The 136,121-nt window shown below is 42.3% G+C and overlaps 2 long non-coding RNA genes across 3 annotated transcripts; both read right to left on the reverse strand.

The window, feature by feature from the left end:
• Nucleotides 1-14,265: 14,265 nt before the first annotated feature.
• LOC137455699 (uncharacterized) lies at nt 14,266-111,518 on the reverse strand. 2 transcript variants are annotated; one of them, XR_010990874.1, is made up of 8 exons: nt 111,403-111,518; nt 111,088-111,229; nt 108,848-108,913; nt 77,015-77,181; nt 76,811-76,886; nt 59,071-59,223; nt 39,884-40,052; nt 14,266-14,311 (listed from the first exon to the last, which is right to left on the reverse strand). It is a non-coding gene; the product is annotated as an uncharacterized lncRNA (long non-coding RNA). The 2 variants fall into 2 exon arrangements; XR_010990875.1 differs by lacking the exon at nt 39,884-40,052.
• Nucleotides 111,519-113,971: 2,453 nt separating this feature from the next.
• LOC137455700 (uncharacterized) lies at nt 113,972-114,254 on the reverse strand. Its single transcript, XR_010990876.1, has 2 exons — nt 114,182-114,254; nt 113,972-114,065 (listed from the first exon to the last, which is right to left on the reverse strand). It is a non-coding gene; the product is annotated as an uncharacterized lncRNA (long non-coding RNA).
• Between the last annotated feature and the right edge of the window lie 21,867 nt (nt 114,255-136,121).

A 136,121-nucleotide genomic window follows, 5' to 3' on the forward strand; every position in this document is an offset into this window, starting at 1 on the left:
GCTAAGCAGCCCCAGCCCCCTCAGCCTCTCCTCACAGGGCTTGTGCTCCAAACCCCTCACCACCTTTGTTGCCCTTCTCTGGACACCTTCCAGCAGGTCAACATCTTTGCTCAACTGAGGGGCCCAGAACTGGACACAGGACTCAAGGTGTGTCCTAACCAGTGCTGAGTACAGGGGCACAATGAACTGTTGGCCACAGTGCTCCTGATAAAGGCCAGGATACCATTGGCCTTCTTGGCCTCCTGGACACACTGCTGGCTCATGTTCAGCCTACTGTCACCCCATGTATATCATATGCCACTTGTTTTATGCACTCCAGTTGCTAGAGCACAGTAAGGATTTTACCTTTGGAAAAAAATTCTGCCTCTGGGCTAATAAGGACATACCTTAAAGTCAATGCTCCTGATCCTTCCCTGCAGCTTGTGTGACAGCTTTATCTACCTATTAAGAGTATATCTACCTGAGAAATTACTCTCAAACTAAAACGTTTCACAACATATTTTCACCTCTACCTCAGCTACAGGCTGAGGTAACCAAAGCCTGAGGGAAAAGTACTTAATGCCATTTTGCTACGAAATACATGTATTTGAATTTTAGGCAAGACCTTGGCAAGATCATATTGCCACCTTGTCATCCACTGCCCTTTATCTCACCACTTCACTGACATAAAACTTTTCCATTCAGACAATTACAGCACTGTGGTGCCAGTTACTACACATTTTTTAACCTGAGGAAGTGAATTCCCCAGCTATAGACCTTCAGATTAGAGTAGAGTAGAGTAGAGTAGAATAGAATAGAATAGAACAGAATAGAATAGAATAGAATAGAATAGAATAGAATAGAATAGAATAGAATAGAATAGAATAGAATAGAATAGAATAGGTTGGAAGAGACCTACAAGATCATCACATCCAACCCATCATCCAACACTATCTAATCAACTAAACCATGGTACCAAACACCCCATCAAGTCTCCTCCTAAACACCTCCAATGATGATGACTCCACCACCTCCCTGGGCAGCCCATTCCAATGGGCAATCACTCTCTCTATGAAGAACTTCTTCCTAACATCCAGTCTAAACCTCCCCTGGTGCAGCTTGAGACTGTGTCCTCTTGTTCTGGTGCTGGTTGCCTGGGAGAAGAGACCAACCCCCACCTGGCTACAACCTCCCTTCAGGTAGTTGTAGACAGCACTAAGATCTCCTTTGAGTCTCCTCTTCTCCAGTCTAAGCAACCCCAGCTCCCTCAGCCTCTCCTCATAGGGCTTGTTCTCCAAACCCCTCCCCAGCTTTGTTGCCCTTCTCTGGACACCTTCCAGCGAGTCAACATCTTTCCTAAACTGAGGGGCCCAGAACTGGGCACAAGAGTCAAGGTGTGGCCTAACCAGTGCAGTGTACAGGGTCAGAATCTGTCTTTGCTCAAGCTATGCAGCATCAGACCTGGGGGTCATTTGGCTGCTGGCTCACAGTCAATCCAGAAGCTGCAGTGCTGTCTGTAATTCAGAAAGGGAGATTTAAAAAAAACAACACCAAAACCACCAACAATGACTAAGTACCCAGACCAAGAACACAAAGATTCGCTCAGGGTGGCATTTTTCTGAAGAAACAGAAACCTGGTTCCAGACTATGCTTGTCTGTTCCTTGGGGGGTTTAGGTTTGTTTGGTTTTGTCTGTTTGCTTGGTTTTTTACTTTTCTAGTTCTAGGTGGAAGTGACTTAGCCAGTTTGTGCTGTTAGTCCCAAAACATCAAAAAGGACTGCCAGCCACTGCATCTTAAATAATGCAGAGCGCAGAAGGGGGTTTTTAATAGCAGATTGTGACGAAGATAATATTCTGAGACACTGCCATCTCGTGGCGTGCTGTAGAAACAGCAACGTGGTCCAGCTTGAGGCTTGATGTGTGAAGGTCAAAGAGGAAGATGATGCAGAAGACTCAAAATGTATAAACGCCATCACTTTCATTTAAAAAGCAGCAGCGATAGCTCTGCTTGCTAGCCACATCAACACAGAACAACAGAATTAGCTTCATAAAACACTGGAGGAAGTGCCACAGTAAACAGTGCTAAGATAAAATGCTTAAGAATATTTTGCAATCACTTAGGAATAATTTTTCCATTAACTCTATGACTAAATTGGACAGCCTTTTAGCTAACCACAGTGGGATGTGTAATACCAATAAACTACATCGGTAACAGGTCACATAATTAAAGGGCAAATAATCATCCTGGAAGCCACGGTGGTGATTTTGAAGCTGTTTCATTACTGGGATACGCTGCAAGGTGATTGCCACCAGACTAAACCAGCAATGTGTACTTGAAGAAGAGCAGAACCATTTCCATGCTGCTTACAGTGAGGAAGCTGGTGTCCTGTTCAAGCTGGTGTCCTGTTCCCATCTCTTCAAGAACCAACCCCAGAGGAAAGGCCACTGTGATGAGTCCTCAATGTATTGATCAGAGGTTAAGTGGATTAAATACGTATCATGTTTCTGTGTTTTGTGCCACTGCTCTAGCTGCCAGTTATGGTTGGAACTTTGTATTTAAAGAAGATGGAGAACTCCTGATGAAGGCAGTGGTCTAGCAACAAAAGAAAATTCAGTGTCCCTAGAGCAGCTGGATGCACATAGATCCCCAAGGTTGGGTGAGATTCATGTAAGGTTGGTTGAAGACTACCCTAATCAGAATAAATCACAGTGATCAAGGGAGTCCCTGACAACAAGACAGACTTATGCCCATTTTCAAGAAAGACAAGAGGATTCAGGCTGGATATGAGGAGGAAGTTCTTCACTATGAGAGTGGTGAGACCCTGGAGTGGGTTGTCCAGGGAGGTGGTTGAGGCCCCTTCCCTGGAGGTGTTTAAGCCCAGGCTGGATGAGGCTCTGGCCAGCCTGATCTAGTGTGGGGTGTCCCTGCCCATGGCAGGGGGGTTGGAACTAGATGATCCCTTGTGGTCCCTTCCAACCCTGACTGATACTATGATACTATGATACTATGATTCAGACCAGATTCACTTCAGTCCCTGGGAAGATCACAGTGCAGACCTACTGGTGAGAGACTTTCTTTCCATTGGGAGTTGTCTGCTGGCTGTCAGAAGTCTAAAGACTGTCTTATCAAGGTACCACCCTAGGAGACATGTGTAGAGCAACCACATTTGCAAGCCCTCTCAGCACAGTATAATAAAAATCCCAGTTTTGTTAAGCGTAGATACAACTAAGAAACATCAGGATCTTAAGGCAGCTAAAATCAAAATCATACAGCAACTGAAAATCAATCACAAAGATGTGGAATTCCGTTAAAAGTCTGGAAACAGATAAAAATAAAAGAACAGAACAGGTTTCCCAGGGAAGCTGTGGAGGATCCAAGCCTGGAAGTCTTCCAAGCATAGCAGTTGGGGCCTTGGGCAAGTTGGTCTAATAGGAGGCATCCCTGTCCATGGCAGAGGGTTGGAAATAGATTATCATAGATTCATAAAATGGGAGGGAATGGAAGGGACCTCTGGAGATCATTGAGTCCAACCCCCATGCCAAAGGAGGATTACCTAGGGCAGGTTACACAGGAACACATCCAGGTTAGAAACCTGTGCCTTCTTCAAGCCCTGCCCAGGTACTTGGAGGATACTGCTTAACATTATAAAAACAGGAGAAGAATGAGAAAAAACCACAGGAGACCATCATGAAGTGTACATCAGGAATAACATTAGTAAAAATAACAACAACTTTCTTTCAGAATTTACACAGAACAAGCACTGAAAGAAAGAGCACTTTTGTTGCTTTGTTGGAACTTCTTGGTATCTGTAGACTTTACCTCTGTGTCCTGCATGTCTTCTAGGCACCTTGGCTGTCAAAGTACATGCTGATTAGGGTAAGTTTTCATTTGGCTTTCACTAATGCAGAATATGCTTCTATTTCTGCCACTCACAGTAGATTGTCATCTGTTCAAGCTGAGAGAAGGAGTAGTGGCATAATGAAAACCTGAAAAATATTCAGCTGTATCTATACATAGACCAAGAATGTGTGTGTAGTGTCGAGGAAGAGGCATGCTGGTCTGTGGCAGTGAAATATGCTGAAATCTCTGCTTGAATAAACATACCAAGCAAAGCAAAATACATTTACACTTCACACTAGCAAGTCCAATATTATGACTTTCCTCCTTCCACAATGTGGTTTTCAGCTTTAACCCTGTGTTTTCCTCTGGTGAATGCTGCAAATGTGAGGTAAAGTTGCTGCTTGGAGGTCAAGAGATAAAGAAAAAACAAAGGGATTTTAAAAAGGAATAAAATACTTATGCCAGACCAAAGGCAGAGGCACAGAAGGCATGTCTTTACTGAGAACATGATGGAAAACATCACTAGAAAACTAAGTAAAAAACAACACCTCGAATTATTCACTTATATATAGATAAATCAAATTCTTCAGCAGTTGCCTCTGCTGAATAGTCACAGGCTCACAGGATGTTAGGGGTTGGAAGGGACCTCCAATGATCATGGAGTCCAAGCCCCCCCTGCCAGAGCAGGACCATAGAATCCAGCACAGGTCGCACAGGAACAGATCCAGACAGGTATTGAATGTCTCCAGAGAAGGAGACTCCACAACCCCTCAGGTGAGCCTGTTCTAGTGCTCTGTGACCCTCGCAGTGAAGAAGTTCCTCTTCATGTTGAGGTGGAACCTCCTGTTCTGTAGTTTACATTCATTGCCCCTTGTCCTATCACAGGGTGCAACTGAGCAGAGCCTGGCCCCTCCCTCTTGACCCCCAGCCCTCAGATATTTATAGACATTTATTAAATCCCCTTTCTGTCTTCTCTTCTCCAGACTAAAAAGCCCCAGGGCTCTCAGCCTCTCTTCATAAGGCAGTGCTCCAGTCCCTTAATCATCTCTGTTGGACTCTCCTGAATAGATCCCTGTCACTCTTGAGCTGGGGAGCCCAAAGGCAACATGCCAGAAGGAAGTTATCTCATTCCAAGGTGAACTCAAGAGTATGATTCACTCAACAATTTTTAATGTCAACTGGAAGGGTCCAGCTCCTCTTTGCAGGAGTCCAGAGCTCATAGACATATCCTGGGTCATAGACATATCCTGGGTCATAGACATATCCATCCATACTGTAGTCCATTTAACATTAAATTCCCCCCAGTCTACTGATATCAGTAGAAACTTGTATGCATAAATGCCCTCATAAATTTCAAAGGTTCAGAAGGTTTAATTGTATGAATTGCCCAGGTCCTCAGGGTATCTAGGCACTTATCTCCTGTTGAAGGGAATTAAAACAGAAGGCATCAGAGGGTAACACAGAAAGTCCTGCAGGCTTAATTAGCAGAAGTGCTGAGCTTCATTTCAAGTCACTGGTAGCTTGGGTCCTCAGCATGGCCTTTCCTGAGAACTTTAACTTCTAAATGAGTTTTAAAACTTTCATTTTTCTCCACTAACCACAGACAAATATATCTCCACAAATAGTTTTCATCCATGATATCCTCCCCTCAGTTTCATTATGGCAGTACTTCCAAGCTGATTACTAATCCTGCTCTCTCCCTTCTTCATAGTCTTCATCACAACTTCCAGTCATACTTAGCCTTTTCAGATAGGGCATCACTGGTAGGTACTGCTTCATGTCCTTAACAAATCTGGACTTTAAACAGCAGTTGCATGGAATAGACTTCTCACTTCTCTCCTTTCAGAGTCTTTGTGGAACCCTTCATTCAAACAATTTCTATGGGTACATATTTAAAGTCTCTAATTACGGATTTGATAACAATATTCCTTACTAGAGAATCTGTTGAATATCAGGAAGATGCTTATCTATGAAGTTGTTTAAAATGCAGAGGACTGGGCAAGTACATAATGGAGGTGTTATTCCCAAGACAGTAAGGGAAAAACCAGCTCTGAATTCTATTAAGTAATCAAGGATGGATTAAATACATCGAGTTTAGTGCTTGGCCTATGAAGAGCCCTGTTACAGAATTTCATTAGTCACTCATGTGTTTGGGCCATACAATTTGGTTCTGGCAAAAACTGTGAGTTCAGCTGGGAAACACAATGGCCACAAACATTTTTTTATAGAATCAGTCAGGGTTGGAAGGCACCACAAAGATCATCTAGTTCCAACCTCCCTGCCATGGGCAGGGACACCTCACACTAGATCAGGCTGGCCAGAGCCTCATCCAGCCTGGGAGGTGGGGAGATTCAGGCTAGATGTGAGGAGGAGGTTCTTCACCATGAGAGTGGTGAAACCCTGGAATGGGTTGTCCAGGGAGGTGGTCGAGGCCCCGTCCCTGGGGGTGTTTAAGAGCAGGCTGGCTGAGGCTCTGGCCAGCCTGATCTAGTGTGGGTTGTCCCTGCCCATGGCAGGGGGGTTGGAACTAGATGATCCTTGTGGTCCCTTCCAACCCTGAATGATACTATGATACTATGAAACATCCAGGGATGGGGCCTCAACCACCACCCTGGCCAACCCATTCCAGGGAAACACAACAACCACAAACATTTTACAGTTTGAACTCTTCAAATTTATTCCCAACAGCCATAACAAATGCTTAGCTGACGTCCTGCAGGTCCCCAAGGTGCCTGTAATGCTTGATTCTGAAAAATAAGTTTGCAAGAGAATAATTGATATCCTTGCCTTCAAACAGGTAATCTTGAAGTAAAATGGAAAATCACATAGATGTGTTGCACTGGATAAACTTGTTTGAATAATGCAGTGGCTCAGAGATAATTCTAATTTCCTCTCTGATAGAACAGAAAACCAGAGCAGATGCTTGTAATATACACTTAAAGGATGGAGAAACCAGGGAATTGGGCTTTTTGCTTTTAAAAAGGCATTTGAAAGTCCACAGGAAAATATTTTTCTACAGTGCAAACCTAATTCCTTGAACACCTGGCTGCATAATAATTATAATGAGTTTCTCCAAGAAAAGTTTTAGTGCTGGTTGATGTTTTAAAAACTTCTACCATCTCACACATTCCAAACACACAGTATCACAGTATCACAGTATCACTTAGGTTGGAAAGGACCTCGAGGATCATCGAGTCCAACCTATCAACACAGACCCCATGACTAGACCATGGCACCAAGTGCCACGTCCAATCTCCTCTTGAACGCCTCCAGGGATGGTGACTCAACCACCTCCCTGGGCAACCCGTTCCAATGACGAATGACTCGCTCGGTGAAGAACTTCCTCCTCACCTCGAGTCTGAACCTCCCCTGGCGCAGCTTGAGACTGTGTCCCCTTGTTCTGATGCTGGTTGCCTGGGAGAAGAGACCAACCCCTTCCTGGCTACAACTACCTTTCAGGTAGTTGTAGAGGGCAATGAGGTCACCCTTGAGCCTCCTCTTCTCCAGGCTAAACAATCCCAGCTCCCTCAGGCTCTCCTCACAGGGCTTGTGCTCAAGGCCTCTCCCCAGCCTTGTTGCCCTTCTCTGGACCCGTACAAGTGTTTCAATGGGATTTACCATTATTTAGCAATATTTTAATCACAAGAAAATGGCTAGCTAGTAATAACAAACCTACCACATCCAGGTCTACACTGATAACATGAAAAGGATTTGGGGATAATTCCAACAACTTTGTCTGCTACTGTAGATTATATTTCTTTTTCTCCCATAGAGAATGGAAACAAAAGGCTTTGATTTTTATTTTCCCTGAAGAAAAATACAGGCAGTCTTGAATGTAAATAGATTATTCCTCCTTGACCCCAACTCTGGCAGTCAGCTGATCCAGATCCTGGGAGAAAAACACACCAGCAAGGAATTGAAAAGTGTCTGATGAGCAGGGGGCTGTTACGCCTGCGGTGGCTGACAGAGCTGCACTCCCTGCTGTCCCCTCTACCCTTCATGCATGGATGTCTGACCTAACTGTCAATCAGCTCTTAAACTGCCACAGATAAAAACCCCACAAGATCTTGTAAGTTACTCAAACTGGGGATCATTTATCTTAAACATGCTGTATAGTACTTAAGGCTCCTGTATCTGCAGGGGGGCTGGGGCAGGCAGCTAGAGGGGTGATTATCAGTATCTCAGATGCCAAGATTCACCTTTGTATGCCAGAAGGGATGAAGTGGACCCTTCACATCCCTTTCATATTCAGAGGAAGGAGGGGCAGATGTAAATAAAATAGGGAGCCAGGCAGAGGAAAAAGCCCTTCCTGACCTTTAGAACATGACTAGATGAAATTCTGAAACATGAGATATTACTTAATCATTATCTCAATGGACTTGCAAGTACTCTGAGAGTAAGAGCAATACAGAAGTTCTAATTTTGAAGGAAGAGAATAGTGTAGAAGAATTCACACACAGAGGCTGATTTTAATGAGAAATGTTTTTTCCTCTTGTTGGAATTTTTTGTTTCTTCTCCTCTCTTTTGAAACATCAGCCAGTGTTTACAGAGACTATGCATAAGAGAAGTAGATCAGTATTGTAGGGCTAAGGCAGCAGAAACAGAAGTCCTTCAGAATGTTCAGCCTCCACAATAGTAACTGGAGATACAGAATTCCTGACAGCAGCCAAGTTTGCTTTCAGTTCTCAGAAAATTCAAACTTTTCTTAGAGGCTGTAATGAAGAAGCCTCCTCCCTTCCTGCTTTCCCATATTGCTCTTGTACTAACTGCTTTCATTAATGTGGCACTGCAACCTTCTTCCAGACTGCATTTGCCTAATTTCAGTTTATACCCTTTGGATTAAAAGACCACTTTCTGCTACTCAGGGATATAATTCCCTCGTGTAAGTAACTACAGGAAGTTAATACTCACTCTCTTTGTTAATGAGCAAAAGCAACTGAGCTGCATAAGCCTTGATTCTAAGACTTCTTTTCCAGTGCCTGCATTATTTTTGAATGCAGAACTTCCATGAATTTGGGTTAATAAAGTTGAACTCCTTGCTCTGGCAGCAGTTTTACCAGGGCTGTACTCAGTGGGAAGATCATTTCTCAACTCTGCTTGTGTTAAGACACATGATATTTTATTACAGCCATTTAATCAGGCAATTAAATCCTTCCAAGTATTACATTATTCAGAATGTCTGCTTCACCAGTATGTGCAACATCCACAGCCTCCAGAAACACAGAAAGTCATTGCCTAATCTATTGAGTTAGGATGGAAGAGGCACTCCTTCAGAGCTGGGACTAGCCCATTTTACAGCTCCATTAACAGCTTTAATAAATCTGTCAGCAAGCTATTTCATAATTCATCCAGCCTCCTATCTTAGCATTATTAATTGTGATTTAATGGGGCATCTTGCTCAGTAGCACAGACAAACCCACTCATTCCACCCCCCGTTGGCTTTATGAAGCAAACTTGCAACCCTGAGTTTATTTGATAGCACTTACTGTAACGATTTCTTTCATCTGCCTTTTCAATAACCACAGCTGAATTTACAGCTGTGTTAAATATGAGTATTTGCAAGCTTTAAAGGTGTATATTTTTCCTATATCCAGCTTGAGAATTCTGGTGTATTTGTGTATGGGAGGAAAGAAGTTGGTTTTTACTGAGAGAAAAAAGACAGGAAGGAGAGGCCTTGAACACAAGCGCTATGACGAGAGGCTGAGGGAGCTGGCATTGTTTAGCCTGGAGAAGAGGAGGCTCAGGGGAGACCTCATTGCCCTCTACAACTACCTGAAGGGTGGTTGTAGCCAGGAAGGAGTTGGCCTCTTCTTCCAGGCAACCAGCACCAGAACAAGAGGACACAGTCTCAAGCTGCACCAGGGGAGGTTTAGGCTCGAGGTGAGGAGGAAGTTCTTCACCGAGCGAGTCATTCGTCATTGGAGCGGGTTGCCCAGGGAGGTGGTTGAGTCATCGACCCTGGAGGCATTCAAGGGGAGATTGGACGTGGCACTTGGTGCCATGGTCTAGTCATGGGGTCTGTGTTGATAGGTTGGACTCGATGATCCTCGAGGTCCTTTCCAACCTGAGTGATACTGTGATACTCTGATACTGTGACATTTGTTGGAGGCATAACCCAAGTGAAAGACAATTAGAACATGTACCCTTTGCAAGGCCACCAAACAACTTGTCAATAGGAAAGGAGCAGTTTCACAAAGCAGAGAAAACCTGCACAGACTGGTCACAGTGTGAAAGTAACTGAGGAACTGTTCTAACACAGCTAATGATTTCTTTGCTGAATTACATCAAGGAGTTGGCTGTAGGCTCTGCAGGAAAGAAGTCTGTTAACCAGAGATATTTTCAACAGATCACGGTCTATAGGGTTATGCCAAGTAAACTCCTGCATCATTTTTAAGCTGATAGGCCCCAAGTGCTTTGCAGGAGATGTGTGTCACCTCTGTATAACTAATGACTACTACAACATAAACCCTTAGAACAAATAGCAGGTTTTACCTGCAAGAATTACCACAATAATAAAAGCCTTTAAGCATCAAACAGCACAGGAGCCATAGTCACTACACACTGTAGCCACTATCTTTGTAGACAGCAGCGTCCAAAACATTGTAATATACATTTTTATATATTTTTTTAAATCTCAGTAATTTGCTTTGTGTCAGCTTCCATCTGTAACCCTCTCAGACATGATTCTTCATGACAGTGAGGTTGGTGAGACTGGAACAGGTTGCCTAGGGAGGTTGTGGATGCCTCCTCCCTGGCAGTGTTCAAAGCCAGGTTTTGAGCAACCTGGTCTAGTGTGAGGTGGCCCTGCCCATGGCAGGGGGGTTGGAACTAGATGATCTTTGTGGTCCCTTCCAACCCTGACTGATACTATGATTCTGTGATTCTACCCATGTTTGTCATCAGTCTACAATTTCCCTTGTGCTCTCTGTTGCCTGTCTTTTCTGTTCTCAGTACTTTAGAACACAGATCATGTAGCACTGCATATCCTGACCCTGCCTAACCCTGTGGCAGTGACCTCTGGTGTTGCAACATTATAAATAATAATAGCAATGTCAATAGCCACTGAGAGAAAATAATGCCAAAATTTCTGATCCAAGCAACATGAAATGCTGCTGACAGAAAAGGTTAGGTGCACTGAAGTTTGAAAAAGAAATGCATTACTTTAGGCCTACTGTGAAGATGATTGTGATTTGATTTCCATTAAGGGAACTCACTGGAAAGCACTTAAGTCTATCATCAACCAAAATGAGACCAGAATCAAAGTATAATTTTACTTTAACAAATATAGACATGGAAATGCCTACACTGAATGCTCTGTCTTAGAGAAGTCTCTGCTGCCCTGGGGGTATGTAAAAGACATGTAGGTGTGGTGCTTAGTGAGGTGGTTTAGTGATGGACTTGGCTGTGGTAGGTTAATGGTTGGACTAGATGGTCTTAAAGATCTTTTCCAATCTAAATGATTCTGTAACTCTACATTTGGCATTTTGCAATATACACTAATTTAGTGACAAAACACACATACACACACACTAATACTTCTTAGGATAATGAATTTGTCTTAATGGTCATTTTGTGCCTTCTAAACATAGTATCACAGAATCACAGAATCAACCAGGTTGGAAAAGACCTCAGAGATCACCAAGTTCAACCTAATACCTAACACCTCACGACAACTAAACCATGGCTTCAAGTGCCACATCCAATCTTTTTTTGAACACCCCCAGGGATGGGGACTCCACTACCTCCCTGGGCAGCACATTCCAATGGCCAATTATTCTTTCTAAGAAAAACTTTCTGCTGACAGTTTCTTCTGATAAAGATAGAATAGAATAGAATAGAATAGAATAAACCAGGTTGGAAGAGACTTTCAAGATCATCGCGTCCAACCTATCATCCAACGCCACCTAATCAACTAACCCATGGCACCAAGCACCCTGTCAAGTCTCCTCCTGAACACCTCCAGTGACGGTGACTCCACCACCTCCCCGGGCAGTCCATTCCAATGGGCAATCACTCTCTCTGTGTGAAACTTCCTCATGACCTCCAGCCTGAACTTCCCCTGGTGCAGCCTGAGACTGTGTCCTCTTGTTCCGGTGCTGGCTGCCTGGGAGAAGAGACCAACCTCTGCCTGTTTACAACCCCCCTTCGGGTAGTTGTAGAGAGCAATAAGGTCACCCCTGAGTCTCCTCCTCTCCAGACAAAGCAACCCCAGCTCCCTCAGTCTCTCCTCACAGGGCTGTGTTCCAAGCCCCTCACTAACTTCGTTGCCCTTCTCTGGACTCGTTCCAGCAAGTCAACATCCTTCCTAAACTGAGGGGCCCAGAACTGGACACAGTACTCGAGGTGTGGCCTAACCAGTGCTGAGTACAGGGGCAGAATGACCTCCTGCTGGCCACACTGTTCTTAATGCAGGCCAGGATGCCATTGGCCCTCCTGGCCACCTGGGCACACTGCAGGCTCATGTTCATCCTACCATCAACCAGCACCCCCAGGTCCCTCTCTGCCTGGCTGCTCTCCAGCCACTCTGACCCCAGCCTGTAGCACTGCATGGGGTTGTTGTGGCCAATGTGCAGAACCCGGCACTTGGATGTGTTAAATCTCATGCCATTGGACTCTGCCCATCAGTCCAGCCTGTCGAGGTCTCTCTGCAAAGCCTCTCTACCCTCTAGCAGATCAACTCCTGTCCCCAGCTTGGTGTCATCAGCAAATTTACTGATGATAAAACAGGAATAAACTTGATATCAAATGTCTTAGCTTTATCCAAAAGCTTGTTAACATATGAATAGGAAAAAAGTTACTCACACACAAGATTCTACCAAACAAAAAAATGTGATGCTTGGACACACTAGAGAGGAAATCAGCAGCTCGACCCTCAGCTGTCCTTTCAAGCAATTCCACCATGAGAGAACATCCAACAGCTAAGCATGCCAAGATAAAGGCAGGAGAAAAAAAAGAAAAGCTAAAATGATTGGGATCCAGATGGTCTTATAGGAAAAATATAAATAGGAGTATTTTGCATTGGGGTCACACTGCTACCAAGCAGTTCCAATGGTGTTAGCTCTCTGCCAGAATAAAGAGGAGGGCAGGGTAAAGACGACGCATTAAATACCAAAAATATAATATGGTTGTTTCTAGCACCACAGATCTCTAGAAAACAGATTGAGATGTACAAAGCCCACACAGCAAACTAGGGAATGAGCAGAGTTTGCAGTAAGCAGTACAAACTTACCCAAAATCCATGAACTTCAGTTAAGAAACGTGAGGCCAGGAGTGAAAAATCTCAAGCTGTTTTCCCCCAACTGAAGCTTTCTCAGGCATTTCTCTGAATTATTTCTGAGAACTTTGTCCTGTGTGGCACCTAACTTCACAATATTTTCCTGCTATTCAGTACCTTCAGCCAATAAACAGGCTCTCACATCATTATGCTGTCAGGACTCTTTCAATAGCATCAGTTTTTCAATTTTATGGCACTAAGAAGAACCCTTTGATTTAAGCTATTGCTTGTTAAAAGAAGATGAAAAAATGTTTCTACCCCATGGACAGAGCGATGGACTGACATGACCACGATCTATTTGAAATGTATTTCAAAGCTGCTAGCAAAATATTTGCAGTGATCTACAACAGTGTGTATCAGTTTTTGATTCCCCACAGGACTGTCTCAGGAGCCGTCCTTTGACTAGGAGACTATTCAATAGTTCTTTGGCTGGCTCTGCCAGCTCTCTTTTGTAGACTTTTCTGAGTCTGAAGGGAAAACAGAGAACAGCTACTAATGTCTACCAGTTATTATAGTTGCTTCTTTACAAAGCTGGAGTGGGGTTTGGAGCACAAGCCCTATGAGGAGAGGCTGAGGGAGCTGGGGTTGGTTAGCCTGGAGAAGAGGAGGCTCAGGGGAGACCTTATTGCCATCTACAACTACCTGAAGGGAGGTTGTGTAGCCAGGTGGGGGTTGGTCTCTTCTCCCAGGCACCCAGCACCAGAACAAGAGGACACAGTCTCAAGCTGCACCAGGGGAAGATTAGGCTGGATGTTTGGAAGATGTTCTTCATAGAAAGAGAGACTGGCCATTGGAATGTGATGCCCAGGGAGGTGGTGGAGTCACCATCACTGGAGGTGTTTAGGAAGAGACTGGATGGGGCACTTGGTGCTGTGGTTTAGTTGATTAGATAGTGTTGGATGACAGGTTGGACTTGATGATCGTGAAGGTCTTTTCCAACCTGGTTAATTCTGTTCTCCTCTTCTCTTCTCTTCTCTTCTCTTCTCTTCTCTTCTCTTCTCTTCTCTTCTCTTCTCTTCTCTTCTCTTCTCTTCTCTTCTCTTCTCTTCTCTTCTCTTCTCTTCTCTTCTCTTCTCTTCTCTTCTCTTCTCTTCTCTTCTCTTCTCTTCTCTTCTCTTCTCTTCTCTTCTCTTCTCTTCTCTTCTCTTCTCTTCTCTTCTCTTCTCTTCTCTCTCTTCTCTTCTCTTCTCTTCTCTTCTCTTCCTTCTAAGTGGGTACTGGAAAATGAAAGTAAAGGTAAACATGAGTCTCTCACGGTTCAATAAGCAGAGGATTAATGATTGTGTGTTTTTATCAATAACAGGAGCAAATTGCAGTGAATCATTTTACAAAGATTGCAGAGACTTTGATAAGCTTTTTAAATTTCATCTTTAAAGGGGGCTCAGAGGTCTTTCACTAGCATTTCTCCCTCTCTCTGAATCAAAGACATCCTAGAGTTCTGAGTGATCAATTTTATTTCAAACAAGCCACAATCAGTATTCACTTTGCAAATGTTACATAAATTATACAGCACTTTAAAATGACTTCATTTTTTTAAACACAAGGAGGCTCTAACAAAACTTTTTACACTAAGACTGACTCGTTGAAGAGCAGCAGCAGGACTTTCTCCCGCTAGCACTTGGGAAGCTAAGTCCCGGAATACAAAGCAGAATCAGTCTTCTTAACTCAGAAGACGGTCATCAGCGGTGTCTCAGGACTATTTGTTTTAAACAAAGAGGGCTAAAGAGAAGTTCAAAGACTTCAAAACTAAGTTCAAAAACTGAGGACACCCAAGAGGAGAGATGACAAAGCAATCCTTGGTCCTGATTGTCACAAAATGACCCCAAGTAATCAAGAGTTCCCGTGTCACATCTATTAGAATGGGGAATGCACTCATGTGAACTGCCGAATAATCAAAAAATAATGGAGAGCAATTCAGGTTAACTGAATGCAGTTGGTAGCAAATTTAAGTGCAGTCAACCATTGGTCATAATGTTTTGACCTGAAAAAAATGATATTAAATTGTAAATAGCTTTTAAGAGAAAATAAAGCCAAATGAAGGTCAAGCACCTGAGACCTTACCTCTCTGCTTTCATCATGGGTTGGGATCACAATTCAAACCTATAATTTTCCAATTTGGCACATCTCAAAACTTATTCTTCTTTTTTTTTCCCCCCCCCCATCTTACTTGCAGGTTAAGGGAGAGAAATTGCTTATCTCAAAAGCCTAGAGAGCTTTTTTTTAATGAAGCTTTTTCCGTAGGCCCTAATCCATACTACTGAAACCAGAAGGAATGTGAAGTTCCTTGAACTGTCTCATCCAATTTCTGACTCATGTTGATTGTTCTTTCACTTGTGGCTTTAGATGTTTGCTTCTGAAGCTACTAAGGATGTGGGGTGGGATTTTCCTATCCTACTTTCCTATCCTACTATCCTGTCTTATTATATAAATTTTCCAGTAAAAAAATCTGAAAAGTATTTGAAGAAGAAATTATCTGGGAAGCTTAAAACACTTTCTGCTGTGCTCTGCTCTCATATTTATTGCTGTTTTCTGAAAGCAGCAGTACTGTGTACTACACATCTGGTAATTATGGTAGTTTGCTGCAGAGTAATTATACTTGTCTCATAAAAGCATGACAGCAAGAGTGGGAAATGACTAAAAGCTGTAACTCCAGAAAGGAGCTTTTCTCACAGTGTTAATTAGGGGAAGAAGCAATAACAGGTATATGCATTTCTGTTACAAGGACTGCTAGTAAACTCCTTTTCAGAAAGCCCTTGCAGCCAAGAAGACATAAAGAATTCATTACTGAAGTTTCCTAACCTGTGGGTCACTGTGTTTACTCCAGTATATTGCATTAAATCCAGTGGATCATAATGCCTGGTTCTCTAGTAACAAATTGCACAGTCTGAAGAATACAAGCAGAACATTCATCTGCGGTAGCAGTATTCATTGAATTTCACTGAATTTATGAGAGCCATAAAGGAGCTAAAAGCTCCTTTCCAAGCATTTTTGCCTACATATTTCCCTTTTGTTTTAAAAAAGACGGAGAATCAGAAAGGCCTTTTTTTCTCACTAGATAAAATCTCTTGATTCAGAAATTATGAGCTTGAATTTTGGTGGCTTGTGGTCTCCAGACAAGCTCATAATTTCTGAAGTGCCACTAGGGGAATACCTGGCTCCTCAACAGGGATCACAGAACTAATTTAAGCAAGGAGTGCAGAACGCTTTTCATACCTCACAGGCAATATTCAAGACAGTATGTTGTAAGTATCACATATGGTGTAAGTATCACATATGGAGACAAGGAGGAGAGCTGTAAGGCAGTGTTCTGTAGGATGTTGCAGCAAAATGGTTCCTTCTGAAAAAGTGTGCTCACAACTACACTCTTTTCACTTACTGAAGGAGCTGAAAAGACAAAGCTAGTCCCTAGGGCAAGTTAGAGCTGCTTTTATGTTGCCTAAGCAGGATGAAAAGCAGATCAGATCCAAAAGCTTAGGTCAGGCAAAAGCTGGAATAAGAAAAAAAGCTCTCAGTTTCCAGATTCCTCCCAATACTCTAGCACAGTTAGAAGATGTCTCAAGAACACTAAAAGTTTTGGAAACAAACACTGTAGCAAGATACTCATTAAGCCTTCTTGATGCACAGCAATCCTCCTTGGGCTATAGGAGCCACACAATGTCACAACACAGCAATGCAGTTTAATCCCCTTTTTAACACTTGGACTTTGAGTGCAGCATATGGAGTGCATGGTGGATTTTAACAGAACAAAGCATCTTGCTTTTCTCCTGACTCCTGTTTGTCACCTCCTGAAACAAAGTGTGGAGACCAAGGGTTCCACCTGACCTGCTCAAACCTATAGGTTATTCCCTCAGTACCAGCAGCAGTAGACAGAGGTACAAACAACTAAGGGGATGCTGCCTGTCACAAAAGACTGGTATTATAAATCTACCTCATTTTTCTGCCTACAGATTTGCATCTAATGACCAATAATGCACCAAGCTATGAACATTTCTCCACTTTGAAAACAATTCCTAAGAGATGTGCATCCTTACATCATTTAAATATCACACCAATCTTGAATTTGAAGTGGAAAACAACAAGCAGTGGGAGGAGAAGGAACAGAAATAAATCAAAACCAGAAGCCAGAATATTATTAGAAAGAAGAAGTTTTGTATAACTGAATATCAGGAAAGTCTGAAAGTGATTATTGTGCTGCTTTACATTAAAAGGTATAATTGCTTCTGTGAAAAGCACATTTAAATTGTTTAAAGAGTGCTTTAGCATATACTGTTTATAGAAAGATTTTCCTTAGAAGAAGCTAAGGAACAGATGTATAGCACTATGAAACAGAAGTCTTAAAAGGGTATACACAGGATGTTGGGGGAAATAAGTGATTGGGAAAAAAAAATCTGTATCACTAATGGTATACTTGGTGATTTTGAATAATTAAGTTTATTATCTCCCTAGAAATGAGAAGATTACACTCAGCGCCGACTGCGGTTACCATATGCCGGACAGCCACCTAATGTGATGATGCTTCACAACATTCAAATGGTAAAGAGCATACCACAGGGAGGCAGAGGTTTATGGAATAATTCCATGAACAGCACAGGATTGTATCTGAGCACCTGAGGATACCATTCCATGGTAACAGAGGATGTATCTGGTATGGTCATGCAAGGGAGAATTGGGAGGGGGCAACGGAACACCTCAGCACCAGTACCACAAATCTTGCAGTTCAGTTACATGCAGTGGATGAAGATGAAGAATCCCAATCCTATAAAAAGAAACCAACCAAAGAAACCTCAAACAGATCTGGTGACTTGACTGAAAACTCAGTTGCAGGGATAATGAGAAGAAGAGATGCAATTAAAGATTAAAAACTCAGGAAAGAGTATAAGGGTAACAGAGAACCCTGGAAGCCTGGATTGTCTAAGTGATGTGCTTTGCTGAGGTGGAGCACAAAATACAACACAATAGCATAGCATAGCATAGCATAGCACAGCACAGCACAGAATAGAATAGAATAGAATAGAATAGAATAGACCAGACCAGGTTGGAAGAGACCTTTGAGATCATCACATCCAACCCATCATCCAACACCATCTAATAAACTAAACCATGGCACCAAGCACCCCATCAAGTCTCCTTCTAAACACCTCCAGTGATGGTGACTCCACCACCTCCCTGGGCATGAAAGGTTCATTTTCAAGAGACTTCTAATTTTTAGTTGTCTGTCATGCAGAGCAGCAACATTGATCTTTAGATTTCCATCCAGCATGATTTCTTCTGAAATGTTTTCTAATATCTCTGCTTTGTCTATAAGAGATCATTACATCTACCACACAACCAAAAGACTGCAGAAAACATAACTCTGAACTTCCTAACAAGTAAGACTGATTATGTGTTTATAAAGCATTGAACTATAAATGTACCTTATGAAATGAGCAGATATGATAGTGTTGGTAAGTAAACCCATGGCAACACTACCATATTGACATGGGATAGAGCAGTAAGTTCAGTAGAATGCCTAATATCTTCACAGAAATACCAAGAGCATAATGCAGAGGGAAAAACATCCCTTAAATAGTGTACTCATGGAAATAGAGGAACTCATTGAGTATCATAGTATCATAGTATCATTCAGGGTTGGAAGGGACCACAAGGATCATCTAGTTCCAACCCACCTGCCATGGGCAGGGACACCCCACACTAGATCAGCCTGGCCAGAGCCTCAGCCAGCCTGCTCTTAAACACCTCCAGGGACAGGGCCTTGACCACCTCCCTGGACAACCCTTTCCAGGGTCTCACCACTCTTATGGTGAAGAACCTCCTCCTCACATCCAGCCTGAATCTCCCCACCTCCAGCTTCATTCCATTCCCCCTAGTCCTATCACTACCTGAGATCCTGAGAAGTCCTTCCCCAGCCTTCCTGTAGGCCCCCTTCAGATACTGGAAGGCCACAATTAGGTCACCTCGGAGCCTTCTCTTCTGCGGACTGAACAGCCCCAACTCCTTCAGTCTGTCCTCATAGGAGAGGTGCTCCAGCCCTCTGATCATCCATGTGGCCCTTCTCTGGACATGTTCCAGCACCTCTTCCCATGTATCAGTATCTGGCTGCACATCATTGCTTAATAATCTGAGTGCCTAGTACCACTGCAGAACAGGTCCATCCTGAATTACAGCAGATAGCAACAAAAAATATCTCCTTCCTTCAAAGCCACAAGTACCTAAATCCAACATCTGTGGCACTTGAAGCAGGATGTGAACAGAATGGTGAGGGACTGAGGGAACAATTGCATTCATTGGGGAACTCTAACATTAGCTGTGCTGCAGGACTGAAGTGTATTTCCCCAGAACAATGCCAAACAAACTTGCTTAGAAAACAGACACAGATGCTGCATTTAGTTTTATTTCTACTAATATACTTTATAGCATATAATAAATTTTTTAATACTAATTTAGAATTCTGAGTAGTATTAAAGTAGTTTTAGAATTAGGAACACAACAGAGTGCCTGTGTCCAGGCCCAGACTCTTCTAGCAGTGGAAGCTGCACTGAGATTCTCTTCTCCTGGAAAAAATGGGCAGAGAGAACATTCAGTCCCTACACTGTGTGGTAACAACACCATTAGTAATCAGGAGCCTCCTTCCCACTGACTTCACTGGCATGTATCTTTGTTGTACTGGAACAGATCCTTGAGATCTTTTATTCTTATACTGGCCATCTAAACAGATAAATGAAAAGAGCTTTTAAGTTGTGCCAATAAGTTTATCTGAGCAACTACTAGAACCAGAACACCTCAGAAAGAGATAGAGGGGAAATAAAAGAGGATTATTGCCTCTGGACCTGTGTCTCTGAAGAGACAGACAGTCTTGCTTTTTCTTCAGTCTTGCTTTCAGTCCAACAACATTCATGTGTTTGTTTAGCTAAAAGTAAACTTGGGTTTTGGCTGTGTGCTTTTGGGGTTGTTTGGGAGTTTTTTTGGTTTGCTTTGGTTTTTTTTTTCCCCACTTCAAGTATGTTTAACTAAAATAAAACTTGGGTTTTCACAGAATCACCAAGGTTGGAAGAGACCTCAAAGATCATCAAGTCCAACCTGTCACCACAGACTTCATAACTACTAAACCATGGCACCAAGTGCCACATCCAGTCCCCTCTTGAACACCTCCAGGGATGGTGACTCCACCACCTCCCTGGGCAGCACATTCCAATGGCTAACAACTCTGTCCATGAAGAACTTTCTCCTCACCTCCAGCCTGAACTTCTCCTAGCTCAGCTTGAGACTGTGTCCTCTAGTTCTGATGCTGGTTGCCTGGGAGAAGAGATCAACCCCCTCCTGGCTACAATCACCCTTCAGGTAGTTGTAGAGAACACTAAGGTCTTCCCTGAATCTCCTCTTCTCCAGGCTAAACTACCCCAGCTCCCTCAGCCTCTCCTCACAGGGCTTGTGCTTGAGGTTTTGGTTGTGAGTTTTTTGGTTTGGTTGGTTGATTGGCTTTTCCCCACTTGAAATATGTTTAACTAAGATAAAACTGGAATGTAATTCTAAAGTTTCTAACAGCTCCAGTTATTTTGGTTCCCCTTTGAATTATAGAATCACAGAACCATTATATCAAACCACATACATGATACATCTTCCTCGTCACTGTTGAGAATCTGGTTTCAACTTTCAGTAAACAGATGGACAATTATGTGCACAAAGCAATGAAGAGGCATCTAGTTGTCAGCAATACCTTTATCTTCATCTAATGAGCAGAGAAAGCCCCAGTCAGAGCCACTGCCAGTTGCCACAGATAAACAGGAGGCAGGCAGGCTGTGCAAGGCGACATCATTATCATCACTTAGGATGATCAAACATAGTTACTGATTTTAACTTAGCACAGCCTTTATGTGGTCACCCTACTAGAAACACTAAATTAGTTCCTCTTTGTTTATTGTTTCTCTGGACAAGTCAGTGTGAATTATTAAACCCCAAGACTCAGGACTGTAACCTAACCTTCCAATTTTGTGCACAGCTGAACAGCATGTTTCCTACATACTCTGTGAGACAGATAACCATTCCTGACCTCTGGAACAGTTTGCATAATAAGCAAAATGTAATGCACTGTTACAGTTGCTAATAGTCCATGTTTAAAGCCATCATTACATATGCCTGAAACTTTCTAATTAATGAAGATGCAATTAAAGGTTGAAATAATGGACACAGTAGTTAGGGATGAATCTTTGCCTACCTTGTCTGAATTAAAGCACCACTTCCAGTCCATGAATGTAACAGTCCAACTACAATTGAATAGCTTTATTAGACAAGACTAGATTAGAATAGAATAGGAGTTGAATTGACCAGGTTGGAAAAGACCTTCAACATCATCGAGTCCAACCTATCACCCAACACCATTTAATCAACTAACCATGATACCAAGTGCCTCATCCAATCTCTTCTTAAACATGTCCAGTGATGGTGACTCCACCGCCTCCCTGGGCAGCCCATTCCAATGGCCAGTCTCTCTTTTTGTGAAGAACTTCTTCCTAATATCCAGCCTAAACCTCCTCTGGTGCAGCTTGAGACTCTGTCCTCTTGCTCTGGTGCAGCTTGAGACTCTGTCTTCTTGCTCTGGTGCCGGTTGCCTGGGAGAAGAGACCAACCCCCACCTGGCCACAACCTCCCTTCCAGTAGTTGCAGACAGCAATAAGGTCTCCTCAAAGGACTTCCAGGCTCACTATATGCATCAAAATTAAGAAAAGGCAACTTCAGAATTTAATTTTGGAGGTCCCTATTGTAATTAAATATGGAAATATGGCTCTAAAAATCTTCCTATCAGCAAGCAAACAAAACCAAGCAAACAAAAAATCCAACCAAAGAAAATGAACAATCAAACAAACACCACAACAAACCAACCAACCAACCAAAGGCAGAGTGATAAATTATTCTGAAATCTCAAAGACAGTTGATGCCAAGAGATTAATTAGCCACTTTAGATATTAGGGATCAATATTACCTAAAATAACTACAATCTAAGACCTTCAACTCCTGTGTTCTTAATTCTGCTTCTATCAATACTACCCAAAAATTGCTTGTGAACAGAATAAGGAGGTTAGGTCTCTTCTGACCTGAGCTGTCAAAGGATCCTATTTGAGATCATCAACATATACATACAAAGAAGGATAGAAATGGACTAACTCTTCTAATCTTTCTGCCTTGCAGATGAGAAGAATAAAAAAGGGAAAGCTGCACAGTCTCCCACCTCACAAGGCCTGACAGAACATGAAGAAAGATTTTAGCTTTCAAACAGATGCATGCCTCTGCAACCTTCGAGCATACAGCATGGGAAAAAATTCAATCAAGAAGTTTTCATTCTCTGGCAGAAGAAGTGTACATGAAATGATTGAACAAATTGAAACCAGCAACTATGTAATGAGACAAGACTACCTGTACACAACAGGAGCTGCAGTCCTCTGTGTGTTTCTGTTTTTCCTGATCTTTCCTCTCTTCGTCCATTATGCTTTTCACTCTTCAGTATTTCACTGCAGGATTCTTCATTGTTCTGTCTGCACCTACTGTCTGTACTGTTTGTATTTTAAAGTCAGCTACACTTCAACTTTTCCTGTTTTTCATTCATCCTTGTATGCTGGGGAAAACAATATATATAATACTTACTTTTTTTTTTTTCACAGAATCACCAAGGTTGGAAGAGACCTCAAAGATCATCAGGTCCAACCTGTCGCCACAGACCTCATGACTAAACCATGGCACCAAGTGCCATGTCCCATCCCCTCTTGAACACCTCCAAGGATGGTGACTCCACCACCTCCCTGGGCAGCCCATTCCAATGGCTAGCGACTCTCTCAGTGAAGAACTTTTGTACATGCCTGTGACAGAATTTCCTGGGTTCATTAAGCATATTGTGTTCCCACAGCTGAATACAAAAAGGATTAACTAATGCACTTCACATTTTATTCCCACTTGCTCATGAAGTCCACAGACTTTGGAAAAGAAGCTCAGACAATCTCTATTTAAAGAACAAGTAAGTATCTCTTGCCTGAACTCTCTACTTTTCCTTTTTACATTGCTGAGTACTCACTGTGGTTTTAAAAGCTCTTCACAGTATTTACAGAGCGGTGCAGAAGTTCTTTGCAATGAATTATGCGGAAAGGCTTCAGGAGACTCTTCAGACACAGGCAGTCATCCGAAGATAATTTCCACTGCTGATTCCACGCATGATACATTTCTGTACAAACCAGACTGGCTGAATCTTCAGAAATGCCCCTGAAGTTTGAAGACCTTTCTGTAAATTGACATCTGTGCAGCACTCAATCAGTGTACCTATTCTTTTGTTCACATTCTTTATATTTGTCTCACAAACAGAGCTGTGACCCTCTTCTGTAGCATTTCCATCAAGCCACCATCCAAGATACAATGTTAGCTGTTTTTTTTTTTCACAGGCAACATCAGCTCTTGGCAACTCTCTGCCAAATCTAAACCTTCTTGAGTGTATCATGGGTGGGTACTGAAAGCAGGAGACATGGCTTTGTCCCTTTACAAAGAAGCACTTTCACATAGATTGTTAATAACAGCATCACTGACTTAATATAGCAATACTTGAAAATCAAGCAATTCAACACTTCATCCTCTATTCAAAGTTTTACTGTTGAAGTTTATGAGTGGCTTGTACTACGTGAAGGATTATCTAAAGGTTGCAAATCTTCTTCATTCTTGACCTGTCCTCCTACAGTGATTTCTGCCACTTCTTCCAGGCACGATGTTTCTTGCCTCTTGCTAATGATGTCTTGCAGGGCAATTTATGGAAGCAAACATTTTCTCAATGTATTTTTAGAGGCATATGATTGATTTTCAGTTTTAGACAGATAACAAAACCAGAAGTGGGACATACGTGCTTGTGAAGGGAGAGATGTCATCAGTGATGAGATTTACCCTCTATTCTGAAATAAATACTAAGCTATCTGAGCCAATAGGCATATCCTGGGGACCAGCTGGCTTTAGCAAACACATGGATTGTCCCTAGTGAGCAGAGTGCAATGTTTCCTCAGAAACAATGTGTTTCTTATGGCATAGTTCCAAAAGAATGGTTTGACCAACATCAGAATAATTTCCAGCATAAAAATTGTGGTAACAGCTGTTACAAGAGAATTCTGAGGTCGACTCAATATTCAGATTTAGCTTGAACTCAACAACTGCTGGAAACTGTTATCTGGTATGTACCTTTCCCCAAGCTGTTAAAAAAAAATCCCCAACCAGTACACAAACAATCACTTCTACTTGCACTCCTAGAAAAGCAATAGTGGCACACCACATGGCTCACTCTGAGCCCAAAATATAGCTCAGTAAATTCAGGGCTTTGGTCTCTCATGCTTATGCAGATTCTGTCCCATTGTCCCTCTTTAGGGAATGCACAGATTAGATTCTTCTGGGTTGTTGTTCAAGCAGCACTTGCAAGCTTGGTTTCTGTTAAAATTATGTATTAGGGAGAAGATAAGCTCTGAAATCAGTCATGCCTCTATTTGGTACTGACACATATCAGACCTTACTTTAGTGATATGAGGCTTCTGATACGGGGGTAATAACACATGCACAACATACACAATGCACAGTGGTTTCCAGACCTCTTTTCCCTCAGGGCAAGAACAGGATCTGATATCCCTGTTTCCCTGGGGATCTGGCTGCCTTTGCCAGAGGGCAGCTGTGAGGTGGCAGGGATGTAGAAGCTGGGACCAAGTGAGAGTGTTGCTGTGTGAGAGCCAGCCAGGAGCTGCCTTGTGGGCTAGGGCTGATCCTAATTGCTGCCATGGGAGCTGCTCTGCAATTCTTGTTCAGATGCTGTAGGGTTGTCCCTCTGTCCTAAAAGGACACTGCTTCCGCCTTCCTTGCTGTCATGCTGCCTTCCCTGGAAAAAGCAGCCCACTCTCATGCCCCCTTACACCAATTTTTTTTTCAGGGATGCTGACTCAGAGGCATTTATCATTTCAGGTCAGAAAACCTCTTAAGCAAGCAAAAGAGGGGCATGCATTCTCAATTAAGCTCTAAATTTGCTTTTCTCAGGAAGAATACTGTTTTTTAAACAGAACCTCTTCAAAGCCTTTGCACTATACTTGATGATACAGCTCAGAAGCACTGAGTAATGCACACTACGTTGTGTGTCTTGGGAGCTGTTTAGAAACAGATTGCATATATGAAATATGTTGCTTTTATGCTACCTGCATTGATATAATTGCCTCTGGGCCATTGATTTCATTTTAAAAATCCATTACAATCGATTTTATAGTTATATAAGCCATGAATACAGAAGAATATCCAGCTAAATTTGTTTGTCTATGGAAGTGATGCTATTGGTATGAAGATCTTCAAGCTGTCAGTATTATGAACCATCAGAACCAGCACATTCACTTAAAATATAGGAAAACTGGATGGTTCTTTCTACAAGAAAATCACACACAGAGATGAGTTATAAGTCTTACTTCACTTGTGCAGAGTAGCACTTTTGTCTGCTTACCTTACATGACCTACTTTGACACATAATTGCTTGATTTACATAAAGATGATGAGAGTATTAGCATAGGGATCCAGTTCTGGGCCCCTCAGTTTAGGAAGGAGGTTGACTTGCTGGAACGAGTCCAGAGAAGGGCAACAAAGTTTCTGAGGGGCTTGGAGCACAAGCCCTATGAGGAGAGACTGAGGGAGCTGGGGCTGCTTAGCCTGGAGAGGAGGAGACTCAGGGGTGACCTTATTGCTCTCTACAACTACCTGAAGGGGGGTTGTAAACAGGCAGAGGTTGGTCTCTTCTCCCAGGCAGCCAGTACCAGAACAAGAGGACACAGTCTCAGGCTGCACCAGGGGAAGTTCAGGCTGGAGGTCAGGAGGAAGTTTTACACAGAGAGAGTGATTGCCCATTGGAATGGACTGCCCGGGGAGGTGGTGGAGTCGCCGTCACTGGAGGTGTTCAGGAGGAGACTTGACAGGGTGCTTGGATACATGGGTTAGTTGATTAGGTGGTGTTGGGTGATAGGTTGGACGCGATGATCTTGAAGGTCTCTTCCAACCTGGTCTATTCTATTCTATTCTATTCTATTCTATTCTATTCTATTCTATTCTATTCTATTCTATTCTATTCTATTCTATTCTATTCTACTGAGCATGGATAAATTCTCATAGCTAACCCAAAGGAATATGGAGTCACATTCTCTGAAGTTTCACATGACTGTGCCTGAGAGAACACACAGAACATCTACTTCATATACTTGCATTTGCCACGAGCCACAGGATATTTTCAATGGTCTAATAAATTTCAGCAGTGAAAGATCATAGATTGTGGTCTGAAAGGGAGAGATCAGGGACATCCTCAGTGTCCTAGATACCTTTAGCACTACAAGACTTGCACAGTGCATACATGAAATACATTCTGGTTTATTAATAATTGGGTTTGTGCTCACGCTATCAGTGGTGTCATCATATAAGCATAAATTGTCTCTTTTTGTATGGATCCTTCAGGACTAGCTTAAATCAAATCAGCTTGAGGAATTGCAGTGGGAAATGGCTTGAAGTTCTCCTGACAAGGGCTAATAATAAATGGTAATGCACTCAGATATGAGAAGTTGAAATGGGGTATATTTCCAGTATTCATATGTTAGATTTAGTTTTGACATCTTCATTTACATTCTGCAAGGGGGAATAGAAAACACATTAATGAAGCTGACAGCTAAATTGGGAAATGTTGCAACAAGGACAGAGAAATAGCACAAAGGGAAACGGGGAGTTGAGATAGAAAATTAAAGGTGTTCAGACATTTGCTGACCAAAACAAATAGGTGTTTAATATTCCCTCCAGTGCATCCAAGGAAAACTGCAGAAGAAGAAATTGAAGAGTACCAGTTCCAAGAGTTTTAGATACTGAGTCACATGAGAGTAAAGATGGTTGACTTTTTCTGCTACTGGAAATGCAGAAACATTTGTCTGTGTCTACTCATTACTGTGTGTTTGGATCAGGTTATCTGTCCTCATATATCCTGCTATAGCAGGAAAATTATAGTTTTGATTAATTTTAGTTAAAGCCATAATTAAATGCAACTAATTTATGAAACTCATATTGTTACACCACAGAAAAACATTGAATTAATAGATTGTGAAGGCTCCGAGGTGACCTAATTGTGGCCTTCCAGTATCCGAAGAGGGCCTACAGGAAGGCTGGGGAGGGACTTCTCAGGATCTCAGGTAGTGATAGGACTAGGGGGAATGGAATGAAGCTGGAGGTGGGGAGATTCAGGCTATTTTATGTGAGGAGGAGGTTCTTCACCATGAGAGTGGTGAAGCCCTGGAATGGGTTGTCCAGGGAGGTGGTTGAGGCCCCGTCCCTGGAGGTGTTTAAGCCCAGGCTGGATGAGGCTCTGGCCAGGCTGATCTAGTGTGGGGTGTCCCTGCCCATGGCAGGGGGGTTGGAACTAGATGATCCTTGTGGTCCCTTCCAACCTTGACTGATACTATGATACTATGACAAGGAATACTAAAATGATGAAAGGTGTGGGGTTTAGGTAAGCAATTAGTGAGGGGGGTCGTCGAAGCAGTCTGAAAATGTCCACTGAGGAATATCAGTGAAGATGGAAGTTGAAGTTTCTACAAGGAGATACTCGCATCAGGCAGCAAATTGAATAAAATCATGAAACTAAAAATTCAGAAGCAATTCAGTACTTTCCAACAATGAGGTCTATTAAACTTTGGGTATCGCCTCTCAACAAGAAGTCATGAGATTTCCATTACTCTGGCCAACTTGCATTAGATAAGCCAGTCCAATTTTACACCAGGGAATAATTGCAATGGCAGAGAGATGGACTAGATGACTCTAAAACCTCTTTTTTCCCCATTCCTAGATTTTACAAAGGAAATCATCTGGAAACACAGATCACAATGGGAAAAGTCTTCTTCCTAGTGATTGCAAATAAAGGCACTTTCCAGACAACATCCTCTCCCTTCCCTTTCTCTGTTCTGACTGCACATTATCATGTATGTTTTTAAGACAAACTAATAGCATACATTTTAAAAGGAAAAAAAAAATAATTGGGAGAGAAGGGCACTGAAAAGAACCATGCTCTGCCTAAAACTCTAAAATCATTTCACACTGGCAAAACCCAATATGTTTCTTTTCATTTAAACCAGTTCTAGACAATGCAAGTGAACATTTTGTATATATTATATATATATATATATATATATATATATATAAATACATAGCCTATGCAAATTCACATGAGTCTAAAGGATGAAAGAAGCTAAAGAAAACCAGAAGGAAAAAAAAGGAACATCAAAACACTCAATCACACATTTCAGTCATTCAGTGTTAGAAGCTACCTAAAAGCTCTATGTTTGATGGGGGTTTTGTGTTTTCTTTTCTTCTTCTTCTTCTATTTTTTTTCATTTCATTTTATTTTTTACTAGATGTTATTATAACCTACTGGGAGGATATGGAAGACATTTGGCATTGTGAGGGAATAAAGACATCTCTTTCACTCTTGCAAAGCTGTGTTCTTTCTTTCAAGCGCACAACAAACTCGCTGTGACATGGGGCAATGAGAAAGGCACGCTCCTTTTAGCTCTGTTCTCAACTCCACACCATAAGAGATGATACAAAGAAACTCAGATTTTGTGTTTTGTAAGCTCACAGAAATTGCAGGGCCATATTCAAGTCTAGAAGCAAATATTGGGTTTATAGCTAATTAGGGCAATAGTGGTGTAAGACTGGCGTAACTCCTTTGATCTCCAACAGAGAAGCAGCGCATAAACATATGGTTAGGTACATCCATATTCCCATTTAAGTATGCATTTATGACCATCCTCTCTGGCTATGCTGAAAAAAAGGGAAGAAATATATGCAGAAAAAATACACAGGCTACTCAGCCTGTGAAAGGCTTTGCACTCCCATCGGCTATTTAGCAGGTTATTCTTTTATCTGAAGAAGACAAAAGGATATCTGATCATTGGATGAATGATAAATAAGGAACAATTAATCCACCTTAATGCAAAAGATTTAGCTGGCAGCCTTTTCAAGTTTCTTTATCTTTTAAGCTTTTCTGAAGCTTCATCAGATCCTCCATCTGTATAAGGATATGAAATGACTTTCTATTCTTAGCACCAGTTTCTTGATCCCTCTTGGGCTAATCTTTGAAAAATGCCTGCTGACATTATCATATAGAGTATGAGACACTGAGGAGATAAAACAGAAGAAAGCAGTAGTGGCTAAACTAATTTTTTAGAAAATGGGAGGCACACCCTCCTGTAAAAACCATGCTAAGAAAAGCAAATTGATGGGGCAATGAGAGAACCACAGAACCACAGAATCGTAGAATTGCTAGGGTTGGAAGGGACCTCAAGGATCATCCAGTTCTAAACCCCCTGCCATGGGCTGGGACACCTCACACCAGATCAGGTTGCTCAGAGCCACATCCAGCCTGGCCTTAAAAACCTCCAGGGATGAGGCTTCCACCACCTCCCTGAGCAACCTGTGCCAGTGTCTCACCACCCTCATGGGGAAGACCTTCTTCCTAACATCCAATCTGAACCTACCCATTTCTGTTTTTTTAATGACACACAGGATGTCATTGTTATTTCCAGAGAGTCTGAGTTATAAGTTATTAAAATGTCTAACAGCTATCCTTGGAAAAAATAACAAAAGGGAAACATGCCTAGGAGGTGGCACCTAGCACAAGCTCTTGCTGTGCAGATATCCCATAAATCTACATGCTGTTCTGCCACGTTTCAACACATGCATGAGGATGCACAGGCCAAACAAGTAATAAAAGCATTATAGAAAACATTTTCATCTTCAGGAGACTGCAGTATATTTATTCATGAAGAGTACAACAAAAGCCATTATGAGAAGACAAGCAGATAGATTATATTTGATACAGGCACAAGAGTCAAAAGTCTCAGCTCTTCATACCTAGCTCACATTATAACATACTCCTTTCCAAATTTCTCCTGTCTATGGCCAGTAACACAGTGATGTGAAAGGGTTACACAGTGATGTGAAAGGGTAACACAGTGATGTGAAAGGGTTACACAGTGATGTGAAAGGGTTACACAGTGATGTGAAAGGGTTACACAGTGATGTCAGAGGTTCCTTCAAAAGCAGGATCTGTAGCGTCTTTCGTTACTCTCTATCTATCCAAATGACACTTTCAGGATACAGAGAACAGCCACTGCATAGTGGCTTCCTCTTTGTTTTCTCTGGAGATCTTTCATAAGAAGGTAGGAGTGTTTCTCAAAGGCTGACAGATTAGATCAGGTATTGACAGTGACTTTTGTGAAACTGAGAAGAACTCTAAAATGTTACCTGAAGGAAGACATTGTTCTTAATCATTCAAAGATGATGGGAAAATGATGATGATGATGATGATGACAGGGAACATTCCTTAAATTAATTAACCATTTGCCCCCTTTTTCTATATTATGCTCTCCATGTTCAAAGCAAAGTGCTTGGTCTGATGCACTGCTGGTACACCTGCCTACCTGCTAGCAAAGGCTAATTCCTTTTGCATAACCCTTCCTCCAAGCAAATACTCATTAGAAATAGCTCAGAAATAATTATCACAATAACAGGCAGACTTGAAATTCACTGAATATGGCAGAAAATTTGGGGGAAATGGAGATGAGCAGCACACACCTCCATTTGGCTAGCAGAAATAATTGCTCAGCACAGAACGGTGGAGCTACAGCTACCCCATCACAGTTCATATGAGGAGTGCTTTCCACTATGCTTTGCAATCTACTTCTGACTTTCATCTAGTGCAGAAGGAGTCAGTACAGACCACATAAATTAGAGACCTGATATGACAGAGGCAATGTTTTGTAAATGTGAAGTGCAGAATGCTACTTTTACTGAAATACATCTTCTGAAAGCTGGCTGCCACTAGTTAACCCTGGCACTGCCCCTGAAGATCAGGGTTAGGAATGCCAAATTGAAGTCACAGTTAATAATATATCTGAAAGGAAACATCACAGACTACCTATCCAAAAGAGAAGGTGGTAGTTAAGGGACTGAGATTTAGTTCTCACTTCGGGTCAGCTCAGAGAACAGTTGCATTAGCATCTTTCATTTGCTGCTAAAAAGGCAGCCTGGCAGATTTTTGCCTTGACTTGTAATTGACTGCTATTGAAAAAGAAGATAATGTGCTTGAGCAACACTAATGCTACACCTTGCTTTATCAACACAAGCTGCTCTGCATAATTTACCCAGTTCAGCAATTCATTCTCTTACTCACAGGATTCAGTGCATTACCCTGAACTTGCTTTACTAAAGCATGAACCAGAACCACTGTTGTTTTAACTCAGGAAGATCACTGGGATAATCATCCTTAAAAAACTAAGGTGGACTAATGTCATGGATAAGGCCCAAAGTGATCACTTTTCATATATACTTATAGTGCCAATAGCATGTAACATTCATAGTATCATAGTATCAGTCAGGGTTGGAAGGGACCACAAGGATCATCTAGTTCCAACTCCCCTGCCATGGGCAGGGACACCCCACACTAGATCAGCCTGGCCAGAGCCTCATCCAGCCTGGTTTTTGATTGATTACTGCAAATGAATCCATAATTAAATCAACACTCAAAGAATCACAGAACTGTCAGGGTTGGAAGGGACCCCAAGGATCATCTTGTTCCAACCTCCCTGCCATTGGTGGGGACACTCTCCACTAGACCAGGTTGCCAGGAAAAGCAAAAGATACTTAAAAGATCTTCTGTTTACAAAGAGCCCTACTTAAAGGGCTCTTTGCGAACAGAAACTCCTCAGCATGAAAATAAATTCACAAGAAGAATGACGTGTACAGCTAACACAAGACCTGGCATTAGGACTGCTTTCCTAACTTCAGAATGTACTTCAATGACCTAAATATTAAGACTGATGAATTTAAGTTGGCAGCAGTTACTCAGAATGACAAGGAGGAGACCAGTGCTAGTCAGTGTTCACAAGCTGCTGAAGTTCAAAGGTATTTGGAAACGATGACAGAGTACCTTGTCACGAGAAGACCTTGTAAAATCATCAATGTCCACAGAAGATGGCATGTATAATAGATGTACCAATGCAATCCTGACATTCAGCCTTTGTTCATGATGCTCGTAAGAAAAAGGAACAGATCTCTAACTAGTTAGACCTTTCCTCATGTAATATTTGCTCACAGTATAATAAAGGTATTTATTGATTTATCTTCAGACAGCTGCACAGGAAATATTAATATAACTGGGGGCAGGGGGGGGAAATAATTCTTAACTATTCTCCTGAAAAATTAATCCATAGAAATCAAATCTCTATCCATAGAAATCAAAACCTGATGCTATGTGTCATGACAAGGCACTCCACCTCTCTGGGAGAAGTGATCCCTAAAATCAGGGTAGTTCATGATTACAACATCTATTTTAGACACCTAAAAAGTAGCAGAAATTAAACAGAGCAGGTCAGATGAGGGAAGTGAAGTGCACACTCAGGTAACTTGAGAGAATATGTATACCAGATGCATTAATATGTTCCTTCCACTAGTATTAGAGAGAGTGTAGGAACCTGGCGAGACTCTTGAAGGGTGACAAGCACTGTGCCTCTTATGGTTTCTGCTAGAATTAAGGGGAAATAGCAAGAGGAGATCTTTCACATACATTTTTGAAATGACATTAAGATTCAGTGCTTTAAGTCATGAGTGCTAAGTAGGAACAACCAGGCAATGAAAACACAGAGAATTGCTCTGGGTTGCCCCCTCTAAGAGTCTCAAAATCTGTACTCTGTCATTCAAAGTCACAAACATCTCGTGGCAGTAGGACTGGCAGTGCCTGTAAACTGAATATTGCTCTCTGCTAATGCTGGAATCCCTCAAAGAAATCTTTGGTTTAAATTTATTTTAGTCTACTACAGGCTACAAACAATGAGTATGACAAATGGTGACAGATGACACAGCCTTCAAACTCTGCATATTTAAACCAGGAGCACTGACAGGTTAGTAAACTCTACCAGCTATGAAAGGAAGAGGCATTTGAGTCACCTCAAGATAGCTTCCATGTACTTATGCAGGGATTTTTCTAGGCTGATGTTGACTGAACCCAGTGTGTCACCTTTTAAATGTGAGCAGTGTGAGAAACAACTTTTCTTATTCATCAAAAAAAAAACACTAATCTTTTGTTTGTTAGTTCTGATTGCCAAACAGAAAGTGGAAACCTGAAAATATTTATAAGGTCATGGAAAAAATACCTCTGCCTTCTTCAGAGCATGATAAATTTTTCTGTCAGAAATCCACTCTTTCATTTTCAACAGATGAGAGCAGATGAAATAAGGACAAAGATAATTTGAAAGCTTGGCTCTGATTCCAGGTTAAAAGTTCTATCATTCAAAGGGCTACTTTGCATGCCACTAAATCTAAGAGGATGATACCAAGTCATTTAGAGTTAGCTCTATCACTCTCTTGACTGGAGAGTGTCCTTAAAAATATTGTAATAATGAATGAAATGATAACACATTTTTTTTTTACAATTGAAACCTATTTGTAAAAATCAACAAAGTAATTCACATGTACATGACCTGATTTCCTTCCATTAGACGTAATACGTTGGGCACTCTTGGTCTGTAGTGAGCAGCATCTTCCAAATATCAAGCCTCTGAGCAGCTCTCCCAGCATTCTTTGGGAAGGTTTAGGGACATAGAATCATTGAATCAGTAAGGCTGGAAAAGACCTCAGAGATCATCAAGTCCAAACTGTCACCCAACACCTCATGATGAATAAACCATGGCTTCAAGTGCCACATCCAATCCTTTTTTGAACACCACCAGGGATGGTGACTCCACCACCTCCCTGGGCAGCACATTCCAATGGCTAATGACTTTCTCAGTAAAGAACTTTCTCCTCACCTCCAGCCTAAATTTCCCCTGGCACAGCTTGAGACTGTGTCCTCTTGTTCTGGTGCTGGTTGCCTGGGAGAAGAGACCAACCCCCACCTGGCTGCAACCTCCTTCCAGGTAGCTGTAGAAAGCAAGAAGGTCTCCCCGAGCCTCCTCTTCTCCAGGCTAAACAACCCCAGGTCCTTCATCCTCTCCTTTCAGGGCTTGTGCTTGAGGCCTCTCCCCATCCTCGTTGCCCTTCTCTGGACACATTCACGTGTCTCAATGTCCTTCTTAAACTGAGGGGCCCAGAACTAGCCCAGAACTAGACACAGTTTTATTGCATAGTGAGACCTTTCTGAACAGACTTTTTACATTAGCATGCTGTGTTTATGTTTAGTGCCCAAAGAAAACCAGGATCATTAGGTTTTTCTGAAGAACTGCTGGCAGAGATTTTCTTTTTAGATGAGGTCCATAAAAACCTGCCCTCTCTAGGAAGTGTTACCATAAACTTTGTTTGCAAAGCTAAATTTATATCTACAGTAGCAGTAGTAGGAGCAGATATGTAAAACAAAGCAGTTAGAGGTTGGAAAGGTCTTTATGTAAGTTTCAAGGAGGAAGATCTAAACATACAAAAAAGAGAAAGTATCTCTCTTGTATACATCTCTTGTAAGTGTGGCATCACCTTTGCTTGAGGAGAAAGTTCTTCACTGAGAGAGTCATGAATGGGCTGCCCAGGGAGGTGGTGGATGTTACCGTCCCTGGAGGTGTTCAAGAGGGGATTGGATGTGGCACTTGGTGCCATGGTTTAGTCATGAGGTCTGTGGTGACAGGTTGGACTTGATGATCTTTGAGGTCTCTTCCAACCTTGGTGATTCTGTGACTAGATAGTGTGTGACAGTGAAAGGCAAAGAGGAGAGAGCAATCACCTCCTATTTCTCTGTTCTTCAGATGGAATGTGTATCAAATACATCAGAAGGAAATTGCTAAGTAGGGTGGGTAATAGTATTACACCGAGCACACTGTGTAAAGCCTAATAGTGATGTATGCATGTGAGTGTGGGTTTGCCTACAGATACACATCTGATGTAAAAGTAAACCTGAATATATGCAAAATATCTACATACTATGTGCTCAGTCTCTTGTTATAAAGATTATAACAAAATCCACAGCAAATTCCACACACCTCAGGTTCTTCTTCCCTGGCACTTTTGCTCACATCCTGTTCTGAAATAGTAGCTTACAGAATTTTCAGGAAGACAATCCAGACAGGTATTTGCATGAGTTCAAAACTTGATAGGCTTTGCATTCAGAAGTAACTTGCTCTTTTGGATTAATGAAGTAGCACAGATCTTCAAAGCATGCTTCCATTAAGTTTGCTTATTTCCATTACCCTGCTAAAGCTTTTTCTAGGTTGCATCTGAACATGGTGGAGAGAAGAGGCATGATAAGTTCATAACCTAGGTAGACTTGATAGCAAGGATCTTTGCTGAAGAATTTTACTCAGTTGTACTCACCTGCTCTTCTTCATTGTCCTCCTGCATAAAGCATTGAAATCAATAGTCATCCTGCATCTGGTTAGAGGAATGATTACCTCAATTGCATACTACAAATGTAAGAGGACTTGATATAAAGAGAGCTAAAGGCTGTAGGCTGAAAGGAATGACAGACTAAATGATGTGCCAAGCTGATTAAATAAATCCTTCTTAAACAGAACCAGCTATACAAAATAAAGGTGACAGATGTATATTTTCTTCTGGGATTTATGCAACCATCTGGCCTTGCAATTTCCAGATGGAAGTTTCACATTAAGTTCTCACACTGAGATTCTAAGGTAGATGAAAGATCTGTATTCTTCCTTTTTTTTCAAGTATCTATGGGATAGATGAAGTGCTCTCAGCACTGACAGTTGTTGCTGACTAAGGAAAATCCAATTTTTACACAGTATGAGATCTGTTACATTGCCAAATATTCCCTTAATAAATTCATTCTATTAAAGGCTGCCCATGATTAGTAAAAACTGTGTCTTCAAAGACATTTACAGAAAGTCAGAGTCCCACAGTCCACAGCAAACTTTAATGAACCAATTAAACCACAAAAATGTTTTCATTCTTGCATTTGAGTGTGGTTGCTACATTTAACTGTAAGCCATAAGGCAACATCTTAAACTTGTGTTCTTACTGTGTCAGAACAATTTGTTGGAGACCAATACTCTGAACAGGGCAAGAATAAATATACCAGGAATAAGGGCATTAAATATTCAGGTTAGGGATGACAGAAGCACAGATGGAGATAGATGACACTGAGCTAATCAGGCAAAATAACATGTAGATACATTCAAAAAAAGAAAGCTTAAAACCTCTGGGAAGTACATGCAGTCTAAACTAAAATACCTGACAAAAGTGATGATGAGGGAATAATCCTATGCACATGTGCAAATAGTGGGTGGCAGCACAGAGGTCTCTGAGAAGTTCACAGACAGATGTTATCTGTTTACAAGCCTCAGAGCACCTGGATGTGAGCCTGGGCAGCCTGATCTAGGTGAACCTGCTCTAACAGTGGGGGTGGACTAGATGATCCCCAGAGGTCCCTTCTGACCCCCTATCAGCCTGGAGAAGAGGAGACTCAGGGGTGACCTTATCACTCTCTACAACTACCTGAAGGGAGGTTGTAGACAGGTGGATGATGGTCTCTTCTCCCAGGCACCCAGTACCAGAACAAGAGGACACAATCTCAGGCTGCGCCAGGGGAGGTTCAGGTTGGATGTTAGGAAGAAGTTCTATACAGAGAGAGTGATTGCCCATTGGAATGGGCTGCCCGGGGAGGTGGTGGAGTCGCCGTCATTGGAGGTGTTCAGGAGGAGACTTGATGGGGTACTTGGTGCCATGGGTTAGCTGTTTGGGTGGGTTGGATTGGTTGATGGGTTGGACACAATGATCTTGAAGGTCTCTTCCAACCTGGTTTGGTTAATTCTAAAATTCTAATTCTAATTCTAATTCTAATTCTAATTCTAATTCTAATTATGATTCTATGAAACCCTTGACAAGATCACAACTCTTCTGGCTTCAGAAGAGGACTGCAGGTGGAGAGAAACACCTTGGGACTTTCCACAGTGTTTACTCTGATCCCATCCATCTTAATCAGCCACGTAAGGCTCACAGTTTTCTTTGAGTGCCATGGCTTGAAGAAATGTGTTTCACAATAGTCTTCCCCTCTTACCTCTTTGAGCTGCCAAAGTTCAAGTACAACATGCTTGATACTTCCCCTTGACCTTAAACTCATACTTGAGCTTCAGAATTATTTCCCTACTTCTTGTCCATTCTCTAGAGCATCATTTAGGCCACAGATCCCTGTGAACCCTTGCACTCTGCATAATGTATTTACTATGTCAGTCACTGCTTACAGAGTAACTTCACGTTCAGGGCAACAGCTTATAACTCAAAATCACCTTGGCCAATTTTCTTCTTACTTAGCAGAAAAGCACAACTGAGATTTCCCCCGTGAAAACCATTAGAGTAGAATAGAATAGAATAGAATAGAATAGAATAGAATAGAATAGAATAGAATAGAATAGAATAGAATAGAATAGAATAGAATAGAATAGAATAGAATTAACCAGGTTGGAAAAGACCTTTGAGATCATCAAGTCCAACCTATCACCCAACATCATCTAATCAACTAAACCATGGCACCAAGCATGGCATTACTGGATAATGACACAGTGTCACAGCATTGAGAATCCAACCTAGGTCACACAGTTCCAAGATCTGTGGCCCTGAGGTAGGAAAAAAAAGCCACCCCTCATTTGTAGTCCTAACGTTTCTGCAGATATTACAGCGTCTCTGAACTGCCACCAGAGGACAAATGACTCATTCAGTGCTATACACACCATAATCATCACAGTTGCAAACAACAAAAATGATCAACTCTGGTAAATGACAAGCAGTCTTCTTCAGCTGTACTTAATGCTTAAAGAAATTCAACTGGGGTGTTACTTTGAAGCTGCTACAAGGAAGTAAACACTGAAACGAAGTTCAAATCAGGATAGCTACTTTAGCAGAGAGGCTGCAGCCACTTTGTTGGCAGAAATATTTGTTCAAGAGCTTTTTTGGGGGGTTTAAAACTTGCTGGAAGTGACATAAATGTTCAACACAAAACTTCTTAACAGGGAACAAACAGCATAAACCCCCAGCAGTATTTTTAGTCCACATTTAGTTAAGACTAACAACACAGTGACAACTGAGTTTAGGGAGTACTGTGGGAGCTTAGATCGTTTACAGTTATCATTTCCCCCAAGTTATCTCCCTTGTGAAATCCCTTAACCACAGTCATAATGGAATCATGAAAGTTATTAGGCACTATACTAAAGCTGAATTATAAACTCTTAAGTACTAGAAAATTAGTGTTCCTTAGACAAAACTACAGATTCATAACATTAATTACTGGGCTGCATCCTTAAGATGCTAAAACTGAATTGCAAAGAGACACATTAGAACTGATCTCAGTCTTGTGTGTCAGCAGTTATATCTTTCACCATAAGTATCAGCCACAAGTTGATGCTCAGAGATGTGTTCCACAGTCTACAAAAATGCACATAAAGTGTTGGATGAGCTCTGAGCTCGACTGATATTTTTCTAAGCTGTTCTTGAATTTTCTTGCATTGAAAACATTTTAATGGTTACAGTTTCATGGATAATAAATAACTCTCTGCAACTATAAAACCACAGGCCTGGCTCGCAAACAAATGCATTTTTCATGTCTTAGGAACTTCAGAAATCTTCAGATGCTCTCCTAGCAGTATTACAAAATGAATGCTAATATCCTCATTAGGCAATTACTGACATGCAGGAAAGCTACACAGGAAAAAAAGGAGGAGGATAGAATATATATATATACATTTCATGTCCAACCCTTGGTTCCTTTTTAAACAGCTAACATAATAACTAGGATTTAAACCCACACAGTATTACTAAGGGAAATTTTCATTTCATAACATTAAATGTACTGCTTGACCAAGAGTCATTAGAACAGAATAGAATAGAATAGAATAGAATAGAATAGAATAGAATAGAATAGAATAGAATAGAATAGAATGAAATAGAGTAGACCAGACCAGGTTGGAAGAGAACTTCAAGATCATCAAGTCCAACCCATCATCCAACACCATCTAATCAACTAAACTATGGCACCAAGCACCCCATCAAGTCTCCTCCTAAACATCTCCAATGATGGTGACTCTACCACCTCCCTGGGCAGCCCATTCCAAAGGGCAATCACTCTCTCTATGAAGAATTTCTTCCTAACATCCAGTCTAAACCTCCCCTGGTACAGCTTGAGACTGTGTCCTCTTGTTCTGGTGCTGGTTGTCTGGAAGAAGAGACCAGCTCCCTCCCTTTCAGGTGGTTGTAGACAGCAATAAGGTCTCCCTTGAGCCTCTTCTTCTCCAGGTTAAGCAACCCCAGCTCCCTCAGCCTCTCCTCATAGGCAATTGCTGGCATGCAGGAAAGCTACACAGGATAAAAAGGAGGAGGATAGAATGTATATACACATTTCATGTCCTACCCTTGGTTCCTTTTTAAACAGCTAGCATAATAATTAGGATTTAAATCCACATAGTATCACTAAGGGAAATTTTCATTTCATAACATGAAATGTACTGCTTGACCATGAGTCATCAGTTGTGACTAAACACAAGCAATATTTCCCTCTTTTTCTATTTTCTTTTTAATTATTTTTTCTTATAAAATGAGATATAAAATACAAATTTCCAACCCCAAATTTTCATGTACCCCTTAAAATCATACTAAATTGATATAGCTATCTAATAACTGCCTGCTATTAGCACCCACAGGTGCTCAAATTCTTTGTCTGAAGTGGAAAAAACATATAATGAAGAGCCATTTTTTAACATAAAGAGTAATATTAAGACACCATTAGATTAGCTTACCTTCAGCAGCTGTGGTTTGCTTCACAGAGCCTTGAAAACGTTTTGGCTTGACCCTGTCCTCCTAACAGTGCTGTTCTGTATGCTCTTTTAAGTCCTCCAGCTCAAATAAAAGCTCTCCAAGCTTCATTTTATTGTCATTATGAAAGCAGTCCTTCACAGGCATTGTAATCTAAGAGCATGAAACAGTCCATGTCAAAGCCCCACAGTCTTATTGAGAGCATACTACCTTCATGAGCAATGGTGTTTGCTGTTTCAAGGTCTTCCACAACTGCAAACAGAACCAAACATTAGACCACCTGTCTCCTGAAGAAAGGAAACTATTGTTTGTATGACCAGAAAAATATTAGATGTCATACTTGGAAGCTGAATCTTTTAGCTTATAAATGATTATGCACCCACTAAACTATTAATGCATTTTGTAATGACAGAGATTTTAATCACTCAGGAGCAGGGTAGTCATTGTGCCCCTGTACTCAGCACTGTGTCCAGTTCCAGGCCCCTCAATTTAAGAAGGACATTGAGACTCTTGAACATGTCCAGAGACGGGCAACGAGGCTGGGGAGAGGTCTCAAGCACAAGCCCTATGAGGAGAGGCTGAGGGAGCTGGGATTGTTTAGCCTGGAGAAGAGGAGGCTCAGGGAAGACCTTCTGATCTCTACAACTACCTGGAGGAAAGTGGTATTCAGGAAGAGATTGGTCTCTTCTCTCAGGCAATCAGCACCAGAACAAGAGGACACAGTCTCAAGCTGCACCAGGGAAAGTTTAGGCTGGAGGTGAGGAGAAAGTTCTTCACAGAGAGAGTTGTTAGCTGTTGGAATGTGCTGCCCAGGGAGGTGGTGGAGTCACCATCCCTGGAGGTGTTCAAGAGGGGATTGGACGTGGTACTCAGTGCCATGGTTTAGTAGTCACGAGATGTTGGGTGACAGCTTAACAGACGGATCTATCTCACATGGAGGTTCATGGAAAGGCTGTAGGCAGCTTTGCTTTTCTGGATGTGAACCAAGCTTTAGCAAATTTGTTAATCCACAGCCATGTCTCTTCTACAAATATCTCAGCAAAGCACTTCTCACAAACGTACCCCTAGGAACAACTTACATGACAGCCTTTTTAATTAACCAAAGCACAATTACATGGTACTTCATAAAATGATATTGTACTTTTCTGCTCTTTTCTGAACTAAAGAAATAGTCTTTATTTTTACAGCAAGCTGAATTCTACACTTGATTATATATATATATTTATTTTTTTTTTCCTGCTGCAGCAAGCTGTATTCAACTGCTTTTTATTCTGAGAGAGAGGTCTCCAGTTTTTTAGTGCAAGAAATCTCAGCTATTATTTTGGATTTAATTTCAGTGGTTATTTTTGTTATACAGTCAAACACTCTTCTTTAATCACTCAATGGAGACTTCAAAGGTACTAATAAAACTTGAGATTGAGGAGAAGTGGAGAAAGGAACTGGACAGTGAAGAGGTGATTGGAGAATCAAACACAGGACAATTATATAAAATTATATATATATATAAATTATATATATATAGATATAAAATTATCTTAATGTGTAGCTTGCTGAAAAGTACATAATTATCTCTTAATGAAATTAAATAATAATATTGCCACTTTATATATACATATAAATATTTTATTTATTAATGGTATAATATTATATATTTATATATATTTTTTATATATATGTATATAAATCATAGAATCAATAAGGTTGGAAAAGACCTCAAAGATCATCAAGTCCAACCTGTCACCCAACACCTCATGACTAGCTAAACCATGGCACCAAGTGCCACGTCCAATCCTCTCTTGAACACCTCCAGGGATGGTGACTCCACCACCTCCCTGGGCAGCACATTCCAATGGCTAACAACTCTCTCTGTGAAGAACTTTCTCCTCACCTCCAGCCTAAACTTGACCATGTTTATGTGTGTATTTTGAAGGGGACAAACCAAAAGAGAATGGTAAATTGAATAGAAAACCTAGAGGGACACAGGAAGAAATAAAAGGGCTTATTCAGAGGAAGAGAAGCTGTGTGAGCAGAACACTTAAAGAAAGCAAGCAAATAAAAAGCGTAAATGTCAGGCAGAGAAGAACAGAAAGAGTTTAGGAAGTTGAGGAAAGAGGAAGAAAAAGAATTTGTCTAGAATTAAATAAGCATTTTTGCTTCTCTTGCCTGACCAAAAAAGTATAAATTGCTAATTCAAGGAAAGGCAAAAAGGACTTTGTGTGATATCTTAGAGGAAGTTCTCATCAGTACAGCTGTAAAAAAGTGTCACTCAACCAGTGGAGAAGAGGGTTGATCAGCAGTTGACCAAACCTAAATGGAACTGTTGTAATGGTATGAACAATCCCCATCATTTAGGCAGGGGTTATAACCTTTGCAATTTCCCATCAGTTTCATCCCACACTCACCAGAGACTTTGGGTAGGCAGTGAGTGAACGTGGTGAGCTGTAGCTGAGCACCATCAATCTTTATATCCATATTGACAATATCCCCATCCCAGCAGGAGCTTACTTTTAACAGTTCCCTTGTTGTGTTGTTATGTTTATGCAACCACAGTGTGTGCAAAAAGCTTAGTCCCAGCTGCTCAAATCTTCTGTAGTCTGCGGTAAGAGAGAGAAGTACTGCAGCAGTGTTTTCATTTTCCTCTCTTACTTTAGCTGGTGGACTTGTGGCAAACAGCAGTAAGTGTTTTCAGATTAAAATGATTCAGATTAAAGACAAAAAATTTCTTTGAGGATATATATCATGCTGAGTAGTTTCATCTCTTAGGTCTTCTGAGTGTCAGAGCTTCTACTTACATAAGAAACTGTACAATATTTGATGGTTAATTTGCTGTCTTGCATAAACTGAGTTCATTATGAAAGGGAGCATCCTACTGCTGCCAGCAGCCCAAGTAAAGAGCATGCTTTTGAAACTTGTTGCTCGTGGATGGTCATGAGGAGTAACAATGGGAAAATGAGATAGGAAACCTCCTTTGCTGAATGCTGGTTTAGGAAATGTACCTCTAAACTCCTCTCTAATTTCAGCCAATTCTATGTATCCCTGCCAGACTGGTAGCCTACAATTACCCAGAAGCAATATTGAGAACTCAGTCAAACATTCCACAGTGCAGCATCAGTGAGATGGGTTCAGTCCTGCAGTGTGAATACACTGAATGTAACTGCCTACAATGCACCAGTAAAAAGAATAAAACACTAAATTAATGACAGGACAAAGCCATTTTCCTATTTTAACTATCCTACTGTTGAAACAGCCAGTGCCTACAAAATGCTCTGAAGAAATTACAGCCCCTCAGAAATTTAGAGAGTTATTGCTGCTATTGCATTGTCAATATACCTTGTTGCCAGGATCAAATGATGATATCTTAAGAAAGAAATGCCTTTTTTGAGCCAGTGCCTTCTCCTCTTTTCATTCTGTCACCAGAGGGATGTTTTTCTGTGGTTTACTATTCACAAAAAGGCTTTGATTTGTTACACTAAATTAATAGTAATTTTCAGCTTGCCTGGGAGACCAACATTACACATTACAGGGGAAGCTTTGACACACTAAAGGTTGAAAGGCAAGCTTAACCTTGCAGTGCTGGAGTTAGCTCTGTACCTTTATAGCACGTTCCTGTGTGATGAGAGAATGGCAGGAGACAAGGGGACACAAACCTCTGCACAGAGCAGAGCTGGTTTTCAAATTGTCACCTCTGGGACCCAAACTACAGCAACCCCATAGCCACAGGTCTCTGAATTCTAGTTTGTACAGCAGGCTCAACATAAATTTTGCAGCCAAGAAAGCTGAGAAACAATCAAGGAAATACTAAAGCTAGCTTAGATGTTGCTTACACACTCAACCTCTCAAAAAGCTCAACCATCAAGTTCAGCACTGCTAGAGCTATAGGGCTGAGTACCTACTTGTTTAGAGCTATCTTTATTTTCCGTTTTACACCCGAGAGTGATTTATTTACACCCAATAGTGATTTATTTAAGGTTTTGATCATAACAGGTCTCTGCATTGCTGAGACTGAGGAAACTGTGTTCAAGGGGCAGAGAAAATGACTTCTGGAAATGAGACATCTGGTTTTACAGAAGTGAAACATTGTATAAATACTTTTCCAATCCTTAGGAGAGACTCTAGAGATAAACCAAATAATAAACACATGAAATCTGTCAAAACACATGTTCTGCCTCCCAGTTTCTTTTTGATCTCTGTCAGTATCCAAGGACTGTAGCTGTGCAGTGCAAGGTAAAAATTAAATGATGGTTTTGGGTGGTGTTTTTGAGGAGAAGATGTACAGGATGTAGAGAGGCAATTTGAGAGCATTAGGGAAAATGCAGGTATAAAGATAAAAAAGGGACTACAAACCTGAGTGGTCCTGCAATATCCTCATCTCTCTGACATTCAAAATAATACAGGACACTCTGTGTGAGTCAAAGTGAAGATCCAGCCCACCTAGTGCTTTGTTTCCTACAATGGGCAATAGAACTTGTCTGGAACAAATGAAATGTAAAGGTTTACTTCTCCAGAATACAATCCCAAGCTCCTATAATTTGTAGCACAGGGACTTGCTGACACAGAGATTTATACTCTACAGCCTGATTCCATTTCTCTGCCATGAAGAGATCCAACTGCTTTGTGATGCCTGGGAAATTTTGAGCACCCATTCATCCTGTTGCAAGTCCCAGGGCTCAGCTACATCCTACCCTATATTACTTACATAGAAGTCATTCCAAATTCAGTCATCTTTCAGAAAGCATTCAGCTTTCTGAAATTCTTCACAGTTACCTTCATTGTCCTGAATACTTTAATATCTCCAGCAAACTTGGCCATCTTACTCTTAACTCTTTTACAGGTTATATGTATTAAACAGCAAAAAAGGGCCAGTCACTGCTGGTGACTTTTTCCCACTATGAATGTAGACACACTATCCTTATCCTCTTCTCTTTCCTTTCTGAATTATATATACATCTTACAAATGTGAAAATAACTTTCCTCACACATGGAGATTCATTATTAAGCTACATGAAATGTAGGTCTGAAGAAATGCCAGAGCAAACCACACAAAGTATGGGCAAGATGCTATGCAAAGCCATCAGTGGAATATTCCAAGTCCTTTAGCTATTAATTTATTGTTAAGATGCGGTTTGTGGAATTCATAGTTTCATAGTTTCATTCAGGGTTGGAAGGGACCACAAGGATCATCTAGTTCCAACCCCCCTGCCATGGGCAGGGAAACCCCACACTAGATCAGGCTGCCCAGAGCCTCATCCAGCCTGCTCTTAAACTCCCCCAGGGACAGGGCCTCGACCACCTCCCTGGACAACACATTCCAGGATTTCACCACTCTCATGGGGAAGAACTTCCTCCTCATATCCAGCCTGAATCTCCCCTCCTCCAGCTTCATTCCATTCCCCCTGGTCCTATCACTACCTGAGATCCTGAGAAGTCCCTCCCCAGCCTTCCTGTAGCCCCCTTCAGATACTGGAAGGCCACAATTAGGTCACCTTGGAGCCTTCTCTTCTGCAGACTGAACAGCCCCAACTCCTTCAGTCTGTCCTCATAGGAGAGGTGCTCCAGCCCTCTGATCATCCTCGTGGCCCTTCTCTGGACACTTCCAGCACCTCCACATCCCTCTTGTAATAGGGGCTCCAGAACTGGATACAGTACTCCAGGTGGGGTGTCACCAGGGCTGAGTAGAGCAGGAGGATCACCTCCCTCGACCTGCTAGCCACACTTCTCCTGATACAGCCCAGGAATTGAATGATCAGAGGTCAGTATACAAGGTGAGATTATTAAAGCCCATTCAGAGAAGTGTCCATCACAATCGTTTCCTGTTTTGAATCTTCTCACAGCAGAGATCTCCAAATGGGACACAAAGGAATCCATGTGTCAGTATATAAAGTGTGAAAACACAAAGGAGGAAAAGCTTTCCCTGAAATCTGTCTTGTAATATACAAAACTCCTTTGAGGAGAGAAAGAAGATACATAAATATTGTTCTTTCTGCAGTATGCTAAGGCCTTTTTATTGACTCAGAAAAGGACTGATGGCCACATCGTTAAGGAAAAACCTTATGGAGTCTGGATAAGGCTCATTAATACCAGGTTCAAAATTAGCCTTTACCGACTGAGAAGATCCAGTCTGATAAAGAAGAAATTGATAAGGTACTCAGTCTAGTGAGTTGTTAAATTAGTTTTCCATCTCTAGAAAAAAAATTAATTAAACAGCTTAATTTCAGAGACAACATTGTGTAGCAAGTGCTGGGGCTTTAAGCACTGTGTGCTTCGCACTTTGTGATGTAATGAGCTGTCACTTAAAGCTGATGTGTTTTATTGCTCTTTTGGAGAGCTCACCGCCAATAGTGAAGAAGAGCACTCTGAGAATCTAGATGTGAGAGCACACAACCAAAATATTTGCTCTTATTGAGGGTTTTCCCCCTAAATGACGTGTCGCAGACAAAAGAAGGAATCATCGTTTAGCAGTGAGGAAGAAAGAAGTGCCTGGGTCATTGATCATTTGCTCAGTCAGAGAGGTAGAGGCTGTATAGAACATCCAAGTTCCTTGAGTCTCAGTGATCCCCTTATTAAAATAAACCCTTCAGTCACCCAGACAACATGGTGGCAGTTCCAATTATTAATGGAAGCAGTCAGAATGTACATAACAAAAAGGTAATCAGATCTTATTATGAATCCAGCTCTTATTCCAGAATGGCATGGAAATTTCAAGCGATCCTACCAACAGAATCCAGTTAGCTGGCTCCTAAAAATATAGCTGAGAAATTAAATGCAAAAGAATTTACTAAAGAAATAATTCTGGATATATATAATAATTCTGTGATTAGTTCCACATCGTAGGCTTGGGAAGTCACAAGTTTAACAGGAAAAAATAGTGTTCAATGCACTAAATTGCTTGTTAATTAGATGTTCTATTGGAAAGTAACCCCTACTCCAGAAATTATTTTCTAATTTAAACTGAAATTGTCAAGCAATTTACCATAACATGTAATTGCCACTTAGCCAGCTTCTGAGGCACTGAACCCCTGCAATTCCCACAGCTTTCACTGGCAGGTTGTGGTCCACCATGCAATACCTAAGATATGTGCAAAATCTCATGCTGTCTGTGGAAAGGGAAAAGTGGGGAGTAAAATGCAAATGGATTTATCATTGCCCTCTCTCTCTTGTTACCAGCTAGCTGGGATTCTTGGGAAACCATGCTTTAGCTAGGAAAATCCTGGAAATTGAAACTACCTGAACATGAGCCAGCAGTGTGCCCAGGTGGCCAAGAAGGCCAATGGCATCCTGGCATGCATCAAGAATAGTGTGGCCAGCAGGACCAGGGAAGGCATTATGCCCCTGTACTCAGCACTGGTTAGGCCATACATTGAGTCCTGTGTCCAGTTCTGGGCTCTTCAGTTTAAGAAGGACATTGAGACTCTTGAACGTGTCCAGAGAAGGGCAGCAAGGCTGGGACACAAGCCCTATGAGGAGAGGGAGCTGGGGTTGTTTAGCCTGGAGAAGAGGACACTCAGGGGAGACCTTATTGCTGTCTACAACTACCTGAAGAGGGGTTGTAGCCAGGTGGGGGTTGGTCTCTTCTCCCAGGCAACCAGCACCAGGACAAGAGAACACAGTCTCAAGCTGCACCAGGGGAAGTTTAGGCTTGAGGTAAGGAGAAAGTTCTTCACAGAGAGAGTTGTTAGCCATTGGAATGTGCTGCCCAGGGAGGTGGTGGAGTCACCATCCCTGGAGGTGTTCAGGAGGGGATTGGATGTGGCACTTGGTGCCATGGTTTAGTCATGAGGTCTGTGCTGACAGGTTGGACTGGATGATCTTTGAGGTCTCTTCCAACCTTGGTGATTCTGTGATTCTATGATTCTGTGACCTTTAAGTTAGAGACAACTGGGTATTTATAACCTGGTGACAACTTGCCTTTTTCACATCTTTATCAGTGTAAACTCCCACAAGTACATTTGTGGCCCTGAAAACATTTATAACATCCCTGGAAGAAAAGCATTTCCACTGGCAATTCTTGCAAGAATCACCATAACATTTAAATCCATCACAGAAATAGAGATTTATAGCCTGATTAAAATCAGCCACGGCAGTATCCTCCTTGCCATGCCTTGTGAGGAGGCATAATGAGAATAAATCGTTGATTTATGATATTAATTGTCCTATGTCATAAAAACTTGTGTATCTGCCTCACACCCTGATAAGTGCATTTCAATGCAAAAATCTTTTCCCTTTTTTATTCATCACTTCTCAGCCAATTTACAGTGGGGCTTCAGTTACCAAAGCAAACTACAGAAGCACCACAGACACAGAGGAGAAGCACCACAGACACGGCGATGAAGCATCTGGTAAAATGACATAAAAAACCCACCCTAAACCAACCACAAAGTATCCTCAAATCTGCAATCTGCTCCTGAAGGAAATAAAAGCTGCTTTTTGCACACCAGTTGGTTGATTAATGATACAGCCAAAGAAAATTTAAAACCACAATACATAACAAGTTGAAGGACAAGCAGATGGTGGCTTCTATCGTACGGCTTTAAAGCTGAGAAACTTCACTTGAGATTCTAATGATGCCAGTGATATGCATACTGTAGCTACCTTAAAAGCAGGCAAAGGAGCTCCAAATTCAGATGCAGGTTATTTAGAGTGAACTACTGTCAGAAAACAGCGAGTTAAAATCACAGAATCACCGAATCACCAAGGTTGGAAGAGACCTCAAAGATCATCAAGTCCAACCCGTCACCACAGACCTCATGATTGAACCATGGCACCAAGTATCACAGTATCACCAAGGTTGGAAGAGACCTCTAAGATCATCAAGTCCAACCTGTCACCACAGACCTCATGACTGAACCATGGCACCAAGTATCACAGCAACACCAAGGTTGGAAGAGACCTCTAGGATCATCAAGTCCAACCTGTTAGCACAGACCTCATGACTAAACCATGGCACCAAGTTCCACGTCCAATCCCCTCTTGAACACCTCCAGGGATGGGGGTCAGAGATGGTTAAATCTAAGCTGGTATCTGTTAACAAACCATCCATCCAGAAGCAGTTATTGCAGCTGGTGAAGATGATGAATGGCCCTAAAAAGAACAAGAAAATGAAATGAATAAAAGTAATTACTCTACCACAAACCCTTCAGATCTGAGGTTTAGTGTATGCAATGTGAAGCAGCAAAAATATAAACAGAAAATGAGGCAAGCTTTTTGGTGTCCTTTAAGATGATTTGTCTCTTTCCATCTTTAAAATGTATTTTTATTTCTATTACCTTGAACATTGTAATACTCTAAAGTTTAAACAAACAAAAACTAGTCACCAGTGGTGTCCCCCAGGGATCAGTGCTGGGCCCTGTCCTCTTCAGCATATTTGTTGATGATCTGGATGAAGGGGTAGAGTCAGTCATCAGCAAGTTTGCAGATGACACAAAGTTAGGGGCAGATGTTAGTCAGTTAGAGGGTAGAAAGGCTCTGCAGAGGGACCTTGACCGACTGGACAGATGGGCAGAGTCCAATGGGATGGCATTCAACAAGTCCAAGTGCCGAGTGCTGCACTTTGGCTACGGCAATCCCATGCAGAGCTACAGGCTGGGGTCGGAGTGGCTGAGAGCTCCCAAACAGAGAGGGACCTGGGTGTGCTGATCGACAGCCACCTGAATATGAGCCAGCAGTGTGCCCAGGGGGCCAGGAGGGCCAATAGCATCCTGGCCTGCATTAGGAATAGTGTGGCCAGCAGGAGCAGGGAGGTCATAGTGCCCCTGTACTCTGCTCTGGTTAGGCCGCACCTTGAGTACTGTGTCCAGTTCTGGGCTCCTCAGTTTAAGAAGGACATCGGAACACTTGAGCGTGTCCAGAGAAGGGCAACAAGGATGGGGAGAGGCCTTGAACACAAGCCCTATGAGGAGAGGCTGAGGGAGCTGGGATTGTTTAGCCTGGAGAAGAGGAGGCTCAGGGGTGACCTGATTGACCTCTACAACTACCTGAAAGGTGGTTGTAGCCAGGAAGGGGTTGGCCTCTTCTCCCAGGCAACCAGCACCAGAACAAGGGGACACAGTCTCAAGCTGCGCCAGGGGAGGTTTAGGCTCGAGGTGAGGAGGAAGTTCTTCACCGAGCGAGTCATTCATCATTGGAATGGGTTGCCCAGGGAGGTGGTTGAGTCATCGACCCTGGAGGCGTTCAAGGGGAGATTGGACGTGGCACTTGGTGCCATGGTCTAGTCATGGGGTCTGTGTTGATAGGTTGGACTCGATGATCCCCGAGGTCCTTTCCAACATAAGTGATACTGTGATACTGTGATAATGCAGGACTCATCAAGATTTAGATCAATTCATTATTGTTGTTTCTTTGAGAGAGGAGAGTATTCTCTGCTCAGACTTTTTAACTGCTTTTGACCCCTAATTCTGAAAAAAAAAATTAATTCATTATTTTGAATTAATTATTATTTTTACTTATTCATTTCCTTTCCCCACAGTCACAGCTTAACCCTGGTAGGCAGCTCTGCCTCACACAGCCACTTGCTCAGTTTTCCCTAGGCATGAGGGGGAGAATCAGAAGATCAGAAGTGAGAAAGCTTGTGTGGGTTGAGCTAAAGACAGTTGAAGAGGTAAAGCAAAGGCTGTGCATGCACAGCAACATAAGGAATTCCTTCACCACTTCCCATCAGTAGGCAAGTTCTCAGCCAGCTCCAGGAAAGCAGGACTCCATCTCACAGTATGGTTACCTGGGCAGAAAAATGCCATTACTTCTAATGACACCCCCCGCCTTCTGCCATCTTTATATGCTGAGCATGATGTCATAAGGTCTGGAATAGATTTATGGTTAGTTGGGATCAGCTGTCCTAGCTGTGTCCCCTCCTAGCTTCTTGTGCACCCCCAGCTTGCTCTCTGGTGGGGTGATGTGAGGAGCAGAAAAGGCCTCATCTCTAAGAGAGCCATTGGAATGTGCTGCCCAGGGAAGTGGTGGAGTCACCATCACTGGAGGTGTTTAGGAAGAGACTGGATGGGGTGCTTGGTGCCATGGTTTTGTTGATTAGATGGTGTTGGATGATAGGTTGGACTTGACGATCTCAAAGGTCTCTTTCAACCTGGTTAATTATTCTGTTCTTCCATTCCATTCCATTCCATTCCATTCCATTCCATTCCATTCCATTCCATTCCATGCAAGCACTGCTCAGCAACAGCTAAAACATTCCTGACATTTCAATACTCCTGCACAAATCCAAACCATAGCCTCATAGCAGCTACTGTGAAGAAAATGATCTCTGTCCCAGCACAAACCAAACTGAATCAGTAGAATGTGCACACAGAGTAGCAATGGGAGCAGTTCAGGAAACAGATTGTTCTGATGGTTGGGGAATCATTGCCAGTCAGTGTATAATCACTGCTTTGTGTGCCAGTGCTGATGTTTAAGATATTTCTCTACACCTCACCCTTGATTATCTTTCCCTTATCTTTCTCATTTCCTTTCTGTTATTCTCTGTGGGTTTGTTTCGTGATGAAATTCAAAATGAAAGGTTTGTTTCATTTGCTCAGATAAATCAGTCTCAAAACATGGCTGAACAGCCCTCTATGCCATACACTTAAAGGAGATCTCACCAGGTAAAATTATTCTCAGAATTCCCTGTCTGAAGTTGAAATGCCATCTGTGACCCTTCTCAGCACTGTATTTGCTTTTATCCTAGCAGTAGCAGTGTCAGTTTGTACTGTTTCACGATTCACAAAGTGCACAGGTTTGTACTTTTTATCATTGGTCATTTTCAGAGCAGTTTTCTTTGCAGTTCTCATGACTAGTCTCCAAAAGTACCTTTGCATACTGCAGGAGAATATAAAACAGGCTAGGTGAGTTCCTCCAAATGTGCTGCTAAAGATAATCAAAATAACAGCCCTGTGTTTTGCTGTGCTCCATGGAAACTTACTAACTGTGGTGAGAAAGAACCTGCATGGTCCTAGCAGAGAAGCTTGGTGCTTGTCCTGGACACTCATCCAGAATGAATTTAGGTTTCCTGACACTGTATTTCACCCCATCTACTTTACAGAAGGCTGTCCTGTACACTCTTCTAATCCAGCTCACGTTGATCACACCTGAGAACTCTGTCATCAGAATAGTTTTTTGCTTTTTATGCCAAGATCACTGAAAAAATCTCAGGCATGATTATATAATCCTACTCCTTTTCCCTCCAAAATACTCTTACACAATCTCTGTAAAAGTTTGCTTCAGAAGAAGCAAAGCACAGAGGTATGAAATACCATTTGTCTTCCACCTACATCTGTAGTTGGCTTCAAGACAAGTCAAAAATGTGTCTTATATGCACAGTTTATGTATTACCATTACAGTGCCAAGTGTCAGCAGCTAATTACACAGCTCATACATTAAAACAGTAAAGTAATGGATGAAAAGGTCACAGTGAGAAAGCAGTACTTAAATAAACTGGGTGGGGAAAAGGATGTTCAATAATTTCTGAGTTGTGGAGAAAGTTCCCATGAGGGGGAACTTCTTTACACTGAAGGTGGTGGAGCACTGGAACAGCTGCCTATAGAGATAGTGAGTCTCCATCTCTGGAGTCATTCAAAACGCACCTGGATGCCATCCTTTTTACCTTCTCTAGGTGAACCTGCTCTGGAAGGGGGGGTTGGATTTGATGATCTCCAGATGTCCCTTCCAACCCCTGTTAGGGGTGCATGGTGCCATGGATTAGACAGTGTTGGATGATAGGTTGGACTCGATGATCTCTAAGGTCTTTTTCAACCTGGTTAATTCTAATTCTAATTCTAATTCTAATTCTAATTCTAATTCTAATTCTAATTCTAATTCTAATTCTAATTCTAATTCGTAAAATGCTTGCAAAGCATCTTCAGGGAATGGATGAGTGTCAGTATAAAGGTGTGCACCAATGGGGCACCCAGAAAAATCTAGGAGCAATTCACCAACACTGGTAACATTGGAGAGGAAGAAAACCATGACCTAGATTAAGCAGTAAACACAGAAAGAGTAAACCTGGAACATATCAGAATTCCCAAGGAAAAAAGACACACAGGTGGCACTGCGGTACACCTGTATGATGCCAAACACTCCAACTGCAGAATAGAATAGAATAGAATAGAATAGAATAGAATAGAATAGAATAGAATAGAATAGAATAGAATAGATCAGATCAGGTTGGAAGAGACCTTCAAGATCATCAAGTCCAACCCATCATCCAACACCATCTCATCAACTAAACCATGGCACCAAGCACCCCATCCAGTCTCTTCCTAAACACCTCCAGTGGTGGTGACTCCACCACCTCCCTGGGCAGCACATTCCAATGGCCAGTCTCTCTCTCTCTATGAAGAATTTCTTCCTAACCTCCAGCCTAAACCTCCTCTGGCACAGCCTGAGACTGTGTCCTCTTGTTCTGGTGCTGGTTGCCTGGGAGAAGAGACCAAGCCCCTCCTGTCTACAACTTCCCTTCAGGTAGTTGTAGAGAACAATAAGGTCTCCCCTGAGCCTCCTCTTCTCCAGGATAAACAACCCCAGCTCCCTCAGCCTCTCCTCATAGGGCTTGTGCTCTGAACCCCTCCCCAGCTTTGTTGCCCTTCCCTGGACACATTCCAGCAAGTCAACATCTTTCCTAAACTGAAGGGCCCAGAACTGGACACAGGATTCAAGGTGCCCATAGATGTAGCACAGAACTGTGTCTGTTGGTTAGCTTCACCACCCCTTGTCCTATTTTATGCTGGTTACGCTTGGTTTGAGATTATAAACAAGGCAAATTTGTTTACTTGTTAAGAGTTTTGCTTATATTTGTTTTGCTCAAGGCAAAATACTGTTGCCTGAGTAAGCGTGACAGCTAGCGAAGAAAAAACCTTTATGAGCATCCCCACAAAGCAATATATTCCGTGAAGCTAAATTAGAACATGCTTGTAGTACACAAAGGGTTCAATGAGTTTTAAACAACTCTCTCTTTGTACTTGCTTTGCCTGTTTGCAGAAGGGTGACACAGGGCATCCAAGCATCAGAGAAGAGTTTTTTGTTTGTTTGTTTTTTTTCAGCAATGACATCTCTGCAGGAGATGTGGCCTGGCTGTGACACAGCAGTGACAATTCTCTGAGTGAGCCACATGGAGCAAGCTGCCTCCTCCTCCTTTTTTTTTTCCTTTCCTTTCCCCCTGTGCATATTTATTTCAGAAACAAACAAACAAGAGCTTCCTAGCTGAGTTAGATCTCAATAATGTGTTTGTGAAGCAACTGCCATACATATTGCAAAACCCCACACATTATAGACCGAAAGAATGTGTACTTGATGAGCTTGTAAATCCCAAGAGCAAGCACAAGAATTATCTTACACATTTTTGCATTACAGGCAATGGATGTAAAACATGAATATTTAATCATAACAAGCCATTTTCATTAGCTATTTTAAACAGATTTGTTTATGATATTGATATATTTTGCAATACATTCTCAAATGGGAAGTGTCAGCTAATCAGATAGCTTTGGATTTGGGGGCTAGATTAGCAATAAATATTCTTGAGGGGAATGCTGGATGTGCAGCCTGAAGGGAAAACAGAGTTCCTTTATTCTCTTTTGCAGGAGAAGTAGTTTGGTCCTTTCCAAAGAGACTGAAAAGCTTATTCTGTTTTTCTCGTGGGTTACAAATCCCTTCCAAGCATATGAACAAGTGCAGAAGAGTAGCCACACAGTCACCAAAGAAAATGTCCTTGTTAGGAATAGAATAGAATAGAATAGAATAGAATAGAATAGAATAGAATAGAATAGAATAGACCACACCAGGTTGGAAGAGACAGTTGAGATCATCGAGTCCAACCTGTCATCCAGCACCATCTAATCAACTAAATCACGGCACCAAGCACCCCATCCAATCTTTGCCTAAACAACTCCAGTGATGGTGACTCCATCACCTCCCTGGGCAGCACATTCCAATGGCCAATCACTCTTTTTATGAAGAACTTCCTCCTAACATCCAGTCTAAACCTCCCCTGGTGCAGTTTGAGACTGTGTCCTCTTGTTCTGGTGCTGGTTGCCTGGGAGAAGAGACCAGCCCCCACCTGGCTACAACTTCCCTTCAGGTAGTTGTAGAGAACAATAAGGTCTCCCCTGAGCCTTTTCCTTTCCAGGCTAAGCAACCCCAGCTCCCTCAGCCACTCCTCATAGGGCTTGTGTTCCAAACCCCTCGCCAACTTCCTTGCCCTTTTCTGGACACGTTTCAGCAACTCAACATCTTTCCTAAACTGAGGGGCCCAGAAGTGGATGCAGGACTCAAGGTATGGGCTAACCAGTGCTGAGTACAGGGCAGAATGACCTCCCTGCTCCTGCTGGCCACATTGTGCCTGATACAGGCCATATAAATATTGGTTATGGATTAGGATTATCTCCTGCCTTTGACAGGTTGCAGAAAATGGTCTCAAAAACCCACTTTACTATACTCTAATGGTTGTGTATGGACTAGAAAGTCAGAAAACTGCTGAGACCCATAGTTGGAGTGATGCTCTACTGGATTGTTACTTATTGAATGTCTAGTTTGGGTTTTTTCCAAGTCTTTTTGAGATGGAGGGTGTCTTATTTATGCTTTTCTAGCTTCAGCAATTTTCTTGGCCTATAATAGTTTAAAATGGCAGAAAAATTGCTGTCCCTTTTTGGGTCATGTTTGAACTGAAATGAAAATGGGGATGGGGAGGGTTGCTCAAGGAAAAGCTTTCAAGGCAGAACTTTTAATTAACATTTTGATGCCCTAATAAACTATCAAAGGAGCAAGTACTTTAGAAACCCATTGATAAAAATGGAAAGTCTTGTCACCTTAATCTGCCATAAAAGCTCACAACAGTAGGGTGACATGAAATAAAACATTGCTGGTAGTCACCTCTCACCTTAAACCAAATTAATTCGAACATAAGTGAATTTATGATTAAAGGCTTTAGAGACCTTCATGGTTTTTTTTCAGTTAAAATTTAGAAAGTTCAGATAATTCCAGCAGATAATACAGCATTCAAGGTATATTATATTTTTCTGTATTTTTTTGTCCTAGAGACCATAAACATTAAACTATCTCATATAAAAATTGGAACATCGCGCTTCTCAGACTCCAAATACCACATCATCAGCAAATCAGACCTTCGGTTGAGCGAGGCATGCTTCATCTGAATGCAGGAAATCTGGGTGATTTGGAAGCTACAGGTTAAAGTTTTACTTACTCTGCACAAAACATCCTCCTAGATGTAGGAGAAGGTAGAAGCCTCAGCCCTGGAGGTTTTGAAGTCCAGGCTGGATGTGGCTCTGAGCAACCTGATCTAGTATGAGGTGTCCCTGCCCATGGCAGCGGGGTTAGAACTAGATGATCCTTGTGGTCCCTTCCAACCCTAACAATTCTGTGATTTTATGTGTCAGCTCAAAACTGAAGGAATCATCTCACATAGTCACAACGTTAGTTCATCAGTCTTGTGTCCTGTTCAAGCCAACAAGTGGTGCCAAACCTTGGGAAAGAGAAACTGTAACAAGAAGCAGCGAAATAAACTCTGCAGAAGTGGAGGAACTTCCTAATCTCATGCAGCTGCTAGCTGACGTTTTCTGAAGATCAGCTCTTTTATTTTTTCCCCCTTTTTTGTTTTTCTTCTCCAATCTCTCCCTCATAAAAATGCAACAAGGTTTTGATCACTTAAACCAGAGTGCTGATAACTACTGCTACATATCTTCCAGTTGGCTTAGAAAATGAAAGAAAGTGGCTATTTTTGGATGCAAAATGCCATGGAAACATGCACTGAGTTCTGCTGATGTAAAGTTGCAAACCCCATGTATTTAGCTAAAAATGAACCTATTCCCCCCAAACATCCTAAATCAAATTATTTTTTTAAACATCTCTTGGTTGCTTTGTTCAGTGTGGGGTTTTTTATTTTGCTTTGGTTGGGGTTTTGTGTGTGCTTTTGTTTGTTGTTTATTTTTTGTTAATAGGAAGTTACTAAACAGGCAAAGGTCTATCTCATGTTAGAATAGAATAGAATAGAATAGAATAGAATAGAATAGAATAGACCGGGTTGGAAAGACCTTTGAGGTCATCGAGTCCAACCTATCATCCAACACTATCTAATTAACAAAACCATGGCACCAAGCACCCCATCAAGTCTCTTCCTAAACACCTCCAGGGATGGTGACTCCACCACCTCCCTGGGCAGCACATTCCAATGGCCAATCACTCTGTCGATGAAGAACTTCTTCCTAACATCCAACCTAAACCTCCCCTGGCACAGCTTGAGACTGTGTCTTCTAGTTCTGGTGCTGGTTGCCTGGGAGAAGAGACCAACCCCCACCTGGCTACAACCTCCCTTCAGGTAGTTGTAGAGAGCAAGAAGGTCTCCCCTGAGCCTCCTCTTCTCCAGGCTAAGCAACCCCAGCTCCCTCAGCCTCTCCTCATAGGGCTGTGTTCCAAACCCTTCTTCAGCTTTGTTGCCCTTCTCTGGACACTTTGCAGCCACTCAACATCTTTCCTAAACTGAGTGGTCCAGAACTGGACACAGGACTCCAGGTGTGGCCTAACCAGCGCTGAGTACAAGGCAGAATGACTTTCCTGCTCCTGCTGGCCACACTGTTCTTGATACAGACCAGGATGCCATTGGCCTTCTTGGCCACCTGGGCACACTGCAGGCTCCTGTTCAGACTACTATCAATCAGTACCCCCAGGTCCCTTTCTGCCTGGTCACTCTCCAGCCACTCTGACCCCAGCCTGTAGTGCTGCATGTTCATTCTTTCATGCAGCAAAGTAGCTGCACAGTTGTACTCTTTATAAATTCTACTTTGCACAAGAATTGGTTTTGAGATACTATTCTAAAGAAGGAGAAAGTAATAAGAATGTAAAAAGAAGGGAAAGGTAATAAGAGGGGGAAGATAATAAGAAGGGAAAGGTAATAAGAAGGGAAAACCATGTGTTCTTCCTGGATGAGGGTCTGATTCTCAATGCTCAGCTGAGATTCCAGATTGAAAAGTTAAGGTAAACATCAAATCTCACTGAAGAAATGTTTCAAATGTTCAATGTGCCTAGTGTTCAGATAAATGGTAGGAGAAATCACTTTCTCTCTACAGCACAGAGTCACTTAGGGAAGGGCTTAACCAACCCCTTCATATGCTGATTTATTTTCCTGAGAACTACCATTTGGCTCTGAGAATCATCTGGTCTATACTGTGGTTTCATTCATATGATAAATAGGGTTTTTTTACAAATGTCAGTCAAGGAAAAAAAAGCTTTTTCCTAAAACTTACATTTAATTATGTGTTATTTCACAGTGATAAGCCTGGCCTAGAGACTGAAGGCCAAACTCTTCAGCTCTATCAACATCAAAAACTGCTTGACTGAAAAGCCACGAACTTTCCCGTTATTGTTGTGACGTTGTTCATCAGGGCCTGAGATGATGCATTCTGCATTGTCCAGCTGAAAGGAATGTGTCCAAATAACAAGGTCAACCTAATTTCTGTTGCTCTTAGATAGTTAGGAATCCCCAAAGTAGAGCATTTTAGAAATTCATCCATTTTAATACAGTTATTCTGAGAAGTCTGAAGCATCACCCACTCTAACAGACAGAAGGCTAAGCCACTCTGGGTAAAGATGCATGAACACTTCTACTTCACAAGTTTCCTTGGATTAGTTGTCTCATGATAGCTGCCTATTTTTCTGCTCTTAGATTATGTCAAAGTATTTCTACCTAATTTGTCATCCAATAAAAAAGGATTATGGGGCACTGTACAATTTTGCATTTACAGTTATCACCTATGAGCTGATGGATGATCTCTTGCTCTGATGCTATGGTTTATGATCAAACTGTGATAAATAAATCACTTTTCCATCTGAGCCTTGACTTGCCTTGACTTGACAAATGAATCTGCAGCAGCAGAGCAATGTACTGCTAGTCTCCTCAATCCTAACAGTGTCTGGTTTATTTACCATTTGTCTTTAAGGAACACTGCTATGTTTAAACAGCTTTTGCAAGCTCTTCAGTAAATCCATTCCTACTGGGGAAGGAGCACTATCACTAGGAGTTCTCTAGCAGTGAAGAAGGATGTGGACATACTCAAGTGTGTCCAGATGACAGCAGAGCTGGTGAAAGGGCTGGGAGGCAAATATCACATAATTTAAAAACTTTTAGACAAGGTAGAGGAATATTTTAAGGAGCAATGAATGAGTTAGGTCTCTCCCTTACCTTATGCCCTCCTATGTCCCATGTAGACGTTCAACAGAGCAGAGTGGCCATGAAACAGCTCAACCAGCACCAACTCTCTCATCCTTTCCTAGCCCAGTGCAGCTTGATGTGCACCAAGTCTGTGCAGCAGTACACCTCAGAGAAGGAGCATCGCTGTGGGGAGGGAGAAATGGGAAGAACATCATCCATCAACTTATTCCATCTGCTGGATCTGTTCCAGCCCTGCCAGAGCAGATCAAAGATACCTGCCAACATGTCAGGTATCTTAAAACTGTCCAAGTACAATCTCCCTGAGGAGTCCCAGTGTTCTGACCTTTAAAGCACTGTCATCATACCCCTAGACAGATCCTGGTAGGAACTGTATGTGCTCCTCCACAGGCATAAACACTCTGTGTCAGGCCAAGCAAACTCGAGTGCTGCACAATTAATATCCTGCAGCCAGCCAGGCCCCAGTAATAAACCTACCAAAATTTACACATAAATAAAACAAGACTCTCAGTATGTGCATTGCTTTGCAGGATCAGGGAGCTGTTCTTGTGCACAAATGGAGTCACAGCTGTCAGCGTGGGACATCCTAAACTGCAGTGATTCAGCAGACATTGCTGCACATTTTAGGCACTAAGAATCACATTTTAGGCACTAAGAATCACATTTTAGGCACTAAGAATCACATTTTAAGCACTAAGAATCACATTTTAGGCACTAAGAATCACATTTCTGCTACACAGCAGAAAGAATTCAATATTTATTTATTTTTTTTTGCCAGAAAAGTTATTCAGCCATTTTAGGCTACCCTAGAGCATTACCCTCTCTAAACCAGCACTGGCCCTGTGCTACATTTGCTTTGGCCGTTAAATAAACAAGAATTGGTGTGCTTGATCTCCCCACCTGCTACAAACTCCTGTAATGGAGGAAAGTACAAGACCAGAGACGTACACATTCCTAAATGAATATCCTGCATGACAGATATTAAATATGCTGCTGCCCAGGCAGGTTGTGGAGTCTCCTTCTCTGGACACTTTCAAAACCTGCCTGGATGTGTTCCCGTGCAGTCTGCTGTAGGTGATTCTGCTTTTAGGGGGAGAAGATGTTTTAAATTAGCCTGCAGAGCCTTGGTTCTTAACCAAGAGAGCATTCTGCTTAGTACTAGCTTTGACTTTTTGTCTTTTGGATGATTATTTTTTTTCACTTTGGCTGAAGCCCATTATGAATTCTGTCTGTAATTCCAACCCATGAAACCTTTGATTGCCACCTAGGGATTTCTACCTCTGAGAGATCTAGAAACAGCTTTGATCACAGCTGTCAAGGCACTAACATTGTTTTTTCTCTGAGACCATAACTCTGATCTTGCATTATAATTCATTTCTGGATTTAAGCCACATGCTGATTCAATAAAGACTGTCAGCAGCTAATGGGGAGGTTCAGAGGAACCAAAGGAGAGCCATTGCCTTTTCCCAGTAAGCATTCCCCCGTTTAAAATCAGCAGCATCCCAAGAAGCTGTTTTCAATGCGGCCAAAAAGCAGGTAAGACCACAGGGATACCAACACTCAGGCATAAGGACAGGAATGATCACTAGTAGCAAAGTGGCTTTATAGAAGAACTAAGCATAGTAGAGATTGCAGAGATGTGAAAATGACTGCCCTCCCTTCAGAAATCCTAAATTATACAGCAGCTTTGGTCAGATTCCAATAACAACCCAGTGCCATTCTTTTCCCTGTCAGAAGAGCACTTACCCACAGCTCATCTTAGGCATTTTATTGCAAGTGACTGACAAAATAAACCAGATCTGAATGTAGCAGACAATGTGTAAAAGATGATATTGGCTCCCAAATGCTGAGGAATAGATGGAATAGATAATTGTGAAAAACATATGATAGTGCAAAAGATACACACAGAGCAGTAGGTTTCCTTTGCTTCCCCTCTTTTGGCCAGTCAAAAGAGATGATTATTCCACTGTGTTCAGTGCTGGTGCAGCCTCACCTTGAGTTCCGTGGGCAGTACTTGGCCTGATCATTGAAGAAGGATGTTCAGGCACTTGAATGCATCCAGAGCAGGGCAACCAAGCTGGTGAAAGGGCTGGAAGTTGTGTCCTTTGGGGACTGGCTAAGGACTATCTTGGGTTACTCTCGTTTGGAGAACAGGAGGCTGAGGGACAGCCTCATTGCTCTCTATAGTGTCCTGAGAAGGGGACATTGAGAGAGAGATGCTTATCTCCCTGGTTTTCAGTGCTAGGCCATACGGAAACAGATCAAAGCTATACCAGGAGGGATTCAGACTGCACATGGACAAACATTTGTGTACTGAGATGGTGCAGGGTGATTGAACACTGGAATAAGCCTCCTTGAGAGGTGGTGGATGCCCTAACTGTGTCAGTTTCTAAGACATATAGAGTCATAGGATTGTTATGGTTGGAAGGGACCTCAAGGATCGTCTAGTTCCAACCCCCTGCCATGGGCAGGGACACCTCACACTAGATCAGGTTGCTTAGAGCCGCATCCAGCCTGGCCTTAAAAGCCTCCAGGGATGGGGGAAGAAGTCAGTCCATTGCTGGTTGTAGGTACTTCCCAACTGAAATACCTGTTCTACCTCTAGACTCTGTAGTCCAAACACTTACTAGTTAGACTTCAGAGCATTTCTTTCCTCTCTGTTGAAAAAAAGATCATCCAAAAGCTTGCTAGCTAAACTTCAAGTGAACATTTCACTCATCCCCATCAGAACAATGTTGTGAGCTGGTTGCTCAGTAACATATTATTATTATTTTGCTCTTTTTCTCTGCCTTGAAACTGAGCACAGCTGGATAAAATTCAGAGGAAACTTAAGATTGCTTTTGATTAATGTTGGCTCTGAATCGTTTCTGGTGACTCTGCTTGCTTTCTTAATTTATCTCTGCATAATGAGAAGCAGATATTTTTGATCAAAGAACTGCTGATAGCTACTAAACTGTTTCCCTGTGGATTTCTTTTATGACTACTCCTGCACTCTGTTCAGCAGGGGAAAAAACTCCTAATTATTACATGGTACCTACATGACTCTTATTATGCTGGATATCAAAAGGAGAATAATGAAAATATTTAGTGTCTCATCCAAAGACTCTGGAGGCACCTCATCAACAGTAGTCAATCTTTTGGACAGCAGGCAGTAATAATTTCACAGGTAGAAAATTCTGCCAGGAATTTGCAGAATAGTGTCTTATTCTAATACTTTTGAGCCATAGCTTCTAGGAGGACCTCGAGCACAAGCTCTATGAGGAGAGCCTAAGGGAGCTGGGATTGTTTAGCCTGGAGAAGAGGAGGCTCAGGGGAGACCTTATTGCTGCCTACAACTACCTGAAGGGAGGTTGTAGGCAGGAGCGGCTTGGTCTCTTCTCCCAGGCAACCAGCACCAGAACAAGAGGACACAGTCTCAAGCTGCACCAGGGGAAGATTAGGCTCAAGATGAGGAAAAAGTTCTTCACAGAGAGAGTTGTTAGCTGTTGGAATGTGCTGCCCAGGGAGGTGGTGGAGTCACCATCCCTGGAGGTGTTCAAGAGGGGATTGGACGTGGCTTTTGGTGCCATGGTTTAGGAGTCATGAGGTGTTGTGTGAGAGGTTGGACTTGATGATCTTTGGAGTCTTTTCCAACCTTATTGATTCTATAATTCTCTGACCTGTTCCATGATCTCCCCCACACACAGAGGTGAAGCCTGTCAGGTTGGTAGTTCCCAGGGTTCCCCTTTCTCTCCTTCCCAAATATGGGTTCAGTGTGTTGGCTTTTTTCAGTCACCAGGGACTTGACCAGACTGTCTTGACTTTTGTCCAATGAAATCCTATGCAAGTGAAAAAGAGCAGAACAAGGTAGGCAACAGGGACAGTCAGATGAAACCCCCTGTGACAAGGAGTTGTGGGACAGCAGAAAATATTTTTCAGGAGTTGGTTTCAGGGGTTAACAATTACAATCTGGGGAGATTGTAGAGAAAAGTGTTCTGTTAGCAGACTGGTTACATTAGCAGGATTCAGATAGATGTGAAATTCAGTGCAGAAGAATGTAAAACAATGCATAAGTTAGTAAACTGTCCTCCTGTGCCTACTATTGATTAGCAACATCAAAACTCCAACAGAGATTTCTCAATGGTGAGTTCAATCCTTTATCCAAAGTTTGACACCCACACAGTTTTGTGGCATTTAAAGAAAATAAGATTAGGTAAGAAGTTCCCGCATAAATAATTCAAAACCATTATGGCTCTGACTTTATCAGAACATACAAACTACCTACTTACTATAAGGGCAAGAGGAGAATTTTATTACCTTGATATCTAAAGGCTCTGAGCTCACTATAAATGAGGTTGCTTTGATCTGGAAATTTCAGCTACAAATTGTGAAACCCAACTTCATACATCCAAGCTGGAGTATTTTGGCAGGGTTTCAAAATTCAGAAGTGATTCTGCTTCTGAATGTCAACCATTACATAAAACAGGTTAATGAGACCCATTTTAGTGTGCTGCAATAAAGTAACAGGCTCTTCTGAGGATGATACATGAAAGGATGAAACAGCATGACCCCACATTTCTATGAAGTCCTGATAAAAACATAGGATTAAGTAGAAAGAAAGAGTGGGGGGAAGGAAATGATGGTACTGAAAACTAAAGCCTAATTAGCTAGCAGACCAGCCAGAGCTTGAAACAAATAAATAAATGATGCTTTCCTTCCTGAAATAAGATTTTTCACTGTTTTTAAGGTGGTAACATTCCTTGAAGGGGTCTTCCAAAATGCACCTGGATGTCCTGTCCTGCTCCTGCTAAAACAAGGCTTAATCACAACCTTCCTTTCAAAAACCAGTTATGCATTTAAATCAAATCTATCTAACCACAATTCTTTCATATTCTGTTCCAGATGAATTCCTACAGAAACACATGAGAGGCCAATCCTGTCCTGCTCTTTCTCACTGAAACATAACAATGGAAATAGACAATGTTTTGAGTAGCAGCCACTGCTTTTGGCTTCAGCACTTGATGCATAAACACACAAGGAAATACCCCAAGGATTCAGTCAAGCTAATGATGAGATAGCACAGTGAAACAGTGCAGAAAGTATGTGGGACAGAGGAAAAGTGCAGGAGTAATAACCTGATGGTATGAAAACGTGTTGTATACCTAATGTATGGGATTCAAAGTGTATTTTGAATCTCTTTTGAGAGTTTGCAAAGTGTAACAGGCATTACACATGTCTGTGATGCCTGCTCTCCTTTCACAACGTTGCGTGGCATTTTGTAGCAGCACCATAATAAACCTGGAGCTGCAAGAAGGTCCCCAAAGGAAACATTCCCCACTTCACTCTTATGTCCCAGGAGGGATGCAAAGCAAATGCAAACTTACACAAGAAGACTCAGAAGCGGCAGTTTCTACTGCCAGTTGGAAATGAATGATTCATGAATGCAGAGGGATGAGGTAATGTCATTAGGGGAGGACTGAGGCAATGAGACAGCCTGAAAGCTAAAGATTGCACCTTTCAGAGGTAACCAACTGGCTTACTGGGAAGAGCCATACAGCACTCCTGGCAGTGCTTCAGTTCATGGAGCCAAACACCTCTGATGCCATTTCATATGCTAAACCCATTTAAAAGTGACTCAAGAAGGAAAGGGTTGTAGCTCAAGTAGTTGTTCCTTGTTCCACTGAATGGTAACAACCAGTCTTCAAATAAATACATCTAGACTCATATTTTGTAATACAGTGCTTGCTTTCCATCTTCTTCATAAGCAAGACTTAGAAGGTTGGCTGGTTTTAAATGCATTTCTGGTTCGGGTGATTACATTTGGAAACACTAAACCAAGCTGGTTTCACTTTGATGGAATTTTATATGTCCTGTAGAAATCAGAATTCTGAAAAAAAAAGAATAATTAAATGACAGAGTTTTGACACATGGACTTGAGAATGCAGGAAGTGAGCCACAGACATCAAGATACATCACTAATGCCCTGCAGGGCAAAGTGAAGCTTTCTGACAAACTACAGAGTAACATGTTGGGAAGGGAAAAATCCAAACCAACAAACCAAACATTGCTGCAACTTGCAGGAAAAAAAACAAACCAAGAGGATGCAAGTCTGTAGTTAAACTGCAATGGAAATTAAGTGGCAATAATTCAAAGTTGAGATTGCTGTCTTAATTTCGTGCCAGTTATCTGCTGGGGACAGAGGAGGGAGGATGCTGCTGCCAACCTTCACCTCATTCCTGCAGAGATAGAAGAAAAAAGGCTCATTAAGTGAATTCATATCAGCAAACCTGTCTTTGAACAAGTTGTCTCAGTATTCAAAGTAATTAGCAGGAGGGAATCAGGCAGCTTAGATGGCTGACTTACCCTGCTCTAGACTAGGCAGCTGAAATTGATTGAGTGCAGGTCTACTTCCTAAATTGACATTACCTAAAAATCCCTCCTTTTCTCCATTGCCTGTAAAGAGTCCCAGCATCTCTAGCTCAGCTCTTAATGGCTAATTTGTTGCTGTACAAGGGAAATGCCTGTGCTGCCAAGAACACTCAGCACCTGTACGAGATGCCTCCCAGTGACTCCTCCACCTCTGATTTGCAGCAGAGACGTGTTCCTACATCCCTTATAGAGGACTGCCAGCTGGAGTTAAATGCAACAAATTTTGCCTAACTGCTATAGCCAGATGGTTTCCTGACAGCGTGCCAGCCCCATCCCAACAGCATCCAAATCTATATGTACTACTTAAAGAAAAATCTCTGTTCAATATCGTCAGGAAAATTACACCTCCTGTTTCTTGGGACAATCATGAAAGATCTCTCATCATCTCCTCTCTTCACCAGCCTCTTTGTAGTTATTTGAAAAATAAAAGACTAGCATAAAAGGACTCTTAAAGCCCTACCATCAAACAACAATGCTTTATACAGCTGTCAACTACTGTGGATTCTAAGCACTGATAGCAAACTTTCTCTCATAATTCCTGAACTCTGGCAGGCTGCTTAAATCTCTCCTTTTTAGCAGCCCAAAAGCTACTCTTGCAAGGTTATGTCAGAAATCATGAGAGCTGCATCACTAACTTGACACTGGGTTCTTCCCTCTTATTTAATGCTTTGGGAAACTTAACACATCTCAAGAATTCACTTTTTTGGGGGGGAGAGGGAGGGTAGGTGAGAGGAGTGAAGCAATCTGTATTCTATTACTCTCTGCCTTTGTGCTCTGGTGGCTGTATTTTTATCTACATCAAAGGGCTTGACTGTGCTTTCTCACCTGGGTTCCCTCCTCTTTTGTGCTAAGGTGGGAGTGAAGAGCTCAGCATGCTGAGAAGTGAACTCCAAAGGGAACAACATCTGTTCTTTTAAGTACTGGTAAACAGATTCCCATCAGAAATATTTGTACATTTTCCCCCTCTGCTACTCTTTAAGCATTCTGAGCAGAAATTAAGCCTTTGCTACACAAACAATCAAATGCAGCATAAGAAAATCCAAATGTAGCTGTCTTTCATAAGTATGAAGATTAATTACATGATCAGAGATGATCACCACTTGAATGATCAAAAGACTTTTTCAAATAGAAAGGTTTTTTACAGTGATTCTCTGATAGCAGTCAGGGCCTGGATTTACCCAATTGCTTCTATATACAATCAGTTCTTCAGCTGCATCACTTTAGCCAACAATACTTTATCACAGAATCACCAAGGTTGGAAGAGACTTCAAAGATCATCCAGTCCAACCTGTCGCCACAGACCTCATGACTAAACCATGGCACCAAGTGCCACGTCCAATCCCCTCTTGAACACCTCCAGGGATGGTGACTCCACCACCTCCCTGGGCAGCACATTCCAATGGCTAACAACTCCCTCTGGGAAGAACTTTCTCCTCACCTCCAGACTAAACTTCCCCTGGTGCAGCTTGAGACTGTGTCCTCTTGTTCTGTTGCTGGTTGCCTGGGAGAAGAGACCAACCCCCTATTGGCTACAACCTCCCTTCAGGTAGTTGTAGAAAGCAATAAGGTCTCCCCTGAGCCTCCTCTTCTCCAGGCTACCACCAAGACTTCATATAATTTTTCCTGCTTATGAATAGGAATGTAATATTCATGGGGTGGGTTTTTTTCCCCATTTTTTTCTTGGATTAGAGAAATAAAAATCTGTTCTCAAAATGTGTAACCCTTTGTCACTTTCTGCCAGGTTAAAGATGAATTGAAGTCAAAGATCTATCAGAGGCTGAGTTGTGTGTTTCAATTCCACGCAATAATAGATGATGGCTGACATGAACTTGTCAAGAGTAAATCTTGTCAAACCATTGAAGCAACAGAGCTTGGGGAGAAGGAAGAAGCAAAAGGACTGTATGCTAAAGCTTTTGACACAACCTTCAGATAACATTGTTGCATAGTCTTGGGAAATTCAGCCAGGGGGTCCCAGATTTAATTTGCTGTGATTTAGGCAATGTGGCCTATGTTACAAATATCTGAGAGCCCTACAAAATCTCCTCTATCATCACCCTAGTGAACAAGCCAGTTTCCCCCACATGCATCAGTGTGGCTACACTATCATCTAGATTCTCTTTATGAGTATGTGGCAAAGTATGCACAGGCAGCCCAAGCTTTCTGCCTGCTCTGAAACTACAGAAAAATCTCTGGATTATTTCTTTTCCATGAAGCATCAAGTAAGAAAGCAATGCACTGTGCTTGGAGCACCTCAGTTCAGAAGTTGAAATTAGAGATGGTGTCTCTAAGTCCGCTTTTGAGACTGAGGAAAACTGAAAAGCACAAATCTCTCCCAGCCAGCTCAAAGTAGCTCTTGCTAGCTGATACAAAAGCAGGGGTGCCAACTCAGTACTATTACTAAATTTCTCTCATCAGGAATGGATTTTATTGTTGTTTTGAAGTTCCAGCACAGAGAGAGAATCCAGATGCTTCAGATTCTCTGAGTTTAACATTTCAATCTGATTTTCACCAGCGTGTAATTCCTTCAGCAGCTTGCAGGAGGGGAATTCTGGGCAAGGCACAGAGTGTATTTGTCCTCAGGTAAAGCTGCTCCGGGGATGCCATCGTTGCTAATTTGGAAGGGACAGTTTCCAGGTGGTTTTGAGTACAATCCAGCTGCCTTAAGCTTTCTCCTTCCCAAGGAGACAAAGACCATACATAATTAAAATTTAAAGCAAACAAAAAAAGGAAAAAGAAACAATAAAAGAGGGCCAGAAAAAGCTTTGAGGTCTTCTAATTGAGACATATGTTTGCCACATGTTTACTTGTGTTATGGGAATCTATATAAAGTCCCAAGCCTGCCCATCCCATTTAAGATTCCTTCAATAAACTGTGAGTTTGAGCAATGACTCCATTCTCTGAAACCTGTATTGATGAGAATGAGCACAGGCTGCATTGGATTAACCATCTGTATTGTAAATGCTGGGCATAAAATAGATGATTACCATATAACTTGGAGACAAATTTGAATTAAATATTGATCCATCCAAACTCTTAATGGCCAGAAAACAGCTCAGCTGTCATGGGTCTTGGAGGCTCCAATGGTTTAGATGGACACACATAGGCAGATTATACAGCATTAAACCCCCAGAACACAGGGTTCCAGGGCTATTTGTTGGAGGTGACAGCTGGAAGGAGTTAAAATCTAATATGTTATAGTTAAGTCTGAAGAGAGAACTGCTCAATGCAGTGATTAGCACTTGGATGAATGGAGCCAATTTCTAAGCCTTCTGGTGGAGATGAAGTGCACCAAGTAAACAAGATCACAGTATCACAAAGGTTGGAAGAGACCTCAGTATCACAGTATCACAATATCACAGTATCACAAAAGTTGGAAGAGACCTCAGTATCACAGTATCACAATATCACAGTATCACTAAGGTTGAAAGAGACCTCGAGGATCATCGAGTCCAACCTGTAAAGATTACACAGAGAAGAAGGTGACAACATTAAGGTGATGTGTTTAATTGATAACACTGTCTGAAGTGGCTGGATGGTGGGCAGGTTTGCTTTACATTTCCTCCTAAGCTTTGGAATAAACAAATTAACAATAAGCTTTTTGACTGCTCAATGCTATGACAGGAAAGTGTATAACAGAAGGCACAGGTCTGCCTTCTGCTGCCCAAGGTGTACCAAGGATATCCAGATATCAAAATAACTTTATGAGTTACAGGAGCAGCCAAGCATCTTTATGTTACACTCTTCCTCTGCCTGGATTAGTTAATTTCCCCAACATTATGTAGCAGAAAATTTGTGTATTCTCTAAGCCCAAAGGGACATAATTTGACCCCTGTTAAGCATCCAGCTTTTGTATATGCTCAGGAGCGAGCAGAACTGATGTAAACATAACAAATTCAAATCACAGTGAAGCTGAGGTGAGATAAAATGAGGCTGCATTGATGAACAGTGTCTGGATATAACTGGTTGGTAAATCTTTTACTTTCTCAGTGTTGTGATGGCAAAGCAGGTAAATGAGGATTCCAGGAAAGTGCATTCACAACCTACTTTTTCTTTTCCCACAGCACCTTCATCCATAAATATATTGGACTGGGAACAGCTTTTACTGCTGGTTTCTGACTACCTCTTTGATCCCTTCCAGCTTAACAACTGACCACTAAGAACTGACAACTACATCAAGCTTTTCAGTGGAGGTGATCACCCATCAGTCAGCTACTTCACTTACAATTTATTTCCATAGATTGCTTGTAAGAACATCAGATGAAACTGTGTGAAGGTATGCGTGTGAATTTAAAGCATCATCCAATGCTTCTGCCTTAGCCAGAAGGACTGGCAACCTGTCACAAGAAATATGTTAGCTGAACTCCATCAGTACTTGAAAACTCTGTTCTTATCCCCTAGGTGCTTATAGATCAACTACTAAAGCATATGCTTCAGGAAACCTGCTTTGTGAAATGTTGACATTAGCCCAATTAGTACACAGCTCTGAGATCACCTTTTTCATTTCATTTTTGTTTCTTTCTTCTTTTTCCCCCTCAAATATATATATATATATATATCATATATCTCTCATGTTTTCTGACACATGAGGTCCGCAGCTTTCAGCATTAGAAAGAGCAGATTTCTGCTAACAAAATAAAGCAAACTATTTACACCTGAGGCAGCCCACTCCTTTCAGCAGTGCACTGTGTGCTGATCATTTCAGAGCTTTCACATCCACTTTTCATTCCAGAGTGAAGGAAATAATTTATTCCACTCTGTGTGGCTCACTTCTGCCCTCCTCACCTCCTCTTCTGCCCTTTATTTTATTGAGCTGTGCTCTGTACTTTTCTATTTAACAGCCAGAACAAACCCTCAATTGTCTCCTTTAATACTTTTGCCTGCTGTGAGAGCTGGACACTGCAAACGAGCTCCCCGTGAGCCACCTGCTGCACAAGAAATCAAGCAGGAGGAGGTCAACCTTTAAACCACTGAATGGCTCTGAGTGAAGCCACTGCTCTCAGCTCTGAAACTTTTCAGTGCTGCAGCAGCACAGCTTGTCACGACCACCCCATGCAATGCTACAGGTTTGGGGCACAGTAGCTTGAAAATTGCCCAGCAGAAAAGGGCCTGGGGGTCTTGGTTGACAGTTGGCTGAATACCAGCCAGTGTGTGCCCAGGTGGCCAAGAAGGTCAACAGCATCCTGGCCTGATCCAGCAGGCTAGTGTATCCAGCAGGACCAGGAAAGTCATTGTCATGACAGGCTGGAATTGGAATAGAAGAGGGAAACTGGGAGGGAGCATTAAAGCTTCTCAAGGCTTGGTCTGACCCCTGGTCTCTAAACCATGGTCCCACATTTCCTAAGAACTAATAACACTAGGAATCTAAACTCTTCTGAACTCTGTTTTAGAGCATCCTTTTTGCCATGAAATGACAGCAATTACAAAAGAGACAGAGATAAAAAGGGAAGCAAAGGAGATATGGGAATATGATTACTCATGTGAATACTCCCCTCACAAAAACTTCAATATGTCACTCTGCAGGATGTATCCAGTGTTTGTCCTGTGTTTATAGCACTGAGGCTTAAAGAAATCAACCTCAATTTTGTGTTCATGCTTAACAGGAAGGCTGATATCAGAATTAAGAACAAACATGTACACATTGACAGTTCATGCAAAACTGTCAGATAGTTCAGAATAAAAGAGTTTCATAACAGTCCCACCCTCGTTTGCTCTCAGGTCAGGGGGCTGGGTTTTAGGAAGAGGAAGTTACTTGCTTCTTTCCAGGAAGCTAATTGTGGTATTTTCAAGCTATACCTTTAAAATTTTTCATAGATCTTGAGCAGAAGAGAGGTAAAATGTAAACAAATCACTATTGGGTGTAAAAAGGAATACAAAGGTAAGTCTAAACAATCCCATTGGAGAGATATCTACCATAAGATTGGTTGCACCAAAGAAATTTTTCCTTCTTCTCTCCTTGATTCTTCACTCTGGAGAGATACTAACTTGCTTCTGCTTGACCTTGGCTGCAGTGTAGACTTATCATTATTTTCCTTTTTACACCCAATAGTGATTTGTTTACATTTCCCCTCTTTTCTGCTCAAGACCTATGAGAAACTTGAAAGGTATAGCCTAAAACTGTCCTACTAATGACATCAGTCACTCCTTAAAATGATTAGAGGATCCATTTATCTTAGAACTGTAGAACACTTTGGGTTGGAAGAGACCTTTAAAGGTCATCTAGTCCAACTACCCTGCAGTGAGCTTATCATCTCACCAAAAATATCCAATCACCTTCTTTCAGGTACACAGTGGGAACTCAAGTATCACCTGATGCTGGTTTAACACTCAGATGAGATTGTCCACAGATGACAAAGGAGCTGAAGATTGAGCATATTTCATGCCTGAGAGCAGTGAGCAGGACAACATGAACTCCAGCACACCTCAAACTGCAGGGATCTCAATGAATTAAAACCAAATAAAAATAAGAAGCTGGAAACTCTGTCAGTTACAGTTTAATGAGCTTGGAGTTAAACCAGGTGATTAGCCATGTGTTTCATCTACCCTGGGCCTCAGCAACTCCTCGGAGAAACATCCTGATTTGCCATACCTTGGTGAGTGTTTGCACTCACCCACCAGTGCCCATGGGTGCAGCTCTCCATACTTCTAGGGAATGGTTGAGCCCTCCTTCTCTTGCCAAGCCTTCCAGAACATGGGAAGAGATTTTTTGACCAATATCCTTTTCTCTGCCATGAGACAGAAGAGTTCCAGAGCAATAAAAGCATAACCTGCTCTCTAGCTTGTACACCCACTGACCTAGGTTCAAGGTTAGCTAAGCATCTCCCAAACTCCATCATTCAGTGGCAAAGGCAGGCAAGTCTGGGCTGCTTCTCTAATGAACATATCTTGTGCCTATGAACTTCTCACTTTACCTGTCCCCTGGCTGAGACAGTATTTGCTTTGTGTTTTGTTTGGGTTTTTAGGATTCAGCAAATAAAGGTATTTGCCTCTGGTGCTGTTCAATCTAACCTGCTGTTAAGGACAGATGCTTCAATTTTCTTTCCACTGCTAATGAAGCAAGTGAGTATGTGGCTTGCTTCTTCAATCAGAGCTCTAACTATTGAAAGGAAAGGGGCTGAAAAATGCAACACAGAGCTTGTAGAAGAAGATTCATGTCCTGATGTGGCCCCAACCCCACTGTTTTATAAACAAGTTAGTCAGATCCCAAGCCCATAGGCTGAATTGCACAATAAACCTGAGAATCATAGAATCATAGAATCAATAAGGTTAGAAGAGACCTCAAGGATCATCAAGTCCAACCTGTCACCCAACACCTTATGACTAACTAAACCAACTAAACCATGGCACCAAGTGCCACATCCAATCCCCTTTTGAACACCTCCAGGGATGGTGACTCCACTTTCAGCTACTCACAGAGTTAATTATCACTCAGTGTGAGAATATCACAACATGTGTTTTGCAAATGTTGTTCCTAATTCCTTCTGAAGTCTGAGGTGACTCTCTCAATGGAAAATTGACAATTTTGAGTTTATGGTATTGATCTGATGAAAACTGTCTGCAATACAAACTTTTGATGTATGTAATCATCACACTGTGAAAGGGTTTTGACACAGAGGCCAGACAAGGAACAAAGAACAGTTAACCTCAGTGACTGCAGTCCAAGCAAGTAATGGATCAAATCTAATAGAAACCTAACCTTCCTCAGCTGCAGATAGACATGGGAAAAGCAAAGGATTTCCAAATCAAATCAAAAGTTCAGAGTAGACTCAGAAAAGGAAACATGGCTTAGACTCCCAGAATCACACAGAAAGGTTTGTAAAGAGCAGGTGGAAGGTGTAGACAACCAGAAAAGGAACTCTGAAACAAAGAGAGGATCACAAATTATGTGCTTCTCTCAATCACTTTGCATCAGTGACACCAATACAAAATTCACAGCTTATACAAGAAATAGATTAATCATTTTTACCCCCAGCTTTCTGTGGGGGGTTTCTTTTGTGTGCTTTTAATCTCTTGACATGAAAAAAGATATTAGAAAAAGTTATTAAAGGCATTACAGCTTCAATGCAAGATACATTTTCTGTTCAGTGTGGATTTTCCTGGCAAAGTTTAATTGTTTGGGGTTTTTTTAAAGATAAAGTAGACTTTTCTGCACAACACCAGGCTTAGATTCAGTCTACTACTGCTTTAGATGGTCTGGTAGTTCAAGTTATCTCAATTTGTGTTAAGGAGATTATGGGGACCATAATCACCGAGGTAAACAGTGCTTTATATGCAGGGGAAAAGAAAGGAAGGCTTGGAAGATTATTTAAATTGCATTGCTAAAGGGGTGATCCTTCTCTCATAACATTTATGGGCCTTGATAACAGCTGCAATTTGTAAATGTAAGAAAGCAGAGCACTGGGTGAAAAGTTTAAGTTAAAATGGTCTGTATGAGCTGGTGCTGGTTTCAAAATCCAGGGACAAGGCAGAACATCGAGAGACATAGCACATGGACAGGAGATTGTGACTCTAGGCATGTCCCAGCCTCCTTTATTGTGTGCCCAAGTGAGATTCAGGTTCCTTTAAAATATCTCCCACCATTTGAGTGTAACTTAGAAATACTGATTTGCAATGGGTGGTCACAAGCAGTTCCCACCAGCAGCTAGGATCTTTTTACTTCAGTGTCTCTGCATAGTCCTCCTCTAGAGACAAAGTACTTAGAAGAAAAAAAAAATAGCTGTTCTTTAACTCATGTAACTACTCTGTTTTGCAGTAGTACAGCAAGATCTAACTTGTGCAACTACTGTTTTGCAGTAGTACAGCAAGATCTAACTTGTGCAACTACTGTTTTGCAGTAGTACAGCAAGATCTAACTTGTGTATCTGCTCTGTTTTGCAGTAGTACAGCAAGATCTAACTTGAGTAACTACTGTTTTGCAGTAGTACAGCAAGATCTAACTTGTGTATCTGCTCTGTTTTGCAGCAGTACAGCAAGATCTAACTTGTGTATCTGCTCTGTTTTGCAGCAGTACAGCAAGATCTAACTTGTGTATCTGCTCTGTTTTGCAGCAGTACAGCAAGATCTAACTTGAGTAACTGCTCTGTTTTGCAGCGGTACAGCAAGATCTAACTTGTGGAACTACTGTTTTGCAGTAGTACAGCAAGATCTAACTTGTGGAACTACTGTTTTGCAGCAGTACAGCAAGATCTAACTTGTGGAACTACTGTTTTGCAGTAGTACAGCAAGATCTAACTTGTGTATCTGGTCTGTTTTGCAGCAGTACAGCAAGATCTAACTTGTGGAGCTACTGTTTTGCAGTAGTACAGCAAGATCTAACAGCAAGAACATGTAATCCAAACCAACCAACAACTTCTACCTTTTCCATGGATTTGCTGCACAGTGGATATATGGCAATGGGGAAATTACTTTTGTAGACTTTTACATTCATAAAGTCTTCTTAAAACAGGCAAACAGCAACATTTCTATTACCTCAAACGCAACCATGATGTGTGTTTACTGCTACTCAGGAAATAATTACATATGCTAAATCCCTGTGTTTGTATATTCTCATTTTGGCTTCCATTCAGACAGACAGAAAAGATTTACAGTTCCAAACTGCAGGTTATTTTGTACGCTGCCAAAAACAACACTTCTGGTAAGAAAACAACTGTAATCACACTGATGAGATTTCAGAATAATATACCCATGTTTCTGGAATTAAAAACAAAACAAAACAAAACAAAACAAAACCCAAGGAAAAAAACAATAAAAGGAAAAGGAAAAAAAAAGCAAGAAGTCAAATTCACACAATAACCATCAGCTGAAAGGTCATTCTGATTTTCTCCCCTCAATATCCCTCAGGCAATAAAATTCCATCATTATTATAATGCACTTCATCTGTGCATTTTAGCATTTCTGCTCATGTATTTGGCAGTTCATTTAGAAATGAATTTGGATCAACTTTCAGCTTTTCGTGGAAGCACTGAAAACACAGGGTGCTGGACAAGCTCCAAGCAAGGTCAAGTCATGTTATGTTCCTAAACTGCCTCTGTAATCCTAACATCCACCAGATTGCTGGCAGGGATGCTTGGACTCTGACCATGTCAAGAGATCAAAACAGGAAAACAAATGACTCATTTTCATATTTTTACCTGTGAATCTTGCCTCAAATTCATGTCTCTCATTGAAAGAAATATTTTAAATGAATTAAAGCACTGGCCTTTCTGGCAATGAGGATATTTTACACATAGACATAAGAGACTGGATGGGGTGCTTGGTGCCATGGTTTAGTTGATTAGGTGGTGTTGGATGATAGGTTGGACTTGATGATCTCAAAGGTCTTTTCCAATCTGGTCTCTCCTCTCCTCTCCTCTCCTCTCTCCTCTCCTCTCCTCTCCTCTCCTCTCCTCTCCTCTCCTCTCCTCTCCTCTCCTCTCCTCTCCTCTCCTCTCCTCTCCTCTCCTCTCCTCTCCTCTCCTCTCCTCTCCTCTCCTCTCCTCTCCTCTCCTCTCCTCTCCTCTCCTCTCCTCTCCTCTCCTCTCCTCTCCTCTCCTCTCCTCTCCTCTCCTCTCCTCTCCTCTCCTCTCCTCTCCTCTCCTCTCCTCTCCTCTCCTCTCCTCTCCTCTCCTCTCCTCTCCTCTCCTCTCCTCTCCTCTCCTCTCCTCTCCTCTCCTCTCCTCTCCTCTCTCTCCTCTCCTCTCCTCTCCTCTCCTCTCCTCTCCTCTCCTCTCCTCTCCTCTCCTCTCCTCTCCTCTCCTCTCCTCTCCTCTCCTCTCCTCTCCTCTCCTCTCCTCTCTCCTCTCCTCTCCTCTCCTCTCCTCTCCTCTCCTCTCCTCTCCTCTCCCTCTCCTCTCCTCTCCTCTCCTCTCCTCTCCTCTCCTCTCCTCTCCTCTCCTCTCCTCTCCTCTCCTCTCCTCTCCTCTCCTCCTCTCCCTCCCCTCCCTCTCCTCCCCTCCCCTCCCCTCCCTCCCCCTCCCCCTCCCCTCCCCTCCCCCTCCCCTCCCTCCCTCCCCTCCCCTCTCCCTCTCCTCCTCTAGCAACAGTCAAAAGCTAGCACTTTTCAGGGCTTATGAACCACAGGTGATTGTCTCACATAAGCATATGCATCAGAGAGAACTGCCACATGCTTTCAGTATCATCTGCTCTTAAGTGCAAGCAGAACAATATATCAAAAGACCAGCTCTGCAGACACCACCTGAAGTGTGACTTCTATTTGCAGAGACTGCTTCAGGATATGAAGCTGATTTCTCTTGATAACTAGTCTTTGCAGCACAGGACCATGAAACCAAGCTTTGCTGGCAGTAAAATTAGAAAAGCAGGCAAAGAATAGATCCAGAAATCCCTGCTGTGCACATCTTTAATTTGCTACCTTCAGAGATGGGATCTTCCTGACCAGAGAGTGCAGTCCTGCATGTTTGTACCAGAGCTTGGGTGTAGAAATCCTCCTGCAGCAAAAAGATAGCAGTTATTTGCCCTTTGATAGAATTTTTTATCTTTTAAACACACTGGGGAAGAAATCCCCAAAGTCAAATAAACAAAAAGCTGTTTACCATTCAGACTTATCAGTGTTTACCTGTAACATCACAGCTATGCTTTATTCTCTATTCCACAGAGCACTACTGCTTCCTCACAGCCCCAGCTGCCAGCACAGCTTTGCAGCTTTGCAGCTGAGCTGCAAAGTTTGGAAATGCAACATCTGCCTCTTGGAACGATGATTTTAATCCTTTTGGACACTGCCAACTAGAAGAAGAAAATGGTACATACACAGGATCAGATTTGTTATCATAGAATCATAGAATCAGTCAGGGTTGGAAGGGACCACAAGGATCATCTAGCTCTGATTTATTTTCTTAAGGGCATCTTACTACCTTGAAAGTAGCTCCAGACAAAGCTTTGTGTGGGCTGCTCTTCCCCTAGTATCATAGTATCATAATATCAATCAGGGTTGGAAAGGACCACAAGGATCATCTAGATCCAACCCCCCTGCCATGGGCAGGGACACCCCACACTAGATCAGGCTGGCCAGAGCCTCATACAGCCTGGTCTTAAACACCACGGCTCAGGGGTGACCTCATTGCCCTCTACAACTACCTGAAAGGTGGTTGTAGCCAGGAAGGGGTTGGCCTCTTCTCCCAGGCAAGCAGCACCAGAACAAGGGGACACAGTCTCAAGCTGCGCCAAGGGAGGTTTAGACTCGAGGTGAGGAGGAAGTTCTTCACCAAGCGAGTCATTCATCATTGGAATGTGCTGCCCAGGGAGGTGGTTGAGTCATCGACCCTGGAGGCGTTCAAGGGGAGATTGGATGTGGCACTTGGTGCCATGGTCTAGGCATGGGGTCTGTGTTGATAGGTTGGACTCGATGATCCTCGAGGTCCTTTCCAACCTAAGCGATACTGTGATACTGTGTGATACCTCCAGGGACGGGGTCTCAACCACCTCCCTGGACAACCCATTCCAGGGTCTCACCACTCTCATGGTGAAGAACCTCCTCCTCACATCCAGCCTGAATCTCCCCACCTCCAGCTTCATTCCATTCCCCCTAGTCCTATCACTACCTGAGATCCTGAAACCACAGCCTGAAGATTTCCATGTGGAACAGAGAAACTTTATATTTAATAGTTACATTTATTTGGGAGTTTAATTGCCAGCAATTCTCTGAGAATGAAACCTCAGAATAGATTCTCATTATTCAGTAAGTCAACTGTATCTCTGATAACCCTATCAATACTTTCAGTTCCTGCATTCTGTAAACCAACCCAACTATTCTTCCCAGTTGCAATCAGAATTACTCAATAACTTCACTGAAATACTTAAACATTAGTAAAACTGTCTTTGCCTGCATCAGCTCTGTAGCTAGTTTATGAGACAATTGCACAAGGCATTCACTGATATAGGTAAAGAGCTGCTTTCTTGAGCCACTACAACATATATCATTCCTTTATAACCTCTTTGCAGATCAGTCTGGACTTGAAATATAAAAGATGTCACTCCACTGATCTTTATAATCTACTTCCATCTCAAGAATTTACATTTGTAACATGCAGCTCCCTCCTCTCACTTATTTGTGACCTCATAAAAGCATCACATAAATGAAAGCTAGTTTATTTTTCCCAGCTGCTTCAGTAGGTGAAATAAAAGATATTGCCTACCTGAATAGGCTCTGACCACAACACCTTACTTCATTTTAGCAAGCACAGTCAACTTGCCAAAAAATAAATGTGGTTTAGTTCTGTCCTACAATGACACCTCAAGATGTGGAGACAGTTAGAATCACAGAATTAATAAGGTTGGAGAAGACCTCAAAGATCATCAAGTCCAACCTGTCACCCAACACCTCATGAGTACTAAAACCATGGCTCCAAGTGCCACATCCAGTCCCCTCTTGAACACCTCCAGGGATAGAGAATCTATCACCTCCCTGGGCAGCACATTCCAATGGCCAACAACTCCTTTTGTGAAGAACTTTCTCTTTGCCTCAAGCCTAAAGTTCTGGTGAAGGAAACAAAACTGAAGTCTTCTTGAGGGCCTTCTCTTTTAGGCACCTTTGAGGCTTTTAGGCTTTGGAGCCAGGACTACGAGCTTCCTTTGCCAAGTTCTTTGCAGGAAGCATTCGTTCTGAATTTTGGATCCAATTATTATCAATGGGCTGACATGGGATGCAAAAAAGAAAGTAATGTTTCTCCTCAGTGAGCCTATTTAATAAGCAATCTAGGCAGCAGGCTGAAAGTAGATCATTTGGCCATTCTGTGCATAAACCCCACCTGCAGCACACCAGCATGGGGACAGGTTTCTACTTCATGAAGTAATACTTTAAAAACAAACAAACAAACAAATAAAAAGCACCTTGAAAGAAAAGCTTTTAAATATTTAATCACAGATTTATTGGGCTGTGTTGACTTGCTGGAACGAATCCAGAGAAGGGCAACAAAGTTGGTGAGGGGTTTGGAGCATAAGCCCTATAAGGAGAGGCTGAGGGAGCTGGGGTTGCTTATCCTGGAGAGGAGGAGACTCAGGGGTGACCTTATTGCTCTCTACAACTACCTGAAGGGAGGTTGTAGACAGGCAGATGTTGGTCTCTTCTCCCAGGCAGCCAGCACCAGAACAAGAGGACACAGTCTCAAGCTGCGCCAGGGGAGGTTTAGGCTGGATGTTAGGAAGTAGTTCTACACAGAGAGAGTGATTGCCCATTGGAATGGGCTGCCTGGGGAGGTGGTGGAGTCAACATCATTGAAAGTGTTCAGGAGGAGACTTGATGGGGTGCTTGGTGCTGTGGTTTAGTTGTTTAGGTGGGTTGGATTGGTTGATGGGTTGGACACAATGATCTTGAAGGTCTCTTCCAACCTGGTCTATCCTATCCTATCCTATCCTATCCTATCCTATCCTATCCTATCCTATCCTATCCTATCCTATCCTATCCTATCCTATCCTATCCTATCCTATCCTATCCTATCCTAATATATATGTTCATGATTAGTTGCCACATTTCCTCTTGTAGAGAAAGGCAGAGGCTAAGATACCTAAGGATTATAGGATATATGACCAAGGAAAGGTCAAGTCCAAAGTATTGTTGGATATTTTTCAGACTCCATTGTTTTCTTTCAGGGAGAAAAAGAAGCTAAACCAGATCAATTTCAGTCGGTTGGCTGAGTTTATTTTCTATCCCTTGCTTGTTCTCAGCCTCCAGAAATAATAAACTGATTGTATCTACTGACATTTCTCTGGAAGATTGATCTTCTCAGTCACACAGATTTTGCAAACATAATGCCAGCTTGCATTTATATAGCTCATTTCATCTCGAGGAATCCCAAAACCTTTTACAAATTTAATGCTGTGGAATCTATACTCATCCTAGTTTCGATGTGGCTGTCTCCAGGGCAGAGGACACTGTGTGACTATCTAATACCAATTTGAGATAAGTAAGAAATGCAAGGCAAGAAATGCAAGACAAAATGTAATGTGGCTGCACACTATCAGTAAAACTATGCCACCTTCTCCAGTTTTACCAGAGATGGGAGATGGGATGTTTTCAGATGGGATGTTTTCAGATGGGAGGGCCTTGCCTTGCACTTAGTGGTCAGGTTACTAGCCAGTGGCATCTCTCTATTTCCTATATAGCCTGTTTTGAATAAATCTCAGCTGTGAGAAACCTCCCAGTTATGAAAACAAAGAGATCCTGTTGAAAAGCAAGTGTCATCCACTGTCAATACCTGCAGATCCTTCGCCTACCCTGCACAGGACACAGCATTGTGTGAAAAGAGTGAGGAGGAGAAGGAAGTCTGCAGCAATAAGAGCACTGGACAACATAGATTAGTAATCTCTGAAACTGTGACTGCTGCAGCCTGTGCAGGGATCAAGCCCTGGAAGTCAAGGATAAGAAATGACCATGAGTTTCCAGCCATACCACTGAGTTTTCTCCCTCTAAGGTCTTTCATCTATTTTTTGGTTTCCCATGAACACATTTCTCAGAGATGCTTAATCATTTCCAGTAACAGCATTTATCATTTGTCATTTTCCAGAATGAAGAGATCACAGAGTACCTCAGGCATGTTTTCACCAAAGCTGTGCAGACAGGCACTATCAGTTCTCCCATGACATGTTATTTCTCTGTATATTTAAAATCAGTCACACTATTTCCTTCCTTCCTTCCTTCCTTCCTTCCTTCCTTCCTTCCTTCCTTCCTTCCTTCCTTCCTTCCTTCCTTCCTTCCTTCCTTCCTTCCTTCCTTCCTCCCTCCCTCCCTCCCTCCCTCCCTCCCTCCCTCCCTCCCTCCCTCCCTCCTTCCCTCCCTCCTTCCCTCCCTCCCTCCTTCTCTTCCTCCTTCCCTTCCTCCCTCCCTCCTTCCCTTCCTCCCTCCCTTCCTTGATTTTTTTTTGAGCTCTCCAGTTAGACTACTGCACAACCCCAGCTGATATATTCTTGCTTCTGCTTTACAAATTTGTTTGCTTCCTCCTGTGTCATTAATGGACAAATACCATCTCCAGCCAACTTCTCCCTCTCACCTCCACCTTCTGATTCTTTGTATTCTATTCTCTGCACAGCATCTGGGAGAGCCTTCTAACTGCAGTACTATTCCAGCCTTAATATAGTTTTGTCCCATCCACCCACAGTGTTAAATAGAACCTGGAGAAGTTTCCCTTTTCAGAGCTCATTCTGGTGGTCTAGGCGAGATTGATGCTCATTTAAGGTTCTTGTGACTGGATGGAGATGCACAAAATGCAGACCCTGAGCTATTGCCCAAAACAATGAGCTATTCCCAGTCCTACTGTTCACTGGCCCTCAGCCAGTACCTGCAACCAGCCACCTTTATAAGAAGCATGTGCTGGGGATGCCAAGAGGCATGAGGATGGTATAAGGGAATTTGGATCCTAAGGGACATTGACAGAGTTAGATAATTGTTAGACTCAATTATCTTAAAGGCCTTTTCCAGCCAAAAAGCACACCCTGGGGACATGCACGGTGGTACAATTCCCAGCTGACCATAAAATGAGGATTATGTTCATTCTTAGTCATCTGCTCTTCTGGATAGTATGAGGACAGAAGCAGCAGTATGCTCAGATTTATGAGAGCAAAATCATCAATGACACAGAAATGTGTCATTAACACCAAAAGGAAAGCAAGACTCATAAAGAGAAAAGTCAGTTTCTGAAAGAGTTGAAGATGTGCCAATGTATAAACAACACACTATGGTTTATCTTTTGTGTGTATTTATATGCACACACTGGAAACAAGGGAAAAGAGATAGAAATCTTCTAAACAAATATTATGCATGTGTTTAAAGAGGAAAGAGAGGATAATCAGTTTATATACATTGTTCCTGCATTAAAATGCTGATTAGAGTATCAATCATACATACTAATGGCAAACTGCAGGCTTTCAGTGGCCAAATCCTCCAGTTTCTTAAAGGAGTTTGTTGGGATTCTTCATATCCTGCTACACATGAGGGGATTGAGTCCATCATCAGTAAGTTTGCAGATGACACCAAGCTGGGGGCAGGTATTGATCTGTTAGAGGGTAGGAGAGCTCTGCAGATGGACCTTGACAGGCTGGACAGATGGGCAGAGTCCAAGGGCATGAGATTTTACACATCTAAGTGCCAGGTTCTACACATTGGCCACAACAACCCCATGAAGTGCTACAGGCTGGGGTCAGAGTGGAGTCACCATCACTGGAGGTGTTTAGGAAGAGACTGGATGGGGTGCTTGGTGCCATGGTTTAGTTGATTAGATGATGTTGGATGATAGGTTGGACTTGATGATCCCAAAGGTCACTTGTAACCTGGTCAATTCATTTCAATTCAATTCAATTCAATTCAATTCAATTCAATTCAATTCAATTCAAATCCTATTCTATTCTATTCTATTCTATTCCATTCTATTCTAATACTATTCTATTCTATTCTCAAGAAAAGTGAAATAGAATTGTTCTTTCTATTCTATTCTATTCTATTCTATTCTATTCTATTCTATTCTATTCTATTCTATTCTCAAGTCTGTTGAAAAGAAAGTGAAATTGAATTGTTCTTATCTTGCAAACCTAAGGAAGTGCTGGGGGAAGGAGGGAAGTGTTTGGTTTTGGTTGTAGGACGTAATGCACATGTACTTCATATCTCTTAAAATGGAGAAGTATGTATAGATGATAAGGTCAGAAGAAAGGAACAGCTGCACCTGCTGGAAATTTCACAGCCTGGTAATTAAATCCACAGTGTTGTCTGCCAATTTCTCTTCTTCATTCCATAAAACCCCTGCCTTTCACAGGTGCTCAAATGCAGCTATACATAAACAGTTACTGCGGCACCATCTGCACCAGCAAGTGACTTTGAAATGTTGCTTTTCAGAAACATCACAGGAAAACACAGGATAGTTCCCATCAAAACAGTGGTAAGAACATGATACATAGTCTCATCATGCATCTTTCAGGTAGAGACACCACACAGAGCACCTGCTGCTCATCACAACAAGTGAATTCATCCTCACCTCAGAACTTAGCTGCACACAAATTAGAGCAGCAAACCAAGAGCCTGGAACACTCCATAATCTGCTTGTAATGGCAATGGGAATGAAAACCAATCACAACAATGGAATAAGAAGCCAGATAAGTGAAAACAATAGGGCTTGTTTGTATGCCCAGGCTGCTTTTAAAGACTGCCATTCATTACATTATTCCCTAAACACTATTTAGAGGAAAAGATTGACACTTTTATGTTTAACCATTTCAGATTAAACAACTAATAGTTACACTTGCTTATCCAGCAGCTCATGGGCACAGCTTGAATTAAGCTCTCCTTCCCATAATTTCAGCTAATCTTTAGTTTGAAGGAGAACTTTTTGTGCTTGCTTTCCACAGTTTCAGCTAAGCAGTAGCTTGAAGCAGAAACATTTTTTATTGTGCTAAATCAAAGAAAGAATAGAATAGAATAGAATAGAATAGAATAGAATAGAATAGAACAGAATAGAGTAGGAATAGGGATAGGAATAGGAATAGGAATTGGAATGGAATGGAATGGAATAGAATAGAATAGAATAGAATAGAATAGAATAGAATAGAATAGAATAGAATAGAATAGAATAGAATAGAATTAACCAGGTTGGAAGAGACCTTTGAGATCATCGCGTCCAACCTATCATCCAACACCACCTAGTAAACTAAACCATGGCACCAAGCACCCTACCAAGTCTCCTCCTAAACACCTCCAGTGATGGTGACTCTACCACCTCCCCAAGCAGGACATTCCAATGGCAAATCACTCTGCGTAGAATTTCTTCCTAACTCCAGCCTAAACCTCCCCTGGTGCACCCTGAGAATGTGTCCTCTTGTTCTGGTCCTGGTTGCTTGGAAGAAGAGACCAACCTCCTCCTGTCTACAACCTCCCTTCAGGTAGTTGGAGACAGCAATAAGGACTCCACTGAGCCTCCTCTTCTCCAGGCTAAGCAACCCCAGATCCCTCAGCCTCTCCTCACAGGGCTTGTGTTCCAAAACCCTCCCCAACTTTGTTGCCCTTCTCTGGACACCTTCCAGCAAGTCAACATCTTTCCTAAACTGAGGGGCCCAGAACTGGACACAGGACTCAAGGTGTGGCCTAACCAGTGCAGTGTACAGGAGCAGAATGACCTCTCTGCTCCTGCTGGCCACACTGTTCCTGATACAGGCCAGGATGCCACTGGCCCTCTTGGCACCTGGGCTCATGTTCAGCCTACCATGGACCAGTATCCCCAGGTCCCTCTCTGCCTGGCTGCTCTCCAGCCACTCTGACCCCAGCCTGTAGCACTGCCTGGGGTTGCTGTGCCCAATGTGCACAACCCAGCACTTTCTTTTATCCAAATCCTTAAAAAACAAAGTTATCATAATATCATAGTATCATAGTATCAGTCAGGTTTGGAAGGGACCACAGGGATCATCTAGTTCCAACCTTCCTGCCATGGGCAGGGACACCCCACACTAGATCAGGCTGGCCAGAGCCTCATCCAGCCTGGTCTTAAACACTTCCAGGGACAGTGCCCCAACCACCTCCCTGGACAACCCATTCCAGGGTTTCACCACTCTCATGGTGAAGAACCTCCTCCTCACATCCAGCCTGAATCTCCCCACCTCCACACAAATTCTATCACAGGACTTTACTTGAATTCTAAAATATCTTCTACTTTGCTCCTCAAAAGTTGGAGTTAATCAAAAGTTAAGGAATTTGAATTCATCCTCTGTACCTGAACATCAGTATCGTGAATAGCTTTTGATATATTAGCAGCCTACAGAGCTAGGGAAAGATCTCAGATGAATCATTGATGTAGGGATGACCCAGCTTATGAAGGGGATGTATCTTTCACTTCCACATTGGTTTTCTGTGTTTTTCACAAGGGTGAGGTTTTCTGTTCTTCCTTGACTGCTAGTGGAAGAGCTGATAAGTTTCAAGAGATGCGTCTTGAGCACCAGCAGAGCACCAACCCGTAAACACAGCACAGTTCTCAATCATCAGCTGCAGCATTGAGATTCACTTTGCTGGGGCAAGGAATAAACAGAAAATTTTTAATGATCACAATCTTCTTTTTACTTTGGTGTTCTGAGATCCTCCCATGAAACCAGGAATCCTGCTGATTATGGGAAACTGTACGAATGTAAGAGTTCAGCTACAACTTGGTTTCTATCTCCTTTACCAAAGCCATCCCTCAAACATTCATTACCAGTCACAACAACAGATGTGCTGCCTCCAGAGTGCTCAAGCACTGATTCCTCACTATTGTCTATAACAGGCTGCTATTTCCAACAGATAACACTGAGGAACATGTAATTTCCAAAGCAATAATATGTGTGACCTCTAAAAATCAAGGAAGTCGGCCTACTCCATTCACACCCTCCCTGCTCCCTTGAGACACCGCATTCAGCCTTCCACCTCCATCCTTTCACCTCCTGTCATCTTTGTGGGCTGGATTCCAGAGGAGCTATTTATTATTTTGACTGTTAAATTAGCATACAGAGCAATCTCCTTGTAAGCCAGGACATGAGAGACAACTTAATAACTATTCTCCATATGAACTTCAAATTAAGTCATTCCTTTGTCAGGAGTAAGTCAGCTTTCAGCTTAGGGAAGTAATATTTGAGACAAACGAAGAGCTTACTCTAAATCATTTAAAATAAATCTCCCTAGTCTTAAATATTTTGATCATCTAATGTAAAAAAAGAAATAAAGGTTAGCTTGATAAGCTATTCAGGCAAGGTCAGATGTATTTTTTAACTCTTATTATCTTCTTTTTTTCCTTTTTCTCCCCCCCCCCCCCCCTTATTTTTTTTGTGGGAGGAGAATTTAAAAACAATTTGATTTGTAAAACATAGAGTCCTAGAATCAATAAGGTTGGAAAAGACCTCAAAGATCATCAAGTCCAACCTGCCACACAAGACCTCATGACTACTAAACCATGGCACCAAGTGCCACGTCCAATCCTCCCTTGAACACCTCCAGGGATGGTGACTCCACCACCTCCCTGGGCAGCACATTCCAATGGCTAACAACTCTCTTTGTGAAGAACTCTCTCCTCACCTCAAGCCTGAACTTCCCCTGGTGCAGCTTGAGACTGTATCCTCTTGTTCTGGTGCTGGCTGCCTGGGAGAAGAGACCAACCCCCCTCCTGGCTACAACCTCCCTTCAGGTAGTTGTAGAGAGCAATAAGGTCTCCCCTGAGCCTCCCTATGCTATTTTCATTCACTGGATCATATCACATCAAAATCTGATGCATAGCAATGCCAATAATTCATTGCAGGACAAACAGGTCTTTATTAGACCTACTCAACAAATCCTCAGTCTTCTCCATCCATGAGATATCATTCCTTCCTTTTCATTGTGATTCAAACAGCGAGAGCTGAGAGCAGTCTCACTGGAATATTCCTGAACTAGGAGGTCAGTTGACTCTTAGTTTCAAGAGAACATATTTGTCTAACTTAAAGGCATGAGAGAGTAAAGCCTCACAGCACACAGCAGCCTGGAAAGAGTGTGGCACACAATCAGGACAGCATAAAATATAAAACTTTGTCAAGACAGCCAGAAATCCAGAGGGGCTTGGTGAGAAAGAGGTTGCTGCATGGGTCAGAAGGAAGCCACTGGTCAGCTGGAGTTTTTGCAGGAGGGAATAGTAAAGTTGTGTTGAATTTTAAGCCATGAATCTTGGGTCCTGGTTAAGACTATAAAGTCTAAGAAGGCTCCAAAATCTATTAAAGAAAAAAACAAACCAAACAAAACCACCAACAACAAAACAACCTAAACCCCAAACCACAACACACACACCCCCCAAGAACAAAAGCAGATGTGGTGGTTTTAGGCTTTGCCTTTAAAATTTAGTTACAGCTTTCGAGCAGAAAAGTAGAGAAATAGAAATAAATCACTATTGGGTGTAAAAAGGAAAACAAAAGATTATTCTAAACAAATTCATTGGATAATTATCTAGAAGAAGAGGAACTGTACCATAACAATTCTCTCCTGTTCTCTGCTGGTCTTGCTTCGCTTGGGAGAGATTAACCTGCTTATCGGCTGGCCTTGGCTCAGCCTATCCCACTGCTTTCCTCTCTGCTTCTCTCTCTCTCTTGGGACAGGGGGCTAGGGGGGAGCAGTGAAACAGGCTTCCCTGGTCCCTGCTAATTGTAAATACCTGTATAATATTGTAAATCCTGTATACTTTGTACATATTCATAGTTTCATAGTTTCATAGTTTAATTCAGGGTTGGAAGGGACCACAAGGATCATCTAGTTCCAACCCCCCTGCCATGGGCAGGGACACCCCACACTAGATCAGCCTGGCCAGAGCCTCATCCAGCCTGCTCTTAAACACCTCCAGGGACGGGGCCTCGACCACCTCCCTGGACAACCCATTCCAGGGTTTCACCACTCTCATGGTGAAGAACCTCCTCCTCACATCCAGCCTGAATCTCCCCACCTCCAGCTTCATTCCATTCCCCCTAGTCCTATCACTACCTGAGATCCTGAGAAGTCCTTCCCCAGCCTTCCTGTAGGCCCCCTTCAGATACTGGAAGGCCACAATGAGGTCACCTCGGAGCCTTCTCTTCTGCAGACTGAACATTGCATTCCATCATAGAGTGTAGATTTTGCTTGTAAACACAGCTTCATTTGCTTCTGACTGAGCTGGCCTGGGAAAGTTAATGCTGGGGGGGAAACTTCAACCCACCACACCAGAGAACCCAATGACAACCAACCAACCAACCAAAATCAAACCTAAGCAACAACAAAAGATATAAAGCAGCTCTCCCAAATTACTCAAAGGTAGTTGAGTACTGTGATGAATGATTGCTAACAATAAAATAGTTGGTGTTTGCAAAATAAAAGTGTTGCCATTTCATTGCTTCAGGGGTTTTGCCTTGAGGAAACAAAGCTACCAGACACATAACCCTGGCTGTGCTCTAAATCTTTCCTGACAGCCTTTCCTATGCATAGCATTCCTAATAAATTCTGTCTTCTGATAAGAAACTGGTAGCTGTCAAAACACAGTTGGGTCCTTTTCTGTTGTTGCAGAAGTGCCTATTAATACAAGACTAGAATCAATTCAAAAGACCTGCAAGGTGAACTTTGTTAACCTTACCTTATATCACCTCTAAGGAGAGCTACAAGGAACAACTGAGATACCTGAAGAGTGGTTGCACAGAAGTGATGATGTCAACACAACAAATAAAAGGCTTCACGAAGTCTTTTGTCACATCTATATTTCATAAGTCAGGCAGTCAGTTCCCCATTAATTTTTAACAAGCCTGTGCTTGCCCTTCCACAGCATTTAGAGTAATGAATGCAAGTAGCAAACAGAGAGCTAACTCATAACTGCTTTTGACAACCCTCATTTTCAAACACCTGATCTAGTCATACATGGCAACTGCTATCAACAGATCTGCAAGGTCAGAATGTCCACAAGCTACCAGTCAAACTTACAGCTTCGTTGTTCTTCCTCATGTGATTGTGACTGTGGTTTGATTTGGGATGTCTTACAATCAGCCATTCAAATTTAAAGCAAACAAACACCCAAGCAAACAAGGCAGACAATAATATCAGAATTACAAAGGAGACTTCTCTTATGCAAATTATGTCCCTTGCATACACAAAATGAAAATGCATAATGACTTTGATACAAATATCTATTGATTTTTTAGCTATTAAATAAAATAATCATAGCAACAGGAACACATCCAGGTGGGTTTTGAAATCCTTGTAGTTCCTTTAGGCTTCTAAACTGAATCCTGGCTACCTTTCTAGGAATGCATTAATAAATAAACAAACACATCAGAGTCTTCTGCGCCTAAGGTGCATCTCTGGATAAGTAATATATGTATTTTGGGGCACCTGTGTACTTGCAAACTAGCTGTAAGTACCACATAACAATTTCCCTGATGTTCTAAACCAGTCCTTGCATGGAGTACTTGTTACACTGCTTGCATTTCAATTACCCAGCTGTTAGAGCATAGGCTTGGAACATCAGCCTCTTAGACAAAATTTCTGCCTTGCTCAGCTTTTTATTCCTGATCCTATATATGTGTCATTTGTGCTTTGCATATCTTGTATCTGTATCACAGTGGAGCTGCATCAAGAAGAGTATTCAAACATGAATAACAAAACTAAGGTTTGATATTGAAGATACTGAGATGCTCACTTAGAGCCAATGCTGAGCTATCTGTATGTATTTATTTTTGCCCTACTACCAAATCTAACCAACTCTTTCAACTGTGAAATTCCCTTAGTGATGGGTATTAGGAAGATACTAACATCACATCATCAAGCAGTCAGCTGAAGAGCACTGTGCTAGGATATCTTCAAGTTTTTTTTCCAGCTGAAATGGTTCTATGATTCTATATTTATGCAAACAAAAGCAAGATTGCTTTAGCTTTCAAATCTCTGGTGTGTTGGAGCCTTGATGGGGAAAAGGGTCACAGAAAGCTTTTCCTGGAGGCATTTAACTATTTCATTAGGACATCTTCAGAAGCTACAAGTGCTTGCTGTTCTTATTTAAACAATCCAAAACTCCATGTTGAGAAAGCAGCAGGACCACAGACACTGCAAACGATCACCACAGGCTCTGCTCAGCATGTGAGGGATGCTCTATGTGAGCACCAGCCCTGCGTCTGCCTGTCACTGATCTAGACTAGGACAACTTGTTTGCAAGACTGCTGGTGTCTGGGTCAGGTGCAATATGGAGCATTTTAGGCAACCATCAGACTTGTGCCAGAGATCAGATGAAGTGTGTATTTTACTCTCATGTATCTAAGAAAACTGTCTGGTGAAGAAAGCAAGCTGGCTCCAAGTCTGGTGAGCAAGGAAAGAAAGCCATGTGATAAATTTGCCAGTGCATTTGATGAATATTTTATCCTTCTGTTCTGAAATATTTACAAAACACATATTTTCCTCCTATTTCACAGAAAAATAAGTATACAGGGAAAAGAAGCTGCTGAAGCTGTGTACCTCCTCTGAAAACACTGACTCGGTTGGTAGATTTTATGCCAAAATTATGCACGATCACTCAGCAGCATAAGGGACTGCAATGTGTCAGAGAAGTTGCTGTCTAACGTGACTTATCACTTTTAAAAGCATTCCTAGTGGTGAGAACAAGTGAGATAATCAAGCCACAACCAACAGATGTATTAGGGTCACAGGACTGCTAACACCACCGACCCTGTCGGATGCTGGAAAGATGCCAAAGCTACCACAGGGGTCACAAAACAGCCTGAGGGCAGCCACAGCATACCTCTCATGTACACAAACTGGAGACATGAGAAATGGCAGATGTGAAAGATAAAAGAAGAGCCACTAGGTGACCTGGACTTCATTGTGAACAAGAGAAAAACACATTCCTGTCACACATTCTGGTGACTGCACCTACTTATACCCTTGGTCTTAGTCAGTCATAAATTAACCCATGGAATGCTGTGATGGTCACCTGAGAGAAGTTACACAGGGATGTTTTGAATAATTTCGTAGCATAGTTTGGGTTGGAAGGGGCCTTTAAAAGTCATCCAGTGCAAACTCCTGGGGACATTCAGATCAAGTTGCTCAGAGCCCCAAACAACCTGACCTGGAGTGTTTCCAGGGAAGTGGCATCTACCAGCTCTCTGGGCATCCTGGGCCAGTGTTTTACCACCCTCACTGTTAAAAATTTCTTCCTTATATCTAATCTGAATCCAATCTCCTTTTCTTTATCACTACAGACCCTACTAAAAAGCTTGCAGCCATCTTCCTTTTAGTATTGCCTAATTGCCCAAATAATCTGTGGCAAATGAGAGAGGTGGCTCATTACTCAAAGCTGATGGAATAAGCAGGAGCAGGTAAAACACTGTGGATTTTCAACTCTCTTGAGCTTTAACAAATGTTCACAGCTGAAAAGTACACTTGGAATAAATGTTAAAGCAGGGATGGGGCCTGAATCTTACTGAATTTCCAACAGATGTTCCCACAACATTCAGAGGCAGTAAAAAGCTCACTTCTCCTTCCTTCACTTCAGAGGGCTGCTCTAAAATGTCTTTACTTCTATAATTCCCTGACTCCCTTCATACTAATACCTTATCCTAACTTCTTCAATGTGTCTTTTTCCTCTTGGAAGAAACACCATTTCCATCTGCTTCTGCTTTTCTTTAGCAATATGAGTGTATGCTTTGGTAATTGAGAAGCCTGCTGGCTACAAGGCTGTTAAAACGCACTGTGTCTGAAAGCATGCAAAGGCACAGCAAGCACTGCTGTCCCGCCCCAGGAAGGTCAACCATGATAAATGGGCACTAAAATTCCCCATGGAAATAGGTGGGGGTTTTTTTTTGTTTGTTTGTTTTCTTTTTCAGTTCTGCTGCATCAGCTCTTTAAGCTCTTTCCAGCAGAGATGCCTCAGAGGAGAGAGGGCTGGAGGAAAAGCACATCCAGGTAGTACAAAAAATGTCATTACCAGGCAATAGTGACTAATCCAAATACAGCCTGAGGGATGTGCTCAGAAAGGGTCAAATATGTTTGAGTGAGGAATTTTTTTCAGGAGTTTGTAGCAATTGCTCTTTCTGTGGCTGTCCCCACTCAGAAGCAGCAAGGGAATGCACAGGGAATGTCCAGCTGCTCACAGGAAGAGATAAAGCAGGAGGTGGGTGGCAATGCCCAGAAAATACAGAAGTTGTGAGGAAGAAAAAGGTTGTGCATATCTAAGAAGACTCTTGACACTTACTCACATTTCTACTTTAGTCTCAGTCCTACATCACATAATATAAGAGACCAGGCTGGATGAGGCTCTGGCCAGCCTGATCTAGTGTGGGGTGTCCCTGCCCATGGACGGGGGGTTGGAACTAGATGATCCTTGTGGTCCCTTCCAACCCTGACTGATACTATGATACTATGATTATGTTCCCTTCTTTTGCCAGAATAGAGTGAGGGCAAGGGGAGATTTCAGTGGGATCGAGTTCATGGCAGGGTGGATTCTTTGGTAAGAACCCAGTGTGCACCACATGGCTTGTGAGCCACCCACTTAGCTCCTCTGTTTTCTTCAGCTGTAGGAGGGAGAGAGGAGGAAAAGGGCAGAGTGAGTTGTGAACACACACAGGGGTGCTGCTCAAGGCCAGGCACTGCAGCCTGTATTTTCCTAGTTGTAGAACTGATGATCTACAAATGGTACCATATATTTTTTCCACACATCTTCCTTGTTAGAAAGCTGAGAAAGCCGAGGAATAATCTTCCAGACAAAGTCAGATATGAATTTCAGGCATAGTAAATTAGAAACAGTCCTGCTGAGAGTAGCCATCACCTCCATATCACCCTGAGTCCTGAGTTGTCAATGTACAAAACGAGTAACATACACAGGAGAGCGTGGAAGTGCTCTCATTAGCAAATCAACACAGCTTTCTGACTTTAAAATTAATGATGGAAATCCACATCATTAACTTGGAATGGGATTTTCTAAGGTCTGTAGTCTCAAGCTGGTCTTCAAATGTACATCAATAGGTGTAAAGAAAAGGTGACTGCTGGTATACAAATGTTAAGCTGTTAAAATCATAGAACCATAGAATCAATAAGGTTGGAAAATACCTCAAAGATCATCAAGTCCAACCTGTCACCCAACACCTCCTGACTACTAAACCATGGCACCAAGTGCCCCTCTTGAGCACCTCTAGTGGTGGGGACTCCACCACCTCCCTGGGCAGCACATTCCAACAGCTAACTCTCTCTGTGAAGAACTTTCTCCTCACCTCAAGCCTAAACTTCCCCTGGCACAGCTTGAGTCTGTGTCCTCTTGTTCTGGTGCTGATTGCCTGGGAGAAGAGATCAACCCCCACCTGTCTACAACCTCCCTTCAGGTAGTTGTAGAGAGCAATAAGGTCTCCCCTGAGCCTCCTCTTCTCCAGGCTAAGCAACCCCAGCTCCCTCAGTCTCTCCTCATAGAGCTGTGCTCCAGACCTCTCCCCAGCTTCCTTGCCCTTCTCTGGACATGTTCAAGTGTCTCAATGCCCTTCTTACATTGAGGGGCTGAGAACTGGACACAGCACTCAAGGTGTGGCACCCAAGTATATTACTACTAATAAAGACTACCTTTCTTTTTCTGTTTTTGCAATATGGGAAGATACACAGAAGCCACTCCTGTTCCAGGTAAGAGGAATACCCTAACAAAACAAGACTTCTGATAGAATGTTACCTGCTTTCATTATGAGATGGGGAGTTTAACACAATTTTGTTGTAAATTGATACTATTAGGTCACTACCTGATGCAGAAAATATGCTCATCCTTTATGCTGTATGTTGCTCTGAGAAATTCAAATGCCTTCAAGGAAATGCAATGTTCTAGCAAAAAACTTATTTTCACATCACCACCCAGTCCATATTAACAGTTTGCCTATAAAGCTTTGAGGAAAAAAGAAGGAGGGGAAGGGGGGGGGGGGGAGAAGAAAGGGAGACAGAGGCAAGGGAAACTGTCCTTGCATGCAGAAGGAATTATCAAAGTCAGAAGCAATCATTAATGCTGAACACTCAGGCTCCATTCTTGGATCCTGAAGAAACTGCTTTGAAGTTAAGATTTATTAGACCATGAGGATCCAAAGTAGGCACTGAGAAACGAAATTGCTATCTCTGAATTATTAATATGTCACTTTTCTTTAATGCAATTCATTTAATGCCCCCTCTCCCCCCCTTTTTTATACATACAAAAAGTTGAAATAATCTCATCATTCAGTTAAAAGAATAAAACTACAGCTGTTACTGTAACTGTTGGGTTGTTTTTTTTTTGCCCAGCTATAAAGCAAATGAATTAAAGAAATATCAGGAGTTTAAAGGTCTGGTACCTTCATTACATTTCTGATGCTGGCACCTAGTATATTTTTATCCAACTGACAGTAATTGCTTCAGTATTCATTTTAGGCTCTTGCACAGTTCCACTACTGTAGAGCCCTTCCACAGAAATCTGTGGTGCTTACAACACAATCAGATCACAAAGGAATGCTCTCAGCTTCCAACACCAAATACAGTAAAAGAGCAAATGCATCAAACAGTTCTACAGCTGGTGAAGGCGAGATTAGATATGGATATGCTTCTCAGCTACTGCTGCTTAGCCTGGAGAGGAGGAGACTCAGGGGTGACCTTATTGCTCTCTACAACTACCTGAAGGGGGGTTGTAAACAGGCAGAGGTTGGTCTCTTCTCCCAGGCAGCCAGCACCAGAACAAGAGGACACAGTCTCAGGCTGCGCCAGGGGAAGTTCAGGCTGGAGGTCAGGAGGAAGTTTTACACAGAGAGAGTGATTGCCCATTGGAATGTGCTGCCCGGGGAGGTGGTGGAGTCACCATCACTGGAGGTGTTCAGGAGGAGACTTGACAGGGTGCTTGGTTACATGGGTTAGTTGATGAGGTGGTGTTGGGTGATAGGTTGGACGCGATGATCTTGAAGGTCTCTTCCAACCTGGTTTATTCTATTCTATTCTATTCTACTTCTCATCTTATAGCCATTAGAAAAATGCTGTATATAAGAAACTGTGAAGAAATTGCACTGTGTCTGTATGTCATTTGTCAGTGGTGCATGGAGCTCTGCATGAATGCTGGAGATGAAAGTGAAGATCTGCAGCCGTGGGAGCTGCGCTCCCTCTACGCTGCCTGATGGAAACAAGCAGGAAAAGAAATGAAATAAATTTGGTGCCACAATTGAGAGAGGAGGAAAGGAATTAAATTGTCCTGTTCTTGTCAGATTTCAGTGCTATAAATTTTAAGCAAAAGCAACTTCATCTAAGCCAGCAATCAGTAAGCTACCCAGGGCAAAATATTGTAAAGATCTACTGCAGTACATAGTTTCCTTTCTCCTGTCTTCTGTAGAAGTTAGCACAGTCCCCAGAGCCTGATCCTGCAGTATGGGGGAAACAGAGTCCTCTGGTTGTGACCTGTGAATTCAGACTATGAACCTAACAGGAGACATGGTTGGGATCAGGGACGCATTGTCCGTTCCCTTCCTTCCCTGCTCTTGGGCAGAGGTTTAAACCAAAACCACTGAACTACAGCCTCCCAGGGACTGTGTGGTAACAATCCGAGATGAGGTCCCAGCGAGGCAGCCAGCTCCAGCTGGCACCACAACATTCCTGCCCCAAGACACCCAGGAGAGCACTCTGTGCAGAACAGATCTAACTGAGAATAACTCTGCAATGAGGCCACTGGAGTTATGTGTGTGGAGATTCTCCTTAAAAACTGCATGACCCTCACAGTTACTTCTCCACACTGTACAGCCACCTCACTGTAGAAAGAGATTGTCTGTTAGTATTTTAATGCTAATAATTATAATAACCAGGAGGTACAGTGAACTAAGGCTCTCATCAGCAGTAGCATTCTATAGAAAGCATTTAAAATAAATTACACTAACTCAGCTCAGCAAAATCAAAGGTTAAAACCAACTTCTTACTCTGAGTCTGGAAGGACCTGTCACAGGTTCAACATTTCCACATGCAGAAAGGCCATTTTCCCTCATGACACTCATCTGCTATTTATGTCCACAAAAATATTAGTAAGCTGTTGCTGACTCATCTCTCAAAGGTCCTGGGAAGTAAACTAACTACTTGGGAGGTACTTTGATCAATTATTCCAAGTTAACACACTTAGCACTTACTCTGCTCTATGCATCTTATTTCATACAAATAAACTCACCCAAAGATATCAACTCACCCAAAGATATCAACTCACCCAAAGATATCAACTCCTGTCTTTCTTTTATTCATACCTTCAGTTGTATACTGCTGAAATATGTGTGCCATACAATCTTTTTTAGCCTGGATTAGCACACACACATACAGACAGAGACTATTTTGTACTTTGCATAAGAATAAATTCTTAGAAGCAGCAAAAGCCATGGAACAGAACAATCACTCCCTCTCCCTGGGACACCTAGCAGCACCAACCATATTTAGCTTATTTTGACTAGTTATACAAAGTGAGATGAGTTAGCTACAGAGAATGAAGGATATCCACTTCAGAATGTCCTACAAATCAGCAATGGCATTGTTTATTTGCACACTCATAGAGGAGAATATGGGGCAGAGCACCCTAACCAAATACTGCAGACATTACCTTCAAGAAAAAAACAGACACATTTCTTATCCCTGAAGTGCCTTCTAGGACCAAGCAAGTATCAACTTGCTGACAGGCATCACAACAAACCATGGTAACCAGTTCAGTCCCCAGATCTGGGACTAGATGAGGCAGGGTAAAACCACTGAGCCTTGTAGTATTTCATACTCTACACAAAAGGCAAATCCTAATTTCTAAGCTTTTGGTTTCAGGTAATCTAAATCAGTGCAAATGCATTGCAGGACAGGAAATCTATGTCTGTATCTGATCAGAGCAATTTGATGATTCATGGATGCCAGGAAATCTCACTGTCTTGCACTGCTGTACAATTTTGCATCATTTTTCATTTGCTCTCTCACACACTCTAATAAGATCATTTCTGCTTCAGTTTCTTGAGTGGGAGTTCCCTGAGGACTGGATTTCATTATCAATTTTGATGGCTGAATGCTTTCAACCTTCAGTTTACATCCGGACAAAGCATGCAGGGAAGAATAATACAATAAATGTCCTGTCATCACTTGCTGACAAAGTACAGTGATCTACTCATTGTGTGCTTTTCAGCTTTGCAGGATACTTGGTTATGTCATGTATCACAGCCTTTGCTTTGCATAGTTCTCATCTCAGGCATTTGAAAACCTTAAGCCAAATCCCTGCACCCCTAAAGCCGCTTTAAAAACACTTATTGTGAAAACAAATGAATCCTAAATTCCTTCCAGGTACCTGTGATCTGTCATGTCTTTCAAGTTCACATGTCTTAGGTTATAGAATAGAATAGAATGGCATAGAATAGGACAGAATTAACCAGGTTGAAAGAGACCTTTGAGATCATCAAGTCCAACCTATCATCCAACACTATCTAATCAACTAAACCATGGCACCAAGCAGCCCATTAAGTCTCTTCCTAAACACCTTCAGTGATGGTGACTCCACCACCTCCCTGGGCAGCACATTCCAATGGCAAATAACTCTTTCTATGAAGAAGTTCTTCCTAACATCCAGCCTAAACCTCCCCTGGTGCAGCTTGAGACTGTGTCCTCTTGTTCTGGTGCTGATGGCCTGGGAGAAGAGACCAACCTCTGCCTGGCTACAACCTCCTTTCAGGTAGTTGTAGACAGCAATAAGGTCTCCCCTGAGCCTCCTTTTCTCCAGGCTAAGCAACCCCATCTCCCTCAGCCTCTCCTTGTAGGGCTTGTGCTCCACACAGAGATACAAGGGTTTCATTTGAAAAACCCAGAAAGGAGAGTTTGGGGACTGGGACTTCAACAAAACCACAATTGTCCTTTTGGAAGAACAAGGCATGGTGACAATTGCCTCTTCTTCCTTTGTTCACCCAAAGGATTCCAGCCATGTCCAGGTTTAATCCAAAATAATCCCTCAATTAGCAGTGAAACCCTCAATTAACAATGGAACTCAAACCCAGAGCCCAACCATGCGGTAGAGCACAAATGCATATCAGAAACTCAGGAGACACAATCCAATGCAAAAAGTAATGTCCAGGGTAAAACTGAGCCACTCTGAGCTGAAGCTGCACCCATGGAGTAAATATTTGTAATGTTCTGAGTGCAAACCATTTACCCTTTCATTCCTCACAGGAGCAGAGAGAAAGACTCAACTATGAGGACAAGGAGACTCTAAATTTTGCATATTTTTCTAAATGGGAATACTAAGACATCTTCCTCCAACAAATATTTGAAAGGTGTTGTGACTAAACTAACTCACAGCATCACAGAATCACCAAGGTTGGAAGAGACCTCAAAGATCATCAAGTCCAACCTGTCACCCAACACCTCACGACTAAACCATGGCACCAAGTGCCACGTCCAATCCCCTCTTGAACACCTTTGCCCCTTAAATTTTGAGGGGTAGGTATTGTTTAGGTACCCACAGCACATTAATGTGGACACTGACTTCAGAAGCAGAGGTCCACGCTCCAATTGCTCCCCTGACTTTGTCCATTCTAGCATGTGAAATGTCTTTGCCTGTCTCTCCATTCTCTTTCATGAAAAGTCTATGGGAGCAGAAGCAGATTTTTAACCATGGGAGAAAAAGAAACAATGGGGGGAACAAACAAACCCAAACAAAAGCTTGGACCCTCAATAACTTGCACCAAACAGAATACTTCTCCTGGGGGTACCAGTAACTTTAAGAAAATAATCTATCTATGCTTTTTGTGGTTGGTTGGTTGGTTGTTTTGGGGTTTTTCTGTTTGGTTGGCTTGGTTTTGTTTTGATTTTGTTTTTTTTACAGGAAGTAATCTGTCAAATGTGGCTTTTTTCCCATCACAAAACAATCTGATAACGAACAAGAAAGCTTCAATGGAAACAGAACATATGCTGCCAGCATAAAGAGCAATTCTTCAATGGCAGCCATAACATTTGTGCTAGCAAATCAAGTGAACTTGGAAACGTTCCCTGACACTTAGGCCAAATGGTCTGAAGCAGCCCACATTTACCCTTACACATTTGCCTTAACATCCAACATTCAGTGGCTCATGCCTACTCCATTCCCACTAGGAATTGCTGGTGGATCATTTTAACTGCTGAACCACACACTGAAGAATTATCTGTGAGAAGCCTAGATTAAACAGTTTCAAAGCACAGCCAGGAATGACACTGCTCCTTGTTTTCCCAGGGCAAAAAGGATCTTCTACACATTGCTCCGAGGATTAGCCCATCTGGAGCACCATTTCCCTTTTGGGCTCTGCTAAGAAGGCAGTAAAGCAGCAGAACAAAGCCTGAATGGGGCAGTAAGAGCAGTCAGACTTTAAGATAATAGTCCATGAAGAGATATTTAGAGACCAGGCTAGAAAAGTCTAGAAAGAGACGTCACTGTGACTTCCAAGACTGACACAAGCAAATTATGTTGCATTTCTGCTATAGATGGGTAAGTAGTAGGTGTAATTTCTGTCACAAAGGACAATTAGAATGGACCTTAAAGAAAAAAGGAGACTCAAAAAAGGAATCATAATAATGAAATAAAAGAAGATTGCTAAACATATAATATATAGGCATATATTAGACACATATTCAGTGGCAATTCTAGGCAGGGTCAGTGTTACCTGCAGGTAGGGGGATGGCTCATGTTGTCTCCTTCAGCTCAGATTATCTCCTTCAGCTCAGATTATCTCCTTCAGCTCTACTTTACCTCACCCCTAGTTCTTATGATCTGCTTTGCACTTTCTTTCCCCAGATGCTTAGAGATAACAGTGCAGATGAGATATAGCTAATGTCACTGCAAAGCAAGGGCAACCTACACCTGTACATAATTTCCCCCTTATTTCATTTGGAGCTGGAGCTCCAAAGCATATGGCAAGAAATGAAGAAAACAAAAGTGCAACTACCTTTTATTTTTTTTTTGGTAGAATAACTTTTTTTCCTTTTTTTTTTTTTTTTAAGGAAAGTTAACTTCATTTAAGTTTTTTAATTCTCCTTTATAGTTTAGGGACACAGACTTCTCAGGAGACAAACCATCTGTCCAACACTAGCAGCACATATCACCCTTACAGGATCATCTTATTTCAGCAAAGTTGAGTAAACAGAATGAGTTCCTGCATTTGTTTTTACTCCCAAGTCTTAGGGGGACCAAGTGTGTGTTGAAATAAGGATTAAACTAACAAGAAAAATGGCATCAGGAAACTTTTCCAAGTCCCTTTGAAGTTTTGCTGAGAGTATAGTACAACAACAATGCCAAAGGACGCAGTTTATTATTTGTATTTCTGTGTGACTCCCCTTCTTCCTTTCTAGTTCTGTCTTCTCCAAATTCCCTACCTAGACATCCATAGTTTCTACTAAATTCTTCACTTTTTGTGAGTCTTTAGAGAATCATTGTGACTTCTATCAGCTGATCTTGCTTGACTTTGCAGGCTACTTTGTTATTGCTGGCTGCAGAGCTGGTTTGCAAAGTGACTTTCCTAAGATTCACATATTCAGTGCTGTATTAGGGCAGCTTTAGGGTATTTGGTTAAACCTGAGGAATTCCATTCCTGTTTGCATAGCACTGTAATTGACTGACCTTAGGTCAGACAAGTCCCTTGGTGAACATGAGTTTCCAACATTTTCCAGCTCTATCACTGATGCAAAAGACAGGAGATCAATGAAGTGCACCTGGCTGAAGGTGAATCTCAGCTCCTGCTGCCCAGCAGCTTCATAATTTGTGGGCTGTGCTAGAGATGCTCTGTCCAAGCATTCCAAAGTTTTGGAGGAAAGCTGAGGACAACTGAGAACCACCAGTGACCCATGGGCTTGGAAGACTGAGGGACTGGGCTGCTGCTGTTCATTCCATCACTGTTTGGCCAAATGCATCCAGGAAAGTAGAAGCTTCATAAACCACCTTCCAAAGGCTATAAGGCTTTTAAACACAATCAAATAAATTCCTCTCTGGGAAGCCAAACACCAACCAACATAAAGACAAATTCCTCTCTGAAGCCAAACATCAACCAACATAAAGACAAATTCCTCTCTGAAGCCAAACATCAACCAACATAAAGACAAATTTATAGACAGCATTGTTCTTGGAAAGATTTTGGATCTCTTGGCAGTAGCCTTGAAGATTGTCAATAGCTATCCCACATATGAAAAATAAGCCAGGGATTATATGATAAACAGTTCTCATCATGTACAAGAGTCAACATAAATCACTTCACTATGGTCCCTGTATACACTGCAGAGATAAAAACTTATTTTAAAACACATTCCCTTTGTCATTTCCCTTTTATTTATAATTAACATGCTGACATTGATAGAATTAGAACCAAGCATCAATTAAATGCCTGACCTTGAGAATGTTACAGAAGTAATTCCATGAATACATTAAGCATTTTTTTTTTCACCCATCTCAGCAGCCAGGATACTATGAATTATGTAAAAAGGGGCATCAATTTTTCAAAGCAATGGATGTGACACCACTGTATGGTGAAAACAAAGCACTTGCATTAAATGAGACATGCAGTTGGCCCAAACTAATGTGATGTAAACAGTCTTCATTTAAAATATTTATCAGGCCAACAACAAAAAAAAGATTCCACAGCTACACTTTGCAGCAATATTTTTCCATGGTATTTAGTGTGGTTATTCTGATGCTAATGCTTTAGAATGTTGACAGCCAGGATAGATTTCACCATCAGGGAAGCCGGGCCTCTACTGTATCTGTGTTTGAACTGTGTGTGCTTCACACTTTTACTCAATCTGCAAGAGAACAGCAGGACCACAAAAAAAAAAGAAGCAGCATTGAAAATAGTCTCATGGAACCTAACCTTTAACTTCCTTTTAACAGTTGGAGAAATGGCAAAAATAATCTTCATTTTAAAAGGTGCTTCTGTCACTAAAAGTTCAGTAGAGAACTGGAAATATTGCCTAATAGGCAGCAATTTGAAGCAATAAAAAGTTACATAATCACTGTACTTTCTCCTTTATTTCTCAGGAGCACCATCTCCCATCGCAGGGAGGGCAGGCAATCCACCCAGCTAAAGAAAACAACCCACAAATTGGATCTCTCAGAAAATGCCTCTTGCTTTCCCAAACAGATTTTGGTCAAAAAAAATAACAGTAATCCCCAAAACCCCAAACAAACAAACAGAAAAACAACAGGGAGAGTTATCATCCTGCAAAGAGCCATCATTAAAATACTATCTAATAGCCACATAACCAATTTTGGTTGAAGATTTACATGTGTGTGAGATTTACACACATGTGTACAACACCAGCATTCATACTGGATACAACTATGCCTAGCCCCTATATGAGAAACAGCTATTGAAGTGTAATTGCATTTAAGCAGCTGTGGTTTACTGGGATTGTTTAGCCTAGAAAAGAGAAAATTCAGGGGGGAATCTCACCAATGTAAAGAAATACCTGAAGATTTTTAGCTGCAAAGAAGTCAGGGCCAGGCTCCTTTCAGTGGTGCTCAGTGACAGGATCAGAGTCAATGGGAACAAACTGAAACAACAGAAGGTTCGCCCTGAACAGCAGGAAACACTCTCACTGTGAGGATGAGCAACCACTGGCACAGGTTGCTTCAAAAGGCTGTGGATTATCCATCCCTGGAGGTATTCAAGCTCCTTCTAGACATTGTCCTGTAAACCAGCTTGAGTTGGTTCTGCTTGAGTAGGAGGGTTTGCCTAGATGTCCTCCTGAGGTCCCTTCCACCCTCAGACATTCTGCAGTTCTGTGGTTTCCAATGTCTTCTGCAGTTTCAAAGAGCTGTCTGCAGTACAGCTCCTAGCACATGCAAGACTAGGTCCATCCATCAGAGATATAATTCTGGAGGACATCATTCAACCTGGAGACCAATAGTTCACAAAATTCCACCCAGATGTCCAAATCATGCAAAATTTCTGAGCTGTCTCACTAATTACCATGTTCATAGTATTACACAACACAATCTGCTGTCAGTTGGAAGAGGTGATCCTGTTCAGTGTGGTCAGAACACTGAGGCTACATGCCTAATTAAGAATGCAATTCACAGCAAAGTGGGCTGATAAACTACTTGACTGGCACATATTTGTGTAATTAATGATAGCATTGATTTTGCAGTAGGTTAGCTGTTGAGCACAGGGCAGCTTGGTTCCTGTTACATGGAGCTTTAGTGTCGTGCTAGAAGGATTCATCATGAGCATAATTACTTTTGAAACAGAGGAACTGAGGCTGTAAATATTGAAGTAGCAATAAAGGGTTTTAAGAAAAAGCCTAAGGGATAGGTAACACAAAACAATCACATGGAAGTTTTCATCCCCAAATGGGTTCTGCTTTTTGTAGTGTACCAAGTGATCTCTGAGAGACTCAAGATAGGTAAAAACAAATTCCAGTGCCTCTCTGGATAGGTGTCACTCAGTTGCTGAAGGACAGACACACACTGCTGCCCAAATAAAACTATTTTTCATCACTCTGTCTTCCAGTTGCAGGACCCAGGTTGCAGGACCACTCTCATCTTACTGAGCACTACCTTGCTATCCAGCAACCCTAAACTCATGAGGCAGGCCAAGAGGGCACAAACTAATTTCTGACCAAGAAGCTGCAGCACACAGTATTTTAGGAAGATTTTCTTCTTTCTTGTCACTTTTATTAGTACCACAGGAAGGAAGAAAAAAGGCTTTGAAGCTGGGGAATAGACCTGAATTACAGTTTGGTATATAATGATGGTCAGAATCCCCACTCTGTCATGGGATGCATGTACTGGCTCTGGCCAGCCTGATCTAGTGTGAGGTGTCCCTGCCATGGCAGGGGGGTTGGAACTAGATGATCCTTGTGGTCCCTTCCAACCCTGACTGATACTATGATACTATGATACTAGGGGAAGAGCAGCCCACACAAAGCTTTGTCTGGAGCTACTTTCAAGGTAGTAAGATGCCCTTAAGAAAATAAATCAGAGCTAGATGATCCTTGTGGTCCCTTCCAACCCTGACTGATACTATGATACTATGATACTCATACCTTGTGGGAAGAGCCACCAAGAAACAGTTCATGTAATTTTGACCCAAATTTGGTATCTTGCCCATTTGTTTTTTTCCAGCTGGTCTAATTAAGAAAGAAGGAAAGCATTCTACTTCTGCTAAGGTAGAGTTACAGGAAAGCCTTTTTTTAACCTAGACACATGCCCATAAGCTATTAGCAATCTGGGAAAAGGAAAGATAAAATGAATAGGATGTCATTAGTCCTCTCCACCAGTCTGTATGATGATCAGAACAGAATCCTAGGAGTTAGGGAAGGACAGGCAGGAAATTTATGCAAGGTGTTTTGATTCTCTGTGCAAGAAAACAGCACTGCTCTGTTGGAAGTAAACTTCTTCCCATGAAAGTGAGTCTTCAAGACCATAAGAGAAGCAGCCATGATACACTTTCTACCAAACTCAAGCTAAAACCTAATATTGAATATTTATTTATTTATTTAGTTGGTTAGTTAGTTATGAATTTTCTTTTGGGGCAATGGGATGCTTGCTGATGGATTCCTGAAACCACTAAAGGAAAAAAACCAGAAACAAGAAATGAAATTAGGTCCTAGTCTGGACTAATAAAACTAAAAAAGGGCAAGATTTTCACTCATATTGGCAAAGGTGGGATTTCTATTCCAGGCCTCTGTTTTGCCTTTGGGGTATTTTCTTCTGTGTCTGTTGGACTTAATTACACACAGTACAATTAAGTTACATTATAAGGAAAAATTGGCAATCTTAACTCATCTAATTTGCTGGGGTTTCCACTTGCTGATTGCAAAGGGCATTGAAGGTTCCATTTCTGCTTGTATGAGAGATTGTTCCAATTTTATGGTTGGTTCTTTTTCAGTTTCTTCTAAGCACCTACACTGATCCATGTGTAACTTGCCACAGTCTTGGAAAGCATCATCAGCTTTCTGTGGATGTATTCTTTAACTGAGAGCACTGATTCAAGGTCAAGTTACAGCCAAATTCTGCATGGGGTCATAACTTGGAAGAAAAAAACCGAGCCTTTGTAGGCCAGATTGACACATTTAGGACCTTAGGAGCAGCAATAAGGTTAGAGCAGGTAAAGCATGATGAAGGCAGGGATCAATAAAACATAAAATTAAGACAGAGGAATTACTTCTATATTGTAACAAAGCATTGCTGTACAGGGAAAAGCCACATAATTTACTGTCTGTAGTTAATAAGTTTGTGAGAGATAAATATGGTGTAAACAGCTGCAAAATAAGTGTGTGCATCGTGGAGAGAAATGTTAAAACACATTTAGTGGTCATACCACTAAAAAAATAAGTGAATGATATTTCCCTTCTCCCCTCCAGTGCTGTTTTTCATTGGAGAGAAAAAAAAAAGGGGGGGACTGGGGGATGGTGGGAGCAGAGGGTTTGCTATCACTGCAAACACCCTCCTCTCATTTAAAATGTTGGAGTTTTCTCTGAGAAGTTGAAAAAGTAAAAGAATTTGAGTGGAACTGTCTAAATGAACATTTCTTGGCATTTAGATGCATTTTACTTCTTTTATTTATAATTATTTTCTTCTTTCCTTTTAGATAGAGGTCAGCATTTGACAGCTGCCTGCTCCCACAAGAACACTCGTGGGACATTTCTTTCCCAACGCAGCTCAGGCACTAAAACACTGCCTGGGAACCCTCTGGGAAGTTCCTCATAGTGCTGGGTTCTAGCATTACCTCTCTTCTGTTGCAGGACTTGTTACATCCACCCACAGAAGGTGTGCTCTACCCCACCTGGCCATAGAAATCATCCAAACATAGAATCAACAAATTGTTAGGGTTAGAAGGGACCTCAAGGATCATCTATTTCCAACCCCCCTGCCATGGGCAGGGACACCTCACATTAGATCAGGCTGCTCAGAGCTACATCCAGCCTGGCCTTAAAAACCTTCAGGGATGGGACTTCTACCACCTCCCATCCCTGGCAGTTCCTCAGTTGAGGCATACTTAGCAAACCAATAGTGTTTTCCAGGTCCAAGTTTGAAAATAAATGCAAGCATTACTTAAGTATTTCCCAATCAAAATGAAAACAGAGAACAGAAAGGAATTTCATTCAAGGTGCAGTTAACAAAGCACTGTACAGAAAGCAAGGCTGAGGTAAAAGGACCTGGACAAGACTATGCAGTAACTAATTTCTTATGACAAGTGATTTATAGCTGCTCTGTTAAGAATTCGTGCGTGCTTTATAACCATTTTATTTGCACCATCTTCACTTTCACCCTCAGAGATAATTTTCCCCTGAAGCACCTCGAGAAGCAATAAGCACAGGATAAACAAAAAATTATCACAGATCAAATTATAGAAAAGTTGGTGCTTTGGAAAGCTGCCACCTGTGATTAATCAGTTCAGACAACTCTCATTGATTAATGCTGCTATCAGAAGAGGCTACTCCAGGGTTTGCTTTGTGATCCAGCAGAGATCAGAAGATGCTATAAGATCTTTTAAATTGCACCAGGATCGTTTGAGACACATCTGACATTAACATGAAAGTTAAAAGAGGCACTAGAGAAGCACATACACTGAATGCCACGTGCCTGGTTTTACATAGTCAAACGTGCTTCACAACAGGCAAAACAATCATAGAAGGGCTTAGGTTAGACGGGATCTTGGAGATCATCTACTCCAACCGCCCTGTCATGGGCAGGGATGCCTCCCAACTAGACTTGGCTGCTCAAGACTAATTTAATAATAATAATAATAATAATAATAATAATAATAATAATAATAATAATAATAATAAACAACCAGGTTGGAAGAGACCTTCAAGATAATCGTGTCCAACCCATCAACCGATCCAACCCACCTAAACAGCTAACCCATGGCACCAAGCACCCCATCAAGTCTCCTCCTGAACACCTCCAATGACGGCGACTCCACCACCTCCCCAGGCAGCCCATTCTAATGGGCAATCACTCTCTCTGTACAGAACTTCTTCCTAACATCCAACCTGAACCTCCCCTGGCACAGCCTGAGACTGTGTCCTCTTGCTCTGGTGCTGGCTGCCTGGGAGAAGAGACCAACATCTTCCTGTCTACAACTTCCCTTGAGGTAGTTGTAGAGAGCAATAAGGTCACCCCTGAGTCTCCTCCTCTCCAGGCATTCAACATGACCTTGAACACCCCCAGAGAGGAGCCATCCACAGCCTATTTGGGATTATCTAGAGCAGATAAAGTGATTTTCCAAGCACAGAGGAATGGAGTTCATCAACAGCCTTCTGGTGGGATTTCTGCTGGGGATGCATGGGAGTTGTCGCAAAGTTTTTTCTTTGCTTTTGTTTACACTGGTTTTCAAAAGGCAAGTAAACCCACTCTTTCTTCCTTGTAACTGCTGCCTGAGATGGAGTGGTTTCTTTAGCATACCTGACTTCACAGCATTCATTTTATCCTGCTTAAATTTGCAGCCCTGTAATTAAGACATGGCCAGAAAAAAAAGCCAGTAAATGACACGAGGTTCTTTTTATAAGCTATGGATTTCTTCTTGAATGCTGCATATTTATCTCCCTCCTACTCATATGCTGTAGGTGGGGTTTTTTTTCCCCATCCTCTGTGCATGGGAAGGAAACCATCTGTATTTATCAAATCTGTCTAGTTCACATCTCCTCTGACACCACTCACAGTTCCACAAAGCAGCTCGCTCCAGTGACAACCTTGACTGGGTTTTCATGCCGTGCGTGCAACACAGCCGAATCCTGCTCATCACAACATGAGCCCAATGGCTCCAAAAATATTTGCATGACTGAGGGGAGAAGAATTCTTCTTGGCCTGTAAGTAGGTACAAATTATTGTGCTTGTCAGGAATTATCCATGCACCTGCAATAAACCAATTTTATGGAGGCAGATTTCCGCTCCGCTGCTTTCGTAACCCAAAAAGTTGTTTACCATTCCATTAACTCCAGGTCCAGGAACATTATGCAAGCATTAAAAAGCTACACCTCAGATATTTCTAATGGGCTGGTATTTACAGACAAGAAGTAGGGCCAGGGTTTTGTCACAGTAAATTATACATGGAGCAGTCTAACCATGGGAGGGAAAAAACCACGGCGAGTCTCACAATTGGGTAGTAAAGCTGTCAGAGCTCACAGCCTGCTTTTTAATCAAAATGTACTTTGCTTCCTAATAAAAATTGATAAAAAATATTTAACTAGATGGGTATTTAAAAAAAAAATATTAAATTGCTGCTATAAAGGATTTTTGGCATGCAGGTGAGATATAGGAACACCTTTTCTGCTTCACCTTTGCCAGAGAAGGCCATATTTAAAATGAACAACTGAAATTCCTCTTGAGAGTAGAACTCAGCACTGCTTAGGCCACACCTTCAGTGCCAGTTCTGGGCCACTCAGTTTAAGAAGGACATTGAGACTCTTGAACGTGTCCAGAGAAGGGCAACAAGGCTGGGGAGAAATCCTGAGCACAAGCCCTGTGAGGAGAGGCTGAGGGAGCTGGGGTCGTTCAGCCTGGAGAAGAGGAGGCTCAGGGGAGACCTTCTTGCTCTCTACAACTACCTGAAAGGAGGCTGTAGCCAGCTGGGGGCTGTTCTCTTCTCCCAAGCAGCCACCACCGGAACAAGAGGACACAGTCTCAAGCTGCACCAGGGGAGGTTTAGGCTGGATGTTAGGAAGAAGTTCTTCATAGAAAGAGAGATTGGCCATTGGAATGGGATGCCCAGGGAGGAAGTGGAGTCACCATCCCTAGAGGTGTTCAAAAAAGGATTGGATGTGGCACTTGAAGTCAAGGTTTAGTTAGTCATGAGGTGTTGGGTGATAGGTTGGACTTGATGATCACTGAGGTCTTTTCCAACCTTATTGATTCTATGATTCTGTGATTCTAAGGTCTTCAATGTAGGCTCTTCAAATAACTTGGAAAGCAAAGGAGGAAGATGACAGCTTCATTTTTCATAAACTGGCCTCAATTCATACTGTAAGAGAAGAGAAGGCTTAACCTACCTTATCTCATGCAGCCATCTGAAAAGTTCCTGAGAAGATGAACAAATGAGTGTGGAAATCCCCCTGCTATTGAAAGAAAACACTGGTCAGTCATGCTATAAAGGGCTAAGAAAGCTTTCGTCACAGCTTCCTCCTCCACTTCCTTCATCACAGCCAAGAAAGCACCTTAAAAGCTTTGGTGTAGTGCTGCAGTTAATTAAATACCCCAGCACATTTCCTAAAATGGAGTTTACATTGATGTCATATCTACAGTTCCAGTGAAAAACTTTGCTTGCCTCCTGTTTTCCATGGTGACACAGATACCTCAGGGATATCTTCTGAAGTCTTCTCAGAGGTGTTCTGTGACAGGACTAGGAGGAATGGAGCAAAACTAGAAATGGGGAGATTCAGATTGGATGTTAGGAAGAAGTTCTTCACCATGAGGGTGGTGAGACACTGGAACAAGTTGCCCAGGATGGTAATAGAAGCCTCATCCCTGGAGGCTTTCAAAGCCAGGCTGGATGTAGCTCAGAGCAACCTAATCAAACTTGAGCTATTAGAGATCAAAACCCACATGACCTTGTTAACTCTTTCTGCCAGCCACATGAACAGACCTGCTCAGTTCTCTCCTACAATTAGTAAAAGGTGAGACACTGAAACAGGTTGCCTAGGGAGGTGGTAGAAGCCCCATCCCTGGAGGTTTTTAAGGCCAGGCTGGATGTGGCTCTGAGCAACCTGATCTAGTGTGAGCTGTCCCTGCCCATGGCAGTGGGGTTGGAACTTGATTATCCTTGAGGTCCTTTCCACCCCTGACAATTCTGTGATTCTATGGTATGTAGATATATGTGTGTATAGACACTTCTCTATCCCATATTTACCTGTATACTTTGATTTAAATGAAAAGTGTGGAGGGGAAGGGAAAAAAAAAAGCCTTAAATTAGCATTTGAGAGCTTTAATCACTTCCAAATTGTGATAGAGTCCTCGATACAATACCTCACAGACGAATGGTTCACATGACCCAGGGGAGAGTGTTTTGGTTTATTTAGTTTACAACAGGGTTGTGAAACAAAGGAAATAGAAAAGAAACACTTCACCAGAGACTGGGGATGTGTGTCAAGGGAATTGCCATACATCCATACCTACAGACCATCCCCAGGATTGAGAGCAAGTCATGTTCACAGCTGTCTTTGCAGGTGACAATGCAGATATTTAAGTGAGTTCTTATTGTCACTCTCCTGATTAAACCCACAATTAGTTTTCTAACAAGCCATTAAACATTTATCAGCCAACAGAAATACAACAGTTATTATGCACAGCAGTTTATCCTCTGCTGGAAGGGTTCAAATGTTCTGTTTGGGTTTTGTTTTTTTATTTATAATTAGTGTTTTTCAGTACTTGTAAAATTAAAATAGATTAAAAACATGTAGCAAAACCCTATGAGGGCTTATAATTATAGATTCCATTACAGGGAAATTAATAGCTGATCACTGTAGAAAACTTTCAGTCTCATTCAGGTAGTCAGCCAAACTGACCCTTTTGTCTTTCAATTACTCCTACCATCCAGTGCTGAAGTTGTGCCCTGTGCTGACACTCAGCTGAAATAAACAGCACAAAAATCCCAACTGTATGGGTAGATAATTGTTCATCAGTGTCATGGACAAACTACTTCATGCAGGATGACTGACTTCAAAATACTGAATCCCCATCTGGTGAGACCTAATGAGCAATGGAGAGGTTTGAAGGTAATGAAGCAAGTCCTTTTTTGGCAGATGTTACTTGACAGCTGCATCTTGGGATCCTAGCAGCAGTACTGCTGCCTCACATTAATATAGTCTTGAAGATATCATGATAAAGCTTGTGGAAAACACAGGATCTTTTCTTCTTCTTCAATGGGCTACATTTTATGCTGCTGCTCTTACATCTAATCCACTAAGATTCCATTTCAAGTGTAATGAATTGTGGTTTTTCAAATGCTTTAGCACATGCTTCAGTCCACATCTTGCAGGCTGACTACCTGCAGCAAATCAGGTTGACCTAACAAGCCTGTCAAAGTGTTTGGTTTTCTTTTTTGGTCCCCCTAAGGAAAGAGGGAAGAAACAGGGTTTTGGGTCACTGCTCATTGCATGCATCTTGAGGCTCTCAAGTGAGCTCCACAAAGCTCTATTCCTGCCACATACTGTTCAGCAGCTCTTCACTGTCCCAGGGCAATGCTGCTACCTGAATTGCAGAAGTGTCCCCAAAGTAGGCAGCTCTTACATACCAGGTACATCACAGCACACCCCAGCTCTCAAAAGGGGCCAGTCACTGGCTTTGCTCAGATAAGAGCATATCGTGCTAAGAAAGTCTTAGAGTCTCTCGTTAATGCAAATCCATCAGATGAATCTTTGCAGTGCACTGAAGTCCTAAGCCACACAGGACCACACAAGAAAGAAAAAAAAAAGAAATCCTTCATGAGATGAATGCCTCCTAATAGCCACTTAGAGACAGAACAAAAAGAACTGAAACACTTTTCTGGATTTTATATCTGCCAATGTCTCCTTTGAACCAAAGGGAAGGAAAAAAACCCCAAACCCACCGTTTCTAATGCATGACTTCTTTCTTCTTTCCTCTCTTTCTTTCTTTCTTTTTTTCTTTTTCTTTTTTCTTTTTTTTTTTCTATCTGCAAGATAAAAGGGTGGCTCAGTTGAAAGAGACCTGAGGTTTGATTGCATTTCTTTTCTGATCCCATCCCCTCCTCAGGAAAACCGGTTGCCTGTTCATCTATCAAGGGAGGTCCAAGGAGAACATTCAGTCCCTTTATTTTGCTCCATCCCCTTCATAACAATACACAGGAATGAATCATAACACAGATTGCACTGCAGTGCTGCAACTCTGAGCCCAGGTTTTTCACTTTCTTTTCATTGTGAGTCTACAAGGAAGTGTTCTTCAAGGGCTCTCTCACAAATTAATAACTACCAGAGACTCGCTTTGTTTCTCTTTCTTTGACTTCAGAATGCAAGCTTCTAGCCCTGCTTTTGAAGTGTTTTATGGGAAGTGTCACTGTATAATGTTAAAAGTCAACAGACCTAAGTTATTTCTGACTCAAGGTCTGTTATATTCAGTGGGGAAAAAAAACAGTTCTACCACTGTGACTGCACTGGAGGTCTACTCATTGCTCTTGGTGGCAATTATGAGTTCTATGAGGAAGTATAGTCATAACCAACAAAAACTTCACAGGTTTTCTAGTCCATTGCAACATTCTTGCTCATCTCTTTCAAGCACTCTGCTTTACCTCCTTAATATTTTGGTTTTGTCTTAACAGGCTTCATCTTGGATTTCTTGAGAGGCATGGTTTGAGGGTTTGGGTTGAGGGTTTGGTTTGAGGGTTTGGTTGGTTGGTTTTTATTAAGGAAAAGGGAGAGGAATGGCTCCTGGCCCAACATTTATCTTTTACTGCTCTCTTTTTCTCAAGCCAAGCATCTGAGCAATGAAAAATAAACTAAAAAAAAACCCCAAACTTAGGCTAGTTGGCATCCTCAATGTCACAATTGCTGTGGTGATTGCCTAAAGCAGCTGCTGCTGACAGCTTCGTTGCCTGCAGCCCTTGTTGCAGAATAAAAGAGGCTCAGGTGCTCCAGTCCAGCTGGATTTATCAGATTAGAACACGCAGCACCATGCCAATGGTGCAATCCCAAACCTGCTGCAGTCATAAGGCCTGCTGGATGCATGTGGGCAGCCTGCAGATCACTTCAGAGTTTCACTGTATTCCTCTACTAGGCCAGGCAGTACAAGAGCACAGGTGGAGCTGCACAAACCAGCTCAGATCCAGCCAACAGCTTCTGGACTGTGCTAGACCAAATAAGGCCATCCAGGCTTGCACTGGCTCCATGTAGAGTCACTTGGATGTTTGCATCACTCTGCCCAGTGCATTGCCTGATGCTGATGAGATGCCCACATCTGCAGCAGGACTGGTACATGATGAGGATGCACCAGTGCTGGCATATTCTGCAATACTGTCCTGTAGAGCATGTGTCTTGTGGGATTTCCCTTCTGACAGAAGGAAGCAGGACATGACTAACACAGCAGGGAGGTGCACAGGTTCTGTATCCTCCATGACCTCCACGCTCAGCTATCATGTATTTTAACACATTCTTTGGGAGCTGATCTGAAAAAGATGACAAACTTGAACTGTTAGAGATCAAAGACAATACATTCCATAGGCAAGCAGTTACAGCAACAACAAAGATTACCTTGTTAACTGTCCTCCTATTTTATGCCAGCCACACATAAACAGACCTGCTCAGTTCTCTCCTACAATTAGTAAAGGGTGAGACACTGGCACAGGTTGCCCAGGGAGGTGGTAGAAGTCCCATCCCTGGAGGTTTTTAAGGCCAGGCTGAATATGGCTCTGAGCAACTTGATTTAATGTGAGGTGTCCCTGCCCATGGCAGTGGGGTTGGAACTGGCTGATCCTCGAGGTCCCTTCCAGCCCTAACAATTCTATGATTCTATGATTCATTCATATCCAAAAAACCCACATTACAAACCTGAATTTCAAAGTGTGCAAAGAAGGCACACAGCATTGTTCCTGCCTCCTGCCTGCCTAAATTAAGACGAAATAGCTTGTGCAGTGCTGGGGAAAAGATGAGTGGCAGAGAAAAGACTTTTTTTTTCTGATGCAGAATGAAATGCTCCATCCACTGAACCATGCCTCATGCATCAGCTTGCTTTATTTCAGATGCACTTGACCACTCAACTGTTTCAGGTTTGTCACTTGCCTAGGAGGCAAAGAGAAATGAAGGGCAGGAACCAGACGGGTGAGGAATAAAGCAGGCAGTAGCAGCAGAAGAATTGGGATGAGCAGTATTCTGAGAACAAGGGTTAAAGAAAGGAAACAAACAAACACCTGATGAATGCAAAGGAAGCACAATTCAGCTGTAACAGTTCTGGATATAGAAATATAGAATCAGCCAGGTTGGAAAAGACCTCAGAGATCATCAAGTCCAAGCTATTACCTGATACCTAACACCTCATGACAACTAGACCATGGCTTCAAGTGCCACATCCAATCCTTTTATGAACACCTCCAGGGACGGTGACTCCACCACCTCCCTGGGCAGCACATTCCAGTGGCCAATTATTCTTTCAGTGAAGAACTTTCTCCTTACCTTGAGCCTGAACTTCCCCTGGTGCAGCTTGAGACTGTGTCCTCTTGAATACTCAGAGCATGTTAGCCTGGCCAAAGCTTGCCTTCAGATCCTGAAAGAGCAACGTATTCCTCAGAGGTGAAGAGAAGAGCACATCACCTAACACTCCAGTGTTAGCTGCTCACAAAGGCCCTCCACCTGTGCTGGCCTGATAAAGAGGCTTCCTACCATCACAGCACTGTGTCAGTGCAGTAGGCTGACAAGCAAGTGTTCTGGGGCCCCTGGAAGCACTCATTCAAGCATATATAAGTGTGTCTGTAGAGCAGAGGCTCTTGCTGTCTCTGCCTGAATAGATGAATTTGGAAATTATCCGTGAAGATAACAGGAATACATGATCAGCTCCAAGTTTGCCAAGTATTCTCACCATGGTGACTGTCTAAATTTATTCCAAGTTTCAGTAGTATCTTAATCCTTCAAGCAGCATCTCATTTAATATCCTGAGTCATTACCTGGAGCGAGTGGGAGAAAGGAGCTTTTGAAGAAACACAATTCACAGCCTATAGCAATAAGATATAGAATATATATAAAATATATAGTATCATAGTATCAGTCGGGGTTGGAAGGGACCACAAGGATCATCTAGTTCCAAACCCCCTGCCACAGGCAGGGACACCTCACACTACATCAGGCTGGCCAGAGCCTCATCCAGCCTGGTCTTAAACACCTGGGCCCCTCAGTTTAGGAAGGATGTTGACTTGCTGGAGCGTGTCCAGGGAAGGGCAACAAAGTTGGTGAGGGGCTTGGAACACAAGCCCTATGAGGAAGGGCTGAGGGAGCTGGGGTTGTTTAGCCAGGAGAAGAGGAGACTCAGGGGAGACCTTCTTGCTGTCTACAACTACCTGAAGGGAGGTGGTAGATAGGCAGAGGTTTATCTCTTCTCCCAGGCAACCAGCACCAGAACAAAAGGATACAGTCTCAAGATGCACCAGGGGAAGTTTAGGCTGGAGGTTAGGATGAAGTTCTACACAGAGAGAGTGATTGCCCATTGGAATGGGCTGCCTGGGGAGGTGGTGGAGTCCCCATCACTGGAGGTGTTTAGGAGGAGACTTGATGGGGTGCTTCGTGCCATGGTTTAATTGATTAGGTGGTGTTGGATGATAGGTTGGACTTAATGACCTTTGAGGTCTCTTCCAACCTGGTCTGGTCTATTCCATTCCATTCCATTCCATTCCATTCCACCTCCAGGGACAACCCATTCCAGGGCTTCACCACTCTCATGGTGAAGAACTTCCTCCTCACGTCCAGCCTGAATCTCCCCACCTCCAGCTTCATTCCATTCCCCCTAGTCCTATCACTACCTGAGATCCTGAGCAGTCCTTCCCCAGCCTTCCTGTAGGCCCCCTTCAGATACTGGAAGGCCACAATAAGGTCACCTCAGAGGCTTCTCTTCTGCAGACTGAACAGCCCCAACTCCTTCAGTCTGTCCTCACAGGAAAGGTGCTCTGGCTCTTGGATCATCCTCATGGCCCTATATAACATTATATACATATATAGTAGCAGTAAGTGACAGTCTCAGTAGATTTTTCATGTCCAGGTCTCATAATTTCTTTAAACAAAGGAAAAAGAAAGACTAAGGAGTGGTTTGAAATGCAAATAAGTCCAGAAGGACACTGCAGAGGCTATGCACATGTTGGTGGGCCCCAAACAAAGCAAACCAACCAGCCAAACAAGCAAACAAAAATTAACCCAAAAAAAGGGAAAAAAAAGGCAAAAAAAGGAGAAAATGTTATACCTTACAGCTTTGCTCCAGCTCTTCATGCTAATACTAAAACAATTATTGCTCAAGTGAAAATTAAACACAGTGTTTCTCTTCATTTCCTAGGTTAGTTGGTTGGTTGGGTTGCCTTTAGAGGTTTGGTCTTTGCAGACATTTGGAAGTACTAAATTTTGCTCCACTTCAGGACATATACACAAATTTCAGCTTTCTGTTAAGACTTCTTTCTTTTTTTTTGCTAAATCAACAGAGACTGCAGTAGAAAAAATCCAACCCAAGGGTGCACCCAGAGAACACAAACCCAGAAGGAAATATGAATCACTGGAAATGGAAGTGGAATATTTATCCCAAGTGACACTTCCAGGCATACTTCCCTACATTTGGAGCAGTATTTCATTACCTCTCTAACTCCTAGCAAAGTGTTTGCTCTCTACCAACTGGCACATATGGCTCTATATAACACAGTTGCCTTAGCTTGTGAAAACAAGAGTTTCACTGTAGATGCTCTGCCAAACGGTGTAAAGCCTGGACTTCAGAGCAATTAGGCACGTCACAGGTGACACACTTGGCTCTGAAAAGGGGGAGAGTGACATTTGTTCAACACATGAGCACTTCATGCCAACTGCTTCATTCACAGGCAGCTTCAGCCAGAAAGCCTGGACGGCACGGGAGGGATGGAACCAAACAGAAAGAGAATTGCATTTAAAACTGACAACCTTGGCTAAAGCAGGATGCTAGACACAGATAGAGGGTATCCCGGAAACACAGACTCATAGAATCTACAAGGGTGGAAAAGACCTCAGAGATCATCAAGTCCAACTTATCACCCAACACCTCGTGACAACTAAACCATGGCACCAAGTGCCACATCCAATTCCTCTTTGAACACCTCCAGGAATGGGGACTCCACCACCTCCTCGGGTAGCACATTCCAATGGGCAATCACTCTCTCTGTGTAGAACTTCCTCCTAACCTCCAGCCTAAACTTCCCCTGGTGCAGCTTGAGACTGTGTCCTCTTGTTCTGGTGCTGGTTGCCTGGGAGAAGAGACCAACCTCTGCCTGCTTACAACCTCCCTTCAGGTAGTTGTAGAGAGCAATAAGGTCACCCCTGAGTCTCCTCTTCTTGAGGCTAAGCAACCCCAGCTCCCTCAGCCTCTCCTCATAGTGCTTGTGTTCCAAGCCCCTCACCAACTTTGTTGCCCTTCTCTGGACACTATCCCGCAAATCAACATCCTTCCTAAACTGAGGGGCCCAGGTGTTTAAGCCCAGGCTGGATGAGGCTCTGGCCAGCCTGATCTAGTGTGGGGTGTCCCTGAGTCTCCTCTTCTCCAGACTAAACAACCCCAGCTCCCTCAGCCTCTCCTCACAGGGCAGTGCTTGAGACCTCTCCCCAGCCTCCTTGCCCTTCTCTGGACGCATTTAAGTGTCTCAATGTCCTTCTTAAAGTGTCAGTAAAAAGAGCTTTGCTACCTGGACAGCTTCTTGTCCCTTTTTGCCTTTCCCATTTGAATGAGGACAGTTGCAGAAACTGCATTCCTGAGAAGTTTTAAACAGGTTTGAAGTCTCGAGCTCAAAATCACCTCACAAAGGCACATGTCTGTTCACAGCTACTTACAGACATAACTCCACTGATTTTCCAAATATTTTTGACACTTCAGAAAAAGAGGCAAATTTTCAGTGTAACAACATGATTATCAGCAGGGAAAGAAGCAGAACACAAACCTTGCTCTGCAGGGAGCAGCAGGAGGGTAGCCAAAATGTTCCTAGGAAGGAGACTCTTTTCTCTTGACCTCTCAAGCAACAGGGATGATGGAAGACAGCTTAGACAGATTTTCTCAGCAGCAGAACTCAAAGTGTAATTAGCAGCTCTTTTCTAAGCCCTCTTTTATCCTTGTATGACTACAGTCACCTCTGCAGCATGTCTGGTTGTTTCAAATGTATATCTTACATATGTTGTGTGGTCAATGCACACAAGAATAACAACAAAACACCAAAAAATATGCCTATGAGTGCTTACAACTCCCTACATGAAAATAAAAGAGATACTGGTCAGTACAATCCCAGTTAGCTCCCCAGGTACCTTTGGTGTCATTCAAACCACACAGCTCTGGCCTGGGTGAAGGGATCCTTTCCAGTCCTTGCTCATCTTTGCCTAGGATAGCTAACTCCTGAACTCCCTGACAAAGAGAGTTTGCAGTGCAGGTCAAGGTTTGGACAGCATCACTTCTACAGAACCCACGGCTTGCTGAAGTCTGGCATTAGGATCTCTCACCCCTGCTGTGAACAGAGGCTGACGTTTCTACACTGTACTGGAAGTAGCTTGGATAAAAAAAGCCCCATGAGGCATTTTTGTAGTTGTAAAACATGCAAGAAAGTCACAAGAATACAGGATTTTAAACTTGGATTGTCATCAAACACATTATCAGAAGGTGGCTTTACCACTTACTTGAAAAAGCTTTGTGAAGGTACTCTGTGAATGAAGAATAGAAAGGGAGACTGCGTGGGACTCATGACTGTTTACAGGAAGGTTCACAGCAGAACTGGCCATGTCACCACTGACATTTCTCCTGCATCTGTTCATTTAGCACACAGGAAGAAAGTCAAGGACAGGATGAAATAAAAAAGGAATAGCTGAGCTCCTTCCTTCATTATACTTCCTCCTTCCTTGTACTTAGACAAGCTGAATAGTATGAGGTCATTTACTATGAAGCAGGGCTAGAAGTCAACAAATGCTGAAGAATCTCCACAGGTTTTAAAACATTACATTTCCTACAGTCTATAGTAGTGCTCTCTCTGAAGCCTTGTGCAAGCAGCAAAGGCAGACAACTTCATAGTTTGAAGCAGCACTAAAGGTTTGAGCCTGCTGTGTTGAACAGATTCTCAAATTGCTAGGAATGAGAGCAGCTTTAGTACTTCCCATATAAAATTTAGATCTATATGTCAAGTGGCATTTCAATTGCCACTGAGCTGCTGCACAGGCTGAGTGGACAGAACAAGAATGCTTCATCTCCTTGATTATTTCCTCAGAGGTCTTCGAGCCATTCTGTGGAGTACAGCCACACATCTTCAACCGATGGGCAAAACTGAGCCATGAGTGTAACAGGACACAAACACTGCAAACACATCACAGACGTGCTCAGTCACAAGGACAGGAGCAGCTGCTTACACTTTGAGCAGAAAAAGAGCAATCCTTTCAAAGGCAGCTGTCTGAGCACTCCTTTGTGATCCAGGACCTCAGGGCACCAGCTCCAGCATCACCTGTTTATGGCAAAAATTCAAGCAATTATTGGTGAGATACTATCCTGAAGGATATGTTCAAGACATGGAATCATAGAATGGAATCATGGAATCATAGGGTTGGAAGGCACCCCAAGGATCAGCCAGTTCCAACCCCCCTGCCATGGGCAGGGACACCTCACACTACAGCAGGTGGCTCACAGCCACATCCAGCCTGGCCTGAAAAACCTCCAGGGATGAGGCTTCCACCACCTCCCTGGGCAACCTGTACCACCCTCATGGGCAACAACTTCTTCCTAACATCCAATCTGAATCTACCCATTTCTATTTTTTTTTTCCATTCCCCCTCATTCTATCATTAACTGACACCCTAAAAAGTCCCTCCCCAGCTTTCTTGTAGCTTCCCACTCCTTTTCAGCTTTCCTCCTCAACTTCAAGCTTGCTGTCTACTCAAGTTTTTCAGCTCCTCATCCTGGTTTCAGGACTGGAATCAAAACAGACATGGAATGGAATGGAATGGAATGGAATGGAATGGAATGGAATGGAATGGAATGGAATGGAATACAATTAACCAGGTTGGAAAAGATAGGTTTCACCTCAAAGCACTGAGTGTTCTGTGATTACCTACTCCCTCCAGAAACAGGAAACTCAGCCCAATCTTAATGATCCTTTGTCAAAAAGAAACAAACCAACCAACCCAGAAAGACACCCCAAAGCCCAACCAACCAGAAAAACTCACAAAACCCCAAACCAACCAGCCAACCATGCAAATAAAACAACACAACCCCCAAAAAAACCCCAAAGAAACAAAACCCTCAAAATGCCCTAAACAATAAAATAACTCAAGAGCATAAGAAAAATGGAATAGCATCCTTAAAGCTCAGAGGGGAAAACAGAACCTAAACTCATCCAGGTATTTCTTGAGGGTCTGTCTGAAACTAAAAAGAATAAACAAACACACAAAGATGGAGGGGGGTGGGGGGGAAGCATTAATGAGGCTCAGGAAAGACCTTATTGCTGTCTACAACTACCTGAAGGGTGGTTGTAGCCAGGAGGGGGTTGGTCTCTTCTCTCAAGCAACTAGCAACAGAATGAGAGGACACAGTCTCAAGCTGCACCAGGGGAAGTTTAGGCAGGAGGTGAGGAGAAAGTTTTTCACTGAGAGAGTTGTTAGCTGTTGGAATGTGCTGCCCAGGGAGGTGGTGGAGTCCCCATCCCTGGAGGTATTCAACAGGGGATTGGACGTGACACTTGCTGTCATGGTTTAGTCACAAGGTCTGTGGTGACAGGTTGGTCTTGATGATCTTTGAGGTCTCTTCCAACCTTGGTGAGTCTGTGATTCTGTGACATATCTGACCCCAGCCAAACTGTATTTATTAGGTTGTATTTTTCATACATTAGCACCAGCAAATTAAACTCATGACATGAAAAGTGCATAAGCTCATGGTTTAGAGAATTTACTTTGGTTTAATTTTGGCAATATATTCTGGTACTAATAGTCATTAGGAAAGGGGGGAGGGGGGAAAATTAAAGAGAGACCAATAGCCTGGAAGCATTTTAAAATTCAAAGGAAACTTGATCATTATTTGGTGGAGAGTGTTAGCAATAGAAGAAAGCATTAACACCCAAGCCTGTTTTCCATTAGACAGCGCAATGTTTTTGCTACTAACACAAATGAAGGTATTTGTTTCCCCTGCAGAAATCTATCCTATCAATTTGTCCTCAGAGGCTGTGTTTTCTCACTCCTCAGGGTGTCTGGCTCTTGGAAAAGGGGAAAAAAAAACCACCCAACCCTTGATTTAAAACTCAGTTCTGTAAGACTGTTAATTGTGGAAGTGGATCTTATGCACAAGTCATCCCCATGAAGCTAATGGAAATGTTTGTGTGCACAAGAATTAGAGCTGCCTGGGAATTTCTTTCTTTCTTTCTTTCTTTCTTTCTTTCTTTCTTTCTTTCTTTCTTTCTTTCTTTCTTTCTTTCTTTCTTTCTTTCTCTCTTTCTCTCTTTCTCTCTTTCTCTCTCTCTTTCTCTCTTTCTTTTTCTCTTTCTCTCTCTCTCTTTCTCTCTTTCTTTCTCTCTTTCTCTCTCTCTCTTTCTCTCTTTCTTTCTCTCTCTCTTTCTCTCTTTCTTTCTTTCTCTCTTTCTCTCTTTCCTTTCTTTCCCTTCCTTCCTTCCTCTCTTTCCTTTCTTTCCCTTCCTTCCTTCCTCTCTTTCCTTTCTTTCCCTTCCTTCCTTCCTTCCTCTCTTTCCTTTCTTTCCCTTCCTTCCTTCCTCTCTTTCCTTTCTTTCCCTTCCTTCCTTCCTCTCTTTCCTTTCTTTCCCTTCCTTCCTTCCTCTCTTTCCTTTCTTTCCCTTCCTTCCTTCCTCTCTTTCCTTTCTTTCCCTTCCTTCCTTCCTCTCTTTCCTTTCTTTCCCTTCCTTCCTTCCTCTCTTTCCTTTCTTTCCCTTCCTTCATTCCTCTCTTTCCTTTCTTTCCCTTCCTTCCTTCCTCTCTTTCCTTTCTTTCCCTTCCTTCCTTCCTCTCTTTCCTCTCTTTCCTTCCTTTCCCTTCCTTCCTTCCTTCCTCTCTTTCCTTCCTCTCTTTCCTTCCTTTTCCTTCCTTCCTTCCTTCCTTCCTTCCATCCTTCCTCCCTTCCTCCCTTCCCCTGGAAAATATTTTTTCATAGGTATGGTAACTTTTGAGGAAATATATGAGTCTTTACACTGAGCTTTCAGTAAGTTATTATTTTACTGGCCAGGCTGGAAGAGAGCAAGAACTTGATTCTGGAGGGAATGGATGATTTAGTCATGAGGTCTGTGGTGACAGGTTGGACTTGATGATCTTTGAGGACTCTTCCAACCTTATTCTGTGATTCTGTGATGTCATCCAGAGGGACTTTAACAGGCTTGAGATGTGGACCTCTGTGAACCTCATGCAGTTCAAGGAGGCTGAGTGCAAGGTCCTGCACCTGGGTGTGGGCAATCCCAAACATCTAATTAAAGCTGAGGATCTCAGAGTGATGTTCTCCAGAGTCCTCACTCAGGATAGATTTGCTGCAGACCTTGGCCCGTGGCAAAGTCTGCCTGTGATTAAGTTTCCTATTTCTAAAAAGTGGTAAAGCAGCTTTTTTTTTCATTTCAGCCAGGAATTTTGTGCAGACAAATAAGTGGTGCTTACAAGTGCCATGTACAAATGTAAAATAGAGTCTGAACAAGTCTCCAGAAGATGAGCATGATACTTTGAAAGCAAAAATATTAAATCAGTCAAGCAGATGTATATCATTAAACTATTCTTCTTTCCAAGGTTGTAAATAAGATCATTCCCCTGAAGGTGACCTGCCAGGAACACGTGCATTCCCTGTGAGCCACCAATCTCAATTTGCAGTTTGCTAAATATTACTGATAATAGAATCAAGGCTTTTATGCCTCAAAATGTGGTGCTTTCCACAGCTACCCAGAGAATCACTTACCTGTCAAATTTTCACATCGCACACCAGGAAGAAATAAGGGAAGAGGAATGGGATTTCTCTTCTGTAGTTTTATAGCACAGACATTTAAATCTCAGCTAGTCACCCAAGGCTTCCTTTCAGCTCCATCTCGTGACACACTCCTTCTAGCATGTGATTCATTGCATCCTAAAGCAGACAAATGAAACAGGTGGGAGGTGCAGGGTGGGAGGGTTTTTACTTCTGTCAGCTGTAGCAAGAGGCTAGCATGAGAAGCTTACCTGAAGAGGTTCAGTGTCCCACTATCATCAACTTTGTCTCTTTGTTTGGCTCGGCCCTGCTTTAGCTCAACTCTCATGTCTGTTTAGAATGTCCTATAGCATAGTCTAAAATAGTTTCCCAAGGGATAACATGTTTAGAAAGAATATTCATGCAGATCACACCTTCTCCCTCCTATGAGATGAGTGTTCATTGTGCAATTCAATTGTACTAAAATTTTCTGGAGCTTGAATTTGTCATAAGTGGGTGAAGAATAGAGACAGTTTAAATGCCAAATTGCTCTCTTCCTCCCTTTTGTAGTATGTGTTCCTGTTTCCACAGAAATGTGGCATTTTCTGAAGCCAGGCTATAGGATAGGATAGGATAGGATAGGATAGGATAGGATAGGATAGGATAGGATAGGATAGGATAGGATAGAATTGAATTGAATGAAATGGAATGGAATGGAATGGAATGGAATGGAATTGAATTGAATTGAATTGACCAGCTTGGAAAAGACCTTTGAGAGCATCAAATCCAACCTATCATCCAACACTATCTAATCAAGCTACACAAGCTATGGGAGAAGAAAAGAGTATCTGGTATTCCAAAATTAATTCCTTTATGACTTTTTTTTTCCCCCAAGGGCCTTTAAAAAATAAGTCTATGACTTCTCTTCACAGTCCTTGTACATGTATACACATCTCTGTGCAGAAGGTTCCTCCACCTCTCAACACGGAAAAGATTCAAAACAGAGCAGCTTGCCCACAAGCACAACACTGAGGATTCAAAGACTCACTCAGAAATTTCATAAGCAACAAGGAGATATCTGCACAAGAATAAAGCTCTGTCAATAATAATTAGGAAATGGTTACATGCTAATAGCTGTAAAAAACCCAACACACATTTTGCCCATGAATGCTGGGGTTTGAGAAGGCATTTGTGCCTTAAACAGAGAACAGCTTCCACAAGTCTTGATGAATTTTCCTCATCTAACTCTTCAGTGATCAATAAAATGTTCTCAGTAGAGGCATCTTGGGAAGACCTCCTTAATGAACAAACACATTCACCTGAAATATCCTCTTATTAGTGCTTGCTTTATAAACAACTACTGCCGAAATGAAGGACAGCAGTAAAATTAACTGTTGCCATTAATACACTAAAGAGGACCTTAAAACAGACAGAAGAGGAAAGATATTGTGTGGTTTTGTGACTGTTTTAGATACCACTACCAGATGAAAGCAAACAGAATTTTAGTTACAGAGTGGTAGTACGGCTCTGCTTGTTACTTTTAGTTTTTAAAAGGACAGGGGGCAGGAGGGCTTTTAATCTAGGATGGGATGGGATAGGATGGGATAGGATAGGATAGGATAGGATGGGATGGGATGGGATGGGATGGGATGGGATGGGATGGGATGGAAGGGGAAAGGGGAAAGGGAAGAGGGAAGGGAAGAGGGAAGGGAAGAGGGAAGGGAAGAGGGAAGGGAAGAGGGAAGGGAAGAGGGAAGGGAAGAGGGAAGGGAAGAGGGAAGGGAAGAGGGAAGGGAAGAGGGAAGGGAAGAGGGAAGGGAAGAGGGAAGGGAAGAGGGAAGGGAAGAGGGAAGGGAAGAGGGAAGGGAAGAGGGAAGGGAAGAGGGAAGGGAAGAGGGAAGGGAAGAGGGAAGGGAAGAGGGAAGGGAAGGGAAGGGAAGGGAAGGGAAGAGAAGAGAAGAGAAGAGAAGAGAAGAGAAGAGAAGAGAAGAGAAGAGAAGAGAAGAGAAGAGAAGAGAAGAGAAGAGAAGAGAAGAGAAGAGAAGAGAAGAGAAGAGAAGAGAAGAGAAGAGAAGAGAAGAGAAGAGAAGAGAAGAGAAGAGAAGAGAAGAGAAGAGAAGAGAAGAGAAGAGAAGAGAAGAGAAGAGAAGAGAAGAGAAGAGAATAGGGGAATGGACCTGATTTTTTTTTCCCCTCCCACCCAAAGTTTACATCTAGTAAGGGTCACCAAAGCTTGAGAACAGTCTGACTACACATCATTTTCTACAGTGAATTAGAAAGGGCAACAAAGAAACCAATGTGGGCATTTTCTAAGTTTTTTGTCTTCCACCAAAGGGGAATTCTGGGGCAGTCAGTGAGGTGGCTTCAGCAGTATCCCTGTTGGCAAAGACATAATAGAATATTTTATTCTTGAAAGTCATACTTTTATCTGCTGTAAAACAAAAAGGGTAGAGGAAAAACAAAGACTTTTCTACTTGAAAATAAAAAGACTTTTCTACTTGAAACGTCTTTTATTTTGGTGCTGTGTACCCAGATGAGGATGCAACAAAAGATTAAGACATCAATATCTTTTTTAAGAACCCAGTGATCTGGTCCAGTATTTGCCAAGAACTTAGTCTCAGATGCGTGCACACACACATTCACATTGCCTTATACATTAGCTGATCTCAAACGTCTTTCTCCTCTTGACAGAGCTGTGTAACAAATCAGAAAGGGTAACAGGCAAAAGAGAGATGAGCTGGAAAAATGGATAATGGTGTTTATGTTCATAATTTACATTCAATTTGCAGCTTCATTCAGAACTCCAGCCTGAGAGGCAGCTATAGCCTCAGTTAGATAAATATTTTTATTATTTCCATTGCCTGTAAATAAAATTATTTGCTGTGTTAAAGTCTGTGGAATCCTCCCTAGGTAATGAACCATTTGTGCCACAATCTCTCCACTTTAACAGAAAGAGATGCCTGAACTTTATCTGGATGGGTAGAACTGTGCTGGCACTCCTCAAGTTGGCAGTTATAGAAAAGAAACACAAACCCAAAGTTGAACTTAATAACAATGAGGAAGGGAAGGAAAAAAAAAACACACAAACAACTAAACACTTCCACTCTTTTTGCAAAGAAAAAAGGAGTTCTAGGCAATTTCAACCAGCTTTCAAGCTGTACTTTTGTTATTTGTCACTGAGAAAATTGAAATCCTTCTAAGCACATGCAGCACAGTATCAAATAAATAGGTTTTCTGACAGCTTTCTCAGGCAAACAGATGAACTGACCTATGAATAGATGCATAAAAAAAAACAAGTCCAAAAATTATGTTGGATATTAAACCACGAACAAAATCTAATTTATCATGCAACAACATGGCAAGTTTTTATCTCAGTCTGTTCTAAAAATTAAACTTTCCCAAAGAGAGTCAAGGGCAGCAACAATCAAACCTACAAGACGTACTGCAGGCAGGGCTTCTCAGAATCATTCAGTATTCAGCATCACTAAGGTTGGAAGAGACCTCAAAGATCATCAAGTCCAACCTGTCACCACAGACCTCATGACTAGAGTAGGGAGGACACTACGGGCTTGAACTCACGACCTTCCCATTAAGGGTCTTATGTGCTACCAACTGAGCCACACTTGATCACACAAGATAGAATCATAGAATCAACAAGGGTGGAAAAGACCTCAAAGATCATCAAGTCCGACCTGTCACCCTCCTGACTAACTAATCCATGGCCATGGGTAGGTTTTGTATTGCTCAGTAAGGGAAGGAATATGGAGAATAGATCCTGCTTTTATTCAGCTTTTATGTAGCTCTGAATGGTCCAATGCAGCAAACAGCCAACAGTCCTGAAGCATCTTCCCTAAATCTACTCTTCAGTGACCAAAAACTTGCCCTAAAGGTCAGTTCCCAGTAACAACTACAGAGCAGAGCCCTGTGTACTTATCCAGGGAAAACATATTGCATAGTGCCCATTCCTGTCTCATGCTCCTATTAAAGGAATGCAAATACAGCCCTGGAGACTCACTGATTTGCATTTTCCCCTCATAGAATCATTTTGACTTATCAGCATGACTGTGAAGTTACCTGAAACATGAGGTGGTGCGCTGAACTGTTCCTCAGAACTGCTTTTGCAAACTGGCAGAACCCTTGACTTCTCCTGTTACTAAGGACCCAGTATGCCAACCACAAGCAACAATGCAGAGCAAAATTCAAAACCTGGTGTGAAAAAGTTATTTTTCCTCTATTAATCAGGGGAATGCAGCTCAGCATACACTTTTACCCGGGTCACAGATAGAGTTTGCTCACCAAAGCAAAGCTGCTAAACAAATGCGTTATGTAAGTTTCTCTGACTTCAAGGATTTGTCCATAACATTTTAATGTTCATGTCAGATTTTAAGGTCAAATGAGAATTTTTTTTCTGGGTGAGAATGACACTTTTTACCTCTCTTCCCTCATCTGCACTTTTTGTATGCCACACCTCATAGACTGACTTCAAGTTTGCCTTTACAAATGAAGAATGGATACCACAGTGCATTAGCCATTCTTGTGGATTTTCCATCCCATGATTAAAATGTCAACATTGGACAAACTTCCACCATGCCAGAAACAAAGGTGCTAGCCACCAGAACTTTATTGAAGTGCACCTTTCAAACTAAAACACAAAGGGCTCCATTTCTAATTAAGACCTATACTAAAAAGGCAAACAATGTAAGTGTGGTAAGTGCGAACACAGGTAAGCCATGAACATCTCTTTTAGTTTTGCCTCACTTAACATTAACATGTGGGAGCCTGTTGAAGTGAAGAGTGTTTGTAGAAGGGAGTACAACTTGCTGTTTGAGGGAGAGGATAAAATACAGGCACGGAACAGAGTCTTGACTTTTCTCTTCCCCTTTATTTCTACCTGCATGCTGCTGCAGCCTTTAGCCGGCTCAAGCTCCATTTCTTTACGGGATGACATTTGGATTGTGTTGGTAATTAGCCTAGGGAGGCAAAGACTAATGACCCCAATTACTGCTGGAGGCACAGCTGGAGAGTCTTAAAAGCTAAAGTTTATCAGAGTGTGTAGGGGGGGTGAAGGGTGTTAAAGTACAAACAGAACAGCTTTCCTTGAGCTAAGACATCTAATTTGGGCTGCAGCTATGTATTGTAAATTGAAGTTCTTTGGGAAAAAGCTTTGTTTTGTTCTGCCTTCATTTTTTTTTTCCATCCAAAACAAAGGTGTTTTTTAAGCAAGCCAAGTGCTCAAGATGGGCTGATGACAAGGAGAATTTCTGAGAAGCATAAGCACCCTATGAAAAATGTCCACATGTATTCAAGACCACCTTTTACTCTTTCAGCTGTGTAGCCCTGTAATTGGGTGATTTAAAGGTTAGCACTGTCTGCCCCTTGTAACTTCATACTTTGAAATATTGGAAGAGTTATAACAAAAGAATTAGCAGAAATCAATCACCAAACCCTTTACTGAAGAGCAAGGCAGGAATCCATTTCCTCCTGAGAACATGACTCTCTTAAAAAAAAAGAGATAAAACACACTTCCAAGCTACCTGCTCCTGGTATCATAATGAGAATCTAGGTATAATGTTATGTGAGCTCTTGTGGGACTATGTAGAAAGTACACAATTTTACACAACATTATGTCTTCATATTCTTCTAAGCATAGGAACTTCCCTCCACAGCACTCAGTCCAGTTGCACATTTTGCTTCTGTTTCTGCAGAGCTTCTGGGTGTCTCATGAAGAGCAGACAGGCACCAGCCCTGCCCAGTGAGCACATGCTCTCCTCACACCCACCCACCCACAAACAGAAATTGTACTGCACAAGAGATGCTCTTCATTGTGCTCACAGGAAAGACCATTCCAAGCCCAAGGCAATGATCAGTTCTGCATCTCTTAAACCCAGCTCCATTGTAAACCTCTGCTGCAAAAAGTCCTCTTGGGATACGGGCTTTTTCATGATCCCCAGGCTATAGCAGGGTGCAGATGTAGAGCACTGCACTATCTTCCTATAAATATCTTTGTTTCAACTGTTAGAAGTACAGTATTTGAAGAACCACACTAGTTCCCACACAGAGATAGCCAAAGCTATCAACTTATTAAAACCCCATTCAGCTTAGTCCCAGTTCTGAATTCATGGATTCACAGATTCATAGAATGGTTTGGGTTGGAAGAGACTGTAAAGATCATCTAGCTCCAACCTCCCTGTCATGGACATGGACACCCCCAACTAGACCAGGTTGCTCAAGGCCTTAAGCATCATCCAACCCAGCCTTGAACATCTCTAGGCAAGGTGCATCTATGACCTCCCTTGGGCGACCTGTTCTTGTGTCTCCCCACCATCACTGTAAAGAATTTCTTCCTAATCTTCAGTCTATATCTCCCCTCCTCAATCTTAAAACCATTTCCCCATTGTAGTTCTATCACTACAAGCCCTTGAAAAAACTCTTTCCCAGCTTTCTCGTAGGCTCCCATCAGGTACTGAAGGCTGCTATAAGGGTCTCCCCAGAGCTGCCTTTTCTCCAGGCTAAATTCCTAGTCCCAAAGGCTGAATTCCTAGCCCCAAAGGCTGAATTCCTAGTCCCAATCCCTTTTCCAGGCACAAAGGCAGTATACAACTACGCAAAACAGCTGGGCTAAGCGCTGTGCACATGCAAGATCAACAGAAGAAGGGGGGAAACTTGCCATATTCAATTTACTCTTTTACCTCCCTCTGCACTGAATTGAATTGGGTAGGATTGAATTCCTGCAGTCACCTGAGGGCAAAATGTTAGCAAACAGTCATCCTTGTGCATCTACATATGCTGAAGTTTGCCAACGTGTTCCTGGGAGCGCGTGCTCCTCCTAATCTCCCCAATTTCTCCTGCGACACAGCCCCTTGGCCAGCACTCTAAAAGCTTTGCCATTTCACGCAGCTGAACTGCTCATTAGTGCAGGAGTTGATGGCGTTGCATAAGGCAGCACACACACTGCGCTGGAGCAGAAGATAAGAAAGAAAATGAAAGTAGTAATTTTCTCTCGCTCAGGCTTTTTTCTCCACTTTGATGTGATTTGTTAGAATGCACTTAGTAATGTGATAGCGTGCTTTTTTTCTCCCCCTCCCCACCCCCAGTCAAGTTCCAGCAGTACTTTAAGGGTGCCCCAGGGCGCCTGTCACTCTCTGACATCTGTTACAGTTGAAGGCCATCAGCTGGCTTTGCACGTGGAAAACAAATTCTCGCCTGGGTTCGGCAATTTCTCTGCGCCGTTGCTGTGCAGCAAAGTAGTATCTATTGATCACCGACTGGAACTGTGGTAGGTCAACAATTACTGCTGATGGGAGCTCTCCTGCGCCTCAGAGTAGCAGCACACATTTATGTTGCTCTAAATGAGCAGGTGGAGGGGAGGGTGCCTGGGTATATGAGACAAGGAAAGGCTCTGCCCCTGAGAAGCACTTTCATAAACAAAGAAACTTTAAAGCACTTAAGCGTACAAATATAAAGCCACATTAGCTGGTACAGAGTATCCATCTGGCACAGGAAAAAAGAGAAGGCCAGGAAAATGGAAGCAAATTAAATACCTCCATCAAAAAGTCAGAGATGATAATGAATTATTCCTAAACTCTCCCAATACTCCATCCTACACCTGAGGTTTTTAGACACAAACGTGCACCCAAAGAATTAAAGCACCACTGCGTTCTGAGAAGTGCTAAAATAATTTCCACTTACCAGTGAAGCTATTTTAGGCACCATTTCTTCACACCCCTTTTACAACCTAAGGTTTTGCAACTTCAATCAATTCAATTGTACACTAGTAGTCAAAAATTACCATACTAATTGTAGGTGGGAGAATGGTAGGTGATTGCACATTTTTCAATAGTGCTGCACTGATTTGGACATTTGGGGGTCTGGGTTGGGGTGTTTTGTTTGTTTGTTTGTTGAGGGAAAATTGAGAGCTTGCAGTTCAAGCCAGAAAGCCAGCATCGAGGAATAACACCTTGTGCTGTATCACAAGAGGTAATGTACAAATGTCAAGCTGGTTGAGCTGCACAGAGCTTTGGTATTGTGGTGCAGATTTCCCAGAGAAGTTGTTTCAACCTCATTTAGTAAGACAGAGTGCAAATGGCCACTGGCAAGCACCTTGAATGAAGACAGTTTGTGAAACTTCACTGTCAGGTCTGTTGGGTGTTAACAACTCTGGTTTATTTCTCTCTCTTTCCTTTGGAAACAAGCAGCGCTTAAGGTGCATACTCTAGCAACCATGCCAAATGCACTGCTGCCAGGATCAGGAAAGTCATTCTCAGGTTCCCTAGGGCACAGCCCTGGGTCTCTACCTAGTATGATCAGCGTCTCCACTTCATCCTCCCAACACCTCCGGCAAGGAGGCTCCTCTCTTGCCAGGCTACAGGACCACCAGTGCCAGAGGCTGCTGCCTAGAGTTCCATCACCTCCCCACATTTTTGTATTTCAATTCTCCCAAATAAACCTGAACTCAGGGAAAAATGCAAGACCTTTCCTTTCTTCTTCTGAAGTTACCTGTAACACACCTTCTATTGGTACAGTTGGCAGAGGGTTACAATAAGCTCTGCATTACTCTTGTATAGAGAGCTTAGAGCAGAGATACTCAGTCTATTGCATTCATGTGTTTTTCCAACTCTATTCCCTATTTTCACATGAAAAAGAGACTAAATAAAGCCAGGGACTGACACACTTTCTCCTACAAACAGAAAACTCCCTTCACCTGGAGCAAAGTGTCTTTGCTCCAGATGAAGGAGAAGAGGAGGCTCAGGGGAGACCTCATTATTGCCATCTACAACTACCGGAAGGGAGGTTGTAGCCAGGTGGGGGTTGGTCTCTTCTCCCAGACAACCTGTGGCAGAACAAGAGGACACAAGCTCAAGCTGTGCCAGGAGGGGTTTAGGCTGGATGTTAGGAAGAAATTCTGCACAGAAAGAGAGATTGGCCATTGGAATGTGCTGCCCAGGGAGGTGGTGGAGTCACCATCACTGGAAGTGTTTAAAAGGAGACTGGATGAGGCACTTAGTGCCATGGTTTAGTTGATTAGCTGGTGTGGGTGATAGGTTGGACTTGGTGATCTCCAAGGTCTTTTCCAACCTGGTTAATTCTGTATTCTGTGTTCTGTCTTTTCCACTCTTAACATGAGACTTTAAGATGCATTTGCTCCATGGCACCTCAGCAGAGAGCAGGGGTAGAAGGAAGCAGGACTTAGACACTGGTGTTTTTGAAACAACAAGCAAGAAGATATTAACCAGAAACATATGTAAAAAGAAAAAGAAAACAACTAGAAATCACTTCTTTCAAATCATAGCAGACAGTTTTAAAGCTGGAAGCTACCTCTGAAGCATCAGAAATGGCCAGAAAAGTGCAATCAAGGGCTGTTTGAATTACTCACACCAGCATGACTTAGGCAAAGGAGGTAAAGCATTTCCAATAGTGCCTCTTTCCACTAATTACAATGATGCTACAAGGAATTAAACCATGGCAACAGTCTTGTTGCTTTCAAAGAGCTTGATTTGGAACTTGTAATAAGAAAGTAATGAAACAGAATGAAAAGGGTTTGTTAGATTCAGGTATACCTAAACAAAGGGTTGGTAAAAGCTGTACGTAATTAGCATGATCTTTTGGGGGTTTTTGAATCATAACAGCATGAAGCTTCCTTTGCATTGGTTAAAACTTTGAAAGCATAAATGTGCAATGTGGTGAGAAACACAGGAGTTTAAGAAATAGTTAGTGCTTGCTTTCTTTCTTGTAGTCTTTCCTTGGAAGCTTCTTTTAACAGCATAAACCAGATCTAGTCTGCTCATTAAGAATTTCACAATACATAAACAAACACAGTGCACTTTTCATAGTCTCACATACTAACAGTGCCCTGAGAGAAGATTTCTTCTACTGATTAAGAGAAAGGATAGGCTATACAACTGTTAGCCCTTTGAGTGGTTAAAAAACCCACTAGATTTCTTACAGTGATAGCAACAGCTAAACAGAGACAGAAAAAAAGAACAGGCTTAGCAAATGTCAAACTGCTCTATGAAAAGGGGTTCTGTACAGATAGTAAGTTTCCCATTTAGCATCCTAATGAAACAAACAAACCAACCAAAAAAGGAAAAAGAAACCCAACCAAACAAACCCCAAGGAATTTGAAAAATCAAATTCTTATCAGCCAGGTAGTATGAATAAAATGCATATAGAATAGAATAGAGTGGAGTGGAGTGGAGTAGAGTAGAGTAGAGTAGAGTAGAGTAGAGTAGAGTAGAGTAGAGTAGAGTAGAGTAGAGCAGGGCAGAGTGGAGTGGAGTGGAGTGGAATGGAATGGCATGGCATGGCATGGCATAGAATAGAATAGGAATAGAATAGAATTAACCAGGTTGGAAAAGACCTTTGAGATTATCAAGTCCAACCTACCATCCAACACTATGTAATCAACTAAACCACGGCACCAAGCTCCCCATCCAGTCTCTTCCTAAACACCTCCAGTGATGGTGACTCCACCACCACCCTGGGCAGCACATTCCAATGGCCAATCTCTCTTTCTGGGAAGGACTTCTTCCTAACATCCAGCCTAAACCTCCCCTGGTGCAGCTTGAGACTGTGTCCTCTTGTTCTGGTGCTCATTTCCTGGGAGAAGAGACCAACCCCCATCTGGCTACAACCTCCCTTCAGGTAGTCATAGACAGCAATAAGGTCTCCCCTGAGCCTCCTCTTCTCCAGGCTAAGCAACCCCAGCTCCCTCAGCCTCTCCTCACAGGGCTGTGCTCCAAACCCCTCACCAGCTTTGTTGCCCTTCTCTGTACAGGTTCCAGTGAGTCAACATCTTAAACTGAGGGGCACTCAGCTGAGATATGTGAGACAAAGGTAAAACTCTTTGTCAGCAAGCAGTCAGTCTGCATCTAACCCTCCCTGTATTTGTTATTTTAGTTGTTTTTAAATCCCTCCAAGAATGTTCTGATCCCTTTCAAAAAGCCAGAGATTTTGTATTTTCCACCCTTCAGGTTGGTAAGGGAATGCCTGCTCTTTGAGAGCCTCCAATGGTGTGTCACACGCACGTATAAGCAGGGTAATATTGAAAGCACAGGATATAAGATTTCTAGCAGATAGAGTTCTGATTTTAGCTGAAGTTTATTTGGCTTGTGCTTAATCAGCCCCAGTTTTATACACTTTGACAGAATAAGGTTATAGCTTAAATTAATAAATAAAGTAAACAGGGTCAATTAAATGCATACAAGCCTTTCCCTAGCGTGCTTGTGGGTACATTTGCAGTGCTGGGTAAGTTGTTGTATTTTTTTCTTAGGGTAAGTAAGCAGATCTGTTCCAGAGCAGAGCTTTTATCACTTGTCTCTTTCTTTTGCAGGCTGCATGCCTGAAAAATGGTACACTGTGGGAGTTCAAGGCATTGCTTATAACACAGTGCAAACCTTTGCTACCATTAAATTAAATACTTTAGAATAAATCCTTCTGCTCCCAGAGGTTTACATTTGCTATGTATGTTCCACCTTCTATGGAGTGTGTGGTCTTCTAAGATCCTGTATTAGTGCTGTGTGAAACACTGATGAGTTATATATGGATAGGATAGGATAGAATAGGATAGGATAGGATAGGATAGGATAGGATAGGATAGGATAGGATAGGATAGGATAGGATAGGATAGACCAGACCAGACCAGACCAGACCAGACCAGACCAGACCAGGTTGGTAGAGACCTTCAAGATCATCATGTCCAACACCACCTAATCAACTAAACCATGCAACCAAGCACCCTATTAAGTCTCCTCCTAAACACCTCCAATGATGGTGACTCCACCACCTCCCCGGGCAGCCCATTCCAATGGGCAATCACTCTCTCTGTGTAGAATTTCCTCCTAACATCCAGTCTGAACCTCCAATGGTGCAGCTTGAGACTGTGTCCTCTTGTTCAAGTGCTGGTTGCTTGGGAGAAGAGACCAGCCCCGACCTGTCTAAAACCTCCCTTCAGGTATTTGTAGAGAGCAATAAGTTCTCCCCTGAGTCTCCTCTTCTCCAGGCTAAACACTCACACTTAACAAAGGCCTCCAGCACTCAGCTTTAGGTAAGTGCTGTGACTGTAAATTGCTGTTTCTTGTCTTTAGGGGAAATAAGTGGGTGAGCTAGGGTCAAATTTGTATTGATCTGAGCTTCAGGAAGGAGAATTTGAAGGAAGAACACACACTGCTGTGGCTATAAGGCTCAGCGCTTAGCAGCTTCAGGTAGCACACTGTATTGGAGCCAATTGGTCCCATTTGGGCTTACAAAACCTCAGGAGTGTTCCATGCAGGGTATGAAAACCAGTGGCTTGTTCCTCCAAGCAAAAATCTTCTCCTTCATCCTCATCCAATTCCCTCTCCTACTAGTAGAATCACAGAGCAAACCAGGTCTATTCTCACAGTTCCCTCTCACCTACCAACCTCCCTCCTCAATTTCTTTCTGCTTTACCTGCTCAGCTCATATCCTAGTAAAACCTTCATGCTCCCAGGAAGGCTTCAGCTCACAAGGCTCCAGTTCCAGTTTCAACCCAGCAACGGCCATGCTTTAAAAGGGAACAAAATCCTTTTTAAAACAGAAAATATAAGAACTAATGTGCCATGAAACAGGTTGCACACCTCTTGCATAACAAACGCCTTTCCCACGCACTTCACCTCTTGTCTCATACTATAAACTCTTCAAAGACAGAACACTGTTTTTGGAACAGTGAAATCCAGTGTTTGCTGTAGGTGAGAGCAGAACCCCTGTTGACTTGAACAGCATCAGTTTAAGACGGACATTGAGATACTTGAATGTGTACAGAGAAGGGCAATGAGGCTGGGGAGAGGCGTCAAACACAGCCCTGTGAGGAGAGGCTGAGGGAGCTGGGGGTGTTTAGCCTGGAGAAGAGGCTCAGGGGAGACCTTATTGCTGTCTACAACTACCTGAAGGGAGGTTGTAGCCAGGAGGAGGTTGGTCTCTTCTCCCAAGCAACCAGCACCAGAATGAGAGGACACAGTCTCAAGCTGCACCAGGGGAATTTTAGGCTCAAGATGAGGAGAAAGTTCTTCACTGAGAGAGTTGTTAGCTGTTGGAATGTGCTGCCCAGGGAGGTGGTGGAGTCACCATCCCTGGAGGTGTTCAAGAGAGGATTGGATGTGGCACTTGGAGCCATGGTTTACTCATGAGGTCTGTGGTGACAGGTTGGACTTGATGATCTTTGAGGTCTCTTCCAACCTTGGTGATTCTTAGTTTCTGTGATTTCATCTTTTCAGTTACTCCGGAGCAGAGTGCTGCTCTTTGTCAAAACACATCAGGGCCACTGCTAGCACGTTAATGTTGTAAGTATAATCCAAGTCAGAAATTTATATTCTGCTTAAAGTAGTAGCTCCTAGGATACTTATTTGTAGTGTGTTAGAGTGTAATACAGTGAGCAGCTTATTGTTCAGCTATTTTTTGTTAATGGCTTTACTGACTGGTCTTAGCCATATCCCCAAGCAGTAATTAGGAAAACTGCTTTGACTCAAGAGCTTTAAAAATCGTCAAAGCAGCATGGCTGGTGTGTTTGTGACCAAACAAACACTTTCAGTAGCCTTTTCAATCTCTCTTTTCTTTATATTGATTCTGAAATCTCCAAGCAACACAGCAGCAAAGCAAGGCTCCATTATTAAAGGCAATTGACTTACAATGCCATCATCTCCAGAGGAAAGAAAAAATAAAGCCAAAGATTTGAACCTACCATAAGGCACATGTAAGTAAACAGACACT

This window comes from Melanerpes formicivorus, unplaced genomic scaffold (assembly GCF_026170545.1).
Source record: "Melanerpes formicivorus ecotype bairdi unplaced genomic scaffold, bMelFor1.0.p_v2 SCAF_105, whole genome shotgun sequence".
In the NCBI taxonomy this organism is placed as follows: Eukaryota; Metazoa; Chordata; class Aves; order Piciformes; family Picidae; genus Melanerpes; species Melanerpes formicivorus.